At 40.4% G+C, this 132979-nt stretch overlaps 2 protein-coding genes across 5 annotated transcripts; both read left to right on the top strand.

Moving 5' to 3' along the window:
• The first annotated feature begins 13456 nt into the window (after nt 1-13456).
• On the top strand, nt 13457-74726 carry Rab32 (RAS oncogene family member Rab32). 4 transcript variants are annotated; one of them, XM_065230137.1, is made up of 5 exons: nt 13457-13478; nt 73367-73583; nt 73656-73837; nt 73907-74050; nt 74121-74726. In XM_065230137.1, exons 2-5 carry the CDS (start codon nt 73373-73375, stop codon nt 74229-74231), a joined length of 648 nt encoding a protein of 215 aa, XP_065086209.1. In that variant the 5' UTR covers nt 13457-13478; nt 73367-73372; the 3' UTR covers nt 74232-74726. The 4 variants fall into 4 exon arrangements, with proteins under 4 accessions (XP_065086209.1, XP_065086207.1, XP_065086206.1 ...); XM_065230135.1 differs by lacking the exon at nt 13457-13478 and adding an exon at nt 25237-25485; XM_065230134.1 differs by lacking the exon at nt 13457-13478 and adding an exon at nt 25729-26040.
• A 24961-nt stretch (nt 74727-99687) lies between these two features.
• Nucleotides 99688-130415, top strand: bw (brown). The gene is made up of 8 exons (XM_065230155.1): nt 99688-99927; nt 100015-100063; nt 100125-100308; nt 100382-100755; nt 115155-115391; nt 115474-115585; nt 115724-116087; nt 129995-130415. Exons 1-8 carry the CDS (start codon nt 99783-99785, stop codon nt 130375-130377), a joined length of 1848 nt encoding a protein of 615 aa, XP_065086227.1. The 5' UTR covers nt 99688-99782; the 3' UTR covers nt 130378-130415.
• Nucleotides 130416-132979: the final 2564 nt, after the last annotated feature.

Raw genomic sequence — 132979 nt, 5'->3', positions numbered from 1 at the left:
CATGACGGATACAGAATCCGGAAGGGTGGTGTGCAATGATATTTCTGAAAAGCTTCACTCCCTTCCGAAGAATTGGTTTAACAAAACCAACATTTAGCTCAGAGATCAATTTGCCATAGGTAATATGTTTAAACTGGGTGAGTCATGGGTGGTCCCAAAAATATCGGTCATCGATAAGCCTTAGAAGTAATGCTCCCAAAAAATGTTGAATCCCTCTGGATTTAGGTTTAACATTATCGATCACCATTTTTAGCGGCGCCGGTGGTGTAGTAGTAAGCGTGATTATGTGATTAAGTGTAATTTATCATTAACAGAAGACCGGTAGCTGAATATGGGTGATTTTGTTTTGCTTGTTTTCGTTCTAGTGTTACAATTTCATTTTAAAAAGTGTTAATTTGAAAGTACAGAAGTGACGTTGAAATGTGCATTAAGTGAAAATTTTCAAATTCCTATCCGTTGCATGTGATGCCAACTGTTCTAACCTAGGCGTAGCTACGCTCAGCTAAGTTTATTTACTTTTTCGTTCCTCTGTCCTCGATAGGAAATATCCATCTAATTCAAGACGATCATTTTTAAACTTACTAAATACCGAGCTAAATACGCGTCAATCAAGTATTGCACTACTGCTTGATTGAAAGTTTCAGTACATTATCAATGGTTTATATTTGCATCGATAATGTGTTGGAACGGGGCTTATCATGTGTCAAAATAGCTTCGGAATGCTTGCGTGCTAGAAATGGGCTATTGTAGCTGCGGTAGAGCTGTCACCTTCTAACTCCCGGGTTCAAGCTTCTTTGCATTCATAAGAAATAATTGCAGGCAGATTTTATCCAGCCAGACAGTGGGAGTTAGGCCAAGGGTGAATCTAATATACCGTATGCGTGATAATGTTTGCACCATCGTACAAATAAGGTTCCCGTTTCACCTGTGCATACAATGCCTTGGTTTTCTTTGCATGCACGTAACCTATAGCTCATACCGTAGTAGGCTGTGTATAAAAGAAAATGATTTACTTAGTTTGACAGTTGCACCATGACGAAAAGTGGTATCGTATTCGTGATTTTTTCCCACGCGCAAATATGTCACAAAAAGACATTTCAATCGCCGTGGGAGTGTCCCGGTGGACCGTTAAAAGCGGTTTAGACCGAGAAAAGAAAGGACAACTACCCGCGAAGGTGGCCACAGGTCGTTCGAGGTCAGCTCGGGTTCCGAGGGTTATCGATGCTATCAAAAGGAAGATTCGGGTGAATCCAGTGCGTTCAATAAGGAAAATGGCAAAGGAACACGGGATCAGTGACTTTACGGCACGGAAGATCGTAAAGGAAGATTGCGGGGCGAAGTCGAGGGCACGGAAAAAAAAAACTCACATGACTACCAACCGCATCCGGGAGCTACGAGTCGAACGATTCAAGAAAATCTTGAACTTCCTTAAGCGAAAAAATCTCCCTGTCCAAGGATGAGGGGCTTGATGATGATTTGTCAAGTGTCGCTATGATTTTTTTTTTGCAATTTGTTAAAATTGTAGTTTTTCTCCAGTTCATTGATTTGAAAGGTTCATGCGAGTTAATTTCACGGAGCCGTAAATGGTAGTTTTATCATAATTTTAATATTAGCATAAAAATAGTAATTTTAAATTCGCTTTTGTAATGCTAAGGTAAATAGTTTGTTTTGAGTGTAAAGTTAATTTATAAGCAAGTTCTAACAGTTTTTTTTTTTGCACTTCGAAACTTGACGGGTCATACCTCTAACATAGTAGCAGTGACAGTGTCGCATGTCCTAACAACAACTGCCTACGACTAGTGTTCGAGGGGCCGACAGGGCTGAATACGGGTCAATACTAACAAAACTCTAACACTAACATGACCCCGAAACTAACGTTCATCCATTGCACTAATAGTTATAATGTAGTTGTACTTTCCTAATAACCAATCTATCACAGACAAACAGACATAACACTCGGTTGGACAGGTTGTTCATCGAATACGCATTTGACGGTCAATTCGGGTGTTTTTGGTTGGTGGTGCCGCCACCTGTGGCACGCACGGTCGGTTCCCTTGCGTTTGACGTCTGCACACTAGCGCCATCTGTTCAGCGTACTATCTATCACATGATACTCAACAGATGGCGGTAGTGTTTTAGTGACTATGTTTTGTGGAGAAAAATATTAAATGTGTTATTTCTGTTTGTCTGTGCATCTATGTTTCTTTTTCGTTGTGTGTGTGTGTGTGTGTGGGGGGGGGGTTGTTCATGTAACCAATACTAATACCTTTCTTTCTGTTATTTTATTCGTTTTCTATATTTATATTTTGACGAGAGATGACTTACTTGCATGGTGCATGCCCAAGTCGTACTACAGGATAATATGCTGAGCGTGGTTCTATCACAGATCGATAGAACTGAGGAATAATGAGGTAAATTCTACACAGTATTTTAAAGGAACCAACTCTAAGCAGGTAATAATAGCAATTAATAATCAAACAACCATAAAAAGGTAAGAATGAATTCATTTATTTTAAATACAGTAATGACCCGATTTTGTCAGCCCCTCCGCGCTTCAGATTTTTTTTTTCTTTCAATAATTTCACATAATCATAAATCTAAATTTTTCTCATTCGCCATTCGTTAAGAGGTATATTTAAAGTATACTTTGGTGCAATAGGTTCAAGAAGATTACTGAAAAAGGGCATGGGTTTTGTAGAACATTGGAAAACATTTTCAAAAAAGGGGGTTGACAAAATCGGGACATTACTGTATTCCATTTACATTTACATGATTTATCACATATTTCCGGAGAGCTTCGAGGTTGGAGCGTAGTTGCTTTTGTAGATGGGCACGTCGTTTGTCGGTTTCTCGCGGATTGGGGCTCAGTCTGGAAAAACTAATAACACAAACAGGTAGAGGAATAGTTCCTCTATGATTTGTTATAGTTTGTTTGCAGGATTGTTCTTTTGTTCGCGGGAGGCCGACGATTGACGTGTTTGTTTGCAGGGGCGATTGCGCCCAGATCTCGGGGTTCTCCGGATTTATGGTCGTAATCTAATACACACAGTTGATCACAATACGAGCCTAAATGCTGCAGTGACCTAGTGAGCACCATAGCTCGAGTCGTCTGAAAGTATTGTGTATCGCATGGAGAGCCCAACCGAGATTCTAGCCTATTAAGACTGCAGTTGGTCAACTCCCGGAAAAAAAAAACTTCCTTAAGCGAAAAAATCCGGTAATCCTGTTCACAGACGAGAGCACATTTACCGTCGATCCCGTATCAAATTCCAGAACCGACCGGTATATTAGTTCTTTTCCGGTAAAAGACGGGGCCGACGAGCACAAGAACGTGTATCTGACCAAACATCCTGCTAGCGTTATGGTGTTTGGATTGGTGGCTTCCAATGGCAAAAAAAAATGGACCCGGTGTTCATTCCAGATGGCGAAAAAGGTCAACACGGAGGTCTACATCGGGATTTTAAGTAAGTATGTTCTTCCGTGGATCAAAGAACAGTACCATAGAGGTAACTCTAAGACTAGAAGGTCCCAAAATAACGTGCTCAACTTTTTGGCTCAGCTCTGGTACTATCTTCGGTCCCAAGCTAATCGATTCACCCCTCGAAATATAGGAAAATTCACTAGCCCCTCATTTTATCTGTCAAACTTTCATAGCGAATCAAAACAAACATTGTGTAGTACTAGAATTTTGACTAGAATAGGGTACGTTAATCGATTTGCTTGGGACCAATAGGCTAGTCAAGTAGTGAACCAATTTAAAATCGTTAGTTTCGTATTGATTGTTGGTATCACCGCGTATTTAGGGTTAATTACCCCATTTCCGGCCTATTAAGCACAACCCGCACTTAGTCTTTCTTAATCTAGCGCAGTTTAGCACCAAACGGAATGTTATTATTACTGATGGCTTCCAAATTTATGTACCTTTCCGTATGTACCGTAAGATTTTATAAAGAGAAACCAATCGTTGAGATATTCTCAAAAGTCTAACACTGCTTCTTGACGTCAAACTCGGCCTACGGATTCTAAACTCGGCCTAACGCATTGAAACGCCATTGAAACGCCAATGAATTCACTTCGGCCTATCGGATGAAGATAAAATATGATTCGGTCGGAGCGCTTCTTTTGTTTTTGGGAATAATGGGTGCAAACCTTCATATCACGCGTTCTCATTGACTTCGTTCGGTAGCTTATTAATTAAAGTATCGTACCAAATGCACAATTGACTTGTTAACTCTGAAATCAAGGATTTATTTGATGTTTTCTGCTCGATAGGCCCAAAATGGGCGATTAGGCCGAAGTAGTTCTCTACCCTACCATTAACAATTTAAATATTCTGTAATAATTTTGATAAATTTGAGAAGGTGCTGACAAAATCACTGCACTGTATTACTATTTTCCAAATGAACAGGGTTTGTAAGGCGATTAACAATAATATCCCAGCTATTAGTCATGTTAACAAATAAAACGATTCTTGAATGTGGATGGGCTTGAGATTAGACTCATGATGTTCTGCTCAGTAAGCAAACCCGGTTGTGCTAAGGCCACCGAGCCCCCCAACAAACTGTACCGAAATCAGAACAGCTAAACTACTAGGTAAGATTTTGGCATTTCTATTTAATTGTATTAAGCTATCTCACAGAGACCAGACGTCCAAGTTCGGACAGAAACTTGTGTAAAGTTAAGTGGAAACATTGCCGTTACGTAGCGCTAGCATCTCCTGATTTCCTCTATAAATTAATCACTTTCGACCAATTTGGCGCTAATATCGATAAATTATCTGCTGAAAATTGCCACTTGGCGCTACCAGCACTTAGTGTCTAGTGTAAGTTTTGCAACGCCAGCGCCATCATGTTGTCAAAGAGGGTTTTAAGTGGAGAAGTCGCCGTTAGTGGCGCTTAAGTCGAATAGGAATCTTTACACAAGTTTTTAGAGAAATTTTTGGAGCCTCAACGTCCGTTTTCTGTGGCTATCTTATATCGAGCTCTTTTCAATAATTGCAACATGTAAATAATGCAGAACAAGTTTAAAATTGTTCTAGAGCCAAATTGGTTTTGAAGGAAGGTCAAACTACAAACGAACAGCTCAGCCGCTCTGAACCCTATGAAAATTATGCTTTCCCAATATGGTACATTCTCTCACTATAAACCTGTCATTTCTAGCCAATCTGAACTATTAAATAAATGGAAACCATAACATGGGTTACGCTCCCCCTAAGCGGGCCCTCCGCATCCTATCTCTGTCTTATCTCAAATGCCAATGGTTTGAATGTATCAATATATACATTGGAAATGACGTTCAATCAAATAAACCCATTCCCCACTCACTTGGCCAGGCTTCAGAATCGTCCAGTGGGCAGTGCGCTCTACATTCCAAGTTCCCTTTCTTTCAACTTTACCCCAAATTTTATATTTTACCCCTTTGAGTGTTGATTAATCACAATGAAACATTGTGACAGAGCACGGACTTGAGGTTACTAGAGTATTAAATTATCTAGGTCCTATTTAGGATTATATCTGAAAAATCCAAATTTAGCCAACGCCCACCTCAAAATTCGATAACCAAATCAATGGTGGAAAAAATTAAGTACCTTGGACCATATTGGCCACTTCCGGACAAGTTCCAGGTGCCCCGGGAAAGTGACCAGAATCGGACTTGGATAATAACCTATCATGAGGCACATTAAAATACATCAAAATTCGATAAGAAGAACAATGGAATTGAACCCATGGACCTTAAGAAGCGAACGTGTAGCCAACCACGCCATGGGACCCCTCAACTTGAGAAAAATCGTAGTCTCGCGGCTCTCACGAGTGTGTAGAGGCAAAGTTGAGCTTGGCTAAAAATCACGGCTACCGTGAAGGCGCCATATTTGACGTGGTTCCTAACTTGACGCACTCGATCAATTTCGACCATTTTTCATTAATATTTTTGAAATGTTAACATTGCAAATATTAGTTCCGGTGCTCTAGGGATGATAGTGTAACAATTCAACTGATGGTTACTGCTAAAGCGGCTGCAGGCGAAAATGAAGACGAGAATGCGGAATTCGATATCATGTCATGAACAGTATTGACACTATCATCACATGGGCTGAGGAAAATCAAATTTGCAATTCTCTTTGTTTTTACTGAATCACTTTACTGATGAACTACTGTTTTTACTGAAATGATGAATAAATGAATTGAACTACAAAATAAGATAAGAAAATTGATATAAATTTTCAGGTATGAAGCCACCAAAAGACCAATTCTCACGAAACCCCCTTTAACCCTCCGTTACTCGCGCCAACTTTTATAACACGAGTTGTACTTTGTACAACAGTGTGAGGTTTCCATTGCCATTTTGCAGCCGAGCTACCAATCGATATGAAACCAACGGGTATTCATTAAAAAACTTGTTTTTAACTAAACAAGCTAAAATTTTATCACAGTTAACCCACAAAAATGCGGATAATAGAGAAAATGTGAATGGAAACCGCGTAAACGGTGTCCGTACTACGTGGGATTTGACTTAATTGGTTACAACATGGAAAATCTCGATAGAAAATTACTGTATTGGGCAAAGTTGTTCTAGAGATCATAATCTTTTCGCAGGTGAAGAGTAGTTTAGAATTTTCACACTACGTAGCGCTAGAATACATGTGAAATTATCGCATGTGATATATCTCGAGATCCTGACCAGATAGAAAATTACTGTCGTCGACAAAGTTTTTCAGAAGGTCAAGGCCTTTTCGTTGGTGGACAGTAGTTCAGCGTTTTCTCACTTCGCGGCACTAGTATACATGTAAAATTCTCGCATATATAAAATATTTCTAGATCCTTACCATATAAAAAAGTTACTGTCTTCGGCAAAGTTTTTCAGGAAGTTCAGATCTTTTCGTTGGTCGAGTAGTTCAGAAAATTCTCACTACGTGGCGCTAGTATATACATGCAATTTTCGCATATACAATAGCTCGAGATCCTGAGCAGATAGAAGTTACTGTCTTCGGCAAACTTGTTTAGGGTATCAAGTAGTTTTGGCTGGTGGAAAGTAGTTCAGAATTTTCTCATATAAAATATCTCGAAATCCTGACCAGATGGAAAGTTACTGTCTTAGGCAAAGCTGTTCAGGAGATCATAGCTTTTTTGCTGATTAACAGTAGTTCAAAATCTTCTCACTAGGTAGTGCTCGTATACATGTTAAGTTCTCGCAAGTGATACATCACTAGATCCTGACGAGATAAAGAATAAATGTCTTTGGCAAAGTTTTTCAGGAAGTCAAGATCTTTTCATTGGTGGACAGTTGTTCAGAATTTTCTCCCTACTCGGTGCTAGTATACACATGCAATTCTCGCATATACAATAGCTCGAGATCCTGAGCAGATAGAAAGTTACTGTTTTCGGCAAACTTGTTCAGGGGGTCAAGACTTTTTGGCTGGTGGACAGTAGTTAAGAATTTTCTCACTACGTGGCATAGATGTACATTTCTCGCATATGCTATATCTCGAGATCCTAATCAGATAGAAAGTTACTGTCTGCAACAAAGTTATTCAGGAGGTCAAAGTCTTTTGGCTGGTGAACAATAGTTTAGAATTTTCTCATAAACTCTAGGCTTTAAACTCCTGAACAACTTTGTTCAAGACAGTAACTTTCTATCTGGTCAAGAACGTGAGATATTTTATATGCGAGAATTTCACATGTATACTAGCATCATGAAGTGAGAAAATTCTGAACTACTGTCCACCAGGCAAAAGGCCTTGACCTCCTGAACGACTTTCTATCTGATCAGGATCTCGAGATATAGCATATGCGAGAAGTGTACATGTATACTAACGCCATGTGGTGAGAAAATTATTAACTACTGTTTACCAGCCAAAAAGTCTTGACATCCTAAACAACTTTGCCGAAGACAGCAAATTTCTAGCTGATCAAGATCTCGAGCTATTGAATATGGGAGAAAGGCACGTATATACTAGCACCGCATAGTGAGAAAATTCTAAACTATTGTCACCCAACAAAAAGATCTGGACTTCCTTAAAAACTTTGCCGGATACATTTACTTTCTATCTGGTCAGGATCTAGAGATATTTTATATGCAAGAGTTTCACATCTATAGTAATACCCCGTTCACATTACAGCCAATATCACGTAATATAGGCTGTCTTGCAATGAGCACTCATACATAGGATTTCCAGTGAAAACTAGATGTATGAGTGCTCATTGCAAGACAGCGTATCTCACGTGATATACGCTGTAATGTGAACGGGGTATAACGCCGCAAAGTGAGAAAACTCTGAACTGCTGTCCACTTGCGAAAAATCCTTGACATCCTGAACAACTATGCCGAAGACAGTACCTTTCTATCTGGTTGGGAACTCGAGATATTTTATATGAGAATTTCAGGTGTATACCAGCGTCGCGTAGTGAACAAATTCTAAACTATTGAGCACCAAGCAATAGGCTTTGATCTCCTGAAAAACTTTGTGAAAGGCAGTAACTTTTTATCTGGTCAGGATCTCGAGATATATCACATGCCAGAATTTCACATGTATACTAGCGCTACGCAGTGAGAAAATTCTGAACTACTGTCTGCCAGCGTCAAGGCTATGATCTCCTGAACAACTTTGTCAGAGACAGTAACTTTCTATCTTGTCAAAATCTTGATATATTCCATGTTGTAATCAATTAAGTCAAATCCCACGTTGTATGGTCACTGTTTTCGCGGTTTCCATTTACATTTTCCCTATTATCCGCATATTTTAGGTGTTTATTGTAATCAAAGTTTAGCTTGTTTAGATCAAAACAAGTTTTTTGATGAATACTCGTTGGTTTCAGATCGATGGGTAACTCAGCAACAAAATGACAATGGAAAACTCATGTGTGTTGTACAAAGTACAACAGCGCGAGTAACGGAGGGTTAAACCGCCGGCCCTTTGGTACATTTTTTTACGGATCTTCAAAAATTTTGTTCGGTTGCCATTCACCGCCCCCCCCCTCCTAAAACGTGACGTAATTAGTGAACGGACCATCATAGGATTCAGTTTTTGTATGTTGTTGTGGCACATGATATGTTTGATTCCTTTCAGGTCCAAGTTAATCCAAAACCGCCGGATTTTGTAACACAAACACTTAAATATAGTCATTTCCAGATCTTGTCAGACTGAGTCGAACGATGTATGTTACTCGTCCTCGGATCGAAAGTCGGTTTTCCAAGAGGTTTATGAAAAATAATTTGCAAGATAGGTAATAAAAATATGACTCCGGATAATCGAGCCATTTTCTCCGGATAATCGAGCCCCGGATAATCGAGCCTCCGGATAATCGAGTCCGGCCTGTAATTGATTTGGTTGTTCGACTGGTTGTATGGAGATTTCGTTTTTATGGCTTTCTCAGTCTAGGGTAATTGCATTGCACAACTAGCTGTTTGAATTACCCTAGACTGAGAGAGCCATAAAAACGAAAAAAAAAAATATGTATTAATTAATATGCATCAACTGTCAAAGCAGAGAAAATGTATGTGTGTGTGTTTCTTGAATCTCGAATCCGAAATCAATGCAATTTCCTCCCCCAGTCCGCATCGTGCTCTCTTGTCGTGCGGATCTATTTGCTTTTTGCTGAAGGAAGTGTTACTGCTACCTTAAGCTACAACAAATTTAAACAGCACTGCTGACGACTGACCGGTCACCACCACACACGGTGATTGAATAAGCACCGTTCAGCGAGACCAGGATCGAATTCGATTTTAAAATCTGTGTTAGGGAATGCGCTGTTTGCAGGCAATCGATGATAATTTTGATCACCATTGCAATAGTTGGACATTTGTGTAATTTTTAGTAGTGACCTATTGAAAATTGATCAAGTGTTCATTTAGGCAGAATTTTCAATCGAGTGACTTGCTTAGAATTGAAATCCATCCGTTATTGACAGAGTTATAAGTGGTCAAAACCTGACCACTTTTCGTAAGGCGGTCAATTTTGGTTTTTTGAAATTGCACCCACAATATATGTTGAAGAAAGACGTAATCCTACGTCAAAAAGGGGTTGTGGATTCTGCTAAATTTATCATAAAAACTTGCGGGATTCCATATGGTCCTGAACCTTTAGTGGAGTCCAAATCTCTCAGACCTATCAAAATATCTTAAACATAAATGTTACTCACACCAACATTACTCACACCAACATTACTCACACCAACGTTACTCGAAAAGTCAGTGACGGGACGGTGATAATAACCTCCGTGGATTGATTAAATACGTCAAAAACACGAAAAGGCCTCTCCCAAATAGCAAATCTCCGCTGTAGTTTTGGTGAAACTGTGAGCATTTCGGGAACATCCAGATCAGATACATGGCCGGTCACAACTTGAGTCCCTACCTCTCTCATCAAAAGCTACGTCATTTGTGCATGTTGCCACAAACCATTTTTAATTTCGTCGATCTCAAACCTGGATTAACAATAGAAAAGGACTCATCATCACTTGTTAACAATCCGTTCTAAAGCGCTTTACTCTCAAAAAGTGAAAGCTGCCTCACAAACCAACACCACAGACAAACATACGTAGCGCTTAGAAGAAAATTCTTCAAAAATATCGTCAAGCGTATTTTGCATGCACACTAGCACCCAGGCTTACTTCCACTCACCTTGCTATAAAAAAGGTTTATCGAAATTATGGAATCATTAGATACTATAATGATATTTTGTACTTGTCAGATACAAGAAGAGGTAGGAAAGTATTATTTGACACATAAAACCGTCAATTTTGCTTTCACTGCGTCACAATCAGCGAATTTATGACTCGTGAGCGTTCACTCAGAGTGAGCGCTCACGAATCATAAAATCTCTGATTGTGACGCACTGAAAGCAATAATGAAAGGTTTTATGTGTCAAACACATAGTTTACAACCTGTTCTTGTTTCTCACAAGTACTAATTATCATTATAATATCTAATGATTTCATAGTTCCGAAAAACAATTTTTTATAGCAAGTGAGTGGAAGCAACCCTGCTAGCACCCTTTATCATGCACATTCTCAAGCATTGGTTTGCAATCGGAGCATCCCACGTTCAAGCATTTTTTCACAAGTTGCTTTTCCCTCGTTCTGTCAAGCGGTGTGTCTCCAGTGTGATGCCTTGGTCACTTATCATTTTCAAGAGCTAACATCTACTAAATTTACCTAAAAAAAGAACTGGCATCACTGCTAAGTTCGAATTGCGGTAGCTGCTTAACAGTTTAGTGGCGCCACCATGACAAATGCAAGCACATTTCCAACTAAAACCTTATTTGCGATGAATGTGATTGTGAGAGTTATGTCTGTTTTTCTGTGCCAACCCCATCATTGGATGGGGAAAGTTTCCCCTTCACGCTTGCGTGTGCAGCCTTCTAGAAATTTCGCAATCAATTCCATCACCTTGGAACATACGCTAATCTTGATTTCAGTAACTCTTCCTCTGATGTTTAATTTTTATTCCTTTATTCCAACTAGCTGCTGCACTCGATTTTTGATTTCGTACATTGCGTGAATGCCTGTGTTAAAATCAAAAAGCGGAAAATAATAATTCAAATTGTAAATAATGAGCTGTACAGAAGCTTGGTTTTCAGAGAGTCAAGATTTTTGTAATCTAAGAATCCAGCGAAGAGTTAACAGGAATGCATCTAATCCATTAGCATTATCGACTGAAATGTAACTTAAGCCTTTGTTAAAAATATCAATCAATGGATGATTGTAACATTCCAGATTTATGCAGTATTTCAGAATTTCAAAAGAAATTTTTTCGTATCTGCTAAATACTGTGAAAACAAAATCATGTCCCAGCATCTCCTTTGCCGCTTTACCACCGATAATCGAATTAACAGCAGGTTTAAGATTTTTAGCTGAAGGAAGTTATCAAAGAGGATCCTGTAACGATTTGTTCGTTGCTATAGCACAACCAACAATGGCAGTACTCTTCGCGGATATTTTGAACACATTGGTAGCGGAAATTTGTCTTCATTTCATTAAATTTCCAACCGATGAAATACTCATAAATTTCGAGTTACTTTTGTGTCACTTAATGACGACTCACGACACTGGAGCGATTATGAGTCTCACTTTTTGTCACTTTTCTGTCACGGTGACAGGGCATGCACAAACCACAGGAAAATAAAGTGACGTGACGATGATAATAGACCCCCTGATGGATGTGGGCGTCTTAGTGGAATACCTGGATAAAGAGAGAGAGAGAGAGAGAAGGATTAGTAATTACCATTTAATTCCACTACCTTATTTGCATATCCTGGACAGATTCAGTGTCTTCTACTAATTCTCGACTGAAGAAAAGATCACATTTTACCGAATATATCTTAGCCTAGGTACATTTTCACTTAGAAGCTAGGTTAACTTAAATCTAATTTCCTGTGTGATTTAAATAGGCCATAAATGGAACACTCCATAATAGGAATGTCTAGCCATAACTGGTACATCTACCCTACGTCGTGTATGAAAAATCAGACCTTCATCTGGTTCAGGTATGCTTTTCAGCACCACGATTTTTGATGATGATCCGTATGAGCTTGACGCTTGAGATTGTTAAGAAAGGATTAGGACTTCTACCGGTTCTAAATGGTAAATAGACAATGAGAGAAATGCATACATATTTGGAATTGCTTATTATAACTAACCATGCGCCTCCTGCAGTTTACCTGCATCTCCTGTTATCGGATGGTACAGTTCCAGATTTCCTCCAGTTACCTATTACCTTAAAGGAAAGCACTGATTTATTCCCCTTCTATCCCAGTTCCGGTCATAGGCACACCATAAAACAATCCTACACCTCGTGTTTGAATTGTATTGCGCTGGCGCACGCAACGTCGTTGTGGTAGGTGTTATGTAGGATAAATCCGCAACACTCACACAGTAGGCTCGGTGCCACAGTGTTATCAAAATCTCCATATCTGTCACCCATCGTCGTCGTCGTCGTTGTGGCGTCGCGTCGTGGGAAGACACGAAATACACGCAGTTTTCCTTGCACCACAGAGTCGCGAACAGTGTATCGTCCTAATTCTATTGTTGATTAATATTTAATAAAGCATGTTGCTACCAGTTCCATGTGTGCCAAATCTGCAAACGATATCGTCCTGAAGAGAAGCAGACTATTATTTTTCTCACCATCCAAAAGGCAGTATGCAATGTATGTAGGCAAAAGAAGAACAAACGTACTTGCAATTAACACGCGTGTGTAGCTGAAGTCAAACAAGTAAAGAAGAAAAGTAGTACGCAATGAGCGATTGATTGGTGGTGGAAAGCTGGCATTAAGCGGAAATCAATGCATTTGGAATCGGAATCGAAGATCGGAACTGTTTGCAATTGGATTTGCGGTGGGAAAAAAAGAGTTTAACAGTGGCCAGGAAGGGTCCAGTTAGGAAAGAGTGGAAGTGCGTGTTTTGAGCATAATAGTAATCATATGATGCAATAGAGAGCGAGCGAGAGGGGAGCAGCAGAAGGCAGTAAGTGGGTGACTAAGCGGTAAGTTGTTTTCAGTTTTGGTGAGGGGGCTTCTGTTTCAGTTTACGATGATGTATTGAATTTTGTTTCCGTTAGTTTATCCCAATAGTGGGAATTAAAGTTCCCCTATTTTGATAATTTAATGTAAATGCTTTATAGTGTCTTGAATTCGGAAAATACATAATTATCCAGCCAATTATCAAATCGATGCAAGTACTTTGGTAAACAATTGCTTCAAACGTCAATGCGCGGAAAATGAAGCAACAGATATGTTGATGTTCACATTTCCACTCACATGCATGTAAGAATTATGTATGTGCATATTGAAAATAAAAATACACTATGCAGCCAGTAATTTCCAACAGTTTGATTGTATTTTAATTCATCGTTGTGGACTATTTCCGATGGGAATAACTTTGTATACCTATTATATTAAAAAAATCAAGCAAAAAAAAAAACTAAAAAGTCAAGCCAAAAAAATATAACTCAAAATTGATAAGTCCTACACAAATGTTTTGCAGAGATGTTTTGTAGAAAAATGTATGAGCTGTCATAAGAAATCAAAAAAATAAAATTTTGTGTAAACGTAAAAAAAATACTTAAAAAGTTTTTTCATAAACTACATTTTTTTGAGATCTGAAATTTTTTCTACAGTAATACAAATCTTTTATCTAAAAGTCATACATACATTTTAAAATGGGCACTTTGAAGGGAAAAAAGTTATTCAACAAAATCTGTTTCGTGTTTGCACTGAATGAAATCTAAGCAGATAAATTTCATTCCAAGTGGGTTAAGCTAAGTTTACAATGTTTTTTTTTCGAGTGCAGGAATAAGAAATTGTAAAATATTGAGAGACGTTTTACTCGACAACCACTGCATCGAATTGGACTTAACATTCTCCAAACAAAAGGTAACATGATTTCCACCGGAATAGGCATGGTATACGCATTCAATTCTCAAGTGAATAATTTGAATATTATGTTTAATTGGCATGTTTTTATTTCATAGTATTTTTTATTCGATCTTATTTAAAATAACTTTTACATATTATTTATTAACCTTATCCAACAAAGCAAAACAACTCTTCCAAAGACGTCAAAACTCCACAGCCTACTGAGCATGAGATATTCTTAAATGTTTGTCAATTTCATGAAAAAACCGTTCGGTATCGTGGATTAACAAATAATAATTTTACTACATAACTAAATTTGAAGTCTGAAAGCGTTATTTTTCATAGTTTCAGGATCTTTAAATAATTCCAAATGCTGAAATTAATCATCCATATTCTTGTTTTCGTTCGAATTGCATTTTTCATTAAACCATTTTTTTTTGTATGGAAACGTTTTTCTGTATGGAAACGTCCGAATGAAACGAAAATATGGGTGTATATTTTTCCTGTGCCCTAGATCATGAACGTTTTTTTGGTCTGAATTTCTTTGGAACTTTTCACAGGATATCTTCGACTTTTTTTTTTCAATAGTTCACTTTTAAATCATCCTAGAGTTCCATCATATTTTTGTTCCGAGCTTCCCAGCAATAATCTTGATAATCTCCAAACTTTATGAATAACATTCTAGGCGTTCTCTACCGACCACTCTTAGTACGCATTCTCTATAGAAATCCCTTAGAAATCACTCTACATAATTCCATAATTCCGTCAAACTGGCAATTTTTTTATTTTGTTTCTATTGTTAACATTCTTCTGGACTCAAAAGCATTGCTAATTTCTCAGGCTCATTTTATTGTTTTCAATCCTCAACAATTTTAAAATTTCTCTCAGTATGGGAAATGGCTCTAATGTTGGCCTATGGATCTAAGGTTGGGCCCATCGCTAAAAATCGGCTATTCATCAATTTTATCTAGATGAACGCGTCATTGGGACGGTACTAATGGACATTTTTGGTCGCTAATAAAAAAAATGGTAGGGGAAATGGATGTAATGACGACCTAAATGCCCCTAATTTGGGCCCATACATAAATTCAGCAATCGACTAAATTTTCAATAGCGACCAAAAGTATCAATTAGTACCGTCCCAATGACGCGTTCATCTAGATAAAATTGTTAAATAGCAGATTTTTAGCGATGGGCCCAATCTTAGATTCATAGGTCAACATTAGAGCCATTTCCCCTTACTTACCTTACCAATCAGGCTAAGGCCTTGTTGTCCTCTGCTGTCCGAAGAAGTCGTCTCCACTCTACTCGATCCATGGCCACATTTCGCCAGCTTCGTAGTCTGCGAAAGGTCCGCAGGTCGCCTTCTACTTGGTCGATCTACCTTGCCCGCTGCCCGCCTCTTCTTCTTGTTCCTGTTGGGTCGCTTTCTAGAACCATTTTCACTGGGTCGTCGTGCGGCATTCTTACGACGTACCCAGCCCACCGTAGTGACCCAATGTTTGCAATGTGGACGATGGATGGTTCTCCCTGCAGCTGGTGCAATTCGTGGTTCATTCGCCTCCTCCACGTTCTGTCATCCATCTGCACTCCACCGTAGATGGTACGCAACACCTTCCGTTCGAAAACACCAAGGGCGCGTTGGTCCTCCACGAGCATAATCCAGGTATCGTGGCCATAGAGGACCACCGGTCTAATCAGCGTCTTGTAGACAGTCAACTTCGTGCGGCGGCGAATTTTATTCGACCGGAGCGTCCTCCGGAGTCCAAAGTAGACACGATTCCCTGCCATAATGCGTCTGTGAATTTCTCTGCTGGTATCATTTTCGGCGGTCACCAGTGAGCCCAAAAACACGAACTCATCGACCACCTCGATTTCGTCACCGTCAATCTGAACTCGGGGTGGGAGGCTAACATTATCTTCCCTAGAACCTCTTTCTTTCATGTATTTTGTCTTTGATGCACTGATGGCAAGTCCAATCCGCCTAGCTTCAGCCTTCAGTCTGATGTACGTTTCCGCCATCGTTGCAAAGTTCCGTGCCATGATGTCAATGTCATCGGCGAAGCCAAGAAGCTGCATGGACTTCCTGAATATCGTGCCACTCGTGTCTATCCCAGCTCTTCGGATCACACCTTCTAACGCGATTTTGAACAGCAGACACGAAAGTCCATCACCCTGCCGTAACCCCCTTCGAGATTCAAAGGGACTCGAGAGTGTTCCCGATACTCGAACAAAGCACATCACTCGATCCATCGTCGCCTTGACCATTCGCGTCAGTTTATCCGGAAATCCATACTCGTGCATAATCTGCCATAGCTGATCTCGATCGATTGTGTCGTATGCGGATTTGAAATCGATGAACAAATGATGTGTGGACACGTTCTTTTCTCGGCATTTCTGCAGAACCTAACGAATCGCGAAAATTTGGTCCGTGGTAGCGCGGGCACCCATGAATCCCGCCTGCTATTGCCCCACGAACTCTCTTGCAAATGGTGACAGGCGGCGGCATAGAATTTGGGAGAGTACCTTGTAGGCGGCGCTCAGCAGTGTGATCGCGCGGTAGTTGCAGCAATCCAACTTGTCGCCCTTTTGTAGATTGGGCATACGACACCTTTCATCCACTCCTCCGGTAATATCTCCTCCTCCCAAACTTGGCAATTACCCAGTGCAGCGCTTTAGCCAGTGCTTCACCACCGTATTTTAATAGCTCACTTGGTAGTTGAACTACACCAGTTGCATTGTTGTTCTTCAGCCGACCGATCTCCTCCTCAACTTCTTGAAGATCAGGGGCCGGTAGCCTGTCGTCTTCTGCGCGTGCTCCAAGGTCTGTTGCCGTGCCACCTACGTGTTCTGCTGCATCACCGTTGAGGTGCTCGTCATAGTATTACCATTTTCCTATATAGATGAATTGACAAAAATTACCAAATGCGGAAAATTTATTTTGATAATGAATTTAGGCCGTTAATAAATTTTAAAAAAATGTCATATAACTACAAACCATATGAAAGGAATACTGTAGCTAACAGTTCACTCTAATATAAAGTGATGATGGTGATTTTATCTAATGTGACCTCACATTTTTAAAATAGTTCCAGCGCATCAAAATTTTTGAAATTTTGGATATCGGTTCCATTTTAATGCAGATTAAAAATATTTATGTACCTTATATAACCCTAAACAATCCAATTTTGTCTCAGATATATTTTAGATTGGAAGTGACGTATTTGAGAATAAGCCATTTACTCATGATAAAATTTTCAACTATGTAAAAAAGGTTTTTATCTTGAAATGTAATCAATGGGTTTTGTTCGTCAATTGTATATACTGAACTTTGGTATTTTAAGTTTGCTGATATTGAAATCACAATCTGATCATTTTCAACGTTTATTCTGGTGCCATGTTTGGCGAAATCACTTTTATACTTAATTGTGGGCTGCTGAATCAGAATCTAAAATCATATTTCGTTAAAATCAACGATTTTAGCGACAAACTGATGTTAATTGCCTACATTTAGGCGTAGTATTACTATTTTCCGATAAAATATCAAGCTGGACATGGCATTAGGTCCTAAGTAACATTGACAGATTCTCTTCGTCGACTTTCTTTTTGAATCCCCATGGCCATGTAAAGACATTCCCAGGTATTTTCAGCACACAGATCACTAAACAGAGTATTTTTCAGTTTTTCTGTAATCGGAAGCCACCATATTTGATTTCAAAATAGCGTCGTACATGGATTTTTGATCCCTACAGGTCACCTTGTTTCCAAAAATACCCAAATTGTGGGTTATTTTTAGAATATTTATCAGTTTTGTTGTAACCGGAAGCCGCCATCTTGGATTAAAAAAAGAGGCCAGACATACACAGTTCGAAAAAGGAGTGTAAATTTCTGTTCAATATGATGCACATAAAAGGAGCGTCACATATCATATACGTTTACATTATATATCATGTAAAGTTCTGACACATTTCATGCAATGTAGTAAATATTGTATACAAAAGTCCATCTTTGTAAACAACATTGTTTACAAGTTGCTCGTTTGCGTGAAATGAAATACAAGTTTACGTGAATGAATGTTTACATCACAATTAAAATTCAGAATTTTTATCTGTGTAGATTTCCATTGCCTACACGTCACCCCGTTTCCATAAATACCCATTTTGCGGGGTATTTTACCGCATTTTTCTGTTTTCCTCTAACTGGAAGTCGCCATCTTGGATTAAAAAAAGGGGCCAGACATGGATTTCCGGTTCGTACACGTCACTCTGATTCCAAAAATACCCAAGGGGTACTCAACTCTGCAGATCTCAATATGTGCCAAGTACTTTATCAGTGCCGAAAGCTGTGTCCAGCATTGTTCCGAATGTGCCGAAGCGTGACAATCAAGTAGTCGGTCTTAGTACCCCATGAGTTTGGCAACCCTGCAGTTATAACTTTTGAGATAGTTTGTTTACATTGTCAAGTTCTCACGGATGGTTAAACGAGATATTTATGTGCATATTGCATAGTAACTACGAGGGTAATCACTGTGCCTGTCCTGTTTATAAGTAAAAACGAACATGCATGTGCATGTGAGTATTTTTGTTTTGTAGAACATTCATTACTCTTGGTTCAACGATGCCAAATGAATGAGCAATTGGCCAACGTTAGCCAATATAACGTTGAACCTCGAAGTTCAGCTCCTCCATGAAAAGGAGAAGGGTGACTGATGGCAGAAGCTGTCCATCCACGAGAAAAACGTTCTGTACCGGGCGTCATTCTGGTAGACCGACAAGTGGAAGATGTGCCTCTACATTATCATCATGCTACTCGGGTAATGGTTGGTTGGCTGTCTTTATTAAGGAGATTTTCAGCCAGACGCTGGTTCATCTCCGGCACTCGGGTAATGGTATAATCTAGAAACCACTAAGGATTCGATCTAAAATTCCCACCGGCGATAGTAGAAGCTGCAATAGACCTTCAGTAGCTTCCTAATGTCAGCAGTTACTGTTGGATACTGGATTCGTCTAACTGTGCTATATATTTTTATGGACACCTTTAAAGATGAACAGGAGGCCCAAACCGCTGAGATTGTTCATTAACGAATTTAAAATTTGCTAGTGCTGCACTTCTTCTTTCTCATGGCTCTCGACCTCTTATTTTTAATCCGATCATCCACATCTTCCCTTCGACTAATTTCCAACACCATCCAAATGCTGGTAAAGGATCTTGATACCGGATGCCATCGTTTGATTACTACCTCCTCTTTGTCTCTGCTTGTTGTTCCTTCAGAAATTTCATCCTTGCTTAGACTAGCCGGAATTGCATATTTAACGCCCTGGATCTGCTGGCGGTTCCGTTTACGTTTATTAATACCGCGGTTCAGATTGGCTCCGTTATCTCCGATGTGATTACGTTTGCAATTCTGCAAGCAGATTCCTTCTTAAATATGGGATCCACTAGCTCCACCAGCCTGTAATGAGCTGTACCATAGAGGAAACTCTAAGACTAGTAGGTCCCGAAGAAACGTGCTCAACTTTTTGGCTCAGCTCTGGTACTATCTTCGGTCCCAAGCTAATCGATTCACCTCTCGAAACATAGGAAAATCCACTAACCCCTCATTTTATCTGTCAAATTTTCATAGGGAATCAAAACAAACATTCTGTAGTACTAGAATTTCGACTAGAATGGGGTACGTTAATCGTTTGCTTGGGACCAATAGTCTAGTCAAGTAGTGAGCCAATTTAAAATCGTTAGTTTCGTATTGATTGTTGGCTGTACGGTTGACTGATTGATGGACCATCAATCGTACCGAGTGGTTCTCCGTGAGAAACTGCTGCGGTTGCGGACGCATCTACAGAATGGCAGGATCGTTGTGCACCGGGTTCTTGTTGACGCAATTCATCAATGCTGCAATTGGAAATTGAATTTTGCAATTCTCTTTACCTATACAATTAGCTTTGGGTCCGGATCCTTTGGCCATCCGGGGCCTATTCTGTGCGGCGTGGTGACTCTGACTAATTTGTATGGATTTCCCCCAAACACCCTGTAGACTTTCTTTAGAGGTTCATTTCCCAAAATGCATAAGGGCACGGAGAGTCTCTTCAATTGTGCAATGTTTTATTATGATTTGGGACAACCTCGACAAAATGAAACTGAAAAAAAAAACTTCTCCCTTACTTTAAAGTAAACAAGGTAGTAAACCTTAGTAACGCTTGGCAAAATGTGAACACAAAGCAGTGATGCCGTTTTATATTATATGTTGTTGCCTTGGTGGTTAGATTCAGCTGAAGTCACTTCAGATGGTGATGATAGCACTGACAAACCGACATGAATGACCAATAAGAATCGCATTCTCCTTTCGCATGCACACTGCGTTGACAAGTACAAGGTTCAAACAGTGCGCATAACAGTTAACAAACAGTATATTGCTCTTGATCAATCCAATCTTGATCAGTGGTGTTGAGTACTTGGCTCTGATGAAGTCTGCAAGTAGTAGACGAAATACGCGTATCTGTCAAAAGAAAATAAACCAAAACACTCAAAGCTTTTCATAAAAGTATATTGCTGTTTCGTCCTTGCACTTAGTTTGTACTCCAGCAGTGCTGCCCAATAGCTCATCGGTACTCTCTTGAAATTTTCTTCAAAATCCCTTTAGAATTTCACTCAAAATTTAATTTTCTCGTATTCTTTTCGGAATTATGTTGGAACTATCTGCAGGATTCACTAGAAATTATTCGCAGAGTTTTCTTGGAATACTTCCCAGAAATTCCTTGGAATTGTCCTCAGAATCAATATCCTTGAGGTTCTTCGCAGATTTTTTTAGAACTCTCATAAGAGCTCTTTTGATATTCTTCTCAGAAGTCCAATTGAATTATGCTTGGATCTCTTCATGATTTTTTCTCAGAACACCTTTAGAGTTTCAGATTTTTTTTCCTGGAATGAGCTAGAAATTATCCTCGGAATTCGCTTAAAATTTGGTTCCCTTTGAAATTTCACTCAAAAATTAATTTTCTCGGTATTCTTTTGGAAATTATCTTAGAACTATCCGCAGGATGCACTAAAAATTATCCGTAGAATTTTCTTGGAATTCTTCCCAGAAATACTTTGGAACTGTCCTAAGAATTCAATATCTTTGAGGTTCTTCTCGGAATATTTTAGAACATTTTTTTCTAAGACCACTTGGGAACTGAAATTCTCCTAAAGTTTCAGAAGAATTTCCTCTGTATTCTCTAGAAATTCTTCCCAGAATTAGCTTGAAATTATCCTCGGAATTCCCATGAAATTTTTCTCAACATTGCTTTGGAATTTCATTCAAAATTTGATTCTCTCGGTATTCTTTTCGAAATTATCTTGGAACTATCTGCAGGATTCACTAGAAATTATTCGCAGAATTTTCATGAAATTATCCCCAGAAATCTTTTCTTTTGGAACTGTCCTCAGAATTCAATACCCTTTACTTCTACTCGGAAATCAAGTATAATTTGGCCGTCAATTCACCAAAACGTTGTAATTTTTAGATCAGGAATTTTTAATTCAGCTTGTTCCTCCATGCAGCAGAATGTTGCAAATCATACACCAGAAATTTTCAATACAAACTTGCCCCCAGAAAATTTTTAACCAGAAAATTTGAATTGACCAGAACGATGCAAATTTTCCACCCTTGATGTTCAATTAAAATTGCTTCTACAATCTTCTGATTGGTGTCGATTTCCTTTTTCCACTTCCACCAGACATTTTCACATGAAGCTTGCCCCTATTTTCATATTTTTCATCATAAATATTCAGTAAAGCAGCTTCCCTTCAATCATCAGAATGGTGCCAATTTTACACCAGAAATAATAATTAAAATTTGTTTCTCTATTCAGCAAATTTAACACCAAAAATTTTCAAAAAGCTTGCCCTTCCGTTCACCAGAACAGTGCAGATTTTTCACCAGAAATTTTGAATTTAGCTTAATTTTAAGTAAAGCTTGTGCCTTCATTTACCAGACTAGTGCAAGTTTTCCACCAGAAATTTTCTGTTCATTTCATTTATCAAAGGGATACAAATTTTGCACCAGAAATCTTCAATAGAGCATGCTCCTCCATTCACCAGAACGGTGCACCAAAAATTGTCACTGAAGTTGGTTTCACCATGCACCTTTGTGGTGCAATTTTCAGGCTTTGCCTCTTCATGCAGAATGGTGCAAATTTTCCACCGTAAATTTTCAATGAAGCTTGCATTCATTAGAACGATGCAAATTATGCACCAGAAAAAAAATAATAAACCTTGCTTTTACATTCACCACAGTGTTGCGAACTTTCCACCATAAATTTTGCACCTCCAAATTTTTAGCGCGAGTCAATTTTAGAACCAGAGTTATTCATTTTGATTAGTCCCTCCATGCACCACCTTGATGACATTATTACACCAGAAATATTCAATAAAAAGCTTTTTCTTCGATTTACCACCACGAAGGTGAAATTTTTTAACCCTAAATTTACCCTTTTCTTTTTAACGCTCCATGAACAACCTTGACAAAAAAAAATTCATTGAAGTTTGTCCCTTCATGCACCTTAGTGGTGAAATTTTCTGGCACCATCTCAAAGGAATTGGCGCAATAAAAGGGTTTCAATTTTACCTTCAACTCAAGTTATCTAGAAATTTAGATATTTTTTATCATAAATTCGAAAATGTGGAAATAAAAATCTTATTTATAAAAGGTGGGGCAGTTGCCCCACCTTGCTCCACCCTGTGCACGCCAGTGAAACAGTCATCATCTGATTTACCGGTCCAAATTTAGCGTAATTGGTCCGATGGCGATCTACTGCGAACAAGTGTCGATTGCGTAATTGTCGGGAAGGTGCATACAAATTTAGCCTTGACAATAGATCAGCTGATCAGCAAGCAACGTGCTTCATATGACGGGAGAGGAAAAGCCGTCCAACCTAACTTACGTACTGTGCTTCGGCACAGTGTGCAGAGTTGATAACCCCTTGAAAATACCCATATTGTGTATTATTTGGCAGAATGTTTCCTTTTTTATATAATAGGAAGCCACCATCTAGAATTTAGAAATGGTGTCAGACACCGATTTCCGGTCTCTACACGTTACCCCGATTCCAAAAATACCCATATTGTGGGGGTATTTGACAGTATTTCTCAGTTTTTCTGTAACCGGAAGCCGCCATCTTGAATTTCAAAAAGAGCTCCGACATGGGTTTCCAGTTCCTAAACGTTACCCCGATTCCAAAAATATCCTTATTGTGGGGTATTCAACAGCATTTTCCAGTTTTCCTCTAATCGAAAGTCGCCATATTGGATTTCAAAAAGGGGTCAGACATGGATTTCCGGTTCCTACACGTTACCCTGATTCCAAAATACCATATTGTGCGGTATTTGACAGCATTTCCCAGTTTTCCTCTAAACGGAAACCGCCATATTGGATTTCAAAAAGGGGTCAGACATTGGTTCCCAGTTCCTACACGTCACCCCAATTCCAAAATATCCATATTGTGAAACACCATATTTTCAAAAAAAATTTCTTACGATGTAAATCCAAAATAATTCCCGGTTTGGTTCGTAAATGGAGGTTTCAGTGTACTTACACCGCTGGATATGAGTTAATGTAACGGGTATGAATCCCATTTTTGGCATTTTGGCACAGACAAACAGACGTAATACCATAGAGGTAACTCTTAGACCAGAAGGTCCCGAAGAAACGTGCTCAACTTTTTATCTCAGCTCTGGTACTCTCTTCGGTCCCAAGCTAGCCGATCCACCCCTCGAAAAACAGGAAAATCCACTGACCCCTCATTTTATCTGTCAAACTTTCATAGCGAATCAAAACAAACATTGTATAGTACTAGAATTTCGACTAGAATGGGGTACGTTAATCGATTTGCTTGAGACCAATAGGCTAGTCAAGTAGTGAACCAATTTAAAATCGTAAGTTTCCACCGGTTGGTAATAATCAATAATCGTACACGCATTAAACGTTCAAAATGCATATTATTAGTCTGACATCGGATCACTTTAACGTTTCTATACATTCGATCGAACTTGTATGCAACATGGTTTGAGACGTGGAAAGCATGCTTTTTCCACGAATAGCTCTCGCGATATCGTTAGTAAGTTCCGTGACGATATTAAGGGAAAATTTATTTAAAGAGGTACGCCTGTTTGTTGTGATTCTGGGCTATAATTGAACTAAAATTGTCAATTAAAAAAAAAAATTGACCGTTATTTCATTTAAAATAACACCACGCCATGCGTCTCCATGATTGTCAAAAATCTCCTCAAGGAAAAGAAACGTGCTGCCCGAGCTGACGTTCATATACCAAACGATCAAACTTTTCCAACGCTACCAGCCGGCGTCGAGCTCTGCTCGGTTCGCATTCGTCACTGTGTTCTACACCACTCTGAAAAGGCTCTCAATCACTATTGTCGTGACTAGTCCTCTGCTGATAAGCCACTTTCTTGACAAGTATGCGCACTACCGCCTGGCATGGTACGGGTGAGTGAGCTCATCACTAAGTAGCCCTGCTCAGGCCTACTGCGATAGATAGGTGATATAAACAGCAGTAGCTCACCCAGCGCACCAGACCAGCAGAGATAAGATAGGAGTAGCGTTCGCCTTTTCTTGCTGGAGTTTGACCACCACAACTATACGGTCTTGCGTTGTTCCGTGTCGTCGAAGAGGGTTCTCTCAGGTCACTCAGCTTATCCGCCAAGGATGATGATGGTGGTGTTGGTGGTGGCGATGACTCAAATAAGTAGCAAAAACATTGTCCCCAAAAAAAAAAGAACAGCATCAGCAGCAGGCTCTCGAGTCTTATCAACATTCTTCATAGCGTGAGCTTGCCGGAGGTTCTCAGTTTGAGTAGTCACCCGTCCGTATGCTAGTATTTTTTCTAGTAGACGTATGCTGGTGCACTGGATCGTGGTTCAGGTCGTCTACTTTTGTGTGTTGTTGCATCCTTAAGTGTTTACCCAAAATTTTGCAGTCTCTAACGAAGAAAGTGTCGAGTGTTGATTATCCCTCTGGAAAAGGCAGGTGTCGGATCAAAGCAGGCAGTGTAGTGCGCAGAGTTGTTCTGAGATAAGAAGAGTAGGCGGTGTGTGGGCCAGCTAAACAAACGAGTTGACACGGTGGCAGCAGGCGAGCAGTAAGAAGTAAGTTAAACATTCAAGATTGACTGATAAAAATTGTTGCACTAGCAGCAGGAGCAGAAGCAGTGCACGACTCACTCCCGGCGCTCTTGCCCGACCGCATTATTTATTACTACGGAGAATCACATTCAGAGCATGGGGCCGGCAGTTTACGTGTGAAATTTCTTAGTGTTATAATTCAATCTTTTTTTTGAGTAATCAAACAAAACGAAAATAGAAGTAACGGGAGGGAAAATGACGACGTTGGAGACATTGTAGATGGCCTGTACTGTTACTCTGATTAGTGTGTGCAGGGGAAACGCGAGGATCGCAGGTATTCGAGTAGCGATGGTTACAAGGGTCATCACGGTGGTGTCTTCAGTGGCCTCTCGAGCTAGTGGTGGTGGGGGTGGGGGTGCCAGTGACCTGGAGCTGGATCTGGGAACAGTGAGAAGTGGAGACATTAGTGGTGCTATTCGTAGAAGATCGTCGATTTTGAAAGGTTGGATTAAACGGGGCGCGGAAAACGGTGTGACAAATCAGCAGCGGCAGCATCAGCAGAGAAGAGTAGTGGCGAAGGTACTGTAAACAGACAGCAGCTAGGGTAACTGGGGTTGTTTTTGTCATTATGCTTGAGGCGGAATGGTTGAATATCGGAAGTGGATTTAGAGCTGGTAGTTCAATCTTCCTAATTGGATGTAATTATTTATTTTCGAATTCTACGAATATAGTCACGATTGTTGCAGTTACTCTATTTTATCACTAATGTGATCATAGCAGAAACGAGATTTTAATTCATTGATTTACGGTTGACTGATACATGCAACAAGATAGCGGCGAATGCTGAAATCTGTTTAGATTTATCTGTGCCCATTAATTGTTGAGCAAAAATACAACAAATTCTTTCGAAGGGTACTGCCATAGTCAGTTTTTTGAAAGTTGCTGTTTAACTATTAATTTACATTGTGCAAAATTACTAATAATACACTTCTGTACATATTTTTTTTTATCTGGAAAAACTTACCTAGAGGAACCAACCAGAATGAATTACTGACACGAGTGAATGGGAGCTTTGACGAGAACGTAATTTATCTCCACTACTCCCGATACTTCTGGAAATTGAATGTTGTATCACCTCACCACCCTTAACATTGAGAAGCAATATCCGTTTGTGGTAGAATGCAGTAAAGCTGAATGCAAGTAAAACGAATGCTTTATTCAAATCGCGTTGCAGAACGAAATTGTTGAACCAATGTGAAAAAGTTTATGGAGTACTTCGTACATTGTATCATTTCATATATCATATGATTGTAGTTAAATAAATTACAAAGTTTTAATTACAAAGTTTTTTCAACTACTGTTCTAATATTATTATGTAGGGGAGGAAGGGGCATAATGTTTTTTTTTTGTTTATTAATTTATTTGATAAGGCTCAACCGAATTAACTTTACAGAGCCGAGGATTCTGGGTCACTATACAATACATCTTAAAACTATAGTCAAAAGGTACAACACAATAAACACTTTATCTTCCGCTATCCAAAAAGCCTCCTCGATCAGAACTGGAGCCGCTTCTAGTAGTTTCATTGTATGGCAAATTGTTGTACGCCAACGAGGGTCAGAGCGCGTCCATTGCAGCAATGGACGCAAAACGTGGTCAGCACTCACACACTCATCACGAAACGGTTGATTTCCAAAGTCGACGACGCATCGACCGAAAGAACTGCTGATGAAGAACAATGAGGAGGACCACACAATGGTTGCTGCCGAGAAAACAGACAGAAGCCGGCACCGGTGGTGTAGTGGTAAGCGTGACTGCTTTCTCACCCCAATGGGTCTGGGTTCAATCCCAGCCGAGGTCGGTGGGATTTTTCTGAGGCATAAAAATCTCTGGTCACGTCTTCCCTCGGAAGGGAAGTAAAGCTGTTGGTCCCGGCCCATGTGTGTTGATGAATGGGTGCGATATCCTACGCAGGTGTGGAAGCTGCCTTCCTGCACATTCGATTGCCGTCATTGGATGGCAATCGATGTCCGTCGGTGATTGGCATTAGATTGCGGAACAGAGACCGACGTTAAATAAAGGAAAGAAAGAGAAAACAGACGATCGCGTAGCACACATCGAGAGTGGCCTGCTTTTGTCGACAGCCGAGTGAACACTGAGGGGCATAATGTGCACCCTAAGAAATGTAGAATTTATTTGCAGCATAGTCCAAAAGAACTCACAGTATTAGGCTGCTATATGTACTTCAATGTAATCCTTTTCGGTTTTAACCTGATGATGACAAGGCATCACATTAAAATTTATAACTTTGTTTTGCATTTTCTACGATTTGAAATAAATTACAATTCCCTTATGTATTCTTTTAATTGTGTATTGAACCAAATTTTAGGTTTGTTCATTGTGAAATCTTGTTTGGTTAAAGAGACAATACATTATCGGACACAATTGGGCGAAGGGTCTCAGAATGCTATGAAATTTTGCCCACAAGTAGAGTTTATGGCTAATCGAAGACAACGTATCATAAAGACTGGTAACTATTCCATTTTCTCATTCGACCGCTATAAATCAGGCACAATCGCTTGCCGCTCAACGGTAAATGCTTCAAACGCATTTGTTAGCAAAGGTTACAACCCCAGATGAAAGGTTTGTGTATTTGGTAATTTTTTCTATGCATTGGTTCGACCTTTGCCCAAGTGCTGCGCAACATGATATTATGTCTTCGGTTTAATTAAATGAAAAAAAAAAACTTCCCAGGGAAATTTTAATTGAAGTTTAAGGATTTTCCTTGACTTCACATACTTTGAAAATTCGTAGCTCATTAACCAAGCATCTTAGAAACATTTTTTTTAAATCGATTTCTCGTAAATTAAATTCTTACCCCTCTAAATTAACAATGTTAGCTGGTAGCGGAAACATTCTTCTACCTGTTGGTGTCATTAATTTTCATAAGTGGGCTTTTATTCGAGAGAAATCGACAGCTAAAGTCATTGTTTACAAATGCAATTACGCCCCTTTGAAATGTTGGCACTGAATTGATCGTGAATATTTCGTTAACAGAAATCTTTCAGTAGACCATTACGTGCACCCCAGCGTCCATATTCTCCAATTTAATTCTGATAAGCTGTCTCTGACAGGTTTCGAAAAAACCAAGGAGCCTATGATCAGTTTCATGAATTGACCACTTTACTGATGTTCCGGATCATTCGAAGTACCATCCTGTTGTCCCGTGCGTTCATATTACGATCGCAATTCCGAATTGATTCTGATAAGACGTCTTTAAGAGGGTACGAAGAAACCAGGAGCTCTAGGATCTGATTCATGAATTGACCTCTTTTACGGATGTTCCGGATCTTCTTGCGGACCATCTCGTAGTCGCCAGAGTCCATATTTTGGTAACAACTCCGAATTCATTCTGATAAAATGTCTATTAGTGGTTTCGTAAAAACCCCGGAGTTATAGGATCAGTTTCATGAAATTACCATTTTTACGGTTCTTCTGGATCTTCTGGTGGACCCTCCCTTGGTCCCCAGCGTCAATTTTCTGGTCACAACTCTGAGTTCATTAAGATAAGATGTCTATGGTCAGGTTCACGGATTGACCACTTTTAGAGATGTTCCGGATCTTCCGGTGAGCCATCCCGTATTCCCCAGAGTTGATATTCCGGTCACAACTCCTAATTTATTCTGATAAGAGCAGCCCAGCAGGATGCCTTTCGTGAAGAAATCAGGGAGCTTCAGCGAGGAAATCCAGTTCCAAAAGGTTCATCAGTGCGTCGATTGTTCCCGTTCATAGACCCAGAGAGAATCTTGCGAGTTGGAGGTCGGCTTAATCTTTCTCAGCTTCCCTACCAGTCAAAACACCCTGCCCTCCTCCCAAAGAACCATCCGTTCACTCGGCTAATCGGTGAGCACTACCATCGGAAACTTGTCCACGGCGGCGGGCGTCTCCTCTTGTCCACGATTCGCGAAGAGTACTGGCCTTTGAATGGTCGTCATTTGGTCAAAGGCATCGTACGAAATTGCTTCCGTTGCTCCCGGCGCCATCCGATACCCGAACAGCAGCAAATCGGTCAGCTACCTGCTTCAAGGATCGTTCCAAGTCGTCCGTTCTCCAACACAGGCGTGGATTACGCTGGTCCGTTGTATATCAAGCCTATTCACAAGCGCGCCGCGCCCGCAAAAGCTTACCTGTGCGTATTTGTATGCTTTGTGACAAAGGCCGTTCATTTGGAATTGGTTGGGGACCTTTCTACCCAAGGATTTCTAGCGGCTTTGCGACGGTTCACCTCAAGGCGGGGAGTCCCAACCCACCTATATTCCGATAATGGGAAAAATTTCGAAGGAGCAAAGCGCGAACTGGTCGAGCTATTCGCCAGATTTAGGAGCAACAACGAGCAGAGCATAATCGCTTCAGCCTGCTCCGAGCAAGGGACAATGTGGCGCTTGACTCCTCCTAAGGCACCACACTTTGGTGGCCTATGGGAAGCAGCGGTCAAGACTGCCAAGCGGCTTTTATTTCGCCAATTAGGTAGTACACGTCTCTCGTTCGAAGCTTACTACACTATTTTACATCAAATCGAAGCAGTAATGAATTCTCGTCCATTGCTCCCGATGTCCGACGATCCAAACGATCTTGCTGCACTGACGCCGGCACGCTTCCTCATCGGAACGTCTCTTCAAGCCCTGCCCGACCCAGACCTCCAGCACGCATCGGTGGGCACCCTCGATCACCTCCAAAAGCTCCAGCAACACATCCAGAAATTTTGGAGTCACTGGCGATCAGAGTACCTACAGGAGTTAATGAAGGACACCAAGCTTGCTGCACGAAACGATGAGATTCAACCCGGACGAATGGTCATCTTAATCGACGAAATGTTGCCGACGACCCGTTGGCCGCTTGCCCGCATTACGGAGGTGCACCCTGGAAGCGATAAGTTAATTCGAGTTGTTAGCCTACGAACTGCGAAAGGCATCATCAAGAGACCAATCACCAAAATTTGTCTGCTGCCGCATCCAGAACCGATTCCCGAAGATGAACGACGCGACGATCCCACCGCTGATTTGCATGCCAGCTATGGAATTCCCACCTAGAAATATAAGAAAAACCAAATAGTTATGAGAAAATTACTTACCTGTAGATTATGTTAATCATTCGTTTTGTTTTTGTTTGCTTTGACGTTTGTTTGTTGATAGTTAATCAAGGCGGCGGGTATGTTGGTTCTGGCCACACGGAATGCGATTTCCTTCCCCCCGCGATCAGCTAGTGGTAGCCTGGGGGGGGGGGGGGGACGTGCTGTCAAATCAGCCTACTGATCATTCTTGTATAAAACTGGCTCCAAACGTAAACAATCGCTGTAGGTTTCTTATGGCTTGTTTACCTTTGGAACCAGTTATGCGAGGCATGCGAGGTAGGCGACGATTGTTCGTATTTGACAGCCACCTCCCCCCCTTGGTGGTAGCAGACGCCAATTTAGACCAGTTTCTCTAGCCGTTCTGGCAACCGCGGTTGCACAGCTGATTGTGTGTGAGGTAAAAACGAATATTGTAACCGAACCAAAGATCAGATTTTTTTGAACACCCGAGCAGTGAAGTGTAATAAAGTGCAAATAGTAAAGTTTGTGAAAGTTGTTCTCCAATAAAGTTCTTTTTACTTACCACTTAACGTGAGTTTGCTGTGAAGTGAGTGAACTTACCTGAGCATCTGCTGTGCTGCTTCCTGCCGGTGTCATCTGCTGTAAGTGGCGGCTATCCACTGTCGCTGCCCACCACCAAGTGAAAGAATAAAAACACAACGTAGGATAACCAATTTCGTGGTAAGCGCCTACATAAATTTGAGTTAAGTTTAAAATCATACACAAAGCAGATCATCATCATCATCTCAATGTGGCCCTCGATACACAAAAGGTTGGAGACCCAAGGGCAAATCAACTATGCACACTGTGCCAAACCACAGTATGCCACACTGATCGGCACAGTTTGGCACTTTAAAATACACACTGACAAGTAAGACACAAACAATATAATACAAAATGGCGATTGATGACGTTTTACCAATCGTTGACTACTTTGTTTACCTCAAAGTAAACCTAGTGTTAGAAAATTATATTTCATACTTGAAAGTTGCGACTGGTGAAACAGCGATTTAACCAAGGATTTAAATATGTAAAACGGATGCCCAGCGGGTTCAAGAATCGTTCCTTGCAACAGAAACATATTGTAAGCATTCTCTGAACCATGATCACTTCACAACTAGCAAAACTTAGATCAACTCATCCGATTTACAGCGAAAATCCTAGCGGCTCTCATTCAGAACAGCTTTAATTCGGGCATCACACTTACCGAGTCCTTCATCCACATCATGGCCGGACGAGAGGGTTTTATCGATACGGCAGTCAATACGACCTAATCGGGTTATCTCCAGCGATGGTTGGTAAAATGCATGGTAGATCTGATCGATGGTACGGTTCGAAAGGCGATCGTTGAGTTTACCTATGGTGCAGACGGGTTGGGTCTCGTCAAATGAAAATCAAAAACAATTCGGTAGAAATCGGTCGCAATACAAATCCCTGGACGAAAATTCTCTGAACGTAATAAAAATTGTTCCACCTGTGGAGAAAATTTTAAGGAAGTCTGATCTCGTATCATCGTAAATTGCTCGTATATAACGACTACACTGGCTATGGAAATTATAAACTGGTCAAACCGACCAACACGGTTTCGCCTGTGCCCACCAACACCAAGGAAGGAAATGGAACATATATACCGGAATGGAACTGTACCGGGGATGGCGGAACACTTATATTTTGCTGTTATCCGTCCGAATTATAGAATATCCTGTCGTGGGTATCCGATATCGAAGCGTACAACGACAAATCAAAGCAGGATCTTCAAGAGTTGAACTACATTTACAGTTTTGTTGTTATATAATAACCAATAAATTAAATAGAGGGTAACATAGAATTGGGCATCAGACTCAGATCCCAATCTGCGCAGGATCTTCCGGAATGGATTTATTCATTTCCTTGCTGAGATAACTCAGCGACCACATTGACTAGTCAAAACGTTGATTTAATGATCTTCGTTTATCTCTCCGTATAAAATATAAAACAATCGAAGGTATACCGACGGAGCAATTTTATCAACTACTAGGCCGTTTCTCGTAGCTCATGAATCACGAATCGTCCTCACTGGTTATGTTTGTGATCTGTGTGACCTGGGCGGAAACTTCTCGAGTTCTAGGCAGTCCGTTGAAGGTCACTGTCACTAGCGTACACAGGAATCTCTTAAGGAGGGGCAATTTTTCGTTGTAGTTTTTCTACCTTGCCCAGAACTGCAAATCTTACACCAGAAATTTTCAATACAAACTTGCCCCAGAAAATTTAACACCAGAAAATTTCAATTGACCAGAATGATGCAAATTTTCCAACATTAATGTTCAATAAAAATTGCTTCTCCAATCTTCTGATTGAGTGTTCACTCGGCTGTCGACAGAAGCAGACCACTCTCAATGTGTGTCACGCGATCGTCTGTTTACTCGGCAGCAACCATTGTGTGGTCCTCCTCATTGTTCTTCATCAGCAGTTCTTTCAGTCGATGCGTCGTCGACTTCGGAAAGCAACCGTTTCGTGATGAATGTGTGACTGCTGACCACGTTTTGCGTCCATTGCTGCAATGGAAGCGCTCTGACCCCCGTTTGCGAATCTGCCATACAATGAAACCACTGGAAGCGGCTCCCGTTCTGGTGGAGGAGGCTTATTGGATAGCGGAAGATAACATATTTATTGTGTTGTACCTTTTGACTATAGTTTTAAGATGTATTGTATAGTGAAAACAATCCTCGGCTCTGTAAAGTTAATTCGGTTGAGCCTTATCAAATAAATTAATAAATATAAAAAAAAAATCTTCTGATTGCTGCAGATTTCCTTTTTCCATTTTCCACCAGACATTTTCAATGTAGCTTGCTTCTCCTATCATCAGAATGTGGCAGGTTTTCCACCAAATAAAGCTTGCCACTATTTTCAGATTTTTCATCATAAATTTTCAGTAAAGCAGCTGGTCATCATCATCAGGTTGGTGCAAATTTTACACCAGAAATTATTATTAAAGTTTGTTTCTCTATTCAGCAGAAGGATGCAAATTTATGACCAAAAATTTTCCGAAAAGCTTGCCAACCCGTTCACAAGAACGGTGCAGATTTTCCACCAGAAATTTTCAATATAGTGCTTGTGCCTTCATTTACCACACCAGTGCATGTTTTCCACCAGAATATTTCTGTTCATTTCATTTATCAGAGCGATGCAAATTTTGCACCAGAAATTTTCAATAAAGCATGCTCCTCCATTCACCAGAACGGGGCACCAAAAATTGTCAGTTAGGTTTGTTTCACCATGCACCTTTGTGGTGCTATTTTCAATGTAAATTTTAATGTTTCTACATTCACCACAGTGTGATTCAACTTTTCCACCAGAATTATTCATTTTGATTAGTCACCTTGATGATATTTTTACACCAGAAATATTCAATAAAAAGCTTTTTCTTCGATTTACCACCACGAACGTGAATTCCTAAACCTTAAATTTATCCTCTTCTTTTAACCCTCCATGAACCACCTTGAAAAAAAAATCACATAAGAAATTTTTTGTATGCACCACTGTGGTACAATTTTTTTACCAACAAATTTCATTGAATTTCGGTCCTTCATGCACATTTGTGGTGAAATTTTCAGGCACCATCTCAAAGGAATTGACGCAAAAAGGGTTTTCAGTTCCCTTATATTATGAAATGAAGTTATTTGATGATGATGATGATGATGGTCCCACCTCTTACCCCTACAAAGGTTTGAGCTGGACGATTTATCTTTAAGATAATTAAATATGACATTTTAACCAGGTTGGCAAACAAAATCGAACTGGTTTCAGTTACAGATATAAATTCCCTCTAGAGTTTACAGTTGCTTCACAGCGATATAAATGTTGAAAAGCTCAGGCGTCCACCTCTTAGTTCGCCTTTTTGTCCACCTAAACTATTCATAAGTATTACAAGCAATCAAGAGTTAATGAACAATCAACAAAGCATCCTATTACACTAGTAACCCCGCAATTTGATGCTATCATAATTTTCAGCAATGTCAGGAATGCTCACGAACCCCCAACATTTGCCAGAAAACTTACTACTAACTCAAGGTATCTTCCAAATAAGCTTCAAAATTGCATTTTTTTTTATCAAATGTTAAATTCAGTCCTCTATATCCGTAATACGCGCGCGAGGCTCAAACCTTTGTAGACTACTATTTTTTTTACTACTACTATTAAATCATATATCAAAAATCCATCATCACCATCGTGGCGAACAAAATAGTTTTTGCAGTGCTACAATAATTATTAAAAAGTCGTTATAACAGCTATCCATACAAAGTAATCCGTTAAAAATAACTTCGTCAAGATACATAATTTGTCAATTCATAAAAAAAAAATCACTGGATAACCGTTCAAAAGACAGTTTTAACGTGTGAAATGCAATGTCTCTTAAATTCTGCTAATGTTGTTGAACGTTTAATGTGTCTAGGCATCGAATTGAAAACATTTATTCCTTTAAAAAATAATGAATTCTGTGAAGCACAAGTCAAGAAATGTGGTGTTCTTATTTCATCCGCGTTTCTAGTATTATATCTATGAAAGTCACTTCCTCTTTCAATTCGATCACACAAATATCGAGGCAGCAAACCGTTAACTACTTTAAAAATTAACACCATAGTCAAATATACAATTCTTTGCTTCACCGACAACCATTGTAAGGCGTCTAACATCAAAGTTGAGGAAGTGAATCTATTACATCTCAAAATCAAACGCATTATTTTATTCTGCAAGCGCTGTAATCTTGATATTTGTGTTGCATTCGACAGAAATAAAATGGATGGGCAAAAGTCTAGATGAGGAGAGATGATTGATTTGTATAGCTGTATTTTACTGGCAATAGTTAAATCGTTTTTCAGTCGACATAGAATTCCATACTTCTTGGCAATTTTCTTGATGACATTGTCAATGTGAGAGTTGAACTTAAGTTTGTCATCAATAATCACGCCAAGATATTTAATCTCCTGAACGCGATCAATAGTCTCATCATCAATTACAACGGAGACGTTCTCATTTAATCGATTCCGCGAAATTACCATAAATTTAGTTTTACTTGTATTCAATTTTAACTGCTTACACTTCAACCATCTACTTAGATACTGCAAATCTTCATTCAAGTGTGAGACGGCAACTTCTAAATCCTTAGCTGCAATGAATAACACAGTATCATCTGCAAAAAGGTTAATGTCGCAAAACCGTAAAACACGTCGCAAGTCATTAATATACATAATAAATAAAAGGGGCCCTAATACACTTCCCTGGGGCACTCCAAGGTTGTTCCCCACGGGACTGGAAACAGAATCATTAAAAACAGTCCGTTGAGTTCTGTCAGACAAATAGCTTTCAAACCATTTATATGCAGTACTCGTAATTCCAAAGCGCTTGATTGTACTTAACAGTAAGGGCCTAGAAATTGTTTCAAAAGCGCGTTTCAGATCCAAAAAAACAGCAACAATCGTATCTTTACGCTCCAAGTTGTCTTTCCACTTTGCTAACACCAAATTCAATGCAGTTTCACAAGAATGACCTTCCCGATATCCCGATTGTTCTGGTATCAACAAAGAGTTGCTATTCAAATACTCCAACAGCTGGCCTTTAACAACAAGTTCTAAGATTTTCTCTAATGTGTGCAACATGTTGATGGGACGAAACTCTTCGGCTTTAATCGTTCCAGCAACTTTTTGAATAGGAATCACTAAGGATTCCTTCCAAATTTGTGGCACATGTCCATTCTGCAATGATTCATTAATAAGGTCCAGAAAGATGTGGCCAATGACATGAAAGCAATCTTGAATAACTCTAGCATTAACATTATCTACTCCAGCCGATTTTCCTAATGAAAAACAAATAACTCTAAGTTCATCTAATGTAATTGGGTGAAAAACTTCAAATCTGCAACTACTATTAACTGGCTGTTTTATTTCGTCAGGTTCATCGACCAATTCAATAGATTGATTAATCAATGAAACACTGTCTACGAAATAATCATTAAACTTAGATGCAATTACTTGTTCTGACTGTTCTAATGTGCCATTAAAAGTTATGAACCGCGGTTTGCAATTACTAGGTTTTAATAAAGATTTCAAAATTTTCCATAACTCTTTGCTGTTGTTTTGATGCTGATCAATCTTCCTTTGAACATATTCACAACGAGTTTTCTTTATCGATTGTGAATACTTATTACGCGCGATTGTGTACCTATTTATAAAAGAGGGGGCAATTGCCCCACCTTGCCCCATCCTGTGCACGCCAGTTCACTGTCCCATTTCCGAAGTATTTCAGATTTGGACTGTGACACATTGGCCATTGGTTTACATTGGTGTTACATTGCGTAAGGTACCACTGAACTTGATAGCTTGGTAGACTGGAACGGTTGGTGGTTCAGGTATTAGGCATAATACTCATCGACACATACTTCCGACTCGATCAGAAAACCTGTATCGAGGATGTTGCTCTTAAGCTGGGTTTAGACTAGGAAGTCAAATGATCAACTCAGTTGAATTCAATTGGCTTGACAAGTTGAGCCTGGTTCAACTTTTTTCAATTCAAGTGAGTTGATCAAGTCAGTTGAATGGCATGGTTTACACGTTCAATTACAATTCAACTGACTTGATCAATTGACTTGCCCTGTCTAAACCTAGCTTTAGGGTGGAATGTGGAATTGAACAACTACCTGTTTTTATTCTGGGTTTGCTTTAGTCGAAGAGGTGGCAATTTCGTCTACATCGGGACATCGTGCCAAAATCTTATGAACTGGTTGAATTTGCAGGTACAGGTTTGATGACTTCCAGTTCCTCTCTCATCGCCCTCTCCCATGTTCTTGAAAGAATAAAGCTGAATGCTTGTCAAGAACGATCAGAAAAATTGAAAATGTAAACACAATCTCAGGGTTGCCAAACTCATATCCCATGACATAATAATTAGCACACTTCGATACGTTCGGCACAACTTAATCTCTCGGCACGCATTAAGATGTGCAGAGTTAAATACCCCTAGTGGAAACCACATTTAGTCCCTTCACTATTCATTATTGGAGGGGGTTCATTGGATTAGAAGTTTTCCGTTATCTAAATGAAATAATAAGGACAAGTATTTCGAAGCGAGGCGAGGTTATATACACGAGTGATTCATGTTGATTTGAGTCTTCTATCCCTGAAAAATGCCTCCAGCCGATTAGGCGTACGATTCATTTGAAGAAAAGCGTTAATTTGTTTTATTTTTCACTGTGTACTGATCGTTAAACCATTACTTGATCATTCTCGAATATATTATTATCGTTTTTGGGATATCAGACTACCTCTTACCTGATTTTGACTGGTCAGTTGTTTGATCAGCTGGAAACACTGATCCATGATTTTCAATAAATTAGCTTTTTCGTCTCGCTGGTAATAACCCTACTGCTTACTGTCAACTTATCATTGGCATAGCTCTAATTGATGTAATTAAATCATTAATCTTGTCATGATCACCTTGAACTGAAACGGCAAATTCCGTGTAGCCCAGAACCATGATCTCATACTTCAAAGCAAACGTTATCAACTACCGATTTTCAGTTATCATCATCAACCTTAAGACTAGATGAGTCGAAAAATCAATCCGAATGGAATTTACATTCGAGCCAAAGGTTTCAATTGACAAAAAATGTACTTGATTGTAGCATGAAGTCATGCTACTGCTGCAAAAACTCACGAACGTACCAAAAATGTAAACCACGAGGTCTCTCCACAGGAATGCGATCTTTCATGAGACAATCAGCGGCCAAAAAAAAAAGAACAAGCCAGGAATCTGTTATTTTTTACTCTGCTTAACCTTTGGCTTCATCCTACTGCGCTGCTCTGTCGTAAAGGGAAGATTGTTTCTTCAATGGCCAGAAATGAATGGAAAAGAAACAAATTGTTCGAAGCGATAAGCGGTTTAAGAACATCATCGTCGTTGTTTGTCTCATCCAATCGGGTTGCTGTGAAAGCCCGCCAAGAATCGGTTCGGTCTTTATATTTGAATATACAAATAAGCCTACTGTCTGCTTTTTATTTTTTCCTTGGAAAGAAGCAAATGTAGGAACTTTCTTTGGCTTCCATTTGGTTTCGACTGATCGAGGTGCAACGCAAATGAAATGGAAATTTTTTGCTTGCCGTGTTGTCCTTTTCCGATATCGAAACGCACCACTGAACTCCCAAGAAGTCGAACTTGTTTTTCAGTCTGAGTGTGAGTGCCGACTTTGAATAAGCGATAAGTCGTCTTTTTCGCTTGATATGATGCACAGACAGGGTATTAAAGTGTATGGGGGGGGGGGGGGGGAGGGGGGGTCCAGGTTTGACTGTAGCACCAATGCACATTTATTCAAAGGATATCACATTTCCAGTCTGTTCTATGCCGGGAGAAGAAGGTGCTAATGGGTGTATTGTTAAACTGCTTATGAGGAATTTCCGAGTTTACGACAAGTGCCGTTTATATTAGAACGGAATTTTTGAGTTAATTGAAAGATGTCAATTGAAATTCTATCAAATCAGGTGCTCAATGAACTGTGGGAACACGAAGCACTTAATTACTTAGCTGATTCCACTACTGACGAGGGCTTCAGTAAAATCACAACTGAAGGAGAGGGAACACGGTTCTGGTTGGTTTTTGCGGGGAGTTATAGCTGATTGCACAATCCTCTCCGGTTCCTCCCCGGCACCTCGACTCGGTCCCGTAGGTGAAGGTATGGTTAGGATTTCAACCCATGCTCGCCCTTGTTGTTGCCGTGGATATTTGATAGCCCTTTGCACTTCACTGCGTTTGCCAATAAATGCGTCTGGCACCACAGTGCGACATATCGTGTCGCCGTTGGGCTTCATATTGGTCCTAAATACTTTTGCTGGGGATTTAAATGAACGGTAGAGTTATTTTGATTGAAAGCATTCAAACCCAGCCTGCGTTGGTCGCATTAAGCGAAGCCAAAAAGAATGTGAAAGGTGGTGCCGCATAAATTCGCTCCTCAGGATTTGCCAGCGCAAATTCAGAAATAAGCTGAGGTCAGAGTTGTTTGTTTTACAGACTTTAGACACTAGATACTAGTTTTAATCGCTCGAATGTCGATTGTTGCCCGGAATACTATAGTGTGCATTAGGGTGGATCAACTTTGTATGGTGGATCACAACCCCCTGCTCTCCACTGTTCTTTTGATCTTCATTGAAGTTCCAAATCTCAAGAATGTCCCAAAAGCTCCACATGTTTAAACTTCCCCGAAATTTTGAATATAAGATCTTAAGATCTCTGAGCTTCCCTGGAGTGCTCACACTTAAAAATAACTAACTTTACACGAGACGTAATCCATCTTTGACGTAAATTATGGAACGTAAACAAACATGCCATGTAAAATTAAGTGTTCTCAAACCGAAACATATGCAACTCGACGAAAAGTACGATTGATTGAATTTATTTTCTCGTTTCTCGGGTGTCATTGTCTCTTGTGTCATTTGGGCCGCTTGCATGTGTAGGTCTCAGAGCACGGAAATTTACATGACTTTTTTGTAGTGTGTTTGTAGCTAGCTGTTTTTAAAGAGTCCAGACTGTAGACTTCTCCTCATATATTGACATCTCTGAAGTTTTCTGGTTCTCCCTGAAATCTGCAGTTAGTTTCTCTCAAACTGATGGCTCTGCCTTGAAGTTGAAGCTGATATGCCCAACATTTTACAGAAGTTCCCTTACTATCCCGCAGTCTATTTATGAAATTTTCCCGAAATCCTCAGTATTCCTCGAACCATCTTCCTATAGTTTTGGTGAACCCTCTTGAAGTTCTCACTACTCTTCTGATGATGTTTCTGGAATTGCCCTGATATTAATAAATCTGCCCTAAAGATCTCTAAACTTCCCGACGTTTTCTGAATCACCGTATATTTCTCACAACTTCAGTGAAATTTTCTTACATTTCCCAAACTTCCCTGATCCTCTCAGTAATTTTGGAAACTTCGATGTTCCCACTAGTTTTCTGAGTTAAATGGAACTGTCCTAAGGTTTAAGAAATTTACCTGGAGTTCTCGGAACATTCTTAAAATTCTCACAATTTTCCTGATAATCATGGCCTGTGCTACAGAACTGCTTGAAGCTACGTAACTCCCTTTAACTCAATTTAAGGTTCTGCAACTTTCCTAAAATTAATGGGATTTCCCTGAAGCTATTTGATATTCATTGAATTTTTATAAATTTTCCGGAAATCTATCGAACTGCCCTGAAGCTATCGAAACTTATCTGAAAGATTTTAAAACTTGCGCGTTTAGTTCTGGAAGTTCGTGAAATTTTCGGGACTACCCTCAAGTTTTCGAAACATCCTTTAAATGCTTAGAAATTCTCATTCTTGAGGTTGCCGCATTTTTTATGATGTTAATGGAACTAACATAAAGTACACAAAATTTTCCTGAAGTTCTTGGAATTTCATTAAAAGTCCCGTAATTTTCCTGACTTTCACAAGATTTCCAACCTCTGTAAAGTTTTCCGGACTTTGTTCTTGGAATAACTGTAACGTTCGTGAATTTTTTTCTGAAGATAATTTTTAGTTCTCAAAATTTTCCCTAAGGTTTCCATAATTCCAAGGTTCCACAAAAGCTTTCTTGAAGTGCACTTCCGATCATAAATTTGGGGTCACCATTTAAAAAAGCATGCAAATGTTTTTTTGCTCATATCTCTGCCATTTTACGAATGACTTTTGATCGCTATTGGTCATTTGAACGGTATTGACTGCTAAATCTCGAAGGTAACTGGTTTAATATATTTTACAATTTTTGTGTACCAAAACTTCCAAAATTCACACTGAATATTCATGGCTGATTTTCTCATAATTGGGAACGCTAATTATTATATACCCATCGAGATACGTTTATTAAAGTTTGGTTGACAAATTTTGAATATGCTTTAAATCAATCATATAGTTAGTCAAGTCGTCGATCAAAATGTTGGGTTCCCCACGTTGCAACGAAGTAAGATCATTTTATTGCCTTCCAAACACTGCAAATATAACTCAAATTGATCAAAAAATGGAAGCGAAAATACAAAACAACACTTCCAGGTTTTCTTTTGTGGGTTACGCTAAACTTTTGAGCGCTTACATCATACTGTGGCTGAACTTCAGTGGTCTTTTTGGTCATATCTCTGCCATTTTTCTTCAAATTTTAGTTTTCTATGGGGCATTTAGAAAGCGTCCGTCATCATTAATTTCCTACCATTACACGTCATATCCGTTTGGAAAATACACATATTGTAGGGTATTTGACAGTATTTCTCAAATCAATGGACACCATCTTGGATTCCAAAATGCCGGCGGATATCGACAGTCGTCACAACTAATTTGAAAAACCCAGAAAGTGGACGTGGACATCGGAATGAGAATCATTACCAACGGTAACGACATCCTTCGAACGTTACACCGCTGAGTTTGACTACAATGATCACCTGCGTAATGCTGCTGCCAGGAAAGTCAACTGAGCACTCTGTCTCTGGAGATACCCAAGTATACCAGTTTGTTCGCTTCGATCCAAAATGGCAGTTTTTTTTTTGCAACGGAGAAATTTTGTAGGACCCTGAAGGACATCGGAGGCTCTCTGAGTAGCTTCACCATCTTTCGGACATTGCAATGCAGTCGTTTCGTTAGGCTGACTACAACATTGATCACCTGCAGAATTTTAAACCGCTGTGCAATGGTGTAAGCACTATTACAAGTACCAGCATGTAAATTTCTTGTACCCCAAAAGGCTTTTTTCAGGGTCACTATATTTCTACGCTATAGAATTTCTTTTAAGATCTCTAGATGGTGAGTAAAACAGGTTCAGAAAATTGAAATATTTCTGAACCATGGAGAGAAATAACAGCAAAAAAGAATCATCAGCCAATAGCAGTGTACGGAAAATCACTATCAGCTTTAGGTCATTGAGTTTTCGTGAGAGAATAAACTTGTGTAAATCATCCAGCTCTAAACCTTCCCGCATACGTCAATTGGTAGCACGTTTATGCATTTCATGTTAGTTCTCCATCCACTGAAGCAAATACAACAGCAATATCAACAAATAGCGCCAAAATAAAAGGAGCGCCAAAAGGCAACAGTGGTTAGTATCTATTCGTTCCGGACCCTCCAAATCCAACAACCCTTTCGATGGGCACCAGGAAAAAACAACAAACGGTCCTCTTGAGAGCCGCCATTTCAAATACAGCAGGAGTTAAGATAATAGATTTTCGAATAATTTAAAGAACTAAGTGCAAACACGTGTGTTCCGAACACTCACGGCCTTTGCGCTAGATATTCCAGATCTTAGATGTAAAGTATTCATCACCTATTTCTCTTACCATCGGCCTATACTTACTGACATAGGAGTTACGCAAACTTGGGCTAAGTAAGCGTTTTTAAAAAGAAGTTCGGATTAAAACAACCTACTTGATAGATGGTCCAACTAGAACTAATTTATTTATCTCTATCACCTACCATGAACCCATAATATTTACGTCTACATATTGAAAGGAATTCACAGTCCAAATAATAATAAACATAACACTTGCAATCGTTGCGATATGTTGCCATTGCTGGAATCGGGAGATGTTGATAGTGCTGGAACTGGATGGTTGAGACGACTGGTGATAACTCCTTCCCCTTTAAGTGGCTTTGTCCTCAACGTCATATTGGTCAATCTGAAGAAGGCATATTAAAATAGTTGACTAATTCCTTGAATTTTTCATCTGATATATCCAAGTATGTTGATTTTGTTAAATTTCCTTCAAGTTCGATGTCCTCTTGGCCTGACGGTTTTTTAGATAGGTTAATCTCAATTTTAGTTTTGTTGATCCTCTTTAGTAAAATGATATAGGCCAAGACTATTGATGCAACAATAAATACTGTACTGATGCTGATAGTTCCAAATATTGTTAGTTTCCATTTTAAGGATTTATTTTCCAGGTATCATTTTTCTATGTTTTATTGTTAAATTTCCAAGATATTCCAGGGGTTTTATCAATGACGACCCTCTCGTACGCCATCAATCCAGTAGTTGGTCGATATGATTTACTGCTTATTTCCTTTAAAAAGTTTGAAAAATGGTGATCATCTAAAAATAGTTCACACTGTTCAAACTCTATTATAAATGGTCCCTCTATATTGTTGCTGCAATTCGATTGTAATGTAATATTAACATTGTTAAGTAGTATCAAACTATCCTTGAGACGTTTGATAACTCCATCCGTGTACGACTTTTCATAAGTACAATTTGCGTGTTGAATTTTAATTAAATTGTTGATGCACGCACTGCTTGGCTTTAGATTTTCTAAATTGGAAATTAATACATCATTGTCTTCTAAACATTTTTCTTTTGTTTAAAAGCTATGTGTTCCATTTTTAATTATGAGATTTAATCCAGTCGAAACTCTTTTTTGATTTTGTATTAATGAATCTATGAATTCATATTCATATGTTTCCAACGACAACAGCGGTATTTTCACAATAAAAACTATATGCGTAGAGTTCATAGCTATTCTTCATATGATGTCACTTGTATTTGGTGACTTTCCAGAAATCCTTTGGTACGTAGATAATCCTTAATGGATAGCATACGACTGCTCATTATTCCATGTTTTGCTAATAATATAGCGTCCTCTAAATTTTCTATTTGTTGTTGAATAGCATCAATATTGAAATAATCGTCAAAAGGTTGATCTCTTTATCATGTTACTTTTGAGATTTATGATCCAAATCTATAAGTTCATTGGTGAGACGGCTGATTTGTAAAATTCTTCCGTTGATTGCGTTATTAATGAAGATCTGATTATTGTTTTCAGCTATGACTATGTTCATTGTGGAGTTGATGATGCGAAGATCCTCAGCATCCGGAGTTCCTGCTATCCATTTGAAGAGAGTTCCAATACTTTCCCAGGGTTTCCTGTGCTTTGGTACTGGAATAAGTTTTGAAAAAGTTTGCTTTAATAAAACTTTTTTATTCTGCAGTAATCTATTCAACTGGCTATTATAAGCCTTTAAATTTACTAAATTATTAAAAATATCTTTAATATTTTTCAATTGATCAAATTCAACAGGCTGCATAATTTTGATGTACCCTAATTTGACTTTAGCATCGCCTAATGAACCTATAGCAAGTGGATTTCTATTAAGATCATGTATTTGTAGCATCGCACTAACTGCTTTTAGTAAAAATCTGCAATATAGGATAAATAAAAAACAACCAAGAACTAATTATTTTTAAATATTATCATCATTGTCATCTATAATAAAAGTTGAATGATTCTCAGTTACTTTGATTTTTTTAAACGAAGTTCTCTTTTCGAAATTGTATTAACTTTTCATACGCATAACTGTTAATTGGAAAATCTATATAATTTGGATCTACTATTTTTCTATTTTTATTTTCGATTTTTTTTATTACTCTATCCAAATTTTGATGCCTTTGTCTTGCAAAGTCTGTCACATTTAAATTTTCCACGTTGGTCCCTGTATCCAAATTTTTTGGCGTGTCATTTTTAAAAGAATGAATGGAATTGTTGTATTTATGTACTGTTAACTGTACTACTTCAATAACTGAGATATTAGATATGACTTCTTGTACATCTTATTATTTCTCTAATAGTAGAATGAACACGTTCAAGATGTTCAGACGCCCACATTCATCAGGATACGTTCAATTCGTCCGTTAGTTTCTGAATAATTAACTGGTGTTTTAAAAATATGTTTGCTTAAATTTCTTATTTGTTATTCAATAATTTCAGAAGTGAAAGTTCGTTCATTATCCATAACAACCATAGCCGGTATATTCCAATCGTATAATAAATCCATTAGTGGTTGTTGAAGATATAGAATAGACCTTGATTTTATTAATAGAAGAAATGAATATATTGTTTTGGTTGCATGCGAACATATCAATATCTATGTATAATTTATCCTGGATATTTTGGAGTTGGTGTTTTACAGATTATTCTTTTTGTGGTTTTCAATCGTACTTTTCAATTTTACAAATTTTACATGTATTTATGAACTGTTTTGTTTTCTTATGCATTTTGGGAAAATAACATACTCTAATTAACTTAATATTTCGATGTGCAAATGAATGTATTTCTTGTGTTTTTTTAATTTGATCATTGTCATTAGTAATATCTTCAACAATTTTTTGAGAAAATCAAGCTTTTATTCTGTTTGTATCTTATGTATCTTTATATATTTCTTGAATTAATGCCATGACAGGTTCTATTGTTAAAATACCATTTAAAACGTTTGGTAATAAGATTTCTGTTATTTTTTGTTCCAAAAATTGTTTTGAATAATAAGGTTCAGTGAATACATGTCTTTTATAACTTTCAAAGATAGTTGAAAAAGTATAAGAAGATCTAGAATCAATTTTAAATATGAGTTGGTTTTTGAAAACATTGAACGCTGATTTTGTTGATCGAATATATGATAGATCATCGCTGTCTGAAGAGTGGAGTGTGGGTGTTGAAGAGTTTATTTGTGTAGGGACCTCAATCGTGTGTATCGTATTTTTATTAATTTTGATTCGTGATAAGGCATCTGCAACAGTATTAGACAAACCTTTCTTATGAAAGATTTCATGATCATGTTCCTCGATGTATGCCTTCCACCGCTTTAATTTTGAATTGAACTTTGACTATATGTTTTTAGTATTACTTCTACGTGAAGTCAACGATTTACATAGTTGAAGATGCTAATTTCAAATAACAGACTGTAGTGGTAATTTTTATACGATAGATGGAGTAGATGAAAGCATAGAGTTGATAGTTCCGTTAGAGTACGGCAGTGTGAAGATTGTATATAGATATTAGAATAGCGAACTAGGACAACTTTTAAGGAAGGTACAAATCGGTTTTTTCACCAATGAAATGGGTTTATCACCATCTTTTGTTTTTTTTTGTGATAAAACTGCTCCAAGGGCTACATTAGAAGTGTCAGTTGTGATTATAAATGGCTTACTAAAATCGGGAAATATGAGGATATAATGTGAATTTAAAATATTTTTTTAAGTGTTAAAGGCATTGATTGCTTCTTCATTGAATTTAATTGGAAGTTTTTTTGATTCGTTTTTGGAAATTTTTCTATGTCCGTCATCTAAGAATGATTGTCAAAGGTTTTGCAAGTTTAGTATAGTCTTTAATAAATCTTCGATAATAACCTGATAATCCCAAAAACATGCTAAGTGCTTTAAGATAACCGGGTTGTGGGTAATTTTTGATAGATTCTACTTTTTTTTGGATTTGACATTAAACCATTTTCTGAAACAATGAATCCAAAACACACTACTTCTGTTTTTAAAAACTCTCGAAAATTAGCCTCTTTTAATGTTCTGAATACAATTTTTATATTTCCCATATGTTCTTGGGGCCTCCCTTAGCTCAGTCGGTAAAGGCGCAGCTACAAAGCAAGACCATGCTGGAGGTGGCTGGGTTCAATTCCCGGTCCGGTCTAGGAATTTTTCGGGTTGGAAAATTTCTCGACTTCCCTGGGCATAGAAGTATGATTCGACTTGCCACACAATTATACCAATGCAAAAATGGTACAGGCATCGAAAGCTCTCAATTAGTAACTGTGGAAGTGCATCTAGAACACTAAGTTGAGAGCACGCAATAAGCTAATATGCGATATGCAATAAGCTTGAAATAAGCTCGAAGAAGAAGAAGAAGAAGAAGAAGAAGAAGATGTTCTTCAAATGTTTTTCCAAAAATGATAATATCATCAATGTACACATGGAAAATCTTTCCAATATGCTCTTTAAAGACATCGTCCATAACTCGTTGAAAAATGCTTGGCGAACTCGTACTTACCATTATTGATTGAAAAAGCGGTCTTCTCCATGTATTTTTCTGACATAGGGATTTGATAAAAACCTGAAGCTAAATCAATAGTAGTATAATATTTGTTTTTTCCTAAATTTGCGATGACTGTTGATGTATCGGGAATTGGGTATTTATCACTGATGGTTATGATATTAAGTTTTCTGAAATAAATTACCATGCGATACTTTTTTTCTTTGGATGCGTCTATTTTCTTAGGAACGATCCATATTTATTAATTATAAGTTGATGGTCTTATAATTCCATCTTCTAATAATTTTGATATCTGTTTATAGACTTTTGGCTTTAAGCTTTGGGGGTAAGTATAGGATTTTGAATACATAGGATTTTCATCAGCTGTTCTTATTTCTGCTTCGATCAAAATTCGAAATTCATTTGCAGTCGGATTATTCGCGGAAGAGAAAATCGATGAAGAAAATCGATCAACAATGATAGGCCCTTTTCTCGTGTTACGCGGGAAATATCCAACGGCTGAGTTAGCATATGCTACTCAAATTAAGCTAAGACAGAAGGGAAAACATGATTCCGCGACTATTGTGTAAGATATTACACAAAGGAGTCCACAAAGAGCAACGCAAGTGTTGTCATTTCAACGTTCAGTTTCAAAATCTCTTGTTCCCTTTACAAATCTCGCGCAACACGAGAAAAGGGCCTATCATTGTTGATCGATTTTCTCTTTCGTGAATAATCCGGCTGCAAATGAATTTCCCATTCAGTGTGTTGATTCAGGCGCAAGCAACATCTTCTTCTGTCGAACTGTGCTGCGAGTTTAGCGAGAAATTCGTTTATTTTGCCCTGGAAAACCAAAGAGAAAGCCGATGAAGAGAATCGATCTTCAATGGCAGGCCCTTTTCTCGTGTTGAGCGATACATAATGAAGCACTTGCCATGCTATTGGATCTTTATCCTTCATACCACAAAGTGTTGGATGCAAAGAGAAGTTGTTCCCCGGAAAAAGAATCCTTACTGATCTTAGAAACTTCAGCTGAAGTAAAACTTGGGGCTCTTTTGAGACACACAAGTCGTAGAATAATAGCAGCAAATATTGAGATTATTCATACTTTCACAGATGACAAACTTGATAATGCCGGCGCCGGTGGTGTAGTGGTAAGCGTGACTGCTTTCTAACACCCCAATGGGTCTGGGTTCAATCCCCAGCCGAGGTCGGTGGGATTTTTCTGAGGCATATAAATCTCTGGTCACGTCTTCCTTCGGAAGGGAAGTAAAGCCGTTGGTCCCGGCCCATGTGTGTTGTGAATGGGTGCGATATCCTACGCAGGTGTGGAAGCTGCCTTCCTGCACATTCGGTTGCCGTCAATGGATGGCAATCGATGTCCGTCGGTGATTGGCACTAGATTGCGGAACAGAGACCGACGTTAAAATAAAAGGAAACTTGATAATGTAGTACTGACTGCAAAATGGGGATTCAATGGGACTACAGGGTTAAGCGAACACAAGATAAAGATTGAATGAGATGATGGTCCTATTTCCGACAAAAGTACGTTCGTTACATCGTTAGTACCAATAAAAGCAGTGGCAAATGGAAAACTGCTTTTCCAGAGTAATATCATAGAGGTAACTCTAAGACTAGAAGGTCCCAAAGAAACGTGCTCAACTTTTTGGCTCAGCTCTGGTGCTCTCTTCGGTCCAAGCTAATCGATTCACCCCTCAAAACATAGGAAAATCCACTGACCCCTCATTTTATCTGTCAAACTTTCATAGCGAATCAAAACAAGCATTTCGACTTGAATGGGGTACGTTAATCGTTTGCTTGGGATTAATAGGCTAGTCAAGTAGTGAGCCAATTTAAAATCGTTAGTTAGTATATTGTTGGTAATATCCCGTACAGACTATGGATTATATCATATTATATAGGCTGTCTTGCAATGAGCACTCATGCATAGGATTTCCAGTGAAAACTAGATGTATGAGTGCTCATTGCAAGACAGCTTATATTATATGATATAAGCCATAGTCTGTACGGGGTATAAGCGTCTATCATCTACTAGATACTGCACGCCAATCAGGATAAAATATTCAGCCGAAACTACTGAGTTGACAATTGATGCACAAAAATACATTGACGAACACATTTCTGGGCTTGAACCAACTGAAGAACGATAAAGATACATTATATAATGCATCTGACGATGGTTGATGGAAAAGTCATTAATGTGATAACAAAATCTTCGCAGACCTGTTACATCTACGCCAAAGGATATGAACGACATTAAACGCGTTGAGAGTAAAACCAACAATTAATACGAAACTATCGATTTAAAATTGGCTCACTACTTGACTAACCTATTGGCTCCAAGCTAAGGCCGTTCGCAATGCTGTTGTATTTTATAAGGACTGTTTCAATTTGAAACTAGAACAGAAACGCACCTCTCGCAATCAGGGCGTCACAATATCAGCTTCAATCGACCAAATCGATGCGACGAAGAGACTGCTGGCTTTCTTTTTCTGTTAAAGTCGAACAGCTTCGCAGCATTCTAGAACCTCAGTCGGCGTGCACAAACAAATGTTCAATCGCTTGTCTCTCTTTCTCCCGTCGCTCCATTGGTCTTCCTTTCAAGCTTCGTCGAAATGGATGAGCGAAAGAGCGCTCGACTTTGATAGTTTTCTCTTTCATGAAACACATCAACAGAGGTTTCATGACGTATATGACGGAAAATGAAATAACACATTTAAAGCATTTCTCACGTCAAAACACTTGAAGATTACACGTCATATTTCTAATTTATCTTCCATCCATATATTTATCTAAAAAAAATGATCGAAAACGGGACATAACGCATTTTAAACAAATTGAAAGAGCGGCGATAGAGTGTTCGTGAAAGGGGATTGAAAGCCATAATGAAGTTCGTTTAACTAGAAAATCGACGTTATTTACATTGAAAGCGATGAGCAAAGCAACGACGAGAAGTTCCACAGCCAGCCTTTCCTTCCAAGCGTCCTTCTTTTTTATTTTCGTTTCTTGCTGATAGTCTAGCTAGGCGTTATAGAAATGAAGCGTCGAACACGTATGTATGAGAGAAACAAAACACGAGCTCATTTTAGAGCTTCGAAATTGTAGAGCCCTGCTCGCAATGCTGAGTTGCAGTTTCATTATTCGAGCACTATTTTGCACCAGGTTTGCAACTGCTCGACTATTCTGTTTTATTTCTGAGCGAGTTTGAAACACGATTGGAACTCTGTTTCAAATTTATTTGGATGTGTTAGAGATGTTTCGAGAGCTTCACAAATAAAACCGGAGAATTTCATAGAGAACAGTAAAGTTTATGGAACTTGATGATTACAAACATCTTTTAGAACTGTGCGTTGCGCTGATCGTGTTGCAGTTTTATTTTTGACAGTTTCAAATTATAGAATTGACGAGTAGTTTAAAACAATTTTGAAACTCAGCATTGCGAACGGCCTAATCGATTAACGTACCCAATTCTAGTCGAAATTCTAGTACTACACAATGTTTGTTTTGATTTGCTTTGAAAGTTTGACAGATAAAATCAGGGGTTCGTGGATTTTACTATGTTTCAAGGGGTGCATCGATTAGCTTGGGACGGAAGATAGTACCAGAGCTGAGCCAAAACGTTGAGCACGTTTCTTCGGGACCTACTAGTCTTAGAGCTACCTCTATGGTAAAACCATCGACGTCCGAACTTTTCAATGTGGACTATCAACCTTGCACACCTGGATTAGATTATTTGGGTTTTTTTTTTTGTAAATTACCCATGAGGAAATGGCAAGCCCGTGGACAGGACGTGGACAAAGTGAAAGCTCACAAGAAACACATTCAGCACAGTTTTAAGACAGAAATGGATCTAATGATCGATCAGCATGTGGATCAGGAGGTGCAGGTACGTCGAATAATGGGAATTCCGCTCGTAAGTTTTTTTTTCAAAATCCAGAAAAATCAGCTGATATCATCGGGCTTGATCTAGAGCTAGTTCAACGATGTGCTGCAATCCTTCAAACTCTGGCATCTGGCATGGAAATAAATACTGAAAAATTTGACTGCTAAAGTCTGTTCTATTTAGAATTTGGCTGCACAAAACAGGTCATTTCTCCAAGGGGAAATAAAGTACAAAAACGCTAAAGATATCATTTTGTAGGTTTTTTATTTAGCTTTAAGGGAAACATACAACAAAAAATATTCGTCAGCTTCTCTCATCATGTCTTGCACAGTAGTACTGTCAACCTCATCTACCATCCTTTTCCACCACTACTCCAAATCAGATGGTGTTTTGATTGTTTTGCCACATTTCTTCAATAACGATTGAACAAGTATATGAATCCTGATAAAATTTTCATTACTAAATAAACAATCCTTCCGGATCAAAACACTGTCAATAATTTCTTGCTACGACAACTAGAGGTGCTCCAGTAATTAAAAAGAAGCGGCTAAATACTAACTGGAACAGACTTTACTGCCTAGTAACTGCTGAGAAATTTGTGGAATTGTACCCCTGGTAAAGTTCTGTCCAGTTAGAATCCGGAATCACTTATTGTGTTGCAGCGGCACGGAAAGTGACCGCTGCAAGAATTATTTTACAGCGGTTTGTTTACCTAGGCGCCCACTTTCTGTGGTATAAATTTCACGGTGTTTCGTGCAGTGAGTCAAAAATTATTCCAGATGGAAGCCGAGAGGAGAGAAAAAATTCTGCACACCCATGTTGATAATCCAACGTGGTCTGCAATAAAAATCGCAAAAACGTTGAAAATCGCCAAATCAACCGTGTATGATGTGTTCAAACGTTTCAGGGAGCGAAAGATCGTGGATCGAGTGCCTCAAGGTAAGCGTCGTAGTGGAACATATGACCGCAAGCTGAACCAGAAGGTGTTGAGAACCGTCAGAGCAAACCCTGGACTATCAGATAATGAAATCGCACAAAAATACGCTGCTGCTTGCAGTACCATTCGAAGAATTCGTTTGCAAGCAGGATATCGTTCTTATCGAGCCAGCAAGCAACCAAACAGAACGTTGAAGCAAAGTTTCGTCACCAAAACTCGAGCTCGGAAATTTTACCAGCAGGTTTTGACGAAGTGCCACGATGAAACCTACGTCAAAATGGATTTCGGACAGCTTCCTGGCCAAAAATTCTACATGGCGACGGCACGAGGAGATGTTCCTGCGAAGTTTAAGTTTGCATTTATGGACAAATTTGCCAAAAAAACTGATGATTTGGCAAGGGAGATGCAGCTGCAGAGCAAAGACCAAAGTGTTCGTGATGAATAAGACGATGGACTCGAAGCTGTACAAGGAAGAATGCCTCAAAACCGCGTACTACCTTTCATTAAAGCCCATAAAGGTCCCGTGAAGTTTTGGCCAGATTTGGCGAGTTGCCACTACAGCCGGGAAGTCATCCAGTGGTACCGCAATAATAACGTAGATTTCATCGATAAAAACATAAATCCACCCAACTGGCCGCAGTTCCGGCCCATCGAGAGATTTTGGGCAATAATGAAGCGGAAGCTTAAGAAAAGTGGAAAAACGGCTTGGGACGCGATTCAGATGACCAAAATGTGGAACAAATGTGCCAAGGAAGTTGACTCTGGAGGCTGCACACATAAAGAGATGGATATTTTCTATTGATATTGCGTTTAATCAACTAATATAAAAATATTTTAAATTATCTAGGACGACAGTGAATGTAGATTTGATCCATTGGCTCCTAGAATCGTCGGATCCATTCATTTCTAGTTTAAGAGGTGTTAGAGATAAGCGAGAGGTGGAATTGGTTGAAGACGCTAGAAATATGCTGGATCTACAATCAACTCATCAGTTGAAAAACATTGATTTGGAGTCAAACGAAAGTAGTGATTCCAATTGAACAGGGCTTTAAAATGATATTAAAATAATTAACCGTTGAAATTCTTTACGAGATCGAAAACATATGTTTACTGAAATACAAATATAAGCAATGAAACTTAATTTTTTATCTGTATCTCGAAAACTATACTACTGAGATTTTTTCGGACTACATTTTTGGATTCAGCGCACGATTTTACATAAGAATCATTGGTCAAAGAATGAAGTTCATTTTGTTTACTTTTATTTGTAAACTAGTGTTATCAATGGCATAAAATTTATATAATGTTATCTTGGGTCTGTGGATACAACGGGTTACAGATGACTACTAGATTAAATGATGGTATTTTCATTAAAGTTTCATCATATTTAGGAGCCGTCTGCCCTTTTTTGTCTCTTTGAAGTTTGTGGATCCTTGAAATTTGCCTATTTTTGAACTGATATTTCCTATAACTTTTTTTTTGTTTAGCCTCAAAAACCTGGTTGTCTTGAGTACAGTTGTGTATTTTATTGATTCTAAATAATTTGCAGAGCATTATAGTCACCAAAAACAAATAATTTCGGAAATATTTTCAAAAAACTTATGTTTGAGGTCCTTTTATAAAAAAAAACGCTTCATAACTCAAAATCGCAAGCAGATAGAGACATAGCGTCTTCTACAAAGTTTTAGTTATGAAGCAACGTACAATTTTGCTCAAGACTATCACCCCTATTCTTGTTTTCGTTCGAGCCGTATTTTCCATACAAAAAAAAGTTTTTCGAACGAAAACAAGAATATGGGTGTATATCTCTATCTGGCCAAATTCAAAAGTTAGATGTTGCAGCGCCACCTGTGGTGAAGTTTTGAACTAAAACTTTACTTAATTCAATGGGTCTTGTCATTTACAAGAACTATTCTGTAGACTCCCTATTTAAAAAACCACTGTGAAAGGTGCTTATGAAAAACGTTCATGGATTTGGCCTTTCGCACCACTGTGCAGCGGTACAAAATTTGATGGAAGGTGTGAAACGTAAAGCTCAACAGTTTGCATTTGTTAAATCGAAAGCCTAAGCAAATATTTTTTCAGTATTTCGTCAATGTACTTCAAAAAGAAATAAAGTTTGATCATTTATACAATAACATACTCAGTGTGCACTTAAGGGGGTAGTCCACTCTGGAAATTTCAAAAAATCTTTTTTTTTGCTGAACAGATACTTTGGAATGTCTACTTTGACATAGACTTGACCGCAAGTCCGCAAGTGACATCGTTCCAGTTATAGGCCGATTAGTGGACTCGTGTCCAGACGCTCCAAGCGTGCTCAGGTGAGCGCTCGGAGTACCCGCCCGTTACCGGCGAAACGGCGTGTCTTAGTAGTTCCAACTGCTGCCGCGATTATCTCTAAACGATGTTTTCAAAATTGGCGGACGCTGTATTTTAGGAACGGCTCATTCGATTTAAACGGCGATTGAATTTTCGAGCTAAGTACCTTTTTTTCTAGTCTTGTACGTAGCCGATTTTCAAAAGAATCAAAAATGGATTTTTGGTGCAAGCTTTTATCTCCAATTTAAGGGTACAAAAATGGACTGTTTTTTTTTCAAAACGCTGCCAAATTTTTATTTTTCAACCAAATCAAAAACGGCTACATACAAGACTGGTTCATCTATCAGAGAATAACCACAAACAAATTCGTTGTTCCAGCTGCAGTGGTGTGACCGCCAGACGTCCCGCCCCGCGACGACTCAGACGGGAGGTCTCCTGGGGAACCTGGTGCAGCGGCTACAGGAGACATCCAATCGCACCAAAAAAAAAATCTCAATTAAAGAGAACATTTCAATTGACAAAACCATGCATTCCTTTTTTTGAATTGATCGTTATTTACCCTCAAAAAAACATTCGTGAAAATGACCTATTTTTCATGCCGCCAGAGTGGACTTACCCCCTTAATCATGATTGAACAATTTTTGACCGTTCCACCCTTTACCTGCTCAAATGGAGGAAACTAGCATTTATCTGAATGAATCAATATAATCCAGAGTTATTCCGCTTATTTGAAATATCTGAATAATCTGCATTTAAAAAAAATCTGTAATCTGTACAGACAGATCAAAATATTGAAAAAAATCTGCACGATTACACATAAATCTGTATATCAGGCATCATTGCTTACAGGTAAGCGCTTTTATAAACTCCAAATCGGCTCGTCTCTCCCTGTTCTCTCGAGAGTCATAACAAGCAAGCAATTGATTGGTTGATGACGGCCAAAAACTTTAAACAATTTTGAATAGCTTACTAAAAACACATTACTATAATCTTTACACCAAACAAATCTTACATCAAATTTCAATGAAATGGTGTGAAAGGAATTGAAAATCATCAATAATCGATAAAGTTATAAGCGAATAAAACCTGACACTATTTCGTCACACTTTTTTATTTTATTTGCAACCCAGTATAGTCCTCAAAGAAGAATTCTTGAATGTGCAAAACAAAACTTGAGTGTAGTTCAATTGATGTGTCTGAAATTTAAGACATAATATCTCCATATCAGACAAATCAGGGTCGCATCTAGTAGTAGCAGGTGTGCAGGAGATTGATCCTCCCCAGATCAATTTTCCCTTAGACGACCAGTAGCCATTCGTTTTTTTTTCTATTTCTACTTCATGCCACGCTTGAGTGCTTGAGCTTTTCTTGAACCGACATCGATTTCCTACAATGTACGGATCGGAAAACAATCTTGATCTAAATATTCTACAGTAGCAGCACAATAAGCTACAAAATAATGCCACTAGTTGACCGAGAACTTCAAGCGTAAAAAAGAAGCTTACACAACAACAAAAAACAACAAATAGTTACATTAACGTCTTATCTGCTCCCATCTCATTAGCTGTAGATCACTGTTCTTATTCCAGACCTCTTTCGTACAAGATGCAACATTCTTCAACTATTACCTTATCACATATTTTCGTTCAGCGCGCTGTTTTTTTTTTGCGCTTTCGGAATCGCTTGAACGATTATCAATCTGTCTTACGGAACTCGAAATCATCGAAAGCCAGTGGAGTAATAAAATTTCGGAAAGCACGACGGACGGCGATGACAAAAATCGGCACTTTCCTGATAGCCTTTCCTCGAGCGATCAGAACGGTTCGGCAATTTCGGCAACCGCACACACAAATATTTATTCCAATTCCTCGAACCGCTTCCAGTTCATTGGATTTAATCACGCCAAGCTGGATGGATTAAGCGTGTTTTCCCAGGAACAAGACAGGAAGCAACGTTAGTTAGTTTACCAAGAGCGCGGATTTGGATCGGACATGCTATTTGTGGAGTAGTGGAGCACCTTGAAGTCTTGTCGAGGAATCGGAAGATTGTGTGGCGTTTAGAAGCGGGAGAGAAGGTTGCTTTTTTTCGGAAATTTGATACCTTGCACTAGTAGTGCATGAAGAGCGTGCAGTGCTGCTGAGAAGAACACCCTCCCCAGGGCAGGTTCTCGGTTTTTGTGCAAAACTAAACTCATAATACACAGAGGTCTAGCCGTTCGGTCGGTTGTGTTGTGCTGTTTGTGTGTGATTTTTATGTAACAAAATAGCAAGTTTCGAAACGAGACGTCGTCGTTGGTTGGTAATCGAATTAGGTTCTCCAGTGTGAGACGCAGCAAGCCTTGCGGTGTGCGTTGTTCCGTTGTTCACCGTCGGTTCCAAGTAGGCGCGGGAGCAAAACAAAAACATTGACGACTAGGAGTTAGTGTTTTCTGGCGCTCGAAACGGTCGGGATCCACATCCAAGTGAGCGTCGTTCGGAGGATTAGTTGACGTGTGAGGTGTTTTGGTTTTTAGCGGGACAACGCGATGAATCGGACTGAATCCGAGGATAGTCCGGTCGAAATGACCGTGGAAACCGTGTCGACTACGGCGTCCGATGTGGGATCCATGTCGGATTCGCCAGTCCGGCAGCCGGAGAAAAAGAAGAAAAAGCGTGGGTTGTCGTTTAAGAAGATTAGGACCAACGCTCAAAAGTTGATTCCGGGCAGGAAAAAGAACGAAAAGGACGAAAAGTCCGAGGAGGCTGTGTCTCAGTCGGAAGAAGGTCCTCCGCCATCGCCGCCTCCTACGCCCGTGCTCAAAGAAGTCAAGTCAACCGAGAGTCTTCCAGCGATTAAGGAAGAACCTCCGGTCCTACAGCCGACCAAGTCGATTGATGAGCTCTCAGGGGACAAGAAGGCCAAAAAGGCTCGCAAACCAAGTCGAGCGGCAAGTTTCGTCAAGAAACTAGCCGGTCGTAAATCCAAAGTTGCCCCGAACCCAAAGAACACCTCATCCCTGGAGGATGAAAACTCCGCCTCAACGTCCGAGACTCCGCTGAGCATCAAGAGACGAACCCCGGAGGGAGCCAATCTCAGCGTGTCCGAGACCAGTCTTTACGAGGGCGATAAGCCCAGTGACAGTTTCAAAATCGAACAACTCGATAGTGAACCCAAAGTGGTGCGAACCATTTCGCCGAAAAAGACCGAAATGAAAATCACTTTGGTCAACGAACAGGCAGAAAGTGTCGCCAGGGCAGGCGATGGGAGTTCTAAGGCTTCTTCCGGTGTTCAGTTACCAGTGACTGCGTCGGCTTCGGTCGCCACCACTGCTGACGCCGAATCGCCTTCATCGGCTTCGTCATCATCGACGAGCGGCGTTGATAAAGAGAACCTCGTCTCAGTCGCAAGTGTTGGTGAATCGAAGACAGTCGCACCCGGTCCCACTGCCGCCTCGATTGATTCTAATAAACCAATTAGTGTTTCACGTTCATCAAAAGTACTCACAACCGCCATCGAGGACAACGTGGCCATTTCCTCCAACAAGGAGATCACCATCAGCTCTCTGCTCAGCGGTGACTATATTGCCGAAATCAATAAAATATCAATCGACAAAATTAGCACCGTCGTGCCGAACAACGATCAGCCACCGCTTACTACGCGCGAGAAATTTTACCAATCTGTTCCTTCGCAGGCGGTGATCGCAGCAACCAACAACGGCTCGCTCTCCCTCCGAGAGGAAAAGGAAAACGTGTCCGAAACGTTCGAAGTAGTGAATGACAACGTGGTAAAATCCCCCGCGCCAAAAATACCCCCGGAATCGACCACCGAAAAGCTGAAAAACATTTTTATGAAGAAGGACACTCAGAAAAAGACCTCCGCTGCCACTACCACCAGCACCACCTCCCAGCCAGAACCAACTCCGATCCTGACCACCGTCCGCACACAGGAAGCCGCCAAGCCCTATCAACTTGGAAACAACATCAAAAACCCCAATCTTTCCGGATTTAAGGAAACTGCCATCGAGGACAGTAAACCTTCCTCTTCAACAGACGGCGAGGGTGGTGGCGGTGATGCAATAGTGTTCGACATCGGCAGCAAAGTTCGCCCGGATCGTACGTCCAGTGTCAAGCCAGCGAAGTCGACGCTCCTCACACCTACTATCGGGGTGGTTGCGGCAGTGGACAGTGTAGTATCCCCATCCGGGACCTTCAATCAATCCAAATCACTCGAAGAGTACGGTTCTCTGGAGGCACGGGGATCCTCATTCGACGAAAGTCCACTGAGTGAGAACTCCAGGCGCAGGATTGCGTACGTTGCTCAGCCCACGTTGTTCACCCCGGAAGAGGAGGAACTGGTTACCGGAAGGCCGTCGCTGTTGTCCAGTGCTGCCGGAAGCTCGCTGGAGTCGGGTGATTTTCTCGAGAACAAAATGTCGCCGCATGGTGATTTGCTGCTGGAGAAGGGTGAAAACTTGGTGAGTGTGCTTTGGGGTGCGGTTCCGGGATGGTGGCATTGGTTATTAATTTGATAACGGTTAATTTGGGTGATGTGTGGTGAATTTGGTGATCGTATTTATAGAAGCTACAGACAATTTGGTGATAACGGGATGGGATGTTGGTGTAGATATTTGCTCATATTTTGAATGAGGATTGGATTTTTTGTGACGGCGGGATGTGATCCAAAGGATGCTTTGAAAGTGCTGGGTGTAAAATTTAGTAATCGTGATTGCAGAAAACGAAACCATGCGTGCTGATTTTCTAAACAATAGGTTTGAAGTCCCAAATGTCAGCCATAGTGTCTATAATATCGAGCCCATGCATTCATTCCAATGGGGCATTTTTGGTGACGTTCTCATTAACAATCAAACACACTGAGTGGAAACTATATGTCTGAAAAATCAAGGAAATTATCAGGGAATTTAAAAAGGACCTGGAAAAATCCTTTAATTGTTAGAGAATGTTTTTACAAATCAGGGATTTTTTAGAAAGTAAGTTCAATCAGTTTCTATTAATTGCCATCAACTCTCGCTAACTCGCCGGTAATCCACCCAAGTAATAGTTCAGCAACCATTTAGCATCCACTCTGATTTATGATCATTTTATGATGGTTTTATGACGGCATTTGGATTGTTTCATCTAGTTTAACTACGTCTGGCGCGAAAGTCAAAAACTGTCTTGTTTTAAAAATAAATTTAAAGCAGCTCTCAATCCCTCCAAATTGTTATTTAATTCAATCATAAACTTCATTAGTAATTGTTTATTAATGTCTTGATAGAAAAGTCCATACACGTGTTCTGTAATTTTAAAAGCAAACATAGAACCATTAGGTTTTAAATGAGAGTAAAAGCATATATTTTTGCTTTCCAGGTTTTTACAGTGTATAATGAAATCCCCAATTAGGGTAGAGCGCTACTTCGTCTTAATTACCCATTTTCGTTCTATCAAGCAGAAAAGATACATAATATCAATGATTTCACCGTGAACAAATCAATAATAGGTTTGCTCCGATGCGTTAGTTCATTAGCAACAACATAAATCTCGATGAACATTTCAAAAGGTCCCATCTGCTTTGATCGATTCTCTTCATCGGCTTTCTCTTTTCATAACCACTGCTATGCAAACAGATTTCGCGCTAATTCTACCACATAGTTTGATTAAGAAAGTTCTTATCTAACGTCCAAAACGTCAAATACATCAGGGAAAGGTTTTGCAGCTGAGTTATTGACGAAAGAGAAAGTCGATGAAGAGAATCGATCAATGCAGATAGGACCTTTTGAAATGTTTATCTAGAAATCCTGTTAGAGCGCTTTGTATGAATACAGTCAGGAATCCTTATTGCCGGGGTAACGGGGGCGTGAATAAGGAACCGCGAATAAGGACACCCAACGGCTTATGGGATTTTCACTAATGGGGGCTGTAGTGGATTATCTCATTTGTATCAATACATAAAGCTATACTGTCTTCGACAAAGTTGCTGTACTGGGTTAGATCAACAAGCCTGTGCCATTGGATTCAGGTTAAATTGGGAACTACGCCGCTAGAGGCGCTTCACTTTTATGTTATTTATGACGGGCGCTATATTATATGGATCATATTTCCAACATAGAATATTTTGTGATCCTGGCCATATAGAAGGTTACTGTCTTCAGCAAAGTTGTTCAGGTGACTAAGTCCTTTCGGATGATGGTCATATTTTTTCAGAACTCTCACACTACGCGGCGCTAGTGTGCACATGAGCTTCCTTACAGGACAGGAACCGGAAAAGGGATGACGTGTAGAGGCCATCTCATCTCCTATCGGAAAATACCCATGTTGTTGGGTATTTGACAGTTTTTCTTGAACCGATGGCAACCATCTTGGATTCCAAAATGGCATCTGACATCGATTTCCGGCCTTTATGTATTGAAACAAATGAGATAATCCACTACAATCCCCATTAGTGAAAATCCCATAAGCTGTGGGTATCCTTATTCGTGGATAGCACGGCAATAAGGATCCGGCAATAAGGATTCCTGACTGTATTTACGCTCATTGTTCTCAAAACAAAAGAAGCGCTCATAGCAAAATCTAATGGCGTTTCAATGCGTTAGGACAGAATTGAAACTCGTAGGACGAATTTAGAATCAAGAAGCAGTTCGAGATTTTAAACAATATCTCAACAATTTGTTGCTCTTTATCAAATCTAGCAATATGTATGGAACGGTGAATAAATTTAGAAGTCATCTTTGACATAAATATTCCAATTTTTTATCAAACCCGTTCAGAAAAGAGAGGTAAAGCGCGGGTTGTGCTTAGTAGGACGGAAATTAGATCAAATCCCTACTCTGTATATAAATTGAACTTAACACTCCGAATATGATGCCTCCGAAAAACGTGGCATAGCTTAGCCATTTATATATGAATTTAAAAAAATGTGGTACCCCTAGAATTTCTAGGGTAGATTATTTTAATAATAAAAAGATTGATAATAGGGTCGCCTCCTTTGTTAAAAATGAAAAGAGTCATTACACGCTTTTTAAAAGGTGTGTTTATGGGTTTTGCAAGTGGTTTTAGATCTATGATATAGATTAATGAGCACAAATGTTCATAATTAGCCAGGATACAGTCATCTTCTTCTTCTTCTTCCTCGCATTTCAAGCTTATTGCTAATCACATATTAGCTTATTGCGTGCTCTCAACTTAGTGTTCTAGATGCACTTCCACAGTTATTAATTGAGTGCTTTCGATGCCTGTACCATTTTTGCATTAGTATAATTTTGTGGCAAGTACGATCATACTCTATGCCCAAGGATGTCGAGAAATTTTCCAACCCGAAAAATTCCTAGACCGGACCGGAAATCGAACCCAGCCACCTCCAGCATGGTCTTGCTTTGTAGCTGCGCCTTTACCGACTGAGCTAAGGGAGGCACCAGGATACAGTCATAGTTCCTACATATGGATCCCGGAAACAACGGAATGGTCCTCGGGAAGATCCGGATCATCCGTAAAACTGGTCAATCCACGAAACGGATCATAAAGCTCCGTGTTTTTTTAACATTGAGATCTGTGATATAAGAAATAATTTGGGGTCGTGACATAAAAAACGGACCCGGATGACCATGCGACCTTCCTCGGGAAGATCCGGAACATCCCTAAAAGTGGTCAATCCATGAAACTGATCCTAGAGCTCCGCTATTTTTTTCGAAAACACTTGGAACTATGATATAAGAAAGAATTTGGGGTCGCGACATAAACATGGACCCGGATGAACATTGGACCGTCCTCCGGAAGATCTGGTGCATCCGTAAAAGTGGTAAATCCATAAAAATGATCCTAGAGCTAAGTGTTTTTTTCGAAAACATTTGGAACTGTGATATAAGAAAGAATTTGGGGTCGTGACATAAACATGGACCTGGATGGACATTTTACCGTCATCCGGAAGATTTGGAGCATTTGTAAAAGTGGTTCATCCATGAAACTGATAATAGAACTTCGCGGTTTTTTCGAACACACTTGGAATTGTGACATAAGACTCTCATATCACAGTTCCTAATGATTTTGAAGAAACTGTGGAGCTCTAAGATCAGTTTCATCGATTGACGTCTTTAACGGATGTTCCGGACCTACCAGAGGACGGACCATGGCCATCCGGGTCCATGTTTATGTCATGACCCCAAATTCTTTCATATATCATAGTTCAAAATGCTTTCGAAAAATCGTGGAACTCTAGGATCAGTTCCGTGGATTGACCATTTTAAAGGATGATCTACACAGTTAGAAATAACTAACTTTACACGTGATGGAATCAATCTTTGACATAAAAGATGAGACGTAAACAAACATGTCATGTAATATTAAGTGCTTCGAGACTGAAAAGTTCATTGCTCGACGAAAAGTACGTTTGATTGAGCTATATCTGTTATGACTTAAATTTATGTCAAAATTGACGCTCGTATATGTCACTCTCAGAGCACCTAAATTTACATGAATTTTTCTAAGTGTGTAGATCTTCCGGAGGACGGTCCCATGGCCTTCTAATGTACATGTTTATGTCACGACCCAAAATCGAATTATATATGACAGTTCTAAGTGTTTTCGAAAAAGCCGTGGAGCTCTACCCAAGCAACACACCTCCACCATAATAAGCTACTGCAATTTGATTGTGACTGAAATAAGTTACATACAGCTTAAGTAACAATTTTGGTTTTATGACGGTTCTGTAGACCACAATTCAGATTTGTAGAATGCTATAAAACTTCTATAAAACTTGCAATGTAAGAGGTAACCACAACTGTTCAGTAACAAGTGTGTTCCTAGGGTAGGATCAGTTTCATAGATTGACCACTTTTACGCATGTTCCGGATCTTCTGGAGGACGGTCCGATGGCCATCTGGGTCCATGTTCATGCCACGACCCCAAATTCTTTCTTATATCACAGTGCCTAATGTTTTCGAAAAAACCGCGGAGCTCTAGGATCAGGTTCGAGGGGACCGTTCTGTTGTCTCCAGATCCATATATGGGAGCCATAACTGTATTCTGGATAATTATGAACATGTGTGCCCTTTAATCTAAATAATAGATCTTAAGCCACTTGCAAAACCCATAAAGACACCTTGAAAAAAAAAAAACGTGTAACGACTCACTTTTAAAAAAAGTAGACGAAACTATTTAAATAATTTTTTACAATCAAAATAATCTACAGACCCTAGGAATTCCAGAAGTACCACATTTTTTTAATTCATCATGAAATGACTGTGTTATGTCAATACAAACTTGCCGTTACACGTTTTTCGGAGGCATCGTAGTTGGCGTAAAGTTTTTACCCATCAAATTCAGAGTGTTAAAAAATGGATACTCATAGTGAATAAAAGCGAAGACTTCAAATCAAGAAGACTGGCAACTCTGCCAGAATTCAAGTGACAGATACAGTAGCACTGCGCTCGAGCGAAGGTGGAATTACTGCATAGAAAAATGAGCAAATTCACAAACCTTTCTTCAGAGGCAGTAATCTTTGCTATCAACTCGTTCGAAGCATTTACTTTTGAGCGGCAGATGACGCGATTGTGTCGCTGCTTTGAAATTGTCCAATCGAAAAATGGTCGAAATTCCGGGCAATTCGGAGGATTCATTAGCGTGGGGACAAAATCGATCTTGCTGGCAGCATACAACTCCAAAATCACCTTGGAGTAGTGGCAGCTGGCCAAATCAGGCCAAAAGATGACTTTTCCCCTATGCTTGCGGATGAACTTCAATACACGCTTTTTCAGGCATTCTTCGATGTAAACTTGGGATGTCATCGTGGAGGATGTGACTAATATAGAGCGAGACAAGAAGCAGTGCAACGATTTAAGGCAGTAGAGATCCGTGAAGTCTTTGCCAATCCTGAAGATAAACCCTAGAATTTCGGAAGCTTTGTCGACGGCATACGAGATGTGCTGGTTGAAAGAGAGTTGTCTATCCAGAATCACACCTAGGTCTTTAATTTGGCTGAAGTGCTCAATTTCAGTTCTTGACAAAACATACTTGAACATAATACTAGATAGAGCTGGAATTAGGGCGTAAGAGCTGTTGTAAACAATGACTTCTTTCGATGGTTTCTCGGAAGTCATGGCTCTCCCTGGCAAATCGACATCACCATCGAGTAGGGGAAGACTTCCCCTACTCGATGGATATGTTGGTTTGTGTAGGCGTGCCTTGAATTACAAGAAATCAATGAGAGAAGTCATTGTTTACAAAGGCTGTTACGCCCTAATTCCAGCTCTATCTAGAATAGTCTCTTTCTTACGTGAAAAATAAAAAACCGAGCATTTGGACGGGTTAACCTCCATATGATTCAGAATACACCAACCACCAAAAGCATTTAACTGACGTTGAAGGAAGCAACAGTCTTCAATTGAGTGAATTCGAAAGAAGAGTTTAAGGTCATCTGCGTAAGTTAATCCTGGTCCCTCAATTACCAGATTCACGTCTTTGAAGTAAATCAGGAAAATCAGTGGTCCCAGGTAGCTACCCTGGAGTATGCCGGTCGTGGCAGCGAACATACGGGACTGGTGATCACCAATGCACACTGGGCCAGAAATGCAATCTAGCCGAGCAAAATTAACAACTCCGAAACGAAGAATTTCCACCAATTGGTATCTTGCGCAAAGTTTCTCATCATAATAAGAACCATCTATTGACATAAACAAATAGTTCAAAACTCTTCCGCAAAGATGGCGCCACAATCTAACTTCTTTCTCTGACGATTTGAAGACTTGATGTCTTCAGCAAAGTTGTTTACCTTGACAAAATAAACAACTCTTTTCAAGACGTAAAATTTCTACAGCCTACTGGTTCCGAGTTATATGGAGCTAAAGAAAAAATGTCGAAAATGTGCTTTTTTCTTTCAGTTTCTGTTTTTTTGCTTACAGTAGGCAGTGGAGTTTTAACTTTTTCAGAAGAGATGTCAAGTATTCAAAACGTCATTTTAATGCATTAAAAAAAGTTATAGAAAAAAATACATGCTCCACTAAAATGATGAAATCTCAAAAACACCTAAATATACCTCTCTCAAATTTTGATATTTTGTTTATCTAGTATTGCTTAATTTTTGCTGAAAATTTCAGGTTGCTATTTTTCGCACTTTGGGAGATATTAAAGTTCAAAAATTGTTGTTTTTTTCTGGTTTTTCAACAATATCTTTAAAATTTGAAGCCTAAACCAGTATTTTTTTTTTTACAAAAGTTATTAATTAAATGCATTTGCGTAAGAGAAAAATATAACATTATATGGTTGTCAGCAAAAAAACCGAAACAGAAAGAAAAAAGCATATTTTCGACATTTTTTCTTTAACTCCGTATAACTCGGAATCAGTAGGCTGTGGAAATTTTACGTTTTCAAAAGAGTTGTTTATTTTGTCAAGGCAAACAACTTTGCCCAAGACATCAAGTCTCAGAGAAAGAAGTTAGATTGTGGCGCCATCTTTGCGAAAGAGTTTTGAACTATTTGTTTATGTCAATAGATGGTTCTTATTATGATGAGAAACTTTGCCCAAGACACCAAGTGGTGGAAATTCTTCGTTTCAGAGTTATTAATTTTGCTCCGCTAGATTGCATTTCTGGCCCAGTAAGTAATGACAACAGTAAGATAGCGATCGGTGAGGTACGACTGAAACCATAGCAAAAGGCAGCCGTGAATACCAAGCCTGTCCAGTTTTGCGATAGATATGCGCACGATCCGACATACTGTTAGAGATGTAGGAAGTAAGGCACAGCAAGTTAGTGGCAAGGGGAGCGACCAGCCATGGAACCATGCTGGTCGATACTAATATACGGCTTACAGGGAGCGAGTAACGGTTTCATAACAACGAGTTCGAACAGTTTAGCAACAGCGCTAAGCGAAGTGATGCCACGGTAGTTGCCAACGTCCTGTTTGTTGCCCTTCTTGTGTACTGGAAACATGTACGCTAGCTTCCAACAGGATGGGAAAACGCCGACGTCCACGGACCGTTGAAAAACGTGCAGCAGTGGAGACAAAAAACTGTCCAAGTGCGTTTTGAGGAACGCCGATGGAATTCCGTCAGGACCCGTGTTGTATGACGACTTGAGTTTCGAGGAAGCCCTGGAAAACATCTCGGGATTGATATCAATTCTGCTCATGGTTTGGTATGTAATTAGCAGCCAGTCGGGCATGGTCGTCCGTGAAGACACTAGCAAATTTTTCAGAGAACAGCTGACAGATATCTTGCGTAGATGAGGCCACATTACCATTATGTATCATAGACGACGGCAGACCAGCTTCATGACGATGTTCGTTGACAAACTTCCAAAACTGCTTGGGACGTGACTTAAGCTTTCTCTGCAATCCACGTCGATACTGATGAAAGTACCGTTTCACAACTCGTTTGTATTCGTGATTGATCCTGACATAGTGACATTGAAGGGATAGTGTGCGGTGCTTGGTGAATTACCTAAGAGCGACTCTCTTTCTGGCTTCCAGTCGACGAAATTTGCTCGTATGCCATGGTGGATGGGTCGTAATCTTTTTCGGAACGTGTCTGTCAATGACATATGCCAAGACATAGTTTGAAAGGCGGACTCAATGTCAACGGTGTCTTTAAGTCGTCCCAATCTAAACTGGAGAGTCTTAATTTAACGTCACCAGCAGCGGCGGGTGGTACCGATCCAGCCTCACCTGAGGAGTGGGCGCCTCGCATAAGAAAGGAGCTATGTCCTGGGCGGTTGTTCTGGTTAATAAGAGAGAGTGGCTGAGCTGTAATTGTCCAGAAGGAGCGAAGCGTTGGAATGGATGACAGAGTGATCCATAACGGCGCCGGTGGTGTAGTGGTAAGCGTGATTACCTCTCACCCCAGCAGGCCTGGTTTCAATCCCAGTCGGCGCCGCCGGGATGTTCTGAGGCATAACATCTCTGATCACGCTTACCATTCCTTCGGATGGGAAGTAAAGCCGTTGGTCCCCGGTTCATGAGTTGATGGGTCGATAGGTATACCTATAGGGTCCAGGTGTGGGAGCTGCCTTCCTGGCACGTCGGTAGCATTGGTGCTCAGCACGGAAAACAAGATCAACGGAAAAAAACAAACCAAAGGAAAAAAAAAGGGTGATCCAAATCAGGATAGAGGAAGCCGTTGCGATTTTTCCATGAAATCCCCGGGAGATTGAAGTCACCAAACACAATAACTTCATCGGTTGCTTTAGCGGTATCCAGAACAGAGAAAACCGATTGGCAATGGGTTTCGATGAGGTCACGCTCGCGTCGGGAGGAAAGCACACCACACAGAGAAACAAGGTACGATCGCCCAGTTTGATCGACGTCCACACCTGCTCTAAGCATATCCAAGCATTATTTTCTAGTAACCTCTCTTTATCTAGAATTTACAGCCTCGAAAACACATTTACCTTTAGCTTTCCGGCTATTCGCAGCATTCCTATCGCTACGGAAAACTTCGTAATCGTCGCCGAACACCTAACGAGAGAGCGTGCGTGAATCCAACCATGACTCCGTGAGAACAATGATGTCGTAGCAAAGATCCGAGGTAGCTACGTGAAGAAAATCGTCGACATCACAGTTGATACCACCGACGTTCTGGTAGTAGACGGATATTTCATGCTGAAAGTTGGCAGGATGGATGGATGGACATGATGTGGCTAGTGCGGAGGCCACAGAACTGGAACCACAGCTAGAAGTTGAAGCGTTATCAGGCAAAGGAAAGACTGAATCGTCAATATACTTGCCAGTAATAGCTGGTTGGAAGACCCCCGACTTACATCTACCCTCAGGGCCGGGACGACAATGGTGAGCGCTGGCTGCAGTAAGCGCGACTGAGGCAGGGAAATCGGTGGCTTCCACAGTACTATCCACGATGCGTCTCGGTGGTGATGGTGCTGGTCCAGAAGCAGTAGAGGTAGCGTTTCGTAACAATGGTGTGCAAGTAGGTCCGTTGTCGGGCAAACAATTTCGGAAAACCTCGTTCTTCGACTCAAGCGCAGGACCGGGATGTCTGCCGAATGCGGAGAGTGGAAAAGGGGCTTTCGTTGTCATTTGATTGTCGTAATTGTCCTTGTCCATGATAACGACCGCGTTGCCCTTGTCTGCTTTCACATAGTATACTGTCCTGACCATATTCTGTGATGATGTTGGCAGTGTCTTGCAAATCGATGTCTCCACATCAGTGATGATCTGCTCCACGTCTGGCTTGGTTGTAGCCACGTATCCTAGCGCCTTGTTGAGGTGTGTCAATTGCTCTTCCGTGAATGTCACGAAGAATGTTAAAGTGACTGCAAAAAAATCTTATCAGTTCGCTTCAAGTTATCTTTAGAACTTCAAGATCTTAGCTCTAGAATAGTTTGGTGTGCATTACATATCTTATTGAAATCATAAAACCATTCTTGAACTTCTCGAGTTTATAAAGACTTTCAAACAAGGGTTGTTCAACTCTGCACATTCCAATCTGTGACGAGTACTTTATCTGAGCCGAAGCTAGGTCAAGCGTTGTGCCTAACGTGCCGAAGTGTGACAATCAAGCTATTAGTCTCAGTAACCCATGAGTTTGGCATCCCTGCACTTGTGATTTTTGAGATTATGTGAGCTGCTTGCCGGTCATCCACTTCAAGAAAATGGCACTCGAAGATTAGCCTCTCCGCGTGAAGGAGAAGAGTTCCCTACCGTGCGTCATTCTGGCAGACGTTTGCCTAAACCAAGTACCTAACCGGCAAGTGGAAGATGAATCTTGTCTGCAATATCATCATGCTACTCGGGCAATGCTACCATCTGAAAAATAGGAAGGACTCGATCTAAAATTCCAACCGGCGTCCCGAAGAAACGTGCTCCACTTTTTGGCTCAGCTCTGGTACTCTCTTCGGTCCCAAGCTAATCGATTCACCCCTCGAAACATAGGAAAATCCACTAACCCCTCATTTTATCTGTCAAACTTTCATAGCGAATCAAAACAAACATTGTGTAGTACTAGAATTTCGACTAGAATGGGGCACGTTAATCGTTTGCTTGGGACCAATAGGCTAGTCAAGTAGTGAGCCAATTTAAAATCGTTAGTTTCGTTTTGATTGTTGGTAGTAGCAGCAGCAATAGACCTCCAGTAGCTTCCCAGTGTCAGCAGTCGTGGTTAGGTACTAGATTCGTCTGACTGCCAAACTGCTTCATGCATGGTTTATCCAAATGTCGGAATCTCGATACTGTATCTGCCTGTCGTTCCTTCATATTTGTTATCATTGGTAATGCCAGAATCGCATATTAATCTCCCTGAAGCTACTGCTGGTTCCGATTGCGTTCATTAAGACCGCGATTCAGATTGGCTCTGTTACCTCCGATGTGGTTACCTTCACAATTCTGTCAGCAGCATCTTTCTTAATGTTGCTGTTGCCGTCGGTGATACGAACAGTTGCGAAATAGCGTAGAGAGACCTCCACAGTCAATCGAATCCGAGTTCAGTCCATTGAATGAGCTGTTCGGCTGACTGATTGTGAACCATCAACCGTACCGTGGTTTTCTGAAACAGCTACGATTGCAGATACATCTGAGGAATGGTAGGATCGTTCGGCACCGGGGTCTTGTTGACATCATACATTATCGCTGCAATGCTCCTTACCCATACAATTAACTCTCGATCCGGATTATATGTCCAACAAGTTAATACTTAATTCTAGCTAATTCTGGCCTATTCTGCGGGGCGTGGTGACTCTTACTAGTTCGTTTGAACTTCCCTGAAACTATGGGCATCTCTCAAAAGCCGTGTGGACTTTTTGTAGAGGTTCATCCCCCAGAAGGCATAAGGACAAAGAGCGTCTCGTCAATTATACAATCTCTTAATATGATTGAGGACAATTCAAGCTGAACATTGCATTAGGTCCTAAGTAACATTGATCGATTCTCTTCGTCGACTTTCTCTTTCGTTAATAACTTGTGCACAGAACCGTTTCTTGATGTGTTTGTCATATTAGATGCTAGATAAAAGCTTCTTTTATCGATCTGTGTGCTTAAAATACAAGGGAATGTCTTTACATGGCCGTGGGGATGCGAAGAGAAAGTCGACGAAGAGAATCTGTCAATGTTACTTAGGACCTAATGCAATTTTCAGCTTGAATTTCGCTGGAAAATGGCACTGACAAAATAATCCCTTTCCCCGTACTTTGAAGTAAACGAAAAAGTAAAACTTCTTCTTCTTCTTCCTCTTCTTCTTCTTCTTCTTCATTCCTTTATTTAACGTCGGTCTCTGTTCCGCAAACTAGTGCCAATCACCGACGGACATCGATTGCCATCCATTGACGGCAATCGAATGTGCAGGAAGGCAGCTTCCACACCTGCGTAGGATATCGCACCCATTCATCAACACACATGGGCCGGGACCAACAGCTTTACTTCCCTTCCGAAGGAAGACGTGACCAGAGATTTGTATGCCTCAGAAAAATCCCACCGACCTCGGCTGGGATTGAACCCAGACCCATTGGGGTATGAGAAAGCAGTCACGCTTACCACTACACCACCGACGCCGGCTAAAGTAAACCTTAGCAACGATTGGCACAATGTCAACACAAAACAATGATGCCATGTTATATTATATTTCGTATCATACTTGTCATGGTGTGCCACGATGTATTTCGGCACAATGTGCAGAGTCGATTACCCCTTGCTTTCAAAACATTGCACAATGGTCCCAAAGCCATATTTAGGAAGACAAAAATTTTTGCACTAAAACCGTTGTCTTTAGGAGTATGGTGTCTTCGGAAAAGATTCTTCATATTTTTTGGCCGATCATTTCATGTCAGTGAAAATAGGGTGGTCCATAAAATGGATGAATTGAAAATGCGAACTTTTTTATTGTTTAAGGGACCAATGCGATGTTGTAAAAAGTTGCAGAACAATTAATTTGCAGCAACTTTGCTCAAGACACCAAGTTTTCATCTCTTATGGTTGATGAGTTATTATTTTGTTAAACAAGCAGGTTAGGGTGGCCCCTGAAAAAATGGTTTTCTATGAATATCCTTTTATAAGTTCATTTCTCGTAAAAACAATGTTCTAGACACTTTTAGAACTTTCAATGACAAATATTTTTGCTTGAGCAACCAAGTTAATATCTTTTTTATTGGAAAGTTAAAGGCTATTTCCTTTAAAAAAATGGCCATTTTCAATTGTTAATATCTCTAACAGGAGCAAACCGGTTTCCAAAGTTTTAATTTCATTCGAAAGATCGTTATTTTTTACATTAATGGTGGAAAAACTGCGAGAGCAATTTTTGTTTAAAACATTTAATTTACTTTTTTTAAATTCACATTTTTATGCAAAAAATTTCCATAACTCTTCTTATGAAGGAGATAGTTTTTCGTACGGTTTGTAACACAGTCCCAGTAGGCCATGTTTGATGTTTTATAATATAAGCTAGGGTAAACCGTAGAATAAAGGTTATCTATAATTATCTTTTCATTATTTGATTTCTTGCAAAAACTTTGTTGTAGATACTTTTAGAACTTTTGATCGCGCACATTTTTGCCCAAGCAATCAAGATACTATCTCTTTCGTTTGAAGAGTTATCAAATAATGCATAAAAATATGAATTTGAAAAAAATTAAATTAAATGCTTTAAACAAAAATCGCTTTCGCAGTTTTCTTTCCATCAATGTAAAAAATAACGATCTTTCTAATGGAATTAAATTTTTTAATTCCATTCGAAAGATCGATTTTAAAGATATTGACAAATGAAAAGTGCATTTTTTTAAAAGAAAATCGCCTATAACTTTCCAATAAAAAAGATAGCAACTTGGTTTTCAGAGCAAAAATATTTGTCATCGAAAGTTCTAAAAGGGTCAAGAACATTGTTTTACGAGGAATGAACTTATGAAAACATATTCATAGAACACCATTTTTTTTTCAGAGCCACCCTAACCTGCTTGTTTAAAAAAAATAATAACTCATGAACCATAAGAGATGAAAATTTGGTGTCTTGAGCAAAGTTGCTGCAAATTAATTGTTCTGCAACTTTTTACAACATCGCATTGGTCCATCTTAAACAATAAAAAAGTTCGCATTTTCAATTCATCCATTTTATGGACCACCCTAATTCACTGACATGAAATGATCGGCCAAAAAATATGAAGAGACTTTTCCGAAGACACCATATGCCTAAAGACAACGGTTTGAGCGCAAACATTTTTGTCTTCCTAAATACGGCTTTGGGACCATTGTGCATTGTTCAAGACTTCATTGAGCCTGAAAACTTCAAGATCTGAACTTCTGAATGGTTTGGAAAGCATTAAATATTCTAATGGTTCCATTCGATGATGTGCATGTTGCCAAACAGCTTTCTTGAGCTTCATGGACTCATGCAGTTTTTCAGGACGTTTTCAAGACTTCAATGAGCCTGTAGAACTTCAAGATCTGATCTTCAGAATGGTTTGGAATGCATTAAATATCTCATTGATACCAACACATTAAGTGTATGTTGTCAAGAGTCTCTCTTGAGGTTCACGGACTCATACAGATTTTCAGGACATTGCTCAATACTTCAATGAGCCTGTAGAACTTCAAGATCTCAACTCCAGAATGGTTTGGAAAGCATTAAATATCTTATTGATGCCATTCCATGCTGTGCATGTTATCATGAAGCTTTACAAATAATGTGTTGAATATGACGGGAAGTGAGTCACATTGAGTCTATAGAACATCAAGATCTTGACTCAAGGACATTTTGGAGAACGTAGATGACCTCAGGATCTTCAAATGATGTTTAGCTTCAGAAATGATATTTAATGCAGAAAGGCATGACAATATTTTTGCCCATCTCCTTGGCTACCTGTTGCATGCGTCTCCATCTATATCTGATCACAGTGTCACTAATCGGATCTTCTTATGCTTTTTTTTTGTTTCAGTCAAATATGTCCACAGCACCGACGGAGAAGCGTGAGCACTTGTACAAAATCCTGGTGATTGGCGAGTTGGGCACCGGCAAGACGTCCTTCATCAAGCGCTATGTGCACCAGTTCTTCAGCCAAAACTACCGGGCCACCATCGGGGTCGATTTTGCCCTCAAAGTGCTGAACTGGGACCAGAATACGATCATCCGGTTACAGCTGTGGGATATTGCTGGTATGGGATATTGGGTCCTTAAATGTCAAATATTAGAGTTAGTGTTTACTAGTGCATGAACTTTGCTTGCAGGTCAGGAACGATTCGGCAACATGACCCGCGTCTACTACAAGGAAGCCGTCGGAGCGTTCATCGTGTTCGATGTGACGCGAAGTGCCACCTTCGATGCGGTCATCAAGTGGAAGCAGGATCTCGACTCGAAAGTGCAACTGCCGGACGGAAAGCCGATTCCGTGTATATTGTTGGCGAATAAGGTGCGCTTGTTATGCCGAATAGTTGTTTGAAGAATGTTAATTAACATGAGTGTAATTGGAACTTTTCAGAGCGATCAACAGAAGCAAGGTATTGTCACGACGCCGGCCAAATTGGATGAGTATGTGAAGGAGTACGGCTTCGCCGGATGGTTCGAAACGTCCGCCAAAGAGAATGTCAACATTGAAGAGGCTGCCAAATCTTTAGTCAATAAGGTAAATGTGACATACTTTGATTTGAGAGTGGGGAAATTTCCTAACCGATCGATTGCCTTCGCACTTGCAGATCCTGACGAATGACAAGCAGATAAACGCGGGAGAAATCATGGATTCGGACCGGCTCGCCCTGGCTGGCGGAAGCAAGGACTCGAATCAGAAGAAATCCTGTGCCTGCTGACCATATGCCGCCCCCATATGTCTCAGTGTCTTCTTTACTCGATACTTTTTTTTTTAATGTTATTGATTATTTTATACGTCTAATATATACAACAAGAACATCAAACAGCTAAGGCAAGGTGGAACCCGTAGGCATCGTGCGGAGGAGTAAGCAATTTCACTACCCAAGAAGAAAAAAAGAAAAGAGGATACAAATTTTAAACTCTAACAGTGTAGGGAAACGGATAAGATGAAACAGAAATATTATACCAAATAATAATACCTAGAAGTGAACCTTCGAAATCACAAAAAAGAAGGTAACCATCAGAGAGCATGTATTCTAAATAAATTTGAAGAAAAAAAAAAAAAAATGTAACAAATACGCTGATACCAATTGAGTCCGATTTACTTAACCGTCTGGAGCAAAAGCTTTTATACATTTGCGAAAAAATTGTTAACATAAGAAAAATGCCTGCAAAATAAAATAGAGGAAACCTGTTGGATATATTGTACTGCTGCAGTGCGTGTTTTGTAAGGATTTGTAATAACTCCGAAATTCCGTAAGAACCCGGCATGGTTTGCACTGTCCTAACTAACCAGGCAAAGCCAAGGAGATTTGAATTTGAATATTCCCAAGTGTATCTGAGTGAGTAAACTGTATTTCTATATAAAAGTAACCAACCAATAAACCCACGTTTCATGCAGTGCTATTATAGTGGTTAAATAAGCTTAGTCCAACTGATCTTATCACACATTTCAGCACAGCTTTTAGTTCGATTCCTCATCTCCGCCAGGTCATATTTGCCTACTGTGGCTCCTCCGTCATGGGTCAACGCTGATCGAAGATAATCGATAAACACATTCATGCTAAACTTGGCCCACCCATCATTGAGCCATGTTTTAGCTCAACTCGAGCCAACCTCAAAACGGAGCACCATGCTGCTGCCATCATACAAAACCCACATATGCTAACGCCGAACGGTACGGTCTAACGTACCATCACTCACAGCCGTCAGCGAGCCATTCATCGTCCATTTCTGCAATATTTGCTGGGCAAATAGTTATAATACAATTATACACACACTTACGATTATAATTATTAAACATTCTGGCAGGAATTATAATAAAACCCTGCAATTTACGGCTAGCATTGCTCCTTTTAACGTCTTTCTCTCGGTGAACAGCGCCCTCTCCGTAGCTTCTCGATGAATTAATTATAGCCTAAACGGTGCTGCTTTTATTTAAAACTGAAAAGGCACTCTGCTGTGCGCTCCGAGACTCAAACCGCGTAGGTTGGAACGAGGTGCTGCTCTCTAAAACAGCCAACATATGCAAAGTGGCTTAGCTTTACTTCATCCATACGTGTCTGGAGCGCCTCGATTCGCGGCCGATTTATGTTTTCCGCGGAAAACGGGAATTAGTCAAAATTTGTAAATACCCTTGCGTTGCCAACGCACCAGTCAGCGAGCTGGTTCGATCCACGTCAATGAATGGGGACTGGGGGGAAAGCTGAATCGATGAATGAATGGAAGCAAATATCGATCAGTGAGCTCAAACGAGGGGAAATTAACTAGTGTTTTTTTTTGGATCAGGCTGCGCTGAAGGGGGATTTTCTTCTTCTTCTTCGGCGTCCCGGGGGCTGCTCCCGAACTGCTGCGGCTCGGCGGGCTCGACTACCGTAAGCTCTAAGTATGTTATAATTGCTCGTTAAAACTCTTATACCTGCGGGCCAAAACGGCTGCTTATCCGTCGGACGGAACCGGAAGTGCACTGTACTTGGGGTAATTAGCGAACTGGAGCTTTTAGATTGAAGCTGTAAAATATGCCAGCGCGAGTTTATTGGCTGGAAATTATGAAACGCTTCTGTTGGGGTTTTCAGATCGACGTTCAGCGACTGCAGTTTTGCGTAGATTCCTCTAACTGGCTGAGTAGGGAGGGGGCCGATCGTGCTTTGCGTATTTCAACAGACTGTTCGATCCCTGCGATAATTGCCCGGAGGTTTTAATTGCAGCAACATAACTGAGTATTACATTGACCATTTTGGGGTTACAGCACTGCCCATTTACGTTGCTACTACCTGCCGTGGAAGGTATTTTGGCTGCGGTGGTGGTTAGCTTTCGAGGTCGATGGTTGTTGGCAAGGGCCCTCTAATTATGGTGACCGCTGCCTTGGGCCGTTTTTCTTTCGCCCATTGTGGGAACGAAGACGAAGGGCGCAAATTGCAGCTAATCTGGCTGGCTGGATGGCTCTGCTGGTACGGTAAGGTCATGGTGATCTGAGGCAAGGTCAGTTATGGGACCGTTGAATACGGTGAATTTCCCATTGGATGGCATGGAGCTGGTCGAGAAAAATGGGACTTGATCGTGCAGTCACAGCGCAGTGAAACTTGAGGGGTTTCATCAAGGTTCAGAAACGGGTCAGCAAGATCGTTCAGACCACAGACAATCAGACGTATCTCTTTGAATAAATTAACCTTAAAGATATCATCACTGAACTCACCAACGACATCTCGCGAGCTGTTCAGGGAAGAAAAGATTGTTGCCAAGTCTCAAACAATGTTGCATACAAGTTCGATAGAATGTATAGAAACGTCAAAGTGATCCGATGCCAGCGCTGTAGTGGTATCTGGTGGTCAGTATCTTGATCACCGATACCGCCTAGAATATGAAACGCGCCTCTATTGGTTGGCTTGCCATCCCTCATGAAGAAGCCTGCACACGTCTATGGAAGCCACCCACAATTTTGAGTGAATCCATGAAACCTAGGGTGGCTCATGTTTGCATAGTGGATCACACCAGCTTCCCATTGTTCTTTAGATGAAAAACTGCCTAATTGAACGAATTTGGTTATGATCTTGATTTGTGGGAGAATTTTAAATTCTGTATGGAAAATTGTATGGGAAACGGAACAAACCTATTCATCTGCTTGTCAAAAATTCTCAAATTTGACCAAACTTTGAACGCGGATTGGTAATACTATGCAGAACAACTTTGTCAGAGATCGCAAATCGATTTGACTTCTGAGCAAAAAGTTATTATTATTTTACTTTAGGTCAAGTTTTCCGCACAAACCTACGAACATATATATCAAGATCATCAGATATGTGCGGAGCATTTGGTTTAAAGTAAATAATAACAACTGTTTGTATAGGAGCCGACTCTATTTACAGTTTCTGTCCCATTTTTTTTCGCTTAGAATACTCAATTTAGAATCGAGGTTTAGTCAAACTTGTGCTATTTTTGAATTTTCAAACAAACAAACTTTAGAGCTCTCCCGCAATTCCAGATCTTAACCATATTCAGCCAAAAAGGCGAGGAAATATGTAATACTAGGTTCAATACATAGTGCAGCAAATAAAGGGTCGACTTAAACTTGCACGCTGTTACGTTTTAGCTTGGCTCGTATTATTGCTCCTATGGTCAGCACTAAACTGGTGTCGGAAACACAATAAAATGAGTAGATCCGATCGAACGTGCAGCAGCGAAACTATGCCACATGGGACGCATCGCTTGAAAGCGGACGAGGATCGCAAATTATTTGGCAAACACCATTCTTCAGGAATTTTGCTGACTACGTTTCCGCACGCACACACACTCTCACCAACCCGCATAGGACTCGACAAAAGGCAGAAGTGGAAAGGTTGCCGTGCAAACAGCACGCAAAAAAGAAACGGTGTCAGTCGAACAATCCTTTTTTGGCCGTCGCGAGTGCGAGTAGAGTGCGTAGCACAATTTATCGTCGCGCGGGCTGCTGTTTCGGTAGTGGTTAAAGCTTCGATTGGAATCCGACGGTTTCTGGGAAGTCCAGCAGCGGTTAAGATAACCGGAACGAAAACAGCCCTCTCGGAGACTGCGATGAGCTGAAGGTGGGTACTGTGGACGTACAATAGCTGGAAGCCATTTTGATATGTTTCTTGGTATAGATTTCGTCACACCAACCACACGTACTGGCAACGAGAAGCGTCAAGACGCACGAAAAAAGAAATCGACGGCAAAACGTGCTCTCGAACGTCCGCTCTCGAACCAGCTAACGCAGATCAATCACTCGATAGCAAGACGCGATAGTCTGGACAGTGCCTGACGGCGGTGAATAGCTGCGTTCGAAACCGGAAGCCTTCAAATGAAGTAAGTGCCTCAATGCTAGAGGTCCGTCGCATTGCAACTAACGGAAGTCGTTCCAGGGCTTTTTCTGTTATAGGCTTTCAGCTGCTCATCGGGTAGAGTCATCTTATCATCGTGCGACGGTTCTTGCATCGAAGTCCGCAACGCACGTGGAACCCTCAAACCCTGTTGGAGGTTTGTGCCATCGAGGCGACGGGGCTCGGCACCAGCAGCCAGGCTCGACCAGCGGTAAGGGTGCACCCGGCCGGTAAAGTGAGTACTCACCAGAAGAAGACATTATAGTTAGAAAGAAAAGATGGATTAATTAGGGAGAGGATGCAGGGAAGACAGAATAATTGGTAGGAGTGAGTTGAAGGATCATGCGGCGTCATGAGGAGAAAAGTGTCGGACCTATGGGGGAGCAATAAATGCACGTGAAACATTAGTCTGACCATCTTGATTTCGTTGGTGCACAGTTCCTCCATGGATAGGTAGTTTGCCCTACCAATACATAAGAATTGCAATAACGCATTTCTTTTACTCGAGCATTAAAAAAACCTGAACACCGCGCTTTTTGTAGGTGTGAGCGTGCAGAAAGATGCCTCTGTTTTGGTTTTGACATTTGCTCTTCGACTATCAAAATGACGTCCAAGCAGAGGAGCAAAGCATCAAAGTTTTGCACGAGCATCATGAAAATCTGAACTACTCGTTAGTCGAGTTAACGAAATCGTTAAAAGTGACCAAATCAACTGTCACCAACGTAATAAAGGTGTTCGGAGAACGTTTGTTTAGAGCCAGGAAGCCTGGATCGCGGGGAAATCGAAAGACGAAAGCCACATCGACGACAAAAATTGTGGCCAATGGTTTTCAAGCGGAGCCTCAACCTCTCCGTCCGAGCCAGATTTTCGACTTATAGACGCATTTCGCTCCAAATCGTATTCGGAGCTGGCAGCACCCTCTCAGATTTCAATGAAACTTTCTGGATGTGTGGACCTTGACTAAATAAGCCACTTTGCATACACTTAGTGTTTCCAAAATTTATCTAGACTAACCTTTGAGAAGGGCTAAATTTTTTTTGCCGATTTTTTTCAAAAAAAATACTATGGAAAAAATCACAACTCCTTCAAAAATGTGTTGTGTGGATGACTTTTAGGAAATTGACCAAATTATAGAAAAAAAAAAATACTAAAAAAAAATTCCAGTAGAGACCTACATTGACCTACACCTACATCAACCGGTGAACACTCGTGTTAATTTCAGTTACCGCGTGGACGTAATTTGTGATGAGCCCCGGTCCCTTTCAAATTGTATCATTATTTATGTACGGTCCATATATTTGAAATGACGTTTCACATTCAACTAGTGACGACCGATTTTCATTCGAATTATCAATTAATCGGTTAACGAAACGAAAAGAAAAATATTTGTAATCGGTTATATCATGCCGATATAAGCAATAACTTCTCCAGAGGATCATCACCGATCGTTTCAAACATGTACTGCACTCTCATTGGTGGAAATATGGCAGCACAGCGAACCAAAAAAAAATCGATACGCTGTTAATCGAGTAATTAAAAAATGGGACACCTCTGATTTTGGTGTGTTTGTTTTGATAAAAATGAGCGCAAAATTTCATCTCTGCCGAGGGGACAGCAAAACCACAAAATTACCTTGAATACGGGGGGTATTCATTGGATGAAAGGGACCGTGAAAGAGGACACTAAAATAGAAAGTTTTTCTTCCGACAGTTTCATCTTAGTATTCATCTTTGCCTACATTGCAAGAAAACCTTTTTTTTCCTTAAAAGTGCCTATCTCCCAATGCACTATGGGCAAAAATGGGTCCAAAATTACCCAAAATTCAATATCTCAACAGCTCGCTGAATTCCGGCCATGAAAAACGACTTTTCCGAAGAGAAATCGTCCGGGGAATCGATTGCACGTGGTCCCATAGAGCCCGTATTCCCCTAATATCTCATGAACTGTTGTTTAAAGACAAAGTATTCTAAAACCGCCGGAATTCAGCGTGCTGTTGAGATATTGAATTTTGGGTAATTTTGGACCCATTTTTGCCCATAGTGCATTGGGAGATAGGCACTTTTAAGGAAAAAAAAGGTTTTCTTCCAATGTAGGCAAAGATGAATACTAAGATGAAACTGTCGGAAGAAAAACTTTCTATTTTAGTGTCCTCTTTCACGGTCCCTTTGAACGGATGGTAGTAAACATAATTACCTATCTTGAGGCAAAGTTTCATCCAAATCCAACATGGCCATTTTTTTAATCGACTTTGAATTTAAAAAATCTAATTTTTTCAGTGTAAGTCTCAAATGGAATTTTTTCCATTTTTTTTTTCAAAAACTTGTACAATTTCTCAAAAGTCATCCATACAACACATTTTTGTAGGAGTTGTCATTTTTCCATAATATTTTTTTGGAAAAAAAAATCGGCAGAAAAAGTTTGGCCCTTCTCAAATGTTAGTCTAGATACATTTTGGAAACACTGAGTATGCAAAAGTGCTTATTTACTCAAAGTCTACACATCTAGACAATTTCATTGAAATCCGAGAGCACAGACAAACAGACATAACACTCGCAATTTGTTCATCGAACAAGCATTTAACGGTCAATTCAAAAGTATCATAGTTGGTAGTACCACCACCTGTGGCGCGCATAGTCAATTCCCTTGCGTTTGACGTTTACACACTACCGCCATCTGTTCAGCGTACTACCCACCACAGTGTACTCAACAGATGGCGGTAATGTTTTAGCGACGATGTTTTACATTGAGAAATATTCAATGTGTTATGTCTGTTTGTCTGTGCCGAGAGGGTGTTGCCAGCTTGGATTCGATTTGGCGCGAAATACGTCTATAAGAATGTAGTTACTCCAAATCACGACGATAAACAAGACAAGACAGGCAAAATACGATCCCGGAAGCTGTACACGACGATGCAAACGAAGTTCGATTGCCTGGTAATGGACGACGAAACCTACGTCAAGGCAGACTTCAAACAGCTTCCTGGGCAAGGGTTTAATACGGCAACCGAAAGGGGAAAGGTGGCAGAAATGTTCAAGCATATGAGACTGTCGACTCAAGTAACCAGAAATTCCGCATTTAATGATAAAACTCACTTCCAAGTTCCATAATGTTCAAATAAAGTTCCGACAAAACTTTCAAGTTCCATAAAATTGAAATAAATTTCCGACAGAACTTTTTCCCCAAGCAACCAAAAGTTCCGCATTCAACGATAAAACCCATTTTAAGTTCCATAAAGTGCATATAAAGTTCCAACTCAATATTCTGGCTACTTTAGAAGCTATAGAAAGCACACGAGGAACTTCAGGCTCCAAAAAGTTCCGATGCGTACTCCTAGCAACTTGAAGCTCAAACAAAAAAAAAGTTCCAAAAAGCATCCCTAAGCACATCTTACAAACATCAGGCAAGACTGAAAACATGGCCACAACAAAGTTCTGAACAAGGTCCCAGCGGAACTTCTTAGCAACTTTAGAGTATCTTAAAAGCTCCCTGCGGAACTTCATTTTTTTTCCTTGATTTGTTTTTCGTCGATCTTGTTTTCCGTGCTGAGCACCAATGCTACCGACGCCAGAGAGGCAGCTTCCACACCTGGATCCTCCCTATCGACCCATCAACTCATGAACCAACGGCTGTACTTCCCCCTTCCGAAGGAAAGCGTGATCAGAGATGTTATGCCTCAGAACATCCTGACGGTGCCGACTGGGATTGAACCCATGCCTGCTGGGGTGAGAGCTAATCACGCTTACCACAACACCACCGGCGCCACTACGTGGAACTTCTTGGCAACTTGAAAGTTTCTAAAAAGGTCCGTCATACCCCACATGAAGCAATCCGCACAAGTGTTTATTAGTAACAAAATTTAATGTACGTATGTATGAAATGATCAGTTGCTCAAATAAATCATAATTCTTAAATTTATCCAAACATAAAAAAATTAAAGGGCCATTTCCTGGATTCGAACCCGTGCACTGTGGTTTAAAAGTGCAAATTCGTGAACTTAATTGTTTTCTGAGATGTACGTACGTTTAAGCATAAGATGTCTTCAGAAGATTTTCATAGTTCTGGATTCCGCACCTTTTGGAATGTTCACCTTAATTTTTCTTAAGGTGCAACTGCACTTCAAAAAACTAACTTTTTTATATTAACAGATATCGAGATGATGTCTTGTACAAATTTGTAGGACTTTCAATTTCAAGAAACTTTGCTGAAGACATCAAGTTGCCATGACTTCATTGTATGAAGATATAAGAGATTATTTGCCAGTTGCACCTTAAAATCAGTTGTTTGAGTTTTTCTATGTCTTATTCACGTTGTATCTCTTTGGTGTATTCTGCAAAGCTTTAGATAATATCTAAACACACAACTTTTCTCAAGACACCAAAGTGCTATGATTTGATTGGCGAGAGATACAGTGATTTTTAAGCAAAAAATCACCCTTTTTCAAAAAGCTATAACTAAGCTGGCCGCAAATTGCCGCACTTGCAACAAGTTTCATTTGAAAGCTCAGAATTTGTACTTGAAATGTTGTGGAGATCATTAGTATCCGTTAGTATCCTGGAAACTGTGGTGGATTTTAGTAAACAAAGATTTAAGATTTTTGTATGGGGCTATTCAAGTAAAAACGATATTTTGCTATCTAACAATGGTCTCGATTTTTTTTGTTTAATTTCTAGTTTGTTTTTTTTTTTTTTTATTCTAAAGTAACTTAAAAGTAAAATAAAATGTAAGATTAATCAAAACATAACACCGAATTTAAAAGTGATGTTTTTAATACAAAAAGATTTTGACATCCTCTCTTACACAATAGACCCTTTGATATCGAGCTAGGGAGATTCGACTGTAATTTGTTTTTAAGGAGGAAAAATGATCAAAGCAAACTATATATTTTATTTGAAAAAAAAATATATAGTTTGTCGGCTGCTGTCGTAAGACCTGTTACTGCATTTCAAGTACCAAGAGAAGATCAGAACATCGTTTTCAAGAAACATCCATCGAAAATGTCCAATTATTCATCAGGTATTGATTTTAATCTTCGTAAAACTTATTGAAAATTGTGAAACATTGAAGGAACATGCTAAATTTTTTGTTCAGTTAAAATTGATAAGCGTAAATTGCTGCAACTCTGCAAGGAAACCCAAGGAAGTGAAATTGAAAAAGCTCGAAAAATGAGTCAAGAAGTGTATAAAGCGTACAACATTGACGAGTCCGATTTAAATAGAGATGATGTGGAGAAGGCTCTGTTACCGATTGGCAAATATTTTAAAAAGCTTTATCGCAAGTTCCACCGATCCGAGACAACAATGATCAAATGCAATATCCGCTACTTCGAAAAACTCTTCAATCTTCCCACTCTCTTGCTCTCTGAACTTCCTTCAACAAGCCGAGGTAGAACAACGACACCTTTCCGAGATAGTTCTGATGCTGTAAAACGCCGAAAGACTGCGTATCTAAGACGGGGTCATTCCGTTAGCAACTTGACTTACGCTACTCAAATGAAGTTGCGTGAAGGTGGATCCGTAGATGCGGCAAAAGTAGTGAAGGAAGCAACAATGACAACCCCTACCCGAGCATCAAAGATACTTGTTTCGTGGAGAAATTCTCAGGAGAAGCAGCCCTTACAGTATTCTGACCTGGAAGCACTAGCAATGATCATAGATGCCAACTTGACCAAGTTACAATACCTCAAAATCCAAGGAGAAGCAAAACTGAGAAACGTGAATATTTACCCGTCGTACAACAAAATTGTCAATGCCAAGAAACAGTGCTATCCGGAAGATCAATTTATTATGGTTGATGAAAAAAATGCCGAAGTAAATCTTCAAAAGCTTTTGGACCATACCTCAAGTAGGATTGTTTTGGCAAACAAGGAGCATCTTGAATATTTTTCAGATGACGAGCTCAAGCAGGTTGTACCTTTTTTATTTTCATTATAGAGACTTTGAACCAATAATTTATTTTCCTCAGGTTGTACTTTTGGTAAAATGGGGATTCGATGGCAGCAGCGGACATGCGGAATACAAACAAAAATTTGAGAATGACGACGGAGAATCTAGTGATTCAAATATGTTTATTACTTCCTTAGTTCCTATTAAGGCAGATGTAAACGGAAAAGTTTTGTTCCAAAATCCCCGACCATCATCAACCCGATTCTGTAGACCTGTGAGGATTCAGCTCGTGAGTGAAACTACGAAAGTATCAATCAACGAGAAGAAACATATAGAGAATCAGATTGACCAGCTTGTTCCAACAGTAATTACGGTAGAAGGCCGTACCATTATTGTGCGCTATGAGATGGTTTTGACAATGGTAGACGGAAAGGTCTGCAATGCTGTTACGGGCAACAAATCGTCACAAACTTGCTATATTTGTAATGCAACCCCGAAATTGATGAACAATCTTGATTCAGTAACTGAACGCGTGGAGAACAGCGATGCTTTCCAGTTTGGGCTTTCAACTTTGCATGCCTGGATCCGGTGAGATTTATTAAAATTAAGTGTTAAGTATTATGGTTTGATACAATATCAATATTTTATAGCTTTATGGAATACTTTCTTCACTTGTCTTACTGACTTGAAATTAAAAAATGGCAGGTAAGAGGACAGAATGTTCAATCCATGAAGATTAGAAAGAATCAAATCCAAAAACGGTTCAAAGTGGAAACTGGCCTGATTGTTGACAAGCCTAAGCCTGGAGGATCTGGAACGTCCAACGACGGCAATACTGCCCGACGTTTCTTTTCAGATCCCAAGAAAACAGCTGCAATAACTGGACTGGATGTGACAGCACTGGAACGATGTGGTACCATATTACAGGTAATAAAATGGAATACTGAAAAACCAGATGTACATACAAACAATACAATATTCTTAGGTATTAGCGTCAGGGCACAAAATCAACAAGGAACGGTTTTCTAGTTATTGCATTGAAACAGCAAAGTATCTAGTGGACCTATACCCCTGCTACTACATGCCAGCTTCAGTGCATAAAATCCTGATTCATGGTGCCCAGGTCATCAATCATTTCACGGTTCCTATCGGACAGCTTTCCGAAGAAGCACAGGAATCGAGGAATAAAGACCTCAAATGATACCGCCGAGACCACACTAGAAAATGTTCCAGAACGATCTTGATCGCCGTTTGCTAGTGTCTTCAGATCCACTAATCTCAAGCATGCGGAAAAGCCCCAAAAAGGAGACAAAAAATTTGTCTCAAGACGCAAAGTTCTTGTTGAGCTTAGATGATGGAGAAGAAATGGATTCGGAGGATGAACATGATGTTTCAGATGATTTTGAAGTTTAATTTGTTTATCAGAAATTTTTAATTGTTACTTTGGTTTTATGTTTGGATTAGTTTAACATGTTATTTTACTTTTCAGTTAGTTTAAAATAAGTAAAAACAAACTAGAAATTAAACAAAAAATCAAGACCATTGTTAGTTAGCAAAATATCGTTTTTACTTGAATAGCCCCATACAAAAATCTTAAATCTTTGTTTACTAAAATCCACCACAGTTTCCAGGATACTAACGGATACTAATGATCTCCACAACATTTCAAGTACAAATTCTGAGCTTTCAAATGAAACTTGTTGCAAGTGCGGCAATTTGCGGCCAGCTTAGTTATAGCTTTTTGAAAAAGGGTGATTTTTTGCTTAAAAATCACTGTATCTCTCGCCAATCAAATCATAGCACTTTGGTGTCTTGAGAAAAGTTGTGTGTTTAGATATTATCTAAAACTTTGCAGAATACATCAAAGAGATACAACGTGAATAAGACATAGAAAAACTCAAACAACTGATTTTAAGGTGCAACTGGCAAATAATCTCTTATATCTTCATACAATGAAGTCATGGCAACTTGATGTCTTCAGCAAAGTTTCTTGAAATTGAAAGCCCTACAAATTTGTACAAGACAGCATCTCGATATCTGTTAATATAAAAAAGTTAGTTTTTTGAAGTGCAGTTGCACCTTAAGAAAAATTAAGGTGAACATTCCAAAAGGTGCGGAATCTAGAACTATGAAAATCTTCTGAAGACACCTTAATGCTAAAACGTACGTACATCTCAGAAAACAATTAAGTTCACGAATTTGCACTTTTAAACCACTGTGCCGTGTACGAACGCTAATCACTCCGCCACAAGTATGTTGGAATACCATGCGGGCAAACACTAATTTAAAATTCATCAAGGTGTTGTGTTTCGTATTCAAGTCAGTCAGCTGGCTCTGAAAACTCCAACAGTAGGCGGGACAACAGGTCACTTTAAGCGTGCTGGGGCTCTCACGCAGAAGGACTGGGTTTAGTTTTTCAAACAGCTCCAATTCTACTACTAATGCTGATAAATCAATACACCTGCCTTTAGAAATAAATTTCATAAAAGTGCGAACTAAATATAGAATTGGTGTAGAGGCAAAAACCCTTTTTAATTTATTTTCTAAAAGTACCGTTCAAGTTCCGCCAGAAGCTTCTTAGAATGCTCTTCAATTATGGTACTGGAACTTTCAAGTTCTTATAACGACTTAAAAATGAGGCTGCTTAGCATTTTATAGAGCACCTACCAAGCTGCTTAAGCCACAAATAGCCTTTTATCAAAACTTTTGGGTACTTAGGTCTTCATCATCCCTGAGAATTCTTGGCAATTTCAAGACTCTGTCACCCAGCTTACTTTCACTACATTCTGCTTGTCCGAAGCCCCTTATTAATTAACCTGCTGTACAATTTTGTGCCATCTACCCTAGTAACCATAGACACATTAAAGGGTGTCCCAAATAAAATTGCATCACGGAAAAAAACGCTGTTGAAAATTACTTTGGGTACGAAAGTTACCCCGTTGGCTTCGTACCACTCCATGACAATATTTGAACAGTGGTACGAAGCTAGATCCGGCCAGAAGATCATAGGGCCCTCGTGTTGCTTCAACATAGGAAGCAGACTCCTTGAGGTAGATCACCCCGTTTACAGTCCCGGGAGTCACGAACGGCACACTCCGTTTGCCACATGAGCAGATCGCTTGCCAAATCATGTATTTCTTGGCAAACTTTGAAAGTTTCTACTTCCTTACTTCCTCCGGAACATCAAACTTGTGCTAGGCGGTGTAGAATAGTAGCTCCGGAAGCTGCCGGAAGTCCGCCTTGTCGTAAGTCTCATCATCCAAACGTTTGTGGTCAAGTGCGTCAAGTATTGAAGTGGTACATACAAATTTTCGCAATTACCGAATACCACATGACCATGTTGTGTGGGGTGAGTCGATCTATCCGTGCGCCACTCTACACTCTCCTTGTCGACTCACCGACATCCAACAGAGAGCGAGTAAGCAGAAGCATCATTACGTGAGTGAGTGTCAAGCAGGTAAGATGCGTCCGGGTCAAAGATGGAAGCTTACGGAATGGGTGGTTTCCTGATGGCAGATCACATCTGCACATTTGGCGACCGTGACAGGTCTTTTCGCTGCCTATTTCATCACAGCGGAAAGAAACGAATACACATTTTGCCGTTGATGCAATTTGGAAGGAAATCACTCATTCCGCAAGCTAAAATAGAACAAATTTATTATGCTGGAAGTGCAAAATCAAGACGGCTGCCAGAATGGCTAGTACGGCAAGGAATATTGGTAGTGAAACAAACTTTAGTTTAACACTGTGGAGGTAGTGCTAGTTAAAAAAAAGCAAGTTGAGAGGACTGCAGGTTTTCGTGAACAAAAGTAGAAAAAACGGTGATCCCTGATTAATAAAATGCGAGTCGTGAGAACAGCTTGTTTTGAGAATGTGTGTGTGTGTTCAATAAAATAGCGTGTTGAGAGGACCGCAAAGCAGAGCGTGTCGGAAGGATCGCAATAGCAGGCCGTGTTAAGAGAACCGCAAAAGAACAGTGTGTTGAAAGGACCACAAAATTGATAGTGCGCTGAGAGGACCGCTGGTTTTGTGAACAATAAGAAGAGGAAAAGTGCGTCTGGAGCATTTTCCTGCCATTCCTGCCAGCACGCCACGCATTTCATCTGAGCTCGCTGTTGAAAGCACTATCCGTTGGGATAACATCACACCTTTTCCGAAGAACGTCCCGGCTACCAAAATGTGGGAAGCTTGGACGTGCTTCATTGAGGACTTCGAAATAGCATCTTCATTGTCGAATGTTAAGAATCCAAAGCGTCGTGTTGATTTGCTTATACTGTCAATGGGCGAGGAACTGAACAGTATTGTCCGTGCTGCCAAGTTGCGACCAAATTCAGAGGATGATGCTTGCTACGAGACTTTGGTAAATAACATTGACCGGTATCTTAAGTCCATGACGGATCCAGCTGCTGAACACGAAAGCTTTTTAAACATGCGTCAAGAAGAAGGAGAATGTACGGTCATGATTCAAACTTCATCGTGCAATCAGCAACTCGGGCCGAAGCATTTTAAGCTGAGACTTCACCATCTGTAATTGAATCCAACGCCTTAGCAGCAAGCAACAATCAGTACCGTGGTTCACAACATCGATTCAAACGCGGAAATTCAAGAGTATTTTAAGAAGACGTGTTTGGTGGCCAGGCATGGCGAGCGATGCAGAGAAGTGGGTTAAATAGTGTGCCGTTTGCGCTGTTAATGGAAGACCAGAGAGGCCGACCCCAATGCAGAGATCATTTGCACCTAAAGCCGTTTGGGATACCATTGCGCTCGATTTTAATGAACCGTATCTGATGTTCGGAAGCATATAAATTTTGTTCGTGATTGATCTAAGGTCCAGATATGCAATAGCACGTCCTGTTAAATCAACCAAGTTTGAACACACCAAAGCAGTACTAGACTCGATTTTTGAAAGGGAAGGTTTTCCAAGAGCAACAAAATCGGACAATGGACCACCATTCAATGGCGAGGACTATGCACGCTATTGTTCTGAACGTGGCATCCAAGTTATATTTTTGACGCCCTTTATGAAAATTGTGAATAAAGCGATGTGCACTGCAGTGTCTACAGGCACAAACTATCAGAAAGAATTGCAGTTTGCAATTCAAGCATATAATGCAGCAGATCATACAACCACGAAATTGCCTTCCGAGGAAGTGTTGTCGGGTCACAAAATCAAGCGTGGATTCACAGGAGTGGAACTTTGAATCAGAAAGTGGCTCCACTCGTCATTTGCAAACACTAGCGCACCTAGCGGTAGAAGGCATCTTTTGCCTGCAGATAAGATAGGCAGCATGCTATGATAGTGTGAGTGCACATAGAAATCTCACGTGGAACGCTTCCACAACACATCGCTTGTTGAGCAGAAAAACGAACCACTTTTTGATTCACCGATTTGTTGCACTTCCCCTTCTGTTCTGTGGTGGATTGTCACTTCTTCATCCTGGAAAGTCAAATCATGACGAACACGCATAAGAAACTCGAGATCGTGAAGTGAAATTGCAGTCAAAAGAACGAGAGGACGTTCGACGTGGCGCTAAGGCATGTAGAGTTAAACCAGGAGACACGGTTGCCGTAGAACGCCCATCTAGGACAAAAGATGAAAGTAGATTTGGCATGAAGCGATACGTTGTATCCGAAGATCGTAACGGTAGTTTGGTTCTCTGCGATCCCGATGGTCAGCAACTTCGACGTCACGTATCGCAGACAAAAAAGGTCCAAGAATTTCGTGAGCAGAAATCGACAAACACATACGAGCCAATACATACGTCAAATCCAGATGTTCTCTCCGATGAAACTCGTCCTCAACGGCCTATCAGAGACAGGAAGATTCCATCCTATCTGTCTGAATACATCCGTTCAGTGGAAGATAATGTTTGTGATTATTGGAAAGAAGAATACAAGCATAACTTTTCAAAAGGACGTAAGTCGCAAAAATAAACAAATCGATATTTGACATCTAACCGAATATAAAATACATGCTTTTCCTACGAGTTAATGAAAAACAAGGTTTGAAATTGTAATGCATTATGGAAAATATATTTAATGAACGCCCTATGTGACCTTCTTTCATTGTTTTTAAAATGGTGTTGATACACCCTTTTACTGTCCGCATGACTTAACTGTTAAAATTTGATGATAACACAAAAACTGCAGATACGCTCACAGTGAAGCGTCGTATGTGAAAAAACAAAGCAACCACTATCAATCAGCAAATGCGTCAAGTTTGTATGTTTGTTTTTGTATTTCCTGGAGCAACATGTTTATTATTTCAAAAGTATTCTAATAAAATTGCACTTTAATCCTGAATTTTAATATTGAACTTCACATACCAATCTGACCATCGCTTTCTTAACACGAAAAACACAAAACGTATAACATCTGACTGAGCCTCTCATCTCCGCATTTAACATCGATTATTTCACAACTCTGGGTAGTTATGTAAGTAAACCAACCAACCGACAATTCCTCAATGCTTTTCGAGCTGCCGACGTATCTTCACTGCAAAACAAAAACCGGTGTATCTGATTTGACGTATGTGAAAACCCTTCTGTCAAATAGACGAATCATGGGTGTATGTAACAATCAAGGTGTGATACCGACGAATCAATCAGAGTGTATGTGAGTAGTACACAAGTAAAAGGTGTATGATTTTGTTTTATCAAAAGTCTTGTCCGTGTTTGCAAAACTCGTCATTTTTCACAATTCTCTTAAACGCTATCCCTTTATCCAACTAATAACGCAAACAGATATGAAAAAATAGCATTAACTTTTAAATAGCATTTAATAATCTCATATAGACATTGCTATCTAATGTTTCTAATTTCCTATCCAATGTTATATACGTCCTTTTAAAAAGTTATGCTTGAATAGCTTTGGTGAGGAAACGATAGGTCGATTATTGTTACCGCTGCGTGGATATTCTTACTTAAAATAAACCGATTCGTGCTTCTGTTTTTTTTCTTTTGTTCAACTTTACACTCTTCCGGTTTCACAATTTTGGTTTTCAAAATTCTTACCAGGGATCTTGACAGAGAATGAATCATGTCTTTTTGCTTTGGAGTCTACGTTGAAAATGGTTTGCTGGTTATTGTCAGGTTGCTATGTCAATCAGTAGAAGCATGGCATACTTTTTTTTAGGCAACGATTTTGTCCTAAGAGCAACCGTACCAGTCGTTGCCATTTACGGCCCTATTTTCCTAACGCACAGCGTTTCCATTTTGGCTTAATCACTCCTCTCCACACCGGTCGTTGCTAAATATCAGAGTCATAATTTAAGTTACCGTTTTCCACACCGGCAAAACAAACTTTTGACGTTTATTCAAAATAGCAACCGTCTGATGCGTTGCTACCGGGTTGCTAAATTTATGAACTCACTACATCCCAAGGTGCGGATTGCTATTTCCCCCACCTAAATAGCAACCCCCGGTACGCAAATAGCGTTATGGTAGAGGTTGGTAAATGTGCCTTATTTACTCATTGGTACGGTTGCTCTAAGACACGCTGATATATGTATATATATTTCTTTTTTTTTATTTCTGTGGAGGAGAAGGGGGATGTGTGGGGTTAGTCGATCTATCCGTGCGCCACTCTATATTGTGTACTCTCCTTGACTACTCACCGACATCCAACAGAGAGCGAGTAAGCAGAAGCATCATTACGTGAGTGAGTGTCAAGCAGGTAAGATGCGCCCGGGTCAAAGATGGAAGCTTACGGAATGGGTGGTTTCCTGATGGCAGATCACATCTTCACACATGTCAATAGAGGTTTTTGACGTTTAATCGAACGTCTTTTTGGCCATATCACTTTATTTTCATGCACCACCAATGTAGAGTGCGCTAGCCGATTTTGAGAGGAAATGTCATCCAATCCATTTGTTTACATCATAGTGACGATTTTCAAAACTCATAATAATGTACATTTTATTGCACAACTTGCAAAATTCCATCAGGAGTGGTCTTATTTTTCGATTATCTACAGATCTGCACTAATTTACAGCTGAAATAACCACACATTAAATATCATAACCGCTGGTATAATTTTATAAATCTTAATTTTTCTCATCAAAAACATATGGAAGCACCAGCCGGATCACTGCAAACTCGATACAGAAAACAAAATATTCCACGTTCATGATGATTTCAAGGTGGATATATTAATCAGAAAAGGTGAAAATATTGTCCTTTTCCTATGCTTCACGGTGAACATTTTCACCCTTTTGAGGGTTCCCTATTCCCCGCCAGAGGCTGAAACAATCGCTTAGTTTCTATTGGATATGCCTATTAACGAAGAAATCATATCAAGAAGACCGGCAACTTTGCCAGAATCCAAGCGACAGATACAATAGCGCTGCGCTTGAGTGAAGGTGGAAGCAATGCATAGAAAAATTATCAAATACGCAAACCTTTCTTCTGAGGATGTAATCTTTGCTATCAAATTCGTTCGAAGCATTTACCTTTGAGCGGCAGATAATGCGTTCGTATTAGAAAATGGAAGAGTTGCCAATCTTCTTGATTTGTTGTCTTCACTATTAACCAGAAACACTTACAATTTAGCAATAAATTCCTACAATGAATTTTCGCATTGTTTTTATTGATAAAAGAGTTTACTTACTTACCTTACCAATCAGGCTAAGGCCTTGTTGTCCTCTGCTGTCCGAAGAAGTCGTCTCCACTCTACTCGATCCATGGCCACAGTTCGCCAGCCTCGTAGTCTGCGAAGGGTCCGCAGGTCACCTTCTACTTGGTCGATCCACCTTGCCCGCTGCGCGCCTCTTCTTCTTGTTCCTGTTGGGTCGCTTTCTAGAACCATTTTCACTGGGTCGTCGTGTGGCATTCTTACGACGTGCCCAGCCCACCGTAGTCGCCCATTTTTTGCAATGTGGACGATGGATGGTTCTCCCAGCAGCTGGTGCAATTCGTGGTTCATTCGCCTCCTCTACGTTCCGTCATCCATCTGCACTCCACCGTAGATGGTACGCAACACCTTCCGTTCGAAAACACCAAGGGCGCGTTGGTGCTCCACGAGCATAGTCCAGGTCTCGTGGCCGTAAAGGACCACCGGTCTAATCAGCGTCTTGTAGACAGTCAACTTCGTGCGGCGGCGAATTTTATTCGACCGGAGCGTCCATCGGAGTCCAAAGTAGGCACGATTCCCTGCCATAATGCGTCTTTGAATTTCTCTGCTGGTATCATTTTCGGCGGTCACCAGTGAGCCCAAATACACGAACTCATCGACCACCTCGATTTCGTCACCGTCAATCTGAACTCGGGGTGGGAGGCTAGCATTGTCTTCCCTAGAACCTCTTCCTTTCATGTATTTTGTCTTTGATGCGTTGATGGGAAGTCCAATCCGTCTAGCTTCAGCCTTCAGTCTGATGTACGTTTCCGCCATCATCTCAAAGTTCCGTGCCATAATGTCAATGTCATCGGCAAAGCCAAGGAGCTGGATGAACTTCCTGAATATCGTGCCACTCGTGTCTATCCCAGCTCTTCTGATCACACTTTCTAACGCGATGTTGAATAGCAGACACGAAAGTCCATCACCTTGCCATAGCCCCCTTCGAGATTCAAAGGGACTCGAGAGTGTCCCCGATACTCGAACAATGCACATTACTCGATCCATCGTCGCCTTGACCAATCGCGTCAGTTTATCCGGAAGTCCGTACTCGTGCATAATCTGCCATAGCTGATCTCGATCGATTGTGTCGTATGCGGATTTGAAATCGATGAACAAATGATGTGTGGGCACGTTGTATTCGCGGCATTTCTGCAGAACCTGCCGAATCGCGAAAATTTGGTCCGTGGTAGCGCGGGCACCCATGAATCCCGCCTGGTATTGCCCCACGAACTCTCTTGCATATGGTGACAGACGGCGGCATAGAATTTGGGAGAGTACCTTGTAGGCGGCGCTCAGCAGTGTGATCGCGCGATAGTTGCAGTAATCCAACTTGTCGCCCTTTTTGTAGATTGGGCATACGACACCTTCCATCCACTCCTCCGGTAATATTTCCTCCTCCCAAATCTTGGCAATTACCCAGTGCAGCGCTCTAGCCAGTGCTTCACCACCGTATTTTAATAGCTCACTTGGTAGTTGCTTTGTTGTTCTTCAGCCAACCGATCTCCTCCTCAACTTCTTGAAGATCAGGGGCCGGTAGCCTGTCGTCTTCTGCGCGTGCTCCAAGGTCTGTTGCCGTGCCACCTTCGTTTTCTGCTGCTTCACCGTTGAGGTGCTCGTCATAGTACTGCTTCCACCTCTCAATCACCTCACACTCGTTCGTGAGAAGGTTACCGTCCAAGTCCTTGCACATATCGGCTTGCGGCACGTAGCCTTTGCTTGAACTATTTAGCTTCTCGTAGAACTTCCGTGTGTCGTTTACGCGGTACAGATTTTCCATCGCTTCGCGATCTCGGACTTCCTGGTGACGCTTCTTCCTTGGGAAAACCGAGTTTTGTCTGTTCCGCGCTTGTCTGTATCGCTCCACATTCAATCTCGTGTGGTGTTGCAGCATTCTCGCCCGTGCTGCATTCTTCTCCTCTACTAACAGTTTGCATTCGCCGTCAAACCAGTCATTTCTTCGGTCCGGGATTGCAGCACCTAGTGCCGCTGCAGCAGTACTACCTATGGCTGAACGGATGTCCCTCCAGCCATCTTCAAGAGAAGCTGCGCCAAGCTGCTCTTCCGTGGGTAGTGCAACTTCCAGCTGCTGCGCGTAGTCCTGGGCAACTCCGGCGTCCCGTAGTTGCTCAATGTTGGGTCGCGGCCTTCGACTTCGAGGGGTGTTATGAACCGTCGAGAGTTTTGAGCGCATGCATACTGCAACTAGGTAGTGGTCCGAATCTATGTTCGCACTAAGGTACGTGCGGACGTTGGTAATGTCGGAGAAGAATTTCCCGTCGATTAGAACGTGATCGATTTGGTTTTCTGTGTGTTGGTCAGGTGATTTCCAGGTGGCTTTGTGGATATCCTTGCGGGGGAAAAAGGTACTTCGAACTACCATACCCCGGGAGGCTGCAAACTTCACGCATCGTTGGCCGTTGTCGTTCGATACGACATGCAGGCTGTTTGGCCCTATTGCCGGTCTATACATTGCCCCTCGTCCTACCTGAGCGTTCATGTCGCCGATGACGATTTTGACGTCCCGTTGCGAACAGCCGTCGTACAACTGCTCCAGCTGCCCTTCGTGTGGGCAGTGCACGTTGATGATGCTGTAGTTGAAGAAACGGCCCTTAATCCTCGACTTGCACATCCTCGCGTTGACCGGCTGCCAACCAATCACGCGTTGGCGCATCTTACCCAGCACTACAAAGCCGGTTCCCAGCTCGTTGGTGGTGCCACAGCTCTGGTAGAAAGTAGCCGCTCGATGCCCGCTTTTCCATACCTTTTGTCCCGTCCAGCAAAGTTCCTGCAGTGCTACGACTTCGAAGTTGCGTGGTTGAAGTTCGTCATAGATTAACCTATCGCAACCCGGGAAGCCGAGCGATTTGCAGTTCCATGTTCCGAGTTTCCAATCGTAGTCCTTATTTCGTCGCGTAGGTCTGTGCCGATTGTTCTGATCCGTATTTCTTTCTTCGGTATTTGCAACTTTGTTTTTTTTTCAGGGCGGCTTGTTGAGTTTACTAAGGAGTTCAAATAAGAGCTTGTATCTAAGATATACCGTCTAGGTTGGCTTCTACATTGACACCGACAGAGCACCTCAAACACGGAACTCTCAAATTGCTTCCGAATTTCAACCTATCGAACTTTTTCACTGATAACGAGTTAAAAAATCAATTTAAAATTTACTATACATTTGCTGTGACATCAAAACCACCGACAAACTGACATGACACTTAATTCTAACTTATGCCCGAAAATCGTAAACGACCGATTTAAATGTGCAGTGATCCGAACTGTAAAAACCATAGGAGTTTTTGAACTAGATAAAGAAAATTGTCCAGAATAGATGAGACACGAACCAATTCATAACTTTTGCATGCGGGTTCATGGCTTACACGATAACTCGCAACAACTCAAAATTGAGTCGAACATGATCATTTCAGCGGGAACTATGGCTGCTCACTTTTGAGTTAATGACGTTATCGCGCAGAGTGAGTCAAAACAACTCTGTGATATTTTCAGCCGGGAAGTTTGTTTACTTTATTTGATTTGATAAAAAAAATGGAAATTACCTGCTCCAGATTAATTAAACTGGAGCTGAAGACGATTGAAAACTGTCTCCGCATGCAATTCCTACTTACCTTAATACATTTCGGCCGGAGTTGTTTTACAATAATTTCGCCATTTCTTAGACCGTTTGCTCCGACACGGCTGGCATTTGTTTCGAAGTCCCGGATTTGGCTGACTGAGTGGCTTTTACTCAGTTTGACATTTCTTGTTTACTCAGATTTTGACAACCTAATGCATCAGCCGAAATTGAGTACGATCGACTCACCCGGTGAGTAAGCTGAAGTAAGCGTGTAGCTAAATATTTCCGGCGAACACGGAGCCAGATGTCAGTAGTAGAAACACTGGAATAAGAGACCAGCGGAGACACTGTTATGATTCCAATCGAACTGTCAAAAGCGGTTCCAATCTGCAATGTTTACAAATGGTTTGCTTCAATTAGGGAGGAGTATTAAAATCGTTTAACAATCACTCATGAACTCGCTCGTCGGCAGAGCTGCCAGGTGGTTTTATAAAAAATCTGTATCCACTCTATTAAAAAATCTGTATTTTCTGTATTGACGATTTTTTTCTTAATTAATCATGTTTTGTTGTTTTACAAATACAGTGCATACAAAATAACCATAAAAAGTGCTTAACCACCTATTCGGGCTATCGTACTAACCATACGAGATATAATTGCGCCATTTGTGATATCGTCCGTACTTATTTATAAGAGTGATATGAAGCCGTTTGAAAATGTATGGAGATTTTAGTTTCTATTCATTATCTTCCTGATAAGCAGTTTTAAATGGAAAAAAGTGCACGAGTTCATTACTATTTGATATTTTTAATATAGACGAATACAATTAATTACATCATTTGTGTGGTAGTTACACCAAAAAGTCGAGAGATGTCGCCCCGCCAGTGCTGGTAAAATCATTTTTGCAGTATGGAGAATATCAGAAAATCCGCAATTTCCTACGAAATACATTTTCAATGCAAGTAAAATGTTTACGAGTACTTGTATTTGTACCATTTTAATGTGCTTGGGCACTTTTCTTGTATTTAACATACATGCTTATATTGGAAATATTAAATTAATACTGTAAATCCCCATACAATCTCAAATCGTTTACTACCAGCTCCATATGCATCCGAAACCGGTTGGTCCTCTGGTTGTGAATGCTGTCAAAAACACCATAACATGATTAATTGTCGATGGAAATTTGATAGGTTCCCGAGCAGAGGGTGAGAACAAAATGAAAACAAGAATTATGTTGTTTTCATTATTCCTGATAACTCAAATTGATTTCATTTTGATGGAGTTGATGGCTAACAGAACAAAAATGAGAGCTAAAAGATATGCGAAGAATATCAAAATTATAACATATATTGATATAAGTGAGAACTGCTTGATAACTTATTTTGATATAGATATTTTATTTAGATTACAAATTTAGTTATCAACATGTTATTGCATGCATGCCGAAAAAACAAAAAAAAATACATCAAATTTTGATGTCATCATGCGGCAGCTATATAAACGCACAGTGGAATCGGGCGTTACTGCGTTTTCCGTTGGAAGGAGTGAGAGAAGCATAAAAGAAACAGCAACGCCTCGAGCAGATCCCACTGCAAAATATATGGTTTTTAGCACAACAATTAATTTTGGAGAGAAGGTGATACGCTGATAAAATCGATCAAGTTATTTTGTTTTTATAAATTTTGAATTTTTTTTTTCTCAAGCATTTTATAAAAATCTGTATAAATCTGTATTGTAATTCAAAAATCTGTGATAAATCTGTATTCTGTATCGGGTCTGTATTAAGATTAAAAAATCTGTATAATACAGATAAATCTGTATAAATGGCAGCGCTGCTCGTCGGTGCATTGGCGAAGTCACTCGCAAGCAGCTACAAATGCAAGTGATGCCAGGATTGCTTTGATGTTTATCTTGTTGCCAAATTCATGTTTTTTTTCTCCGCTGGTCTCTTATTCCAGTGTTTCTAGTCAGTAGTATGCTTTGGTTAGAAATTTTATAGTTTTTGCTATGGTCATTCATGTCAGTTTGTTGGTGTCAAAACTACCTTTCGTAATCCTACGTCAAATCTACGGTCGTGTCTTGGATACAACCTCTTACTTTTTTCGTCTTCCTGCCTACTCCACTGCCCAATTTCTTTCGTCTTTCAGAAGTTTTCCTCCACCGTCTTTCAGTTGGGAGTTTGTTATTTTTTCTCGTATCCCGGTGAACCAGAAAATTTACGTGAACGAGTGTCTGGAAAAAGGTTCGCTGCCTTTCCTGAAGTAACACGATTGTGCCGTGCTGCTTTGACCGGATTTGGACATGGAGTGGTATTCCGCCAACAACGTGCAGGTGGTTCCCAAGGACAAGAACGCTCCCAACACGTCAGAGCTCCGTCCAATCGAAAAATTTTGGGCCACCGTTAAGTGGAACCTGGAGAAGACACAAAAACCTATTGGAAGCGAGAAGCAGTTTAAGGCAAACAAGCCTTCTGCGGCGAATAAAGTGGACGAGGTGGCTGTACAGAATCTGACGACAGGAGTTAAACGAAAGACAATTCGGATATGGTGAACTGGAAGCTTATTTGAATTTTCTGTACTTTGTACTAATTGAACATAAAAAAGAAAATAATTCGATTTTTTTTTAAATAAACAGCTTACACGCATTCTTGTTTGACCAAATTCGTAACACCCTTTATAAACAAATCTAACATGAAAATATGCCACTTCATGGATATTTTTTAACAATGACCCCTCTCCCCCCTGAGAGATCCGCCTCCTAAACTATTCTTTGATAATTTAAAATGTTAAATTTACAAAATATTTAAATTTTAAAAATCCGTTGAACCTTTGTTGAGAATTGACAATTTGAACAACAGCTTTTCAACTCCATCGGGATGTAAGTGGCGGCTTGTTGTGGTTGTGGTTATACTTTCTGGGACACCCTATACTGTAAAGTTATGCTATTTTTTTTACGAACATGTAGCAATGATCAAATGCTTAAACCTGATCCTGGTGCATCCAGTGCTTATAAGCTTATCACAAAATGAAGCATGAGCATATTCGAAGCCCTTTTCCCACTGTGCACTAGATTAGTCCCACAGAAAGTCTGGTTACTCATGCTCATTGCGTAGCGCATCGCATCGCATATGTCTGTATTTGCGTCCGAAACCAGCATCGTTCTAGTCCTTATCACACTCTAAGCCTCGGTGAGAGCGTCAACAAAGCATAATCTAGCTGAGCTCGGAAAGGTTTGTCTGATTTCGTTACAATATTGCCATCATGCTTTCAGTTCGATTCCGTTAGCCAGCCGGACGATAGACAGTGCCTGTGTGCGTCGATCTGGAGTGAAACCTTACAAGTGTGATTCGTCGAAAGAAGTTGCATCCACATGGAACTGCACGATCATGCCAGGATAAAACGCAACGAATCGAACGTTCTGCTGGAATGGAAATCGCTGTCAGTCCGAGCAGGAGGTCGCAGTTTTTGGAAGTTCAGAAGCAAATCGGACGAGCCGAGCTACATCTTGAAAAATGGTAAGGATTGTTCTCAATGAGCTTATTAGTGGCTTATCAGTGACATGCGCGAAATTGGTTGACGATTGATTGTAATTGCTTCTACAGCGACGGGAGCGGTTCGATCCGGTGATCTGGTAGCCGTGATGGGTGCAAGGTTAGTGAGTTTGAAATTCGCAATTCTCAGTGGCAGAACAAATTGAAATTATTTTCTTCAGTGGATCCGGGAAAACGACTCTCCTAGCGGCGGCGGCCATGCGCTTGGTTGCCGAAGTCCACGGAAGTGTGCTTATCAATGGGCTGTACGTGAGCCAGACGCAGATGAAGCGACTGTCTGGATTTGTGCCACAGTTCGAGATCGCTATCAGATCGCTGACGGTGAGGGAGCATCTCTGGTTTGTGGTAGGTCGCTTCCTCTTCTGAGATAATGCTTATTGATTCGGAGATGACGTTATCGCTACTTATCGGTTTACAGTCACAGTTGAAGGGAGTCAGCCGGCTTCAAATGGGTGATGTTATCAGAGAATTGAACTTGGAAAAGTGTGAACATACGAGAATTTCGAACTTGTCTGGAGGCGAACGCAAGAAGGTAAATTTGGCGGGTGAGCTGCTCACGGAGCCGGATATTTTGTTTTGCGACGAACCGACCACGGGATTGGACAGCTTCAGTGCGCTCGCCGTGTTGAATACTCTAAGAAAGCTAGCAACCAAAGGGAGGAAAGCTGTGATTTGCACCATTCATCATCCGACGTCGGATGCGTTCCATTGCTTCAGTGATATCGTGTTGGTGAAGAAGGGAGAAATTTATTACCAGGGTCCAACGGCGAAAGCAAGTGCCTTCTTTAATAGGTAAGTTGATTTTTTTTTCCTGTACTTGAGCGGGTCCATTTCAAATGGCGAATTTTTTCCGATGTTTTTAACTGACCGTTGCCGATTAATTTTGCACAGTTGTTTGTTATTGTCCAACATGCCACTTTACACATTTGGTTCCTTACACTGAAACTAGGACCATAGTTAGGAATACTATTTTGCAGAAACACTTATTATCAATATAACCATGCTTATTACTGTTAAATATTCTATGAATTCAGTTTAGTTGACGATGAATGTTAACAATTTTACTATGATTCTGGAAAAAAAAACTTCTATGCTTGCTCAAAATGCAATAGTAATTAAGTAGTAGTAAAAAAAATAAAATTATTTTCTGCAAAAATCTATTGGTGAGGGTATTTAATTTAAACTAGAATCACGAGTGTCTGGCTGTGATAACCTTTATAAAAAAGGACAATTCAACTAACTAACATTTATTTTCACTGATTCTTCACTTTCACACAGAATTATGCACTTCGCACGTAATTCACCTAACTCACAATACTATCTGACTACGTTCCTATCATGCTTAGTCCTACTTATAAGCTATATCTGCTGACCGTGCTCCTCGATGAAATCGTATCAAAGTCCGTTGCCAGGTTGACGATCCGCTGACTCAGGTGGTGCCTCGCTGTGGCAAAGTCCGCTGCTGGGTTAACGACCTGCTGACTCGGGTAGATGTTCCAACGTAACTCTAGTAATGTAGTGTTTTTGCCAATGGATTTTGTTTCAGTGTAGCACTGTACGCGACTAACTATAACATAAATTCAGTAATCGACTAAATTTTCAATAGTGACCCAAAATATCCATTAGTACCGTCCCAATGACGCGTTCATCTAGATAAAATTGATTAATAGCTGATTAAGCGATGGGCCCAATCTTAGATCCAAAGGCCAACATTAGAGCCATATCCCCTTTTAAGTTGGATTTTGATAACATGAAGCTTTAGTGTGATGATTTATTAGCTAGATAATGATCTTTAGAAGAGGGTAGGTGGATAGTTCCGTTAGAGTACGGCAGTATGAAAATTGAATAGAAGTTGAAAATGAGCGAAGGGCCATTAATGCGACAGTTTTTAGTCATACTGCCGTACTCTAACGGAACTATCCACCTACCCTCTTCTAAAGATCATTATCTAGCTAATAAATCATCACACTAAAGCTTCATGTTAGCATTTCCAACCAACTCTGAAAATCGTTAACTTCGCGTATGAAGTAACATAAAAACACTTTGAATGTTGATTTTGATGTTTAATTTATAAATAATAATTGGCTCGGTCTCACCATGTTCCGCTGGTCTGACGGCAGATTGCTTCTTTTGGAATCCCTTGTACTTGTACCTGGTTCGATGTTGACTCTTCCTTGCTGGTTGGTGTGGTCGATCTCATGTCCACCATCTGTTACTGTATTGCCATGGTCATCTGGCATAAGGCTCGCGTCTTAAGTTGCTGGTCCACCGAACACTTGGAATAAGTCATTGAGTCAATGTAGAGATTAGTATGAGATGATGTTATATGCAAAGTGCGAAAAGAGAATAAATGGAATACGAAAGGGATTAGTTTCAAGAAATGATAGTTTCATCAGATTCCCCAACTAACCATACTGAAGCAAAGTAAGTAAATACAAGCTATATTGCGACTAAATGGTTACTTGGGTACTCATATGGCCGTCAGAATGGTTCATCGGTTGCGAAATGTTTAGTCCTCTCCATGCGGGTTCGTATTGGTGCGATTTGCTTGTGTTGCAGAAATGAAATTTTTTGTTAGCTGTAAGAACTGTCAATCGAAAATAAAAATAAACAACAAAACGAAAACAAACACTTTGTATGCACGGTAAGAATCAAATACCCATATATGAGTAACAGTTGAACCATTTACATTAAAAGTTGCATTACTTATTAACGAGTAAATTATTTTAAAATTTAATGTGTTGCTGCTACTAGGGATGATAAATTACTTCTTAATGAGTAGTGCCACTTTTATAGACTGTGGGTTAACTTTTACTTTTAAATGGGTGTTCGATGATTACCGTGCACATGACAGTATACACTAGTTTGTGTAAAATGATATTCAAATGTAGTATTCGTGACGTCAATCTATCCATTGGGATAAACTTAACGAATTTAAAAGTTGATACGTGTTTTGGAATGTACCAATAGCGTACCATAGCGTACCTTCAAGCATTTTGAACGTACCTCAAAGCTTCCCGGAAAACCCGTGTCCCGCTGGATAGACATACGATTTCAGCAATGACCAAGTCGATCGACCAGATTTCTACGGAAATGTGACGTACCAAATGCGTACTCTACGAATCTGTAATTCATAATTTTAACGTACCTCTTATTTTCACTTAAATGCTTATACTAAACTTTTTAAGTCGGTTTATAAATTAATTTTGAGCACGGAATTAGATTTATTGGAAAATTTATGTCCGATTTCATATAAAAAAACAGTATACTTAAGTGCATTCTAGCTAATTTGAGGACCAAAAACAGTTTTTTTATTTGCATTCCTTAAAAATATACTAATTTCGAACAAAACCGTTACTTTCATGCATAATTATAGAGACGCACGGTCTTGCTTGGAAAACTCCATCATGAGAAGTGCCTTGAAAACTTTCTGATCGGTCATGACCAACGTACCTAACTGAAAATCACTTTCTGATAGAATTTACAAGCGATTTAATTAAAAATTAATATTATTGTAAAAATTCCATTTTTTCGATGATACATAAGAAAAAAACTGATCAAATGATCAGATATCTTTCAAAACTGATTTCTAAATATCCTTGGAACACTTTCTGATTGATTAAGACCAACGTACCTAACTGGAATTCACTTTCTGTTAGAATTTACCAGTGATTTAAATCAAAATTAATATTATTTAAAAAATTCAATTTTTTCGATAATTCGTTAGAGAAAAGCTGATCAAAAGATCAGATATCTTTTTAAAATTATTCCTTAATATCCCTGGAACACTTTTTGATCGGATGATAAATTTCAAAAATTAATTTTTATTTTAATCACTGGTAAATTCTACTAAAAAGTGATTTTCAGTTAGGTACGTTGGTCATCACCGATCAGAAAGTTTTCAAGGCATTTCTCATGATGAAGTTTTCCAATCAGCACCGTGCATCTCCATAATTATTCATGAAAGTAACGGTTTTTGTTCGAAATTAGTATAAACATATGCAAAGATGCAAATAAATAAAACTGTTTTTGGTCCTCAAATTGGTTAGAATGCTTGAGTATACTGTTTTTTATACGAAATCGGGCTTAAATTTTCCGAAAAATTCAATTCCGTAACCAGAATTCATATATAAACTGATTTAAAAAGTTTAGTATAAGCATTTAAGTGAAAATACGAGGTACGTTAAAAATGAATTAGAGATTCGTAAAGTACGCATTTGGTACGTCACATTTCCGTAGAAATCTGGTCGATGAGGTACGTTCAAAATCCTTGAGGGTACGCTATGGTACGCTATTGGTACATTCCAAAACACGTATCAACTTTTAAATTCGTTAAGTTTGTCCCGCTGGATAGATTGACGTGTATTCGTGAACTCAATTCCTGAAAGTGATGCGTTATATTTCTCCATGTTTTGATTTTATCGAAGACTACAAATCAAGAAGACTGGCAACTTTTCTCTACTCCCATAAAAATGTCAAACGTCACTAATAACAGTGCCTCTTTTTTTTTCAAAGGTGGAACTTTGAAGCATAAGTGTTAGTTACACTGCTCACTAACAGTGACTGTGTGTGTGACCTAATGTCACCGAAACGAATAAGCATAACACGGTACTCGTTGTTGGTTTTTGGTTTGCTCTACAAAATTTCACGGCAATTTGTATCCTAATCCCAGCAAGCCGGTGGTTTTCCAACTCCAAGCCGAAAAACTTGTCATGGTGGATCAAGTAGAGGATTGAAACTCGGATCGATACCTAGTGAAAGTAACTTTTACTTGTGAACGGGGAACCGAAATATTGTTTAAATTGCCTGTTGGAAGCAATCAATTATAAGGAATTGGCAGCTTCCTCCACCAAGGATTCAAAAAGAAAAAAGATCCGGTACGTACATCACGATCCAACGGAAAGTGTAGCAGTATTTAATGTTGGAGAAAATGAAAATGAAAGGTTGAAGGACTACAATCCCAAACGGTACGTTTTGATAAAGAATTTTTATCTAATTTAGATGTTGTCAGAACATGAAACCAACGGATAGTGATCCTCTGTATGCTTCACAATTCTTGGAATCGACCGACCCCTTCCAGAGAATGATAAGAACAGTGTCGGATTGGCCAGTGACATTCAAATGGTCAGCGAGTACTGTGCCAAGTTGCCGAGCATTCAACTTCACTCCCCCCGCTGTGGCCAGGTGCCAAAGCCGTGCGAACTGGCATGCATTTTAGGAATGCACCATACGAATGCCCATAAATGCATCACTAAAGGGCTAAGGAAAAGTGGAAGATAATTTTGAGATAGCAAATTAATGATGGAGGAAGGTCCTACCATCATAGCCATAGTTTTAATTTTCAAAACAAATTTGCTTACGCATCTATTCAATTTCAGCTGGAATTTTACTCGTCAGCATAGAGCAAAGAAAGAAACGTTTCACTTTTTACGACAATCATAACAAAACCAATCAATGACAGCTATTTATTTCTACCCATGTGTGTGAATGCACTCGTGAATTAACACACACCATCATACACAGGTTCCACTTTTGCTCAGAAGAGGTATTGTCGTTACTGTCTCCTGATTTTTGGCAGAGTTACCAGTCTTCTTGATTTGTGTTCTTCGATTTTATCCTAACGTTACGTCAATATTATATCACAGACAAACATACACACCACATTGAACATTTATCATTTCTAACCCTACCGCTATCTAGATCTGCCGCATACACTGTGATGGGCAAAACACTCAACAGATGGCTGTAGTGTGTAAACGTCAAACGCAAGGAAATTGATTATGTGCGCCACAAGTGGCGGTAGTATCAACTGAGAAACATATGAACAGACCTTTACAAGCGATTTCGGTGAACATCTTAAGCATGTTATGTCTGCTTGTCTGTGATCATACCTTCACTATATCAACTCCGGGTTATCCGCGAAAGGGCTTGCATTTTTCTCAGGAACTTCTGAACTAACTGCAATCACCCTCTCATACTCGAAACGTGCCATGACCAAATTGGCACAACGACGCCCTATACGCTCTCTAATCAAAGCGCAGGGTGTCATTTTCGAGATATTAATGGCTTAAAATTTACTAATCATGTAATTTGAGAAATTTTCGCCCTTTTGGAATATCATTCGTGAATGTCTAATCTTGAGAATATTTTTAACGAAAAGTTACTAAGTTACTGGGTGTTTGGTATCTGAGTATGGAAGGTACTATTTAATGCTCCCTCCGTGCCTAGTCACATTAATTTGAGATTTTTAAAGTTTTTAGTTTTATTTTATTGTTTTACCTTAATACTCATTTAACGGCGCCTGCCTTCCTGGCGCGTCGGTAGCATTAGTGCTCAGCACGGAAAACAAGATCGACGGAAAACAAACCAAAGGAAAAAAAAATACTCATTTTTTCAGTGATATATAGCAGCAAACAACTGTATAATTTAACAAGTAATTCTAAAAACATTGATCGAAACGATTTGCGAGTATGCGTGGAACTGTTCTCGATTGTCATATTTCCATCGTTCAATTCGTTGTTTTTCGTTTTGCCCATGCTTTGTTGTTTTCTGTTTTTACATCCGTAAAGGTTTCTATAAGTTTTTACATTTCGGCGCCGGTGGTATAGTGGTAAGCGTGACTGCTTTCTAACACCCCAATGGGTCTGGGTTCAATCCCAGCCGAGGTCGGTGGGATTTTTCTGAGGCATAAAAATCTCTGGTCACGTCTTCCTTCGGAAGGGAAGTAAAGCCGTTGGTCCCGGCCTATGTGTGTTGAATGGGTGCGATATCCTACGCAGGTGTGGAAGCTGCCTTACTGCACATTCGGTTGCCGTCAATGGATGGCAATCGATGTCCGTTGGTGATTGGCACTATATTGCGGAACAGAGACAACGGCCGTCCCGGTCGCGTTCAAATTTCCAATTTTCCTAGCAAGTGGGTGATTTGCCCTTTATTAACTATCGGTGGTCTCCAAGATTCCAGGTTCGTCTCCTGGCAGGATCGCCAGAAATGTGAAAATCCGCCGATATTAGTTATGGGCAAATCACCCACGGCGCAGCACTTACCCGTGCAGCAGTTGAATCCAAAAAATGACCTTTTACCAACTGACAGGAAATGTGTAAGAAAAGTCATGACCTACCAAGTTATTATCCATCTCATATACAACACCATACGATGTTGCATTTATCACCTTCGGCCACAATGGGCAACCGTCTACAACAGCCGGTACAACTAAGTTCCTTTGCTGAATCGAATAGTTTGCAAAATCAACAGCCGCAATTCGGTTCGGTACAAAGCTCTCGGTCGGTTGAGTGAAGTGACACAACAGAACACAAATGCCGTGCTGCTTTCTGCTGCCGTGATGAAGGTCCTGGATGGGGACAATAAGTACCAGTACGCTCGTGCGCTCTTGGATAGAAGATCCCAGCCCAGCTTCATCTCCGAAGCACTGTGTCAAAGGCTCAACTTGAAGCGGACAAAGCTCAATTCTCCAGTCAGCGGTATCGGACAGTCTATGGTAAGGTTAACGTAGGCTATGGTGTAACCATGTCGATTGCCTCTCGCTTTGGTGCCTTCACATTCAATCTTGACTGCTTGGTTTTACCGAAGCTCACCGTTGCACTACCCAGTTGCAGCATCGACGTAACACGCTGGCGGATTCCAATGCATCTTCCACTTGCCGATCCGCAGCTCAACATTAGCCAAGGGGTTGATGTCATCATCGGCGCTGAGCTTTTCTACTTGCTTCTGGAAAACCAGCAGATAAGTCTCGATACTGGCTATCCAATCCTCAAAAAAACCGTTCTTGGTTTCGTTGTCTGTGGTAAAGTCACGGAACAAGCTACCACAGAGGTAGTTGTGCAGTCTAGTCATCTCTGCACCAACAAGTTGCTCGATTCCCAGTTGAAAAGGTTCTGGGAGATTGACAATCTTGATAGCGAGAAGGCATTCACTACAGACGAGCGGTTCTGTGAGAAACATTTTCAGCAATCCATTTCGAGAGACGAGAATGGCCGATACGTCGTTCGTCTTCCGTTGCGGGAAGAATTGGTTTCGCTTATCGGGAACTCGTATACTCCTGCACTTCGTCGACTGCTGTCGATGGAGAAGAAGTTCGACGTTGACGAAAACTTTCATGAAGAATATAGTAACGTTATGGAGGAGTACCAGAAGTTAGGCCACATGGAGGTAAATTCGCACGCGTTATCCGGCACACAGTTTTTCCTCCCCCACCACACCATCCATCGCCCAGAGAGCACAACAACAAAGACTCGAGTTGTATTTGATGGATCCAGCCATGGTGCCAACGGTCTGTCGATAAACGAAGTCATGTACATTGGACCCACAGTGCAGCCGGTCCGGTACATCCGGATGACCGCAGATACCAGCAAACTCTGTGGAGGAACAATCCATCCGAGCCAATTCGTGTTTACCAGATGGAGACGGTTATGTACGGACTGTCCAGCTCACCGTACTTGGCGACTCGAGTACTCAATCAATTGGCAACTGATGACGGAGAACACTACCCTCTCGCAGTGGAAGGGAACATACGTCGACGACGGATTGACTGGGCACGACGATCTACACACCCTTCAGGAAACTTGTGGACAGCTCATCGCCTTGCTTGAAGGTGCAAGTTTCGTATTGAGAAAATGGGCGGCCAACGATAGTGCGGCACTAGAGAACGTTCCTCCCGAGTTATGGGAAACCTCTAGAAAGTTAGAAATCGATCGTTCTACTGCCATAAAGACGCTAGGCCTTCTGTGGTTTCCTGAATCCGACCAGCTCATGTTCAAGATACCAGCCCTTCTTGAGCACGCCGTCATCACCAAGAGGGTAGTTGTGTCCGAGATGTCCCGCTTGCTCGACACCATCGCACAGTGGTTCCCCTTAGAACAAAAGTTGGCCAAAACCTCAAAATTGCTGTAAATAGGCAAAAAACAGTTGAAATAGATGTTTTTTAGCTGTACGAAGAAAACTTGACAATCAAGACATCACAAAAAGGAGTATAGTAGAACGAAAACCAATGCACAATGGTCCCAAAGCCGTATTTAGGAAGACAAAAATGTTTGCGCCCTAACCGTCAGTTTTAAGAATATGGTTTCTTAAGGAAAGTTGCTTCATATTTTTTGTTCAATCTTTTTATGTTCGTAAAATTAGGGTGGTCCATAAAATTGGTGAATTGAGTATACAAACTTTTTTATTGTTTGAGATAGACCAAAGCAGTGTTCTAAACAGTTGTAAAACAATCAATTCAAAGCAACTTTGTTGAAGACATATTGTTTTTATCTCTTATGGTTCATGAGTTATGATTTTTTTTTAAACAAACAGGTTAGGGTGGCTACTAAAATCGGTTTTCTTTGAATATATTTTCATGCGTTAATTTTTCGTAAAAACATTGTCCTGATTACATTTAGAACTTTTGATGACGCATATTTTTGCTCAAGAAACTAGGTTACTATCTTTTTTGATTAGAAAGTTAAAGGCTATTTTCTTCGAAAAAATGGCTCTTTTCAATTGGCAATATCTCAAAATGGAGCAAACCAATTTTCAAACATTTAATTTCATTAGAAACATCTTTTTTTTTCTTTATTATAGAGATTTTTAGCTATATGGCTAGTTCATCTTTTTATTGGAAACATCGTTTTTTCTTTATTTTTGGTAAAAATAAACAGCAAGAGCTTTTTCTGTTTAAAGCATTTAATTTAATTTAAAAGAAGTAATATTTTTCAGCAAAAACTAGCCATAACTTTTCAAATAAAACAGATATCAACTTAACAAAAATATGCGTCATAAAAAGTTCTTGAAGTGTCTAGCATAACAATTTCACGAGAAATGAACGTATAAAAATATATTTAAAGAATGCCGATTGTCTAGGGGCCACCCTAACCAGCTTGTTAAAAAAATATAACTCATGAACCATAAGAGATAGATATATGGTGCGTGTGTGTATGTGTGTGCGTGTTGACGTGCTTAGAAAAAGGCATTGTGAAGCTTGCTACAGTATACACCGCAGATTATATAACTTAGAAACGGATATTTTCCAAAGAACACTTAACTTGTTATTCCTAATTTCAACACTTTTCGCAAAAAATCGCAAAACACATAAAAACCTATCTGAAAGCTAATTTTTCTAGCTATCTTTTGATTACTAAAAGATAGTGGGCGGATGTGTCCGTCATATGTTTTGCTTAGTCTAAATGTGAAAAAAGTATATTTTTGCAAATTTTTTATTAGAAACTGTCACTTAAAACAGCGCAGACACTCTGTTTTACCATCCATTTGATGTGAAATAAGCCGAAGAACATTTCTTCTGAAGCAATCAAGTTGATAAACACATTATTTTTTGCTATATTTGAGCAAAACAGTAACAAGAAACAATACGATTTTTTTTCAAAAATTTGTGATATCGCTACACTATAACAACCATAAAAAATATGTTATCAACAGAACTGCACAAATCATTCAATTTAAGATACTCTTAACATGTAAAAATGATAAAAAAAATATTGAATTAAAAAAATATCAACTTTAATGTTTGAGGTTTTGGCCAGCCAGGAACCACTGTGCATCGGTCTGCTCGAGCCTGTCGTACTGTGTGCCAAAATGTTTGTGCAAACTCTCTGGGCGGAACACTTGCCATGGGATACAGATGCAAGAATGGTGGATGACTTATCGAACTGACATCCAGCAGCTATCGATCCTACAAGTTCCGAGAAGGATTCTTGCAAACACTTCTCGTCAATATTATCTTCACTGCTTTTGTGACGCTTCCACGAAAGGTTACGGGTGCTGTGTCTACGTCGTTTCGTCAGACGAAACGGGAGAGCTCCATAGTCACATTCTTACCTCGAAATCTCGTGTTGCACCACTGCGTGGACAATCCATTCCACGGCTGGAACTTTGTGCTGCGCTACTTGGAAGTCAGCTTGTGGACACTTTACATAGAACTACCGAATTCACAGCGCCAGTGACAATGTGGACCGACAGCACAATCGTTCTACACAGTTTTCATTTCCAATCGGGTGGCTGAGGTTCAACGACTTTCAAAAGCATTCGAGTGGAGACATGTTTCCACGGATTTAAACCCAGCCGACCGGATTTCGCGAGGTACCCTGGCAAGTCAGATTGTGAAAGACGATCGATGGTGGCATGGTCCCACATTCCTGCGATACCCGAAGGAGCAATGGCCAGAATCAGTATTTCCGACGCCAGATGATCAATTCGTCAACGAGGAGGCTCGTCGTGCCGTCACATTACATATCAGCACAGTAGATCAATAGCTCTTCGACCGATATTCAGAGCTCGCCAAACTGCTTAAAGGTATTACCTACTGCTACAGGTTTTACCACAACTGCAAGCTGCCAAAGGAGCAGCGCTCAACTGGATCACTGTCGCCTGATGAATGTGATCATGCGCTGAAAGTTTTAGCTCGTCTCGCTCAACGTTCCTCCTTCTCGGCGGAGGTCAAGAGGTACACTCTCCAGAAGAATTCCCCGACGCCACCGAATCTTGGACCAAAGTCCCCTCTTAGAAAAATGAACCTTTTCATGGACGAATTCGAGCCGGCTCCGGTGGTGTAGTGGTAAGCGTGACTGCTTTCTCACACCCCAATGGGTCTGGGTTCAATCCCAGTCGAGGTCGGTGGGATTTTTCTGAGGCATAAAAATCTCTGGTCACGTCTTCCTTCGGAAGGGAAGTACAGCCGTTGATCCCGGCCCATGTGTGTTGATGAATGGGTGCGATATCCTACGCAGGTGTGGAAGCTGCCTTCCTGCACATTCGATTGCCGTCAATGGATGGCAATCGATGTCCGTCGGTGATTGGCACTAGAGTGCGGAACAGAGACCGACGTTAAATAAAGGAAAAAAAAAATGGACGAATTCGGGTTGCTACGAATCGATGGTCGCTTACGCTACTCGAAGGCACCATTCGACACCAGATTTCCGAACTTGCTACCGTCCGACCACAAACTGAGCTTAATGGTCGTGCGAGCAATACACCTTAAAACATTGCACGGTGGACCTTCACTTCTGCTTGCTACGGTACGTCAACGATTCTGGCCACTCCGGGGTCGTGATCTAGCTCGTGCAGTAGCTCGTCAATGCGTCACTTGCTTTCGGAGTCATCCTAAGCTGTCAACTCAAATCATGGCACCGTTACCAGAAGTACGCACTACACCAGCACGATCGTTCTTCTATTCGGGAATGGATTACTGTGGGCCGTTTCTCGTTCGTCTGCTGAATGAGAGAGGCGCGTCGGTAAAAATGTACGTTTCGCTTTTCGTCTGTCTGGTGGTGAAGGCCGTGCACATCGAAATCGTCGCCGATTTATCCGCCGCGTCCTGTATCAACGCCGTGTAGCGTATCGTTGCGCGTTGGGGACGTATAGTGGAGCAACATTGCGGATATGCGACCGCTTTCGTCGAGGCGGATCGTGAGCACATCGCGTCGCGTAAAAAGTTCCTGCAGCAGTTCAAGGGCGACGAATGGCGAAACCATTGCTTGGACAACGGGATCAAGTTTCAGTTTATCCCCGCCCGCTCGCCACACTTCGGTGGCATTTGGGAGGCGGGAATCAAATCATTCAAATACCATTTCCGTCGCATCATGGGACTGAAAGCATTCTCGGTGGATCAGTTCCACACCGTCGTCACGCAAGTTGAAGCAGTGCTCAACTCCCGCCCCCTGTCGCCGCTCACTGATTCTCCCGATGATCTGGCGGCTCTGACGCCAGGACATTTCCTGGTCGGGGAACCACTCGTCGTATTCCCGGACCCAGATCTGAGCCACATCAATCCTGGACGGCTCAGTCGCCTACAGGATATGAAGAAAACGCTGCAGGACCTTTGGACTCGATGGTCACGTGACTATGTGAGCCAGCTTCAACAACGGACGAAGTGGAGGAAGCAACAAACCGATCTACAACCAGGTCAACTAGTTCTTCTGAAGAAGCCTCACGCTACCAAAAAGTCATGTAAATTTCGGTGCCCTGAGACCGACACATGCAAGCGGCCCAAATGACACAAAAATCAGTTGAAAGAAACGAGAAAATAAATTCAATCAACCGTACTTTTCGTCGAGTTGCGTATGTTTCGGTTTGGGAACACTTAATTTTACATGACATGTTTGTTTACGTTCCATAATTTACGTGAAAGATGGATTACGTCTCGTGTAAAAATAGTTATTTTTAAGTGTGCTGTTACAACTCTGCATTGAACAAATTCTAGAAAATTGTTTCGCTTAGCTGTACAAGTGCAAAGAGAAAATCGATGAAGAGAATCGATCATCGCGTATGCGCCCTTATGCAAGCTCACTGTCGAAGTGTAACCGATAGGTGAAATACAGTAAGTTGATAAGTGACCAGCAAATCGATAACATGTTTCAGTGCTAGTCCGAAAACCGTATTTGATCCGATCCGGCAAGTAGTTTCCCGAAACATTTACCACCATTAGACTGATGCAAATTTTGACATTTTCGCTCCACAGTGCGCAAACGGTTCCAAATCGGGTCCTGATTAGTCTCTCAAAATTTGAACTCATTTGAAAAGAAACTGACTTGGCACAAACCATTTGAAGTTTATATGGAAATTACTATGGGAAATCCAAACTTTTTGTTCATTGTCTTCTTACCTTTTTCCATATGGCACTGTTCAAAAATTCAAAAGCAATACTTATGGAAAATTTTCTCAGCTTCAACTTAGCAGAATGTAGTTGTTGAGCCAAACGTCAAATAAAATAGTTATTAATTGTTTAAGAGATGGATAATCTTATGGCATGATCGAGCAGCTGTTTTGTGAGCAACACTGTATCTTGCAGTGTGACATAGTAGCCATGATTTTTGTGCTCTATTCCAAGCGCTAGAAACACCAATGTTGCCTGCTTAACAGTTGATTGAGCATAATCGTAAGACATTAGTGGCTTGAATTATTGATAACTTTTGATGCTAACATTATATTGAAAAGTGGTTCAGGACTAAGTTGTAGCTGAGAAAATTTTCTACGAGCTCAGTTATCATTTTTTAAAGCAGAACTATATGGTAAATTGTTAGATGGATATGAACAAAACATTTGTTTTTCCCATAGTAATTTCCATATAAACTTCAAATGGTTTGTGCGAAGTCAGTTTCTTTTCAAATGAGTTCAAATTTTGGGAGATTAATCAGGACCCGATTTGGAACCGTTTGAGCACTGTGGAGCGAAAATGTCAAAATTTGCATCAGTCTATCCACCATCTGTTCAACGTACTACCCACCACAGTGTACTCAACAGATGGCGGTATTTTTTATAAATGATTCAAATTACTTCAAATCCTCTTCACAGGACATTCCGTTGTGAGATTCGATTAAATTTGAGGAATTTATGAAATTTGATTTTAAGTTCCATGACATTAAAAGTATATTTCAATATCAAACCGTATTTGAATTTCTAAGTAACCATATAAATGGTTACTTATTAAGTATTTACAAGCCAGTATTTGGTCACTATTTCCGTAATTTTAGTAACTAAAGTCATTCATTTATATTACATCAGCACTACCAGCCCTGTACTCAAATAATTCAAGCAGAACGTTGCATTAGGTTCTTAGTAACATTGTCAGATTCTCTTCGCCGCCTTTTCCTTTGTATCCCCACGGCCACGTAAGCATATTTAGCATCTAATACGAAACACAACAAGAAACGGTTATGTGCTCAACTTATTCACGAAAAAGAAAGTCGACGAAGAGAATCGATCAATGTTACTTAGGACCTAATGCAACGTTCAGCTTGAATTGTACTTCCCACTGGCCGTACCTTAAGAATACGGTGAGAGTTCATCCGAGATGACTTTTCTCACCTCACGCGCCGCGCAGAATAAGCCTCATTCACAATCCGTTGAAGTCGATTTGATTGCATTTGAGATAATCGATCAGAACTTCGCTTAAGAGGCTGCGTCAGTTTCCTGTTTAGTTTCCAAGAGTGTAACCTTTTTCTTATCTCGATGTTTTATGACAGGTTTTATAAGTTTCGTTGTTCAAGTTCTTCCGGAAGCACCATTGTTTGCAGTTTACAGGAATTCTGTATGTACAATTATCGGTACTCGCTCAAGCGCTTCAATTGGTGAAACATGAATTTCATTTTATCCGTCTTCCGAACGGGCATTTTCTCCTCGCAAATTTTAGTATGATGACCCTAAAAGCCGGCTAATGATCCTCTCCGCATTTCCACTTTCAGCATAAATTTCCCGCTGCCGATTAATTGCAATCCCGCCGATCACTACTTCAAATTGGTCTGCGATTACAGCCAAAACGATCATGTGGAAAACGATCATCATCATTTTCGGCAAACAGAGCAAGAAGTGGAGTACAAAACGAGGCACGAGATGGTGCGCAAGTGCCACATGAAAAACATTGGCAAAAAGTGCCTGATGGGACCGTACCACCAAAGTGATGTGATTGATAAGCTTTGTCGGTAGGGGAACCATTTTCGCTATTAAAAGTTTTAACGTTCATTTTCATATCACGTACGCGTCTTTGCCACCATTTTTTCCCAGAGATAATCACCACGCGTGCTGGCCGTCGCAGCTTCACCTGCTGCTGCACCGCGGAATCATCGACAGCGTCCGAAACATTCGGCAGCACGTCATTGTGACGCTTTTGTTTTTGGTAAGTTGTCCGAAGAGCAATCTGAGCGGTTTGATCCCATTCAAATGATGATATTTTCTTCCTTTCCATTTGCATCAATCGCATCTTTTCTAAAATCGATCAATTTGGACCCGTGGCGGTCTTAATGTGCCTATCTAGATCACTAGCATTACCATCTCGGCGCTTTACTTTCACGTTACGCCTAGCAGTCAGACGGCCATCCAAGACATTCGGGGAGCTCTGTTCCTCATAGTCTGCGAGCTGCTGTACACCATTAGCTATGCGGTGTTCTACGTGTTTCCCCAGGAGCTGCCCCTGCTGCGACGGGAGGTGGGCGAACGGATGTACCGATTGTCGGCGTATTATGCACATAAGGCACTGTTGACGGTGCCGAAGGCGATCTTCGAGTCGTACCTGTTCATCGGGATCATCTACGGGTGCGTGAAGTTTTCCGCCGGGTTCGCGACGTACGTCGGGATGGCTGCGGTTTGCACGGTGGCTAGTCTGCTGGCCGTTGCTTATGGTATGTGTTGGGTGCACTCATCATTACATCATTATCGTTAGATTAAGCCTTCTCTCCGTAAAGTGAATGCTCCAGTTTGAGCAGGTGTACCGGTTACAAAGATGCTCATGAGCTTTGATTTTTGACTATCGCCCACACCAAAGATCTCGCACATTGTAATGAACGTGGATTTTTCACACTACACACACCCATAAAAATTTACAAGCAAACAATTGCTGTCTGCTACAAACTGGCAACTAAGCAGATGACATTGCAAAAACTGAAGAAAATGCAAAATTGAATATCAGATGAATAAGGGATTCAAAATTTATACTAGTAAGGACGATGCAAATATTATTTTCATTTTATGTCCGACGTAACCGATAACCATTGGAACGTAGATCTAATTCTGATCTATATCCGCATTTGATGCTAATGATGCACTATTTGCTAATATATGGTTGATATAAAGTGCTAAAAAGGCGAAATAACGGGCCTTGCTAGTGCTAGTATGGTAGCGGATTGACGATTGCATGAATGATTCTTTTATGGCTTTATTCGTCTTGGATCCCGACGGGTTTATAAATTAAGGCTGTATGGAGATCGAAGTGAAGTGAAATTCCTACGTAAAATTCTCGATTTTTCACCAGCGTAAAAAATGTAGTTGACAAAAATGTCACTTCACTTGAACTGTAATGTGAAGTGACTCCAGTGAAATCGAATTTTTTGGATTGCATCTTTCTCGCTTACGTTTAATTTTTTCGAGCATGCAGCTGCTCGTGAAAAAACAGCAAATAAGCGAAAAGTTGACGAAGAGCGTATCTGTCAGATTATTTCTCTTCACCGGAGGTGTGAACTGATCGATTCAGTTTCACGTGAACTGTGAACTGCGAAAAGAGGACATTGGAATATGTTCCACAACCATTTTTTCACAATCTTTTTCGCTTGCGAATTTTCATGGTTTTTCACTTACTTCAAATTTCACTTCGCTTTGAACTGTATACTAGGCTTTCACCACAACTCACTATCTTATAAAAAAAACGTGTAGAAAATAGAGGATAACGGAAATAGAGTTGTTGGTTACGGTCGATGAAATGATCTTAGTAGCCGTGTGTAACTTTAAGAAACAAAACAAAGGACATTTGACATTTGATCGTAATATTCATTGTTTAGTAAATTGCAAAGCGGACTGTTGTGAAATTAAATTTGGGGGGAAAACATTGGCATTGGCTGTTGGCTTTTTTTTTTTTTAAATTATAGTCACTTTAACGCTCTTGGGTCATTCGTGACTTGTCCGGGGTTGAGATTAGAACTCGTGACTTTGGCGTGAGAGGTATGGATGCTAACCACTACGCCGGGGTCGCCCCCGTTTGGCTGTTGGCTTCGTACCACTCCAGGGCAACATTTGAATAGTAGCGCGTGTTCCCTTTGACTTGCCATTCGAATTCAAACGCCTTCAGATGACTATCAACAAGGCACAAGGATAGTCAACAATGAGACAGAGCGCAGTTTGCTGGGTCAGCTAGTATGATAATAATCGGTTTGGAAATTGGCTTATTTAAGTACACGATTGGTGAATGTTATCCACTTCATGTTTTCCAGGGCACTAATTTTATTATACAGTAGTTGTGTAGATCTTTTACTTCTATGCTACTATCCTGATTTAGGGCATTTTGCATTAGCAGTGCTGGATAAAGGCTTCTTAGCAATATCAATGCTGTTTACAGGCTTATTAGCACAAGTAATGCTGAAATAAAGCAAATTTAAGGCTTTGTCAGCGCTGCCAGAGTGTTTTCAAGCTTATCGGCATCAAAGGTTTTAAAAATCGGTTTTTATCGGTATTTACTATTTTAACCCGTAAAGTACCAGGACGAACGATTTTTTTTCAACAAAATCGTTCTCAGTAATGCCTTATCCGATTTTCATAAATTTTGATTTTTATTCAAGGGGAATAGTTGAACTAACTTTTGTCGTAGGTACCACCCCCTTAGAACCCTCCTGGTTCTTGGTAGATGTAAATATGTCTGTGTTTTTTGTACTTTTTTAACCAGTTTGACCAAATGTTTTAAATTTTCATGCGAATCGGTTGTCTGGTGCAGCAAATGATATCAGATAGATGAAATATGATTAGTAAGACTGAATGTACCGTATGCTTGATAATGTTTGCACCATTTAGCAATGTCAAAATTTAAAAAAATCTCAAAATTTTCGTTTTCGAGTTTTTTTTTATTTATTCAAAGGGGGATGTTTCTCAGAGTCTCTTGCTGCAATTACGGCCTCCACACGCTTCCGGAATGCATGGCAGGTTCTAATAATGTAGTCTGGATCCATTTCGCTCCAGGTACGGGTCAATGTTCGTTTGAGGCTTGCTGTACTCGGGTGGCGTTTGGAACAGGCCTTGGCCTTCATGATGCGCCATATTGAGTAATCCAGCGGATTAAGATCGAGGCTGGATGGCGGCCACATATCCTTCGCCCATTACGGAAGATGTTCCTGCAACCACTACTGAGTGCGGTTCGAGGTGTGTCACGGAGCCCCATCTTGTTGAAATACAACATTTGGCTTCGACCCGTACTGTTCTTTGATCCACGGAAGAACATACTTACTTAAAATCCCGATGTAGACCTCCGTTTTGACCTTGTCGCCTTCTGGAATGAACACCGGGTCCATTTTTTTTTTGCTATCGGAAGCCACCAATCTAAACACCATAACGCTAGCAGGATGCTTGGTCAGATACACGTTCTTGTGCTCGTTGGCCACGTCTTTTACCGGAAGAGAACTAATATACCGGTCGGTTCTTGAATTTGATACAGGATCGACGGTAAACATCGTTCGACTCGTAGCTCCCGGATGCGGTTGGTAATCATGTGAGTTTTTTTTCGGTGCCCTCGACTTCACTCCACAATCTTCCTTTACGATCTTCCGTGCCGTAAAGTCCCTGATCTCGTGTTCCTTTGCCATTTTCCTTATTGAACTCACAATTCACCCGAATCTTCCTTTTGATAGCAGCGATAACCCTCGGAACCTGAGCTGACCTCGGACGACCTGTGGCCACCTTCGCAGATAGTTGTCCTTTCTTTTCTCAGTCTAAAACCCTTTTGACGGTCCACCGGGACACTCCCACGGCGATTGAAATGTCTTTTTGCGACATTTGCGCGTGGGACGAATACGCTGCCACTTCGTCATGGTGCAACTGTCAAACTAAGTAAATCATTTTCTTTTATACACAGCCTACTACGGTATGAGCTATAGGTTATGTGCTTGCAAAGAAAACCAAGGCATTGTATGTACAGGTGAAACGGGAACCTTATTTGTATGGTGGTGCAAACATTATCACGCATACGGTAGATATTTCCATAACATATAACTACGATATTATCGGTTCCGGGAGTCCCGGAAATCGGTTCTGTAGGACATTGTAATATCTCAGGCAAAAGTATCTTGCGGCATGTCAAATCATGTCAAATCATGTCAAATAGGTAGAATCAAGTGAATGAAGATGATTTGAGATGATTTTGGCCAGTTTAGAATCGGTTCCGGAACGCGGATCTGTGAATTCCGGCGAACGGTTTGTTGGAATACATTGAGGTTATGATATCATATTATGCCAAAGCGACAAGTTATGATCAATGAAATCAGGTTGTAGTGTATCTGATGACATATGGGCACATTGGCATCTGTTCCAGGAAATCCGTGGAACTCGGTTTTATATCCCACAGTAACATTCGCGGTATAATAATCATGTTGCGTATCAAATCATGTTAGCATGATAAGATAAGGTCAATAAATATTATTTGTGATGATTCATTTGGCATATGGTCACATTGGTATCGGCTCCGGGATTCCGGAATTCCATTTCATAGATTCCGCAATACAATACGGTAAGGTATAATCATATTCATGAAAACCATATCATGTGGTGGTTCCAATCACGTAAATATGTCTGATGAAAACAGTGTGAGACGAATCCTGTGACACATGGCCACATTGACATCGGTTCCTGTGATCCTGAAACCCAGTTCTTTAGGCCATAGTCATATTGGAGGCAAATGAATCATACTGTAAATTCTGGATTATGAATTGGAATGATATATTCGAAGCTACTATATCGCGTGGTACGTAAAATTATGCATTTTCAACCGAGTTAAATATTATAATGCAAACAAAACATAAATCTGAGGACAGTAGCCACCATCCAGGATCTGACCCTGGTGCTCCAGAAGTAATTATAAACTAACGGTCCTATCTGCCCCGTAACGTGGGTAGATCACCTTTTTGTGGTACATTACGAGATGTAAGATCTACCACCGATTCCTAGTCTTGACTACTTCAAATTAGGGGAATTTTTTTTTTCAATAATCAAAGGAACACATCTTAGTTTTTTGTTACTTATTATGCCTTGTTGATAGTGACAAGGCTCGGCTTTGTCTACCGAGGATGATCTTGAAGGAAAAAATGAGTTAGTTTGTCTTCATGTCATTCCTAATCTTCTATTCGTTGTTCTCTAGTTTGAAGTGGTTAAGACAAGGGTTCTGATGCATGGTCATTATCAGTGTCATTGCTTAATTTTGTTGCTAAGGAATTCAATTTTGTCTGACAAAGGGGCACTTTGGAGAGTTTTTCAACACTCCGAAGGGTACACACAAAATATAATTTTGATATCACATCAATCCACATTCATCGTGTTAAAAATATGGTGTAAGTTTACTTGCCAAAAAGAACAAAATTATCATTAATACAGTGCATAAACTTCATTGCGCTGCTTGTGGCCATAAAAATTACATGAGATTTTCGACATGATGAAATGCATCCTCTTGGGTGTAATATTAAAGTTTATGTTTTGCCTGTCAACGGTAGTCGGCTCTAGAGAAGGAAGTAAACCGCAATTGCAGACGGGACAAGCGAGTGTGAGTGGACTACCTGACCGACTAGGGAGAGAATGCCGCAATAACCGACGATATCCACCTCCTCTGCGATATATCACGACGTCTGATTGGAGCAACGAATCCAAAGATGCGCATGAAAGACGTGACTGGACAGTTGCTTTCTGACCCCAGTAGCCAGCTGAAACGGTGGAATTGTAATATTCACTTGGGCTTGTTATGTTGCACTTCATGGAATATTCAGCCAGGAACATTAGCTCAAAATTTCTTCCGAGAACCTGGATCAGATTCCGTATGAAGGAATGTTTGAATTAACTTCTGAAGGAATCCGAAAAAAAACTCCAGTAATAGAAAAATAAGCTTTTTTGGAGTAAGTCTGAAGAAAGTTCCAAGAAAAATCTGGAAAACATCCGAAGTACTAAGGAAACTTCTTGTGAAAATTTAAAGAAACTTTCAGGAAAACTCGGATAACACAACCAGAGGAAGCCAGAAAGGTTTCGGAAATCGGAAGAAAATTCCAGGAATAGCCTCTTCCAGTGGAAGCTAGAAGATGCTCGGAAAATCCTTCCAATAGAAGCCGAAAATAGAGAAACTTCCAGAGGAATACTAAAGAATCATCTGGGAGAATTCGATAGATACTTCCGGTAGAAGTTCCAGTAATAACTTCCTGGGGAAGACGGATAAACCTTCCTGCCCATGTAACATTGCAGGTTTTATCGAGGTTTTATAGCATTCTACAAGTCCAAATCATGATCTACAGAACCCTCATAAAACCAAAATTGTTACTTGGGTGGAGACGCTGGAACAAACCTAGTAAGGTAATTGAAGAAAGTCAGAGGCTGCTTCCAGTGGACACCTGAGGGTTTTCGGTACAATCGAAAGAAACTGCAAAGGGGAGGTTGGGGGCATACTAATTTCCGGTGGAAATCGGTAGAATGTTCTAGGGACAGCATATTATTCAGGGGGAGTTTGAAAAAACTGGCGCGATAAGTCGGAAGAACCTGTATAAAGGGTGATACGGTCAAAATTTGGTCAATATCAACTTGACGTATTTCTTTCAATTTTGCATTTAAAAAACCTGAACACCCCTCATTTTGAAGGTGTGTGTGTGTAGAATGTTGCTCCTATTTTGATTTTGGAATTCACTCTTCAGTTGTCAAAATGCCGTCCAAGCAAGAAGAGCAGCGTATCAAAATTTTGCTCGCGCATCGCGAAAATCCGAGCTACTCGCATGCAAAGTTGGCAAAATCGCTAAAAGTTGCCAAATCAACCGTTACAAATGTAATTAAAGTGTTTGGGGAACGTTTGTCGACAGCCAGGAAGTCTGGATTGGGGGGAAATCGAAAACCGGAAGCCGCTGAGACGACAAAGAGAGTTGCCGGTAGTTTCAAGCGAAACCCTAACCTCTCTCTCCGAGATGCCGCAAATAAGCTGGGTGTATCGTCTACAACCGTGCATCGAGCCAAAAAACGAGCCGGACTATCGACTTACAAGAAGGTAGTGACTCCAAATCGAGATGATAAACAAAATACGACGGCCAAAGCGCGATCCCGGAGGCTGTACACGACGATGCTGACGAAGTTTGACTGCGTGGTAATGGACGGCGAAACCTACGTCAAAGCCGACTACAAGCAGCTTCCGGGACAGGAGTTTTATACGGCAAAAGGAAGGGGAAAGGTAGCAGATGTTTTCAAGCACATGAAACTGTCAAAGTTCGCAAAGAAATATCTGGTTTGGCAAGCCATCTGTACCTGTGGCTTGAAAAGCAGCATTTTCATAGCTTCCGGGACTGTCAACCAAGAAATTTACGTGAAAGAGTGTTTGAATAAACGTCTGCTGCTTTTCCTGAAGAAACACGGTTGTTCCGTACTGTTTTGGCCGGATTTGGCATCTTGCCATTACGGTAAAAAGGCCATGGAGTGGTACGCCGCCAACAACGTGCAGGTGGTTCCCAAGGACAAGAACCCTCCCAACACGCCAGAGCTCCGCCCAATTGAGAAATACTGGGCTATTGTCAAGCGGAACCTAAAGAAGACCAAAAAAACTGCTAAGGGCGAGCAGCAGTTCAAGGCAAACTGGCTTTCTGCGGCGAAGAAGGTGGACAAGGTGGCTGTACAAAATCTGATGGCAGGGGTCAAGCGTAAGGCCCGGCAATTCGGATTTGGAAAAGCGGAAGCCTAACTGAATATTTTTCCTGAATTTTATACTAATTGAACTTGAAAAAGAAATTTAATTTGATTTTTTAAATAAACGATTTCACCGATTTACACGCGTTTTCCCTTGACCAAATTGTGACCGTATCACCCTTTAGCGAAGTGAGGGATGTCGGTATACCTTTCTGGAAGGAATCTGAAAATAATATATGGGGTGAGGTGGTAAAATTATAAAAGTATTTCTCGATTCTCAGGAATTACCGAAATGAGCCATAAACTGTTCAGTGCGCAAAACATTCAGGTTCAATGAGTCATTCTCATATGAATATGAACAGCCATTGCCTGGGGAAAACAATGCCTGGAACAAACCGAGGAGAAAGTTACTCAGTGTGGGGAGTTTATGCACCAGACGGGGATTTGATGATCAAGCTGATCGGTCCGTATATTTGTAAATATTGTTTTTATTGACAATAATCGTATTGTCAATACATTCAATATTGACGTCAATACATCGGTATTGACAATATTTCTGTATTCACATCATCAATATCAATGTCAATAATTCCCCTTCGCATCATTATATTGATACGTGTGGGGTTCGCTTAAGACAAAAAAAAATCCGCGAGAACCAGTGAACTTGGCAGCTGAATTTTTTCTGCTTCTGACAGACACTCCACACATTGAGCTCGGCAAAATTGTTGACGTGAAAAATTTATAGGTGTTGCCGCAGGAAATACGAAAATGCTAAAATGATACATACACATATAGAGCTCCTTTAGCAACTGTAGAATAGAGATAAACTAGCCTTCGGCTAAAAATCTCTTAAATAAAATTTAAAAAAAAAAGCAACTGTAGAAGTGCATGAACAACACTAAAGTCTGTTCGCGATCATATCCAGACACGATTCCGCTGAACTGACTATACTCAGGATTTTCCACCTCTTCCGGGGACATCCAAAACCCCTGATGCCCCAATTTTAAGAACAGAAACCCCTTCTTCATCTGGGCTGTTCTCATTTGATGACATTGTGGACGGTATTCTCAAATACCTCAACATTTCTGATCCTCTGAAAAGCATTGTCCTCACATTGCTTCCGACTGTGAAATCCTTCTTGAAGCAATTGACTTCAAAATGGCCCCTCCTTGCAGCTATCATCTCCTTCAATGGATAATTTTCCAAACGAGGTCGGGGATTTGATCACTGTTCTACAGTGGAGTTGTCGAAGTCTTATTCCGAAATTAGATTCGTTCAAGTATTTAGTCCATAACAATAATTGCGATGCATTTGCCCTCTGTGAAACATGGCTCTCTTCAGAAATTGATCTCCCTTTTTACGATTTTAACATTATTCGATTGGATCGTGAGGATTCACGTGGAGGAGGGGTACTTTTGGGGATCAAAAAGTGCCATTCCTTCTATAGAGTGAATCTTCCCGAATTCCCCGGTATTGAAGTTGTCGCATGTCAGGCTACCATTAAAGGTAAGAGCCTTTGTATTGCTTCTGTATATATTGCTCCTAGAGTCTCTGTTAATCGCAAACAACTTTTCGACATATGTGCGGTACTTCCCGCTCCATGGTTGATCATGGGAGATTTTAACTCCCACGGTACAGGCTGGGGGGAACTGTACGATGATAACCGTTCTACTTTGATTTATGATCTCTGCGACAACTTCAACATGACAATCCTTAACAATGGAGAAGTAACACGTTTGGCTGGTCCATCCTCGAATGGTAGCAGATTAGACCTCACCTTTTGCTCCAATTCACTATCGTTGGATTGCACTTGGCATGTAATCCAGGATCCGCACGGTAGTGATCATTTGCCGATCAAAATTTCGATTGCCAGTGGGTTCAACTCGTCAGAATCCGTTAACGTCGCGTATGATCTAACCCGTAACATCGATTGGACTAAGTTCCAATCCGCGATAGACGATACAGTATCGTCAGTGGAAGAGCTTCCGCCGTTGGAGGAATATAATTTCCTCTCTAATCTCATCGTCGACAGCGCACTTCAAGCTCAAACACGACCGGTGCCGCGATCGTCTATTCGTAAGAAAACACCATCGCTCTGGTGGGATCAACAATGCACGGAGGTTTACCGTAAAAAGTCCGACGCGTTTAAACTTTTTCGGAAACGCGGAACACGCGAGCATTTCGACGCATACACATCTCTTGAACGCGAACTCAAGAGCCTCATCAAGGCCAAAAACGGGGTTACTGGCGGCAGTTTGTAGACGGATTGTCGCGCGAAACGTCTATGAATACGCTTTGGAGTACGGCGCGAAGAATGCGTAACCGGTCTACTAACAACGAAAGCGAGGAATGCTCGGATCAATGGATTCTTAAATTCGCGCGAAAAGTGTGTCCAGATTCCGTGCCGTCGCAGTTGATTCCTCGCGAAACCGCGAATTCGGTAGACGAAATCAGTCAGCCTTTTTCAATGGTGGAACTTTCACTCGCTCTCCTTTCGTGTGGCAATTCTGCCCCGGGATCTGATAGAATCAAGTTAAACTTGCTGAAAAACCTCCCATACGTCGCTAAGGGGCGCATTTTGAACTTGTACAATCAGTTCTTGGAGCTCAATATTGTTGCCGACGATTGGAGACGAGTGAGGTTGATAGCCATTAAAAAGCCTGATAAACCCGCGTCGGATCACAATTCGTATCGGCCCATCGCGATGCTGTCGTGTATTCGAAAATTGATGGAGAAAATGATCCTTTTTCGCCTCGACAAATGGGTTGAGACGAACCACCTTCTTTCAGATACTCAATTTGGGTAAGGGAACGAACGACTGTCTCGCGTTGCTTTCCTCGGAAATTCAGTTGGCTTTTGCTAAGAAAGAGCAAATGGCTTCTGTGTTCTTGGATATCAAGGGGGCTTTTGATTCAGTATCCGTTGAAGTTCTTTCAGAGAAATTCCACGTTTGTGGATTGTCTCCATTAATTAATAATTTTTTGTACAATTTGCTGTCAGAAAAACATATGAGCTTTTCTCATGGAAACTCTACAGCTTTTCGATTTAGCTACATGGGTCTCCCCCAAGGCTCATGTTTAAGCCCCCTTTTGTACAATTTCTACGTTAGAGAAATTGACAATTGTCTTAGTGACAATTGCACGTTGAGACAACTTGCAGATGACGGCGTAGTGTCTATCACAGGGCCAAAAGAGGTTGACCTGCAAGGACCCTTACAGGATACCTTGGACAATTTGTCTACTTGGGCTATTCAGCTAGGTATCGAATTCTCCACGGAGAAAACTGAGTTGGTCGTTTTTTTCTAGGAAGCATAGCCCAGCACAACCGAAGCTTCAACTTTTGGGTAAACCGATCACTCATTCCATGTCTTTTAAATATCTCGGGGTCTGGTTCGATTCCAAATGCACCTGGAGATCCCACATTGAGTATCTGAGACGAAAATGTCAACTAAGGATCAATTTCCTTCGATCAATTACCGGAACGTGGTGGGGAGCCCATCCACAAGATCTTCTGACGTTGTACCGGACAACGATTTTATCGGTTCTAGAATATGGTAGTGTTTGCTTCCAGTCGGCAGCTAAAACGCACATCATCAAACTGGAACGGATCCAGTATCGTTGTCTTCGTATCGCGTTAGGATGCATGCACTCGACTCATACTATGAGTCTCGAAGTGCTGGCGGGAATGTTGCCACTATCCGTCCGTTTTTCAGAGTTATCTCTGAGGCTCCTCACCCGTTGCGAAGTAATGAACCCACTGGTGATCGAAAACTTTGAGAAGCTTCTGGAGCTAAATCCTCAAACATGTTTTATGACTTTGTACTACCCATATTTAACACAGGATGGCAGCCCTTTAAGAAATATTCCCAATCGTGTAGTCTTCTCCGATTTCGGCGAATTCAGTGAATTTTGATTTATCTATAACGCAGGAAATCCGCGGAATTCCAGGGCATCATCGTCCTATGATTGCTCCGTCATTATACTCTGCAAAGTTTGGCCATGTTGATTCTGCAAGAACGTTTTTCACAGATGGATCTCTAATAGAGGAGTCCGCTGGTTTTGGTGTATTTAATGAATTTCATAGCCCCTCTCGAAAACTTGAAGCTCCTTGTTCTGTGTATGTGGCTGAACTGGCTGCAATTCACTACACTTTGGAAACTATTGCTTCACTTCTTCCACACCACTACTTTATTTTTACGGATAGTCTCAGTTCTGTCGAGGCTATCCGTTCCATTAGGCCGGTAAAGCACTTCTCGTATTTTCTCTTGAAAATACGAGAGCTGCTTAGTGCTTTATCCGTGCGCGCTTTCATCATCACCTTCGCGTGGTTCCCTTCGCATTGCTCAATTTTGGGTAATGAGAAGGCGGATTCACTTGCGAAGGTGGGCGCTATGGAAGGCGACATTTATGATCGACAAATCGCCTATAGTGAATTTTTCTCTATTTATCGTCAGCAGTCGCTCGTTAGCTGGCAACATCAATGGAGTGAAGGGAGCTTGGGACGATGGCTACTTTCAATTATCCCTAAGGTGTCGAAGTTTGCATGGTTCAAAGGGTTGGACTTGAGTCGAGACTTCATACGCGTGATGTCTCGTCTCATGTCCAATCACTATTGTCTAAACGCTCACTTGTTCCGTGTTGGGTTGGGAGACAGCAATCTCTGTGAATGTGGACAAGGTTACCAGGACGCTGATCACATCCTTTGGTCTTGTGCGGAGTATCGTGGAGTCAGATCACATTTTTATGATTCCCTTCGGGCTCGAGGTAGACAACCTAATGTTCCAGTTCGGGATATTTTGGCTAGACGCGATCTGGAGTTTATGAAACTCATATATATTTACTTTAAGGATATTAACCTTAGATTGTAAGTTTGATTAACCTTGTGTTTAGTTTGTATTTTGTACGTGGTGGGGGTTTTTATTTTCAATGTTTGTGTTCAAGATGAATAGAAATAAGTTCATGCTTTAGGATTTATTAAATAGTTGTATCGAAAACCACATTTCAAACCTCCTTCTTCCCTTTTCCCATCCAAAAAATTGTAAATCTCCACTAACCTCGAGACAACCGCGAGTACTCGGTCCAGTTCCTTTAACTTTAAATTTAAGACAGTAATCATGTATAACGCAAAGGATAACTCGGCTCTGTAAAGTTTATTCGATTGAGCCTGTACAAATAAAGTAATTATAAAAAAAAATATCCAGACACACATTTACTAGTATGACCCGAGAAACATTATCAATACCAATGTAATGTACATATTCTCTGGTGGACATATGTCTGTTTTTTTTCTATCCGTATGTTAGTTGCTACACCGTTCGAAAAATTCAGGTATTGGAGGCGAACCAGCCTAAGGCTGAAAGCCTCCTAAATAAAGCTAAATAATAATAATAATAAAATTCATGTAAATTTCTGCGAGATATAGCGCACATAAAATTAACGCTAGATTTGGCATAAATTTTCGCGATATTTCGTGTTAATTTAAGGACAGTATCGCATAAATTACCAATATTGTATGCAAGCTTGTAAATAATTTTGCTGATTATGCCAAGTATAGCTCAAAATTAAACGAAGGGAGATTTTACGCGATAGTTAAAATTCGGATTTTTTTTTCTGTATACGATTGCGATTGTGTTCAGTCGAAATAAAAATCCAGACTTATCAATCGGGCAGCTTGCAAAGAAACTTGGATACCCAATGAGTACTGTTCATGATGTTCTGAAGTCGCTTTACACTCGCTGTACTATCACAATTTAGCTAAAATCTGAAGGTAAATCTGGTTTGAGGAACTACAAAATTGATGTGAAGGTATAGCTTATATTTGAAATAAGTCCAAACCTATCTGTTCGTACCGTCGTTCGAAAAATCGGAACGTCATCCACATTCGTTCATGCATCAAAGCATAGACAGGGATTGAAGTCTTACAAAGCAAAAACTGTGCCTAATCGCAACGACAAGCAACAAACAACGGATACATCACGAGCCCGTCAATTGTATCGTGAATATTTAACAAAATTTGATTGCGTAGTAACCCAGCAAACAATTTTAGCTGCAGACCAGATGAAGGCAAAACATAGTTGCATAAGGCAATTTTTAACTGTATAAGCTGGATTGCAGCTAAAATTGTTAGTTGGGAATGGATGACGAAACGTATGTCGTAGAAGATTTTAAGCAGCTACCAGGTTTGAGTTTTTACACTGCCATGAAAAGAAATGGAGTTGCCGAATATTTCTGTGCGAAGAAGAAGTCGAAGTTTCCAATAAATACTTAGTATGGCAGGCCATTTGCAGCTGTGGTGGAAAAAAGTTTTGTTACAACCGGAACAGTGACTATTGCCATTTCTAAAGTCTCACGATTCGTCGCCGCTGTTTTGGCCAGATTTGGCATCATGCCATTACGCTAAAGATGTTTTATTTTGGTATGATTAATATAACGTACATTATGTACCGCAAGAGGCCAATCTTCCCAACTGCCTAGTGCTGCGTCCCATGGAAAAATATTGGGCTCTGATAAAACATGAACTGTCCAAATCTAAACAACAAGCTTAAAATATAGAAGATTTTCGAAAAGTGTGGAATAAATCAGCAAATAAAGTAGCAAAAAGGTCGGCCCAAACATTGATGGCTGATGTGAAGTCAAAAATTCGCAAATTCAGCTTGGATTCTCATTGATGACTATAAAATCGATTCATTTTTAATGTTGATGTACTAATAAGTGAAATAAAAATTACCATCACTAACAAATATTGTGCTCATTCTTGGAATTCCGATTCATGGGTGTCCGGATTTCATCGCGAACAGCCTTTAAGTTGACGATCATCGGTAGTTTTTCACTAGATTAGTATATGTACCTATATCAGGTACATGAAAGTTGAAAAAAGTGCTAAACTCGTCCTTATCCATAAAAATCCATCCTCCTTCCAGGATACCTGTTCACGTGCATCACCGGCTCGCTGGAAATGTCGATCGAGTACGCCAATCTGATCTTCCTGCTGTACAACCTGTTGGGCGGTCTGTATTTGAATGTGCGAGCGTTTCCCATCAGCAAGTACCTGTCGTTTTTCTTCTTCGCATCCGAGGGAGTTTCCATCTACTACTGGCATGACGTGCAGAATATCACCTGTGACGAGGGACGGAACACTACCTGCCTGCCGGATGGTGAAGCTGTGCTGCTGGATTATGGCTACGGCACGACGCTCGATACGGTTTACTTTAACTATCTGGTGATGGCAGGGGAGATTTTAGTCGTTCACTTTGTGGCGTATTTAAGCTTGAGGCGATTTGTCCGCAAAGTTGGGTTCTATTGAAAGAACGTTCAGAGATGAGCAAAAAAAAAAAAAATAATAAAACAATCCGTTTTTGGGTTGGTTTAAACGAACAAAAGCGGTTGGATTTATTCAGGTAAAATTTTCGAAAGCCCAAGCCGTAAGCAAAACAATCCACGCAGTATAATTACAGCTACTCGGTCGTTCCAAATCTCGGTTTGGTTGGTTGGTTGGTATACGCATTTTCGATAGCTTTCATCTTAGGCGTGCGATCAGCGTTGATCAAATTCATCGATCACTGATTTGCGTATGGCAGGCGCAAGCCACGATCGACCGACCGACGGACTACCATTTTTCAGCAGCATCAAACGAGAAAACAATTACCTCGCTGGCACAGGCGAAGTATGAGCATTTAAAGCCGAAGATAAAAAAAATGACTAACCCCCGCGTCCTCCAGCCATCGTCGGGCAGCAATCGATGTAAGTCTCGAACCTTGAGTGAGTTGGTACACATTTACGCTTTTAGATAATGATAGTTCGGCCAAAAACGCTGAATCAAAAAGCTACCACCGAGCTGCTCTTCTCGTGCTGGTCTGAGTGTGAAAACATTGTACGTAATCACAGGTAAATTTGGGTGCCTTTTTGCTGGGTGATTTGCTCATCATTGAGCGATACAGAGAGTGGTTTTTCGGTAGTTGGTATGTATTTCTGCTTCGAGAGGTCTTCGATGCAAGCTGTTCAATCACGATCAATTGCGATCGCCAAGTTCATGTGTTGAGTGTGGCACGAGCCATCGGTAGTATTTCGATGGAGGCACTTTTATCCGACACGATACACTGCAATCATTGCTGTAGTGATCGCTGGGGTGTGATTAGCTTTGCTGATCTGCATGTTTGCTTTAAATTTGGATCATCGGTCAGCTTAATACTGTCGATTGATCCAAATTGGTTTTTATTCTTAGGAAGTTAACATGAAAAGTTTGAAGTTTATTTATTTATTTGTCGTCCGTTTTTGCTTCATAGATTATCTTAATCACTAGTTCACTTAAATTCATGCAGCTTTATCTTAGTACAATATGTATTAGCATATGAATAGTTTATCATTTGGAGCGTGAGCTCCTAGATTTCCATACATAGTGCAATTTTTGGACACCCTAATGTACATACTCTAATGAGAAACTCAGACCAGCTGTTCACTTCTCGGTTCTAGAGTGGGCTCAAGAGAAAGAGGCAATTAATCCGACCCCATTAGTACCCTTTATTCAAATAATGCTGCAACTCACACAAAACAAACTACAGAAGTCATATTCATCATCCTCTATAGTCGGTCTTCAACAATGTTCCCCACCGGTTCCAACTCTTTCCGGCCATTGATAGACCGTTGTTTTTCACATCACGAAAGGCTAGGCTACTGTTCTGCCTTTGAGGGCAATATAAAACCCTAAAACACATGACTTTTATTATCCTATGAATACAAAACACAAAGAATTCACACACCCGCGATTTTAAACCAAAACTTTTTTGATGTTCGAAATACCGGGTTTGTCGGGATGGGTATATAGCAAAAAATCACAGCTTGCTCTATGACCAGCAAAATCGGCACACCTGCGGCACACCTGCAGCACAACGACAAAAAAGATGACCCAAGATTGGTGTGACCTACCCCTAGAGCACCCCCACCAGTGCGTTGCTATTCAAAGCTGCTATTTTAGCTGACAACTCATCCACGCACTGATAGTGACTATCATGGGTTGGAAATTTGACTTTTGAAATTCGCACCAGTCGTCGCTATTATCGGTTTAAGAACAGTAAAAAAGCACTGTTGTTTTGATTGACCTCGAAAATTAATAAAGTGAGAAATGGTGAACATTGAGCAGATACTGGATTACTTTTCCGAATTCAGCGATGAAGCAGATTAGATGTTGCCGCAAATGCTTTTGACGTAGGACTACGTCTGTGATTTCTATATGGGGGTACATTGTGTGAAAACTGAAAATGGAATATGTAACAAAATGATGAAAGATTTGGAACGTTAATAACTCAGCTGCCCCTGGACCAATTTCAATAATTTTATCACCAATCGATCAGAAATATTTCTACGCATCTGTTAAATTTAAGATTTTATCATCTTTCAAAATGTCACGATGTTGCTATGATAGTTAAAATCATCACCGATTTCCTGTGTAAAGCGATTTCCCTAACACAGATTTCAAAGTTGAGTTGCATCCGGTGGTGTTTGTTCAATCACCGTGGTGTGAGTGGTGGTGTTCTCCCCGAAAGGCTTCCCGCCAGCAGATAGATATCAAGGCTGGCCTCAACCGCTGATCGGATTTAGTTCCAATCACTGGCATCATCATCATAATCAGCAGCAGTGCTTTCGGCACATGACGTTGAACATTGTTCTCCAGAACACAACGAAATGCTGCCTGCAAGCAGCGAGCTGCAGCCTACATGAGCATCTATAAAAGGAGGAAGGAGCCGCATTGCTATTGGTTGGAGTCTGTAGTTCTTCGTGAGTTGCTGTGGGCCATCTATGCCAAGTGCGTCACCCTTATTCCAAACAACATACAGCTCACCAGCCTCATCTGTATTTAACACCCTAATAACTCAGTATTACTCAACCATCACGACAAAACGGTCCTTTTC

The sequence above is a fragment of the Ochlerotatus camptorhynchus genome, unplaced genomic scaffold (assembly GCF_037179485.1).
Source record: "Ochlerotatus camptorhynchus isolate MF236.1 unplaced genomic scaffold, CSIRO-AGI_Acam_v1.1 ptg000328l, whole genome shotgun sequence".
Lineage (NCBI taxonomy): Eukaryota > Metazoa > Arthropoda > Insecta > Diptera > Culicidae > Ochlerotatus > Ochlerotatus camptorhynchus.
This window is presented reverse-complemented; position numbering and strand designations above follow the sequence as displayed.

Coding starts and splice junctions, on each gene's coding strand:
- Rab32 (XM_065230133.1), top strand. CDS start 57,059: ATGAATCGGACTGAATCCGAGGATAGTCCGGTCGAAATGACCGTGGAA. Junction 58,988..73,366: donor TGGAGAAGGGTGAAAACTTG/GTGAGTGTGCTT, acceptor TTTTTGTTTCAG/TCAAATATGTCCACAGCACC. Junction 73,838..73,906: donor GTATATTGTTGGCGAATAAG/GTGCGCTTGTTA, acceptor GGAACTTTTCAG/AGCGATCAACAGAAGCAAGG.
- bw (XM_065230155.1), top strand. CDS start 99,783: ATGGAACTGCACGATCATGCCAGGATAAAACGCAACGAATCGAACGTT. Junction 100,756..115,154: donor GCAAGTGCCTTCTTTAATAG/GTAAGTTGATTT, acceptor TTCCACTTTCAG/CATAAATTTCCCGCTGCCGA. Junction 115,586..115,723: donor TTGTGACGCTTTTGTTTTTG/GTAAGTTGTCCG, acceptor GTGCCTATCTAG/ATCACTAGCATTACCATCTC.